Source organism: Benincasa hispida, chromosome 8 (assembly GCF_027475165.1).
Source record: "Benincasa hispida cultivar pf3 chromosome 8, pf3_genome.v1.1, whole genome shotgun sequence".
Classification (NCBI taxonomy): domain Eukaryota; kingdom Viridiplantae; phylum Streptophyta; class Magnoliopsida; order Cucurbitales; family Cucurbitaceae; genus Benincasa; species Benincasa hispida.
In genome coordinates, this window is record NC_143485.1 from 54,414,227 (window position 1) to 54,558,405 (window position 144,179).

At 35.4% G+C, this 144,179-nt stretch overlaps 9 protein-coding genes, 3 long non-coding RNA genes, 1 other non-coding gene and 2 pseudogenes across 25 annotated transcripts; 9 read left to right on the top strand and 6 right to left on the bottom strand.

Annotated features, from left to right (window-relative positions):
• The first annotated feature begins 3,016 nt into the window (after window positions 1-3,016).
• LOC120083024 (RNA pseudouridine synthase 6, chloroplastic-like) lies at window positions 3,017-8,653 on the top strand. Of its 5 annotated transcripts, none has more exons than XM_039038507.2 (10): window positions 3,017-3,385; window positions 5,015-5,143; window positions 5,243-5,497; window positions 5,583-5,664; window positions 5,976-6,091; window positions 6,179-6,233; window positions 6,841-6,952; window positions 7,281-7,450; window positions 7,565-7,899; window positions 8,200-8,653. In XM_039038507.2, exons 1-9 carry the CDS (start codon window positions 3,150-3,152, stop codon window positions 7,847-7,849), a joined length of 1,440 nt encoding a protein of 479 aa, XP_038894435.2. In that variant the 5' UTR covers window positions 3,017-3,149; the 3' UTR covers window positions 7,850-7,899; window positions 8,200-8,653. The 5 variants fall into 5 exon arrangements, with proteins under 5 accessions (XP_038894435.2, XP_038894439.2, XP_090172792.1 ...); XM_039038511.2 differs by having other exon boundaries at window positions 3,037-3,385; window positions 5,254-5,497; XM_090316666.1 differs by having other exon boundaries at window positions 3,048-3,385; window positions 5,275-5,497.
• LOC150034678 (uncharacterized) lies at window positions 8,292-14,886 on the bottom strand (annotated as a pseudogene).
• Window positions 14,887-17,387: 2,501 nt separating this feature from the next.
• LOC120083138 (Pseudouridine synthase family protein) lies at window positions 17,388-22,847 on the top strand. Of its 3 annotated transcripts, none has more exons than XM_039038717.2 (9): window positions 17,388-17,782; window positions 19,258-19,386; window positions 19,493-19,747; window positions 19,841-19,922; window positions 20,260-20,375; window positions 20,494-20,548; window positions 21,151-21,262; window positions 21,535-21,704; window positions 21,837-22,847. In XM_039038717.2, exons 1-9 carry the CDS (start codon window positions 17,547-17,549, stop codon window positions 22,119-22,121), a joined length of 1,440 nt encoding a protein of 479 aa, XP_038894645.2. In that variant the 5' UTR covers window positions 17,388-17,546; the 3' UTR covers window positions 22,122-22,847. The 3 variants fall into 3 exon arrangements, with proteins under 3 accessions (XP_038894645.2, XP_038894648.2, XP_038894647.2); XM_039038720.2 differs by having other exon boundaries at window positions 17,425-17,782; window positions 21,535-21,730; window positions 21,837-21,991; XM_039038719.2 differs by having other exon boundaries at window positions 17,492-17,782; window positions 19,504-19,747.
• On the bottom strand, window positions 22,215-27,294 carry LOC120083137 (beta-glucosidase 47). Of its 5 annotated transcripts, none has more exons than XM_039038715.2 (12): window positions 27,079-27,294; window positions 26,925-26,991; window positions 26,761-26,819; window positions 26,536-26,611; window positions 25,787-25,861; window positions 25,569-25,656; window positions 25,203-25,455; window positions 24,831-24,946; window positions 24,451-24,706; window positions 24,267-24,369; window positions 24,068-24,176; window positions 22,215-23,438 (listed from the first exon to the last, which is right to left on the bottom strand). In XM_039038715.2, exons 1-12 carry the CDS (start codon window positions 27,235-27,237, stop codon window positions 23,435-23,437), a joined length of 1,365 nt encoding a protein of 454 aa, XP_038894643.1. In that variant the 5' UTR covers window positions 27,238-27,294; the 3' UTR covers window positions 22,215-23,434. The 5 variants fall into 5 exon arrangements, with proteins under 5 accessions (XP_038894643.1, XP_038894641.1, XP_090172679.1 ...); XM_039038713.2 differs by having other exon boundaries at window positions 22,215-22,614; window positions 27,079-27,290; XM_090316553.1 differs by having other exon boundaries at window positions 26,967-26,991; window positions 27,079-27,286.
• Window positions 25,195-25,853, top strand: LOC150034679 (uncharacterized). Its single transcript, XR_016531379.1, has 2 exons — window positions 25,195-25,334; window positions 25,429-25,853. It is a non-coding gene; the product is annotated as an uncharacterized LOC150034679 (long non-coding RNA).
• A 14,970-nt stretch (window positions 27,295-42,264) lies between the features above and the next one.
• On the top strand, window positions 42,265-51,464 carry LOC120083128 (phospholipase A I-like protein). 2 transcript variants are annotated; one of them, XM_090316667.1, is made up of 18 exons: window positions 42,265-43,186; window positions 43,463-43,610; window positions 43,762-43,840; window positions 43,974-44,127; window positions 44,229-44,438; window positions 44,541-44,786; window positions 44,871-45,033; window positions 45,151-45,411; window positions 45,495-45,616; window positions 45,994-46,155; window positions 47,367-47,559; window positions 48,036-48,172; window positions 48,239-48,377; window positions 48,560-48,766; window positions 48,864-49,335; window positions 49,427-49,643; window positions 49,753-49,842; window positions 50,689-51,464. In XM_090316667.1, exons 1-18 carry the CDS (start codon window positions 42,644-42,646, stop codon window positions 51,130-51,132), a joined length of 3,987 nt encoding a protein of 1,328 aa, XP_090172793.1. In that variant the 5' UTR covers window positions 42,265-42,643; the 3' UTR covers window positions 51,133-51,464. The 2 variants fall into 2 exon arrangements, with proteins under 2 accessions (XP_090172793.1, XP_090172794.1); XM_090316668.1 differs by having other exon boundaries at window positions 42,358-43,186; window positions 43,963-44,127.
• Window positions 51,465-53,063: 1,599 nt separating this feature from the next.
• LOC150034680 (uncharacterized) lies at window positions 53,064-53,405 on the top strand. The gene has a single exon (XM_090316820.1). It carries the CDS (start codon window positions 53,064-53,066, stop codon window positions 53,403-53,405), a length of 342 nt encoding a protein of 113 aa, XP_090172946.1.
• Window positions 53,406-54,204: 799 nt separating this feature from the next.
• PPR336 (pentatricopeptide repeat 336) lies at window positions 54,205-56,002 on the bottom strand. Its single transcript, XM_039038858.2, has one exon. The coding sequence runs from the start codon at window positions 55,831-55,833 to the stop codon at window positions 54,616-54,618; it is 1,218 nt and encodes a 405-aa protein (XP_038894786.2). The 5' UTR covers window positions 55,834-56,002; the 3' UTR covers window positions 54,205-54,615.
• Window positions 56,003-56,099: 97 nt separating this feature from the next.
• On the bottom strand, window positions 56,100-56,171 carry TRNAW-CCA (transfer RNA tryptophan (anticodon CCA)). Its single transcript has one exon. It is a non-coding gene; the product is annotated as a tRNA-Trp (tRNA).
• A 2,185-nt stretch (window positions 56,172-58,356) lies between these two features.
• On the top strand, window positions 58,357-62,702 carry TOM1 (tobamovirus multiplication 1). The gene is made up of 11 exons (XM_039039222.2): window positions 58,357-58,873; window positions 59,314-59,404; window positions 59,496-59,548; window positions 60,416-60,508; window positions 60,662-60,733; window positions 60,928-61,000; window positions 61,128-61,173; window positions 61,281-61,344; window positions 61,818-61,871; window positions 62,052-62,129; window positions 62,228-62,702. The coding sequence occupies exons 1-11, from the start codon at window positions 58,721-58,723 to the stop codon at window positions 62,318-62,320; spliced, it is 870 nt and encodes a 289-aa protein (XP_038895150.1). The 5' UTR covers window positions 58,357-58,720; the 3' UTR covers window positions 62,321-62,702.
• Window positions 62,703-63,445: 743 nt separating this feature from the next.
• On the top strand, window positions 63,446-66,311 carry LOC150034681 (uncharacterized; annotated as a pseudogene).
• Window positions 66,312-71,904: 5,593 nt separating this feature from the next.
• Window positions 71,905-89,735, top strand: LOC120082467 (binding / calmodulin binding protein). 2 transcript variants are annotated; one of them, XM_039037649.2, is made up of 20 exons: window positions 71,905-72,756; window positions 73,174-73,642; window positions 73,743-73,828; window positions 73,987-74,100; window positions 74,187-74,375; window positions 74,529-74,588; window positions 74,769-74,825; window positions 75,561-75,683; window positions 75,801-75,917; window positions 84,156-84,263; window positions 84,353-84,488; window positions 84,709-84,867; window positions 85,832-86,002; window positions 86,108-86,667; window positions 86,822-86,999; window positions 87,075-87,310; window positions 87,904-88,093; window positions 88,451-88,676; window positions 88,767-88,922; window positions 89,290-89,735. In XM_039037649.2, exons 1-20 carry the CDS (start codon window positions 72,061-72,063, stop codon window positions 89,378-89,380), a joined length of 4,122 nt encoding a protein of 1,373 aa, XP_038893577.1. In that variant the 5' UTR covers window positions 71,905-72,060; the 3' UTR covers window positions 89,381-89,735. The 2 variants fall into 2 exon arrangements, with proteins under 2 accessions (XP_038893577.1, XP_038893578.1); XM_039037650.2 differs by having other exon boundaries at window positions 84,727-84,867.
• A 29,663-nt stretch (window positions 89,736-119,398) lies between these two features.
• On the bottom strand, window positions 119,399-124,481 carry LOC120082787 (uncharacterized). The gene is made up of 4 exons (XR_005483285.2): window positions 124,086-124,481; window positions 119,841-123,749; window positions 119,686-119,750; window positions 119,399-119,594 (listed from the first exon to the last, which is right to left on the bottom strand). It is a non-coding gene; the product is annotated as an uncharacterized LOC120082787 (long non-coding RNA).
• Window positions 124,482-134,663: 10,182 nt separating this feature from the next.
• Window positions 134,664-136,978, top strand: LOC120083267 (uncharacterized). Its single transcript, XR_005483394.2, has 5 exons — window positions 134,664-135,486; window positions 135,577-135,636; window positions 135,706-135,838; window positions 135,924-135,990; window positions 136,811-136,978. It is a non-coding gene; the product is annotated as an uncharacterized LOC120083267 (long non-coding RNA).
• Window positions 136,979-143,076: 6,098 nt separating this feature from the next.
• On the bottom strand, window positions 143,077-144,152 carry LOC120083286 (HSP20-like chaperones superfamily protein). The gene is made up of 2 exons (XM_039038961.2): window positions 143,745-144,152; window positions 143,077-143,648 (listed from the first exon to the last, which is right to left on the bottom strand). Exons 1-2 carry the CDS (start codon window positions 144,046-144,048, stop codon window positions 143,392-143,394), a joined length of 561 nt encoding a protein of 186 aa, XP_038894889.2. The 5' UTR covers window positions 144,049-144,152; the 3' UTR covers window positions 143,077-143,391.
• Between the last annotated feature and the right edge of the window lie 27 nt (window positions 144,153-144,179).

Consider the following 144,179-nt stretch of genomic DNA (forward strand, 5'->3'; position numbering starts at 1 on the left):
TAATTAAAGATTTTAATTAACTATTCAAGTACTATTGAAGCTTCAATCTACAGGTCCATGAGTCCCCTCTGCAACTCAACAGGGACTAAATGAGAATCAATTTTAGATTAATTCGAATTGTTCAAATTAATTATGTGATATAATTAATTCTACTTAATTATATATGATATAATTACTATAATGTATTTGATACATTATTTGAGAGGAAATAAATATTTGAATTTGATTCAAATATTAATTATGGTAGATTCATATAATTAAGTTTAATATAAATTGGGTTTATATTAAATATCATGCATTGTTGAGAGAATGAAAACTATATGTTATATTGTATTTGATACAATATTAAACTATAGGTTATGTGTTATATTAGATATAACATATAGTTTAATATATATTATATGATAAGGTAGTTATCATATATTTATATATTAAATTATTTTAGTTTATTTTGAAAATGGCTTTGGGAGGGAGTTGTAACTCCCTTCCCCCCTATTTCTCTCTATTTTAGTACATGTGTGGAGAGAGTGCAAAATAGACTTGCAAAATTCCAAAAGGAGATTGAAGTTTTTCTCTAGAAAAACAATTTTTCCTCTCAATCACTTCCTCTGTTCCAAAAACCTAAGAGCCCACAACTCCTTGGTGATTCTCATCCCATTAGAGAATACAGGGGGCTCTTTTCGTGGTAGTGACCATTTGGATCAAATTTGTTCGTGATAGATCTGGAGAAAGAAAATATGTGAAGAAGGATTCTTCAACGATAAGTTTTCTCACACGCTAATTCTCTCATTTCCTTTTTGTTTGCATGCAGTAAATTTATGATTATGCATAACATTTATACTCTGTAATTTTAATTTTGTGAACATAAATTTTGGATCGATCTCTACGCTTTCGCTCAAGGACCTTCAGAGGTTCCTTCAACTTTCAGTAGTGAGGATCACCTACTTTCCCTAACTGCTCCAATTGCTTGCATTCTAGCAGTTGATTGAGTTGGTTCTCTAATAATTGCTTCAACATGTCTATAACATCAAAATTAGGAAATGGATAAAACTTTTTCTGTCTTTCTTTAAGATTTGGGTGACACTTCTCGCCCTTATTGTGTTTTCTTTCAAATTTTGTTTGTTTTCCTTTTAGAGGAAATTTTGATTGGAGTTGCATGAATGACCATAAATTCTCTAATGACAATATTTACGATCTTTTCAGTGTTCTTGGTTTCATTCTTGTCCTTTCTCCCTTCAGGGACTAGAAAATCTTTAGTTTTCTTGTTGGTGATGCTAGCTCCATGTCATGTGTGCGCGTATCGCCAACTCCTCAAATGTATGAGGTTTTATCCCTTGTAGGATGTAGAGAGGCTCTCAGTGCATGCCTTGGGTGCACATATCCACCACAGATAATTCAGTGAGTCTATCTTTGCAATCCAAACTTAAAGCTCTCTATTGGTTGATGTAGTCGATGACCGCCTCTTCCTTCTACTGCTTGGTGCTTGTTAGCTCCATCATGCTGACGATGCGCCTAGTTCTATAAAGTAGTTAAGGAACTCTCTTTCCAACTGTTCCCAACTATCAATCACTTCCAACTCTAGATTAGTATACCAATCAAAAGCATTTCCTTTCAAGGTATGGACAAATTTCTTGACTAGCAAGTCTTCTCTAGTCCCTACATTTTCATAAGTTTCACTGAAGTGAGCAATATGTTGTTTGGGATTCCCCTTTCCATCAAACTGCTAGAACTTTGGAGGTTGGTATCCAACTGACATTCTCAGAGTCGATTCTCTTTGTGTACAACTTGGAGTACATAAAAGAAGATTGTGATGATCCTCTATACTTAGCCCTTATGAAGTTTGTGATCATATCCTGCGATTGTTGAACTGACAAAGAGGCGACAAAAGTGGATTGTTGCAGTTGATTTTCCTGCAAGACAAACTTTTCTTTGTCATTGTCTTTGGTAGTTGGAGGTTGACTCATTAGTTGTTTCTCGAGCTTGCATTTGACCTTTTAAAGCAACTATTTCATGATTTGCTCCTTAACAATTTTCATTAGGAGATTTATCTTCCTTTCCATCTCTGCTATGACTGACTCAATCGATATGTCAGTCATCATGACAGACACTACATCTAAGTGCAATTCTTTCTGGATCAGAAGTAGGAGTAGAGCTGTCAAACAAGGGATTTTCTCTAATGATGATCCCACCTTTAGGAAATTCCATCCGCCGTTCCCATACTTTCTCCGTGATGACAGAGCCTTGTTCTTGCTCATGCAGGATTCCTATTGATTGACTATGGGTGCCAGCTCCCATATAGGAGCTGCTTGCAGCAGTTGCCTTAGATGCACTTTTTTTTAATGTCATTTGTTGATTTGGATGACAAGAGACGGATGAGAGGTAGAGATATCCCACCAGACGTGCCAATTTGTTTGCACGAGATTTTAAGAGAAATTATAAGCAAAGAGAAACACCTAGACGAATTAACCAGGAGTAGTTCACTAGGAATCCTAATAGCTGAAGGACGTCAATAGAGGCGACGTCGACTATTGATGGTATGGAGGAAGTCACTGCTACTCACCTACAACGACTTCACAGTAATCAATTGTAATGAAAATATGGTATACAGAGTCGATAACTACATCAGACGACCGAAGGAAATCATTTTGATGGACGACCACGGAAGAAGAAGAAGAAGAATCAGTCAAAGACAAAGAAGTTGATTCAACTGTGAAGTTGTACGATTGGTGAAGTTGAATTGCACACATGTAGAAGAATGGGCTTGGGTATTTTTGAATCGACGTGGGTATTGGGCCGAAATAATCGTCGATTAATGGGTTGGTATTGTTGGTCTGATTCTTTAGTGTGGGTTTGATTCTTCTTCAACGTGGATATTGTTGGTATTTCACCACTAATATGAAAATTTGCTATAAATGGTAAATAGTTTGACCCATTTTTCTATATTTAATCTATTAAAAGAAAAAAAACTCTCCCACTCATATTATTTTTTTTATTTTTTTCTTACGGGAAAATTTCCTCAATTACTCCTCAGCTCACATTACGTTGGCGAAATTGTCCCCCAAAAATTATCCTCTCGGGGCGAGAAGGAAAGCAAGCATCGTTTTGGTCTCACCAGCACCAACTCATCCCGTCTCCCAAGCCTCCCAAGGATGCTAGCTTCCATGAATATCTCTCTGGTGGCCGCCCATGGTTGCCGTGGCCTCTGTACATCACTTACCCTGCTGCGAAAATTGGCGAGAACTCGTGCTAATCTCAGTGCTGCCATTTGCGGCAATTGCTTTGCTGCTCGGCGTTCTTTTAGGTTGAAGAGCAACGCGTTCCCTTGTGAATCCTCAACAGCAGACGTTACCTCTACACAAACTGCAACTAATTCTGCAGAAAATGGGTACTGCTAATTTTTTTTTCATACCTTCTTGTTTACTAGATTGATTGCTAGTTTGAATAGGGATACTGTTGCTTAGTTTTGTTTTAAACGATCGCGTAACAGTTAGCTAAATGATCACTCGGTATTCTCTATAGGATCGCTTAATAATCTCTATCTGATCGTTTAGTAATATCTAAATGCTCGCTTAATATTCTCTAAACGCTTGCTTAGTATTCTTTCAACGATAAGGAAATGAACGAAATGGAGGGAGACTCTATCGTAGTAAAGTATTCGTAGAGACACACGTTCACCAAATGGTTTGAAGACTTTTTAAAAATTGGGGGTAATTTTGAAATTTCGTATGGACAAAAGGTGAGTGGTAGAAAAGTTTTTAGGAAGATGTCATTGGTAGAAAATTTTTTGGGTTTCGAGTCATTTTATGAAATTTTTCTATTTTAATTGTAAAAATGTGAGATTACGAATTATTTACCTATTTAAGTTGTTTGAATATTTCCATGGTTGTGGGAGATTTCATCGTTGGTCATTCCCGCATTTCTACTTTATGTCACTCCTTGGTTTGAATTAGAATCTTGTTTTTCATTGTGTATTGTTTGTCTTATGATAAAAGTTGCAGAATAAAAGCAAAATGGAAGGTTAAGAAAGAAAAGGAAAGAGGAAAAAACACCTATGGCCGATGGCTCAAGGGTCCGTCGGATGGATGACCCAAAGTTGCGGAAGAAAATGATTATTCCTACCTTTTGAATTGGAGGTTTTTTTGACCCTAACGTCACATTGGGAAGGAATTATCAAAATAGAACCTCATGTACATGGATTGGCCTTTGCTGTCTGGACTTCCTCTTTCTCTCGATTTCCTCTCTTTCTTGCACTTTCGAACTCTCACTTTCTCACACTCTTTTGCACTCTTGAACTCTCACAGTCTTGCGTTCTCACACTCTCGCTCTCTCGCTCTCTCGCACTCTCGCTCTCTCAACTTCCTATTTCTTTTGATTTTCTCTCTTTCTTGCTCTTTTGCACTCTCACTCTTCGCTCTTTTGCTATCTCGCTCCATTGCATCTAATGTTCTGGTGGCCAATGACGACACTTCTGCAACGTTCCAATGGTTGGCGACAAATGGAGAATGACCAACACAAATGGAAGAAGGAAAATTGAGAAGAAGAAGAGGAAAAGGAAAAAAGAAAACTAGGGATAGTTTTGTAACTTTGGCTCATGATGATGTAAGGAAGAGGGGAAAATTATTAAGTTTGGAAAAATGGGGCAAAAACCATTTTGGGATCTAAGATGGGGTTTTTTAATCAATTATCTCTTTGAAGAACTATATGCATTATATATGGACTATCAATCATGAGCATTGAACCCATCTTCACCGGTTGGCACTAAAAAACTTGTAGTTGTCGCCAAAACTGGCGTACTTGTTAAGAGCCCCAAACTTCAATTTTGCCTTCTACTGTCAGATAAAGGAAGAAAAAATGGGTTTCCTGGCACCTTTGCTGATTACTCTGTTAGATGCTTAATACACTTGCAATAATCATGATTTGTTATTGGATTTTTTCATCCTCCGAATCCCTGGTATTGATTCCCTTTTTATGATTCCTTTAGAATTTAGCATGCTCAGAGTGAAATTAATTTCAGGTATCCTCAATATCATCGTTTGCTTCCATGTCCCTCATTCAATAGACCACCACGAGTTGAACATCTTGTCGTTTTGGAAAGGGGACCTGTTCTGGAATACATCTCTAAATCATTGGATCTTCCTCCTTTGTGAGTGCTATCTTTTTGGTTGCTCATAATAATTGACTATGCAACATAATCTTAAGTCTAATTTAGATTAAGCAATGAATTTAGTTTCATTGGTTGAAGGTATGTTGCAGATCTCATTCATTTTGGTGCAGTATATTATGCTCTAGTATGCCCACAGCCGCCGCCAACTGCAACCCCCGAGGAATTTAGACTATTCAAAAAATTTACTGAACCATCATTTTTGAAAGGGCGAATATCTATCAAAGGGAAAACTTTGAGAGAAGCTCAGAATACTTTCAGGATAACTCATATTGACGAGTTTGTGGAAGTTGGAATGTACTTGCGTGTTTATGTGCATCCCAAACGCTTTCCAAGGTGAAATAAACTACCTGTTTTTCTTTTCAAAAGCAAAATAATGTTCATAATGAAATGATGCTAGTTGAAATTAACAATCATTCAGGTGCTATGAAATTGATTGGAAATCAAGAATTATCGCTGTGACAGATTCCTATGTGGTTTTGGACAAACCTGCTGGTACATCGGTCTGTGGTTGAACCATTAATCTCTGGCTTGAGGAATTATTTGCATTGCCTTCCATTTGTGGTGACTGTTGGTAGTTGCATTGTTTCTTCCCGTAACATTATGCAAAATTTGATCATGTATGGTGTATGCATTTTGGTGATATGGATAAATTTACAGATGTTACAATAACATGGCACCTCTGAGGCCCTAAGTTAAAAAAACTGATGATGTAAACCATAACACTTGTAGAGAATGACACAATTTATTTGCATCAATACCATCTAGCGGACATTCAATTTTAAGCTGTTAACTATGATCAATATTCTGTCAGGTTGGAGGCACTACTAACAACATCGAAGAGACTTGTGTAACGTTTGCAACTCGTGCTTTAGGATTAACATCTCCCTTGTGGACTACCCATCAGATTGACAACTGCACTGAGGGCTGGTAATGGTGTTTCTTACATATATTCTCATATCTAATATAATGCCTCTCTTCAAAATACTTGTTTCATTCATTTACGCATTTATGCAGCGTCATTTTAGCTAGGACAAAAGAATATTGCTCCATCTTCCATCGTAAAATCAGAGTAAGTTTCATGGTCTTATTTCTTGAGTTTGACCATTGGGGTTGTCACTAAGCAATAGCACTATTCAAAATATTGTAACATTAGTTATCTATTTATTTATTTCTTATTATTATTCTTTTACCATCCTTAAATCTCTGTTTATTCACTCAATTTTCCAGTCTTATCATGTACCTTGAAATTTCAATATGAAGTAGTTAAATATTCCCTCTTAAATCTTCTTCATGCATATAATAGTGGTAAAATATTAAAATGCTTCATTGTTCTCTCTCTTAATATGAAGTCGTATCTCTATGATAAAGAGGTGTATCAATGGAACGAAAGTGAAAACTGGAACGAATGTGGAAACAAGTTTCACAAACATTGCATTTGAGAGTTTGAGACTCTCATTTTTAAGCACTTTGCACCAAGAGGAAGTTAAAATGGATTTATTTAGTGATATATTCATGATAAAGAAGCTGAACAAGCTGCACAAGCTGACAAGTTATTTATTTTTAATGGTCTTGGTAGAGTATCCATTATACATATTTGAAATTTTAATAAAGTTGTTTGTGTTGATGCTCTTTATTTCTTAATTTGATAGTAATGCTTTACAAATTTTTGTTTATAGGAGAAAAAGGTTATGAAGCTTTATCTTGCTCTTGCTGCTGCTCCCATACCAATGGGAATAATAACACACTATATGCGGCCAGTTAATTTGGCTCCTAGACTCGTTTCAGAAGGCAAGTTTCACAATCAAGCATTCCAATAATCATCGGATATTGCTTTGAACTATTTGTTACAATTTTTCATATTGGAGAACATATGTATACTGTTTGATTATTGTTATGCAGCCACAAACTCAAGAACTTAGAAAATCAGTCTTAACTATTCTTCCAGCAAATTAACATGCAAATGGTGGTCCTAATCATTAACATTTCAACTCCCTCCCAACCTGACACCTACGAGGGTGTCAACCTCAACCTTCAACCCTGACCACAAATGTACCCATACTAAGGTGTGATAGGCAGTTTACGTCCTTTGGTCACTTTAAACATCTTCTACTTGCAGATTTTATTGATGGATGGAACTTTTGTCAGCTTGAGGTGTTGGAGTGCAGAGAGGTTTCATGGCCAGATGCTGATATTGAAGCAAAATACTATATTGAAGATTGTGGGTGGCCCTCCAAAAAGAAAGCATTTGAATGTAAAATCAACCTCTTGACTGGTCGGACGCATCAGGTTCTTAGCATAGTCTTTCTGTTTCTGCATTTGTCTTTGTTATTTTGAAACCATCTTCAGAAATTCTTGCATTCATCGTTCTTAAAATAAATACGATATTTTCTGATGATGCAGATTCGAGCACAACTGGCTGATTGTGGAGCACCGTTGGTTGGTGATTCCATCTACATGCCTGCAGCAGTTGCAGAGATGGCTAATCCTGGGTTGAATCCATTTGGAAAATGTAAGAAAGAGTATACAAGCGAAGAAGATAAAGAAACTGCAGTGGCAGAGTGGATTGCTCAGCACGGAAAAGAACCGGCTGTTGCTATTGGACTGCAGGCTTATGAGATTTCATGGGATTCGGGGAAGCACATTTACAATGCTGGGACTCCTTGGTGGAAGCTGGAACAGTTATAGCTCGATATTGACTCCAAGCCATAATTTTGCATTAGCCAACAATCTGCAAGGTTATTTCGACCACCCACACAGAAAATAGTTGAGAAAAATGCCAAGCGTCTGCATGGATTGACTTTCTAAGTACCTAAAACTATTTTTTCCACTTAAAAACACGTTTTAAATATTTAAAAAGTCAATCAAAACACTCCTTAAGTATTTTGTATTGCTCTAAAATCAAGGTTTTTATTTACAAATATATCTTAACCATCTATGACCAGCTTAATATAAAGTTAAGGAATGAAACTAACAGCATTCAATTATCAAATCAGTCGTGTACAGGCAATGACATTAGTAATTCTCATATAATTCAGGGTGCTGCTTACTTGGAACACTTTCCTTGACGCAACTGCAGTGGCATGTGACCCATCAAAGTTTGGAAAATGAAAATTTTGTACTAGGAGGTTCAAAGCTTTGGAGGTATATTCAGAGTCGCATAATCTACAGGGTAAAGCCCAAATCTTTCAGTTTGTATATATATATATTCATTCAGCCATTCAAAGTTATCCAGCAAAGACCAGGCAATGTACCCTCTCACATCTGCACCTTCCCTGAACAAGCACCACATCATATACAATCCGGACAAGCTTCAATTCAATCAAGGCCGCACAAAATGAAACTCCTGTTTTCTGTTGGATCATTGGATGAATATGGTTAAACTCAAACTTTTCAGTCTGTCTGTCTATTGGTATTTTGTGGATGTAATCAAATTTAATGTTATATGTATGGAATTAAACAATATATAGTCTATGAGTGGTGTTCCTCGAAGCATTAGATCTTGGTCCTTTCCCAATCAGAGTGAAATGCAATTTGGTTCTTTTTGGAAGGGCTAAACTAAATCCCTTTCTGTCTATTTTCTTTTTCAATTAGGTGCCAAAGTATGCTTGGTGTCACAATCGCTCTTTCGGAAGTTTCTCTTAGCGATTGTGCGACACTTGTTCCTGCTCACGAACAAGTCAGCCAACTCGAACACGGACTGTCGGTGGCACACCGAGTGCGTTTCGCAACCTCCACCCTCGTTTTAGGGAAAACGGTTTTAGAAAACGGGTTTGGAGAAAAGGTTTTCGTAAGAAGTTTTTGTGAGTGTGAATAAAGAAAGAAAGATTGTAGTAGACCAGAAAGCAATAAGCAACAACAACAACTTTATAGAGTACTACTCCGGGTATGAGGAAGTGATGGTTAGTCTTATCCCCATATAGTGCATTTTGAACAAAAAGCCAACAGGCACCCTTACATATGCAAAAGGGCAAGTGGTCACTTACAATGAAAATGTAAAGAAAGCAAGCTAACTAAGCTAATACAATACAAGATATGAAAGTATGTTAGAAGGGGGTTGGATCGGGCATGCGGCCATGGGCAACAGGCCCTGGACAAGCATGACCGTGACATTGTCCCCCACTTAATTGGTTGACGTCCCCGTCAACTGACCTTGTTCAAAATCTGCGATGGTTGGAGCTGCATTCTTCAAATCTTCGGCCCGCTCCCAATTGACCTCTTCGTCGGGGAGATCTTTCCATTTCACTAAGAACTCTGTCAGTTCTCGTCTGGGTCTTCCAACACGGGGCGTACGTTTATTCAGGATTTATGCAACTTCTTTCTCAGCGGAATTCTTCATCGTGACCGGTGGGCGCCTTAGCATGTTTCGTTGTTCATCCTCGAGATCGGGATGATAGGGCTTCAGGATACTCACATGGATGACAGGATGAATCTTCATCCATGAGGGTAACTGAACCTTATATGAGGTTCTCCCGACCTTCTCAATTACCTCCACTGGACCTTCATATTTCCTTACTAGCTGTTGGTCTTTCTGGCCTCGGAAACGAAACTGTTCCGGTCGTAGCTTGATCAGGACCTTGTCCCCGGCTTGAAACTTGAGGGCCCTCCGCTTCTTATCAGCCCATTTCTTCATCCTTCTTGATGCTCTTTCTAGGTATGCGCGAGCTATCTCAGAGGTTTTGCTCCAGTCTTTAGTGAAGTTATGTGCCTGAGGACTTTTGCCTGCATAAGGGTGGTCCACCAAGTATGGCATGAGTGGCTGTCTACCGCACACCACTTCGAAGGGCGTTTTTCCGGTCGCGAAACTCTGTTGGCTATTGAAGCTGAACTGAGCCACATCTAACAATTGGACCCAGTTCTTCTACCTAGTGTCGTTAAAGTGACGCAGATATTCCTCGAGCATACTATTGAAGCGTTCCGTCTGGCCGTCAGTTTGGGGATGATAGCTAGAGGAGATATTCAGTGTTGACCCCAATATTTTGAACAATTCTGTCCAGAATGTCCCAGTGAATCTTCCGTCCCGATCACTAACAATGCTCGCGGGGACGCCCCATAATTTCACGATGTGTTTGAAGAACAGCTGGGCAGTCTTTACGGCTGTGCACATTTTCGGCGTCGGGATGAAAGTGACATATTTTGAGAACCGATCGATGATAACAAAAATCGATTCGAACTCTCCCACCTTGGGCAAATGGGTGATGAAGTCGAGAGACACGCTCTCCCATGGTCTAGAGGGCACAGGTAGGGGTTCCAGCAGACCCGCTAATTTCGCCCTTTCGACCTTGTCTTGTTGGCAGACAAGGCAAGTCTTGGTAAATTGCATGACATCGTCTCGAAGGCTTGGCCAATAGTAGCCTTGTTTCAGAATAGCATAAGTCCTCTGCCAACCATTATGTCCTGCCCACGGTATGTCGTGACACTCCTTCATCAGCGACCTTCGTAACTCCTTGGATCTAGGGATGTAGAGGCGATTGCCCTTGGTGTATAGTAAATCGTCTTCCACCCAAAACTGGCGTGTCTTCCCCTCTTTGGCCAACTTTATGATGGCCTGCGCCGCTGTGTCGTTTGTCAAGTGAGTTTTGACAGTTTTTCGTACTGTTGCACTCAACGTACTTGCTTGTAGGCGGGCGAACATGCACAGGGCCGCATGTTCGCTCTTTTGGCTAAGAGCATCGGCCACTTGGTTACTTTTCCCCGGTCTATGTTCAAGTTGGAAGTCGAACTCCGCTAGACACTCCTGCCACCGTGCCTATTTCGACGACAACTTCGGTTGGTTGAAGAAGTGGCAGATGGAGTTGTTGTCGGTCCTGACCACGAACTTGGCCCCTAAGAGATACTGTCTCCAAGCCCTCAAGCAGTGAACTACTGCTAACATCTCTTTCTCGGAGGCGGCATACCTCCGTTCGGCATCATTTAGTTTCCTACTCTCATACGCAATGGGGTGTTCGTCTTGGAGGAGGACACCGCCCAACGTGAAGTCAGAAGCATCAGTCTCTACTTCAAATGGTTTGGTCACGTCGGCAATTCCGAGGACCGGCCCTTCAATCATCACTTTCTTCAAGCCCTCAAAGGCGGCTTGACATTCAGGAGTCCAGCTCCATTGGCTATCTTTCTTCAACAGTTCGGTTAATGGCCCTGTTCTTCTCGAGAATCCTTCTACGAACCACCTATAGTAGTTGGCTAGCCCGAGGAAGGATCGTAGTTCGGTCGCGGATGATGGTACCCTCCAGTCTCTGATCGCGGCCACCTTGCCCTCTTCCATACCAATTCGACCACATTCAATCACGTGGCCGAGGAAATTTATGCGCTCTTGGGCAAAGGAGCACTTCTCTTTCTTTACATACAACTGATTTTTCCCCAGCTTTTCGAAGACTAGTTGGAGGTGATGTCGATGGTTCTCTAGCGAGGCACTATAGACCACAATGTCATCGAGATACACTACGACGAATTTGTCGAGGTATTCGTGAAACACTTGGTTCATTAAGGTATAGAAAGTTGCTGGAGCATTGGTGAGGCCAAAGGGCATCATGAGGAATTCGAAGGCTTCATATCTCGTGACACAGGTCGTCTTAGGTTCGTCTCCTTCAGCAATTCGGACTTGATAATATCCCGACCGTAGGTCCAACTTCGAAAAATACTTAGCGCCATGAAGCCGATCAAATAAGTCAGCAATGATAGGAAGGGGATATTTGTTGCGGACTGTGAGCTTGTTCAAGGCCCGATAGTCGATGCATAACCGGAGGCTCCCATCCTTCTTCTTCTGGAACAGTACTGGGGCTCCGTAAGCGGCCTTCGCCGGTCTGATAAATCCTACATCTAACAATTCGTCTAACTTTTTTCGGAGTTTGGCCAATTCTGGCGGGGCCATCCGATATGCATTCTTGGCAGGCGGCTTTGCCCCTGGTAACAACTCAATCTCATGGTCAATCCCCCTTCGTGGGGGTAAGGACTTGGGCAAGCTTGTAGGCATGACATCCCGATACTCTTCCAAGACAAATAGAACGTCTTGGGGGATCTCCTCTTCAGTGGATTCAACTGATTCTATCGGGATGGCCATGAACGTGGGTTCGTCGTGGGCCAGGCCTCTCTTCAATTAGAGGGCTGAGATCATTCTCACCCCATTTTGCTGCTTGATACTAGTTTGAACTACGGTGGGTGTAGATCCGGTAATGACTAGACATTTGGCGAGGGGCATTGGTATGACTTTATGTTCAAGTAGGAACTCCATCCCCAATACCACGTCGAAATCATCCATCTTGACAATCACGAAGTCAACGAGGCCCTTCCAGTCTCCTAACTTCACCGGAGTTCTCTTTGCTATCCCCGTAATCGGCAGGGCTGCAGAATTCACAGCTTTCATCTTCCCTGCATCTCTTTCCCAGGTCAAGTTCAGGCGGCGGGCTTCCGTTTCAGCATGAAGTTATGGGTGGCCCTGGAGACGACCATAGTGTTCTTGGCTGATCTCTGGTTGACCCAAGCATCCACATACATGAGTCCTTTCTCTAGTGGCTCCATCGCCTTTCCCATTTTCTTCTGGAGTGCAGATAAGAATTTCAATGCCCCCATCCTGTGATTCTCAATTTCTGCAGCTGGCTCGATTACCGTCTCCTCCAGTTCAGCCTTGTCTTCGGAGGTAGAGGCTAATGTGTCTTGAAAAGCATTGAACGCGGTTCGATTTGGACATTCGCCCGCCCTGTGTGGCCCTCTACATATGAAACAAGACAGGGGGCGATTGTAATTGTTATGCTGTTGCGGCGGCCCCTGCCAGTTGTTTCCTAATCTCAGTTGGGATGATTTACGGTCCCCCCCTGTGTTCTTGTCTCCTCCCCCAGGTCTGGGAGGACTGGAACGGCTGTTTCTGTTTCCCCCATTTGAGGAAGTTGATTGCTTCCTCACATCTTGCGAGTCAGTGCTAAGGTCGTATAGCTGTTCAGCTGCCGCATAGGCAGAGGGGAGATCTTGTACTCTCTGTTCATATAGTTTTGATTTCGCCCACGGTTTCAGCCCTTCAACAAAGCAAAAGACCTTGTCTTTTTCAAACATATCTCGTATGTCCAACATGAGTCCTGCAAACTGTTTTACGTAGTCCCTGATGTTACCAGTTTGCTTGAGCTCTCGGAGTTTTCGTCGAGCCAAGATCTCGACATTTTCAGGGAAGAACTGCGAGCAAAGTTCTTGTTTCAATCTGTCCCAAGTATCAATAGTGCATCGTCCTTCCTGTATGTCTGTAAATCGTGATCTCCACCACAATTTTGCATCTTCAGCCAAATGCATCGTTGCTAGTGTGACTTTCGACTCTTCAGTCACTGTGTTCGCCGCCTTGAAGTATTGCTCAAGGTCGAAGATAAAATTTTCCAGGGCTTTTGCTTCTCACACCCCACAGAAGGGCTTCGGCTCTGGGATTTTTATTCGGCTTACTGCCATTGCTCCCCCAGATGGGGTTTGGTTCCCTACCGCTCGGATGGTGAGATTCACCCTAGCACTCACATCTGCTATCTCAGCTCTGACGACGTCAAGGGCCGATCGAAAGTCTTTAGACAAATCGGTTACCATCTGAAGTATTACTTTTTGGGAGCCGTCCAGCTCTTCGATGCACTCCTCTATGTGGGCAACAGAGCCCGATGAGCTATCGCCACGTTCAAAGTTACCGGACTGTGCTGTTTTAGTCTCGAGGGTCTCTACCCTCATCATCAATTCTCTGACGGGTAATCTGTCTAGGCGGCCCACTACCGCATCAATTCCATCGGCTTTCTCAGCAACTTCTTGTAGCCGAGTCTCTAGGAAACGAACACTATCCGGGACCTCTCTCAGGTAAAGCATTTGCTCTTCTATCTCTACCAACCTATCCACATGGGACTTGTTTAGGTTTTTCGTCGCCGACATGATCACCGATCTTCTCTCTGTGAGCCGACTTGGCTCTGATACCAACTGTCACAATCGCTCTTTCGGAAGCTTCTCTTAGCGATTGTGCGGCACTTGTTCTTGCTCACGAACAAGTCAGCCAACTTGAATACGGACTGCCAGTGGCACACCGAGTACCTCTGGCAATCTCCACCCCCGTTTTAGGGGAAACGGTTTTAAAAAACGGGTTTAGAGAAAAGGTTTTTGTAAGAAGTTTTTGTGAGTGTGAATAAAGAAAGAAAGATTGTAGTAGACTAGAAAGCAATAAGCAACAACAACAGCTTTATAGAGTACTACTCCGAGTATGAGGAAGTGATGGTTAGTCTTATCCCCATATAGTGCATTCTGAACAAAAAGCCAACAGGCACCCTTACATATGCAAAAGGGCGAGTGGTCACTTACGATGAAAATGTAAAGAAAGCAAGCTAACTAAGCTAATACAATACAATATATGAAAGTATACTAGAAGGGGGTTGGATCGGGCATGCGGCCATGGGCAACAGGCCCTGGACAAGCATGACCATGACACTTGGCTTGTAATAATTGTTAGACGTAGATTAAAATATTGTATGCTCCTTCAAAATCAGTTGATATAAATTTGAAATACTTCTCTCATTCATCCAACAATGAAAAATTTTCAATGACATTGTGTTCGTCTCATCTAATAATTTTCTTTTATGTCCCTTTTCATAATCATAGGTCAAATGACAAAGTTTCTGGATTAATTTAGCCCTCCTTCAAAATTGTTAATTGCCAAAGTGATATCATTCTCTAGAAATTACCCCTACCCCCAATTAATTTTAAAATTTGGGTAGTTATCATAGTTAATGTTGCCCATCAAATTTTGGAAAATGATGAACATTTTTTATTTCATTTAAAAGTATTTTGTCAAGCAGTCATAAAACCAAACAAGCTAGTATTTATTAATTTTGAAAAAAAAATATTCACATTATGTATTTTAAAAAATTAAATCTATTTATTATTATTTCACCCAATCGAATTTAAAGATTTATTTATAAGATGTACACTAATTTTTTTTAAAGTAGAAGAAAATGAAAAATGAGACAATTTTTTTTAGAGATGATTTTTAAAATTTACCATTAAAAAAATTAAAAATATCATTTTGGTCCATTTATTTAAGCTTTCAAATATCTACTTTTAGTCTCTGTACTATACATTACATAAATATATTTTCAATTTATAGTGGAAAGAAGATAATAAAATAATTTTTAAAAAATAAACAATAAAGCATTACGGACTTAATTTAAATTTTTTTTGGAAGTACACGGCTTATTATTATTACTAGTAGTATTAGTGGTGGTGGTAGTAGTAGTAATAATTGATAATATGTGCGTTGTGAGATTAAAATGATATTTTAATAAGAAAAAAAAAATATATCTTTTTGGTTCCTAGGCTTAGGCCTAGTTTCCATTTGGTTCTATGTTTTAAAATGTTACACTTTTAGTTCTTAAGTTTTTATTTTGATTTTAATTTAATCTCTAAGTTTCAATATATTATAATTTTACTCGTAAAGTTTGAGTATTGTTTCAAATTGAACTCTATATTTCAAAATTTACACTTTCAACCTCAACTTTTCACTATATACCTACTTTCAGATTTTACTTTTACTTTTTATTAATTAATTAAAAAGAAGTATAATAATTATAATTAATTATATTTCTATTTTTCATCACTATTAACATTGATTCTAAAATTTCATTTCATAATTATTTTAAATTAATTAATAGACATAAAGACAGAAGCGGGTATTTAATGAAAATCCAAGGTTGAAAGTGTGAATCTTGAAACCAAAAGACCAAATTAAAATAAAATCCAAACCTCATAATTGAAATTGTAACATTTTAAAATTTAAAAACTAAATTAAAATTACATTTAAAATTAAACTAAAAATGTAACATTTTAAAATTAAAAAAAAAAAAAAAAATTAGATACATAAACGTGAAATTTTTGTATAGATGATCCATTCACAAATACTTTTGGGGCCATTTGGATTATGGTTTTCTCAATGCCCATGAATTAAGGATGAATGTGAAGTATATATCTAGGAATACAATTACTGAGAATCAAAGATAACTATGTTTGGTTGTGTAGGAAATGTGTTTGGTGATGCATGGGAATTAGGGGTATTCAAAAAAATCGAAGGCCCGAAAAAACCGAGCAACCCAACCCAACCCAACTGGTTTGGGTTGGTTAAAAAAAAAAGGTTTGGTTTGGGTTTTTTTAAATAAACCTGAATAGGTCGGTTTGGTTCTCAGGTTCGTAGGAAAACCATTCGGTTCGAACCGAACCAGCCTAGAGACTAGACAATCGCTTAACAAGTCCAAACAATCGTTTACAAAATACTACACGATCACTGAGTAACAAAATGTTATACGATCGCCTACCAAATGCTACACGATCACTGAGCTCGGCTAAACGATCGCTTAGCTACACGAACGCTGGGTAACAAAATGTTATACGATCACCTACCCAATGCTATACGATTGCCTACAAAATGCTATACAATCGTCTACCAAATGCTATACGATCGCTGAGCTTGGCTACACGATCGTTGAGTAACAAAATGCTATATGATCGCCTATCCAATGCTATATGATTGTCTACCAAATGCTATACGATTGCCTACCAAATGTTATACGATCGCTTAGCTCTGCTACACAATCGCTGAGTAACTAGGAATTGGGCGGCACTCAAAGCAGATAGATGAGTTTTCACGCCTGGAAGGAAGGAAAATTGTGGTAGGAAGGGGAAGAAGAAATGAAAACCCACACTTCTCAATGGGTATGCAATTCCTTCATTTGTGTAGGGTAAAAGATACCTAGGAATTGTCTTTTCCAAGATAAATAAACAAAGCCCACCAACCAAACATGAGCTTTGTAAGTCTATTCTTATTCCCACCCTCTTTTCCCTCCAACCAAACAGTTCCTTCATGATTAATGATCCAACGTCCACAAACGTATGAAATTTAACTTTCTACTTACATCAAAGCGCACTTTTATTATTAATCTTGTTAAAAGTGACCATGTCTATAGTAGATCTAATATAACTATTTTTATTGTGATCATTTTTTTTTTATCAAAAAATATAACGGTGAGAAAAAAAGGAAATAATACAAAGAAAAATAAAATCGCGAACTATCGGATTAGAGCTACAATAAATAATTGGAATAACAAAAAAAAAAATAATAATAATAATAAAATAAAACCACGTCGTATTAGAGCTACAATAAATAGGTTATAAAATAGACAGCGCACTCTGACCCAAGTAAAATATTAGATTTGTGTGGCGCGGGTTATTAATCACAGGGACACGCGCTCATCGATAGGGAAAAAGGTATACACTCCACAGACGCGATAAAAGATGTATTTTCTCCAAAATTATAATATCATTTGTTACTAAATTTGTGACAAGCCCGAAATTTAGGATAGCTAGCATTATTTTGGTCTCATCAGCCCATCCAAGGATGCTGGCTTCCATGAATATAGCTCTGGTTTCCTCCCATGGTTGCCGTGGCCTCACTACATCACTGTCCCTGCTGCGCACATTGGCAGCAACTCGTGCTAGTCCCAATGCTGCCAGTTGCGGCAATTACTTTGCTCCTCGGCGTTCTTTGAGTTCGAAGAGCAGCGCGTTCCCTCGTGAATCCTCAATAACAGACGTTACAGTCACAAAAACTGCAACTAATTCTGCTGAAAATGGGTACTGTCAGATTTTTTCTTATACCTTCTTGTTTATTAGTTTGATTGCTATTTTGAACTTTGAAATGTTACACTCTTGTTTAGGTGTGCTTTAATTGTATAAATGTGACTTAACGACTTACATGTTTAAATTGTTTGGACGTTTATCTAATGGTTGAGGGAAATTTTCATCGTTGAATTGGGATAGGGTTTTGTTTTTCTTTGCGTATTGCCTGTCTTGTGGTAAAAGTTACAGACAAAAAGCTAAGTGGAAGGTTAAGGAAAAAAAAGGAAGGAGAAAAAAGAAAATCCGTGGCTTATGGCTCGAACTATATGCATTATATTTGGATTGCAGACTTACAAGCACTGAAAATTATTTATGGTCGAAACTGACTGACACGTTAGTAGCTCCAAACTTCAATTTGCCTTCTGCTGTCAGGTAAAGGGGAGAAAAGGGTTTCCTAGAAACATCAAATTATCGACAACTCAAAAGTTTAAGCCGATAGGTTACGATAAATAATTTTCTTTTGTAGTGAAGAAACATTTCATTAAATAAATGAATTAAGGGGAGATCCCACTCCCAAAGCACCTAAAGGTGATTATAGAAGAGATTTTCAATTGGAAACTAAATAAGGATGACTAAAATTCTTAAAAGGCTGCCTAGTTTTGCACCAATATAAAATGGTAGATGGAACAAGTCCATGAAACTATAAAAAATTGAAAAGGAGTCCCTAAAAAAAGTTTATTACGCTCACCCCATAATGTTCAAAAGAAAGCTCGCATGATGGCCAGCCTAACCGTTTTCTTTGTACCATGAAACGGATGCCCCACCAAAAGACATGCAAGGATGTTAAAATGTTATTTGAGTAAGCTAATGACCAACCAAAGCTTCTAAAACAATATGCCAAAATCGAGAAGCAGACAAACAACGCAAAAATAGATGAGTAAGGGACTACATGAAACACCAAGATGGAGAGATGCACATATAGGGCATAAGACATTGAAGACATCAACAGTATTAACAGCATCCAGGCTAAGCTCCCAAAGAGAATTTTGATTTTCTTAGAGTAACTATCCATTCACATGGTAGGTAATTGAGGAGGAAATGACATTACAAATTGAAAAACAAAACCAATCTCTACCTTGATAATATGTTAAATCACCCATCAACCCATAAGCTTAAGTTGATGAGTTAGGGTAAATTTAATTTTTTCAATACTCTAACCCACCTTTGTTGATTACTCTGTTAGATGCTTATTGCCTTTGCAGTAATCATGATATGTTATTGGATTTTTTCATTCTCCCAACACCTGGTATTGAATTCCCTTTTTATGACTATTTTAGGATTAGGATTTAGCATGCTCAGACTGAAATTATTGCCTTTGCAGTAATCATGTTATTAGATTTTTTCATTCTCCCAACACCTGGTATTGAATCCCCTTTTTATGACTATTTTACGATTAGAATTTAGTATGCTCAGACTGAAATTAATTTCAGGTATCCTCAATATCATCGTTTGCTACCATGTCCCTCATTCAATGAACCACCACGAGTTGAACATATGGTTGTTCTGGAAGGGGGACCTGTTATGGAATACATCTGTAAATCATTGGACCTTCCTCCACTGTATGTTCTACTACTATCATTTAGTTGTTCGTAATAATTTATTTTGCAACATAAGGTTAAGTTTAATTTAGATGAAGAAATGAATTAATAGTTTCATTGTTTGAAGGTATGTTGCAGATCTGATTCATTTTGGTGCAGTATATTATGCCCTAGTATGCCCACAGCCTCCACAAACTGCAACCCCTGAGCAAATTAGACTATTCAAAAAATTTACAGAACCATCATTTTTGAAAGGGCGAAGATCTATCAAAGGGAAAACTGTGAGAGAAGCACAGAAGACTTTCCGGATAACTCACATTGATGAGTTTGTAGAAGTTGGAACGTACTTGCGTGTTCACGTGCATCCCAAACGCTTTCCAAGGTGAAATAAACCACCTGTTTCTTTGTTTGTTTTTTTCTTTTTTAAAATTAAATGTTCATAATGGAATGATCGTTAAAATTTACAATCAATCAGGTGTTATGAAATTGATTGGAAATCAAGAATTATCGCTGTGACAGAATCCTATGTGGTTTTGGACAAACCTGCTGGTACATCGGTCTGTGGTTGAACACTTGAACCGTTAATCTCTGGCTTGAGGAATTATTTTCATTACCTTCTACTTGTGGTGATTGTTAGCTATTATGTTCTTTCTTCCTGTAACATTGATCAGGACTGATTTAGGCATTTTGGTGATATGGATATATTTACCGATCTTTCAATAAGATGGCAACTCTGAGGCTCTAAATAATAACATTTAATGATATAGACTAACCCTAATCGAGAATGACACGATTTATTTGCATAATTTTTTTTATAAAACAATTTATTTACATCAATACCATTTAGCCGAACATTCATTTCTTAGCCAGTAAGTAAGACAAATATCCTGTCAGGTTGGAGGCACTACTGACAACATTGAAGAAAGTTGTGCTACCTTTGCAACTCGTGCTTTAGGATTAACATCTCCCTTGTGGACTACCCATCAGATTGACAACTGCACTGAAGGCTGGTAACGATGTTTCTTATATATAATTCTCTGTCTAAATCCTCTATTTGAAATCTTTCTCCAGAAAAACTAAAAATCCTCTTTTCGAAATATTTGTTTTCCTTCATTTACACTTTTGCAGCGTCATTCTCGCAAGGACAAAAGAATATTGCTCCATCTTCCATCGTAAGATCAGAGTAAGTTTCATGGTCTTATTTCTTGAGTTTGACCATTGCGGTTAACTTACTTTACTAACTGGTAAAATCATTCCAAGACAATGCTTAAAAGCGACAACTCATTCCCATATTGTATAACATAAGTTTCATTTTTTTAACCATCTTCAAATCTCTGTTCATTCGCTACTTTTCCTTTCTTTATGTGTGTTATACTTTGGACATGGAGTAGTTAACTATTCCTGCCCAAATCTTCTTCATGCTCACCATACTGGTGAAATATAAAAATGCTCCTATTATTCTCTCTCTAAATATGAAGTCTTATCTCTATGATAAAGATGTTTATCAAGGAAACAAGAATTTAAGCTAGTCATTAAACATTGCATTTGAGATTGTCATTTTTAATCACTTTGAAACAAGCGGAAGTGAAAAATAGAGGGAAAAAATGGATTTTATTTTGCGATAATTCATGATAAACAAGCTGCACAAGCTGACAAGTTATTTTATTTTTAGTGGTGTTGGTAGAATATCCATTATACATATTTGAAATTTACTAGTTAAGTTATTTGTCTTGATGTCTTTCATCTCTTAATTTGATAGTAATGCTTTACAATTCTTCTTAATAGGAGAAAAAGGTTATGAAGCTTTATCTTGCGCTTGCTGCTGCTCCTGTGCCAATGGGAATAATAACACACTACATGCGGCCAATTAATATGGCTCCCAGACTCGTTTCAAAAGGCAAGTCTCCCGATCAAGCATTCACATAATAATAGGATATTGCTTTGAACTATTTGTTGGGGAACATATGCATACATTTTGATTATTATCTTAAATTAGTCTTAGTTTTTCTGCCAACAAATTAATATGCAAATGGTCATCTTGGTCATATTAACATTTTAACTCCCACTCAACCCGGCACCTACGACCTCACCCATGGCCACGAATTTATCCACAAGAAGGTGTGATTGGCAGAAGTCCTTTCGGTCGATTTAAACTTCTTCTGCTTGCAGATTGTATTGATGGATGGAACCTGTGTCAGCTTGAGGTGTTGGAATGTAGAGAGGTTTCATGGCCGGATGCTGATATTGAAGCAAAATACTGTATTGAAGATTGTGGATGGCCCTTGAAAAAGAAAGCATATGAATGTAAAATCAACCTCTTGACTGGTCGGACACATCAGGTTCTTAGCGTAGTCATTCTGTTTTGGTAGTTACCGCTATTATTTCGAAACCATCTTCATAAATTCTTGCCGTCACAGTTGGGACATTGAAAATAGTTCTTAAAATGAATATGCTGTTTCCTGATGATGCAGATTCGAGCACAGCTGGCTGATTGTGGAGCACCATTGGTTGGTGATTCCATGTATATGCCTGCTGCGGTTGCAGAGATGGCTAGTCCTGGGTTGAATCCATTTGGAAAATGTAAGAAAGAGTATATGAGTGAAGAAGATAAAGGAATTGCAGTAGCAGAGTGGATTGCTCTGCACGGAAAAGAACCAGCCGTTGCTATTGGACTGCAGGCTTATGAGATTTCATGGGATTCAGGTAAACATATTTACAATGCTGGGACTCCTTGGTGGAAGCAGGAGCAATTATAGCTCAATATTGAGACCAAACCATCATTTTACATTACCAACATTCCCCGAATCTTTAAGGTTATTTCAACTACCCACCGCACAAACAGAAAAGAGTTGAGAAAGATGCTCTTTAGTTTGTATTGCTCTAAAATCAAGTCTTTGGCTTACAAAGATATCATAACCATATATAACCCAGCTTAGAAAGTTAACAAACGAAACCAACAGCATTCAATTATTAAATCAGTCGTGTACAAGCAATTACATTGCCAATTCTCATTATAGTTCAGGGGCGCTGCTGGCTTAGATCACGTTCCTGGACACAATTGCACTGACGTTGTTACTCATAAAAATTTGGGCAATGAATTTTTTGTACCAAAAGGTTGAAAGCTTTGGGGTTCTCTTCAGAGTGGCATAGTCTACATGATAAAGCCCAAACCTTTCAGTATATCCATTCATCCATTCAAAGTTATCTAGCAAAGACCAGGCAAAGTACCCTCTTACATCTGCTCCTTCCCTGGACAAGCATCACATTATATACAATCAAGAAAAGTTTCAACTCAATCACGGCTGCATAAAGAGAAACTCTTGCTTTCTATTGGACCATTGGATGGATGATATGGTTAAATTCAAACTTTTCATTCTGTACTCCCAATGGATGTAATCTAGTTTGATTTTAAATGCATGAATTCAAAAGTATACAGTCTATGAGTGATGTTCCTTGAAGCATCAGATCTCGTCTTTTCCCAATCATGGAGTGAACTGCTGTAAATTCGGTTTTATGTTTTTTGTTTTAATAATTTTTTTGGGGGCTAAATCCCCTTTTGCATGTCGCTCTTAGAAATTATGGGTCAAAATGACCCTGTTCGTACTAATTTGCCCTCCCTCAAAATGGTTAGTTGCCAAGCGAAATCATTCTCCAGTAAAATTCTTGTATGTTTAGTATATTTGAAAGATTTTGTTTTTGAGCATGGAAGAAAAGATTTGGAACCATCGAAGAAGAATAGAGAAGTTTATGTACAGGTTCCTTAAACGATTTGAGACTAGCTTAAGAGAATCTTAAAAGATCTCTAAAAACTTCCTCAGATCTCAGTTTGAGATGTTCTCGACACCGATTTGTGATTCAATGAACCAAAATTCAGGAGAAAATTTAGGTCTTTTTTAATGAATAAATAGCCTTTCTAAATTTTCATTTAACTATTAGGTTTTCTATTATAGTATGCAATTAAAATGATAGTTATTTATTTGTAATTTTTAAGAATGACTTCCCTTCCCATAGTGATTGATGATGCCACGTTCAGATGGCCACTTTCAGTACAAGGCTGGTAACGCTGGTTTCAACTACAAACATAGAATGAAGATAAGTTTTCTTTTAGAAGGTAATAAGGAAAAAGGTGATGAGGAAGGTCACTGTCAATGGCCCCTCATGCTTTCAGACGCAAATTAGACAGAAAAAATGGAAGAGATGGAATCTATAGACTATATCTAAGTTATGGTGAGAGCTTGGATAAAGAGAAACAAAATGAAAGGATAATGTTGGAATGCCTTGAATTTTTTATTTGACTCTCTGAATGACCAACACGAATGTCTCATTGCCCGATTAGCATGTTGGGGTCTAGGGGTGATGCACCTTGTGGCAGCTCGGGGGTAATGAAACCTAAGTTGTATACGCATTTATGTTATTTATGAGTTTGGCCCTAGGGTTTATAGGCGTGGATATATATAAATTCTCTAATTCTAGAGGGATCTTTGCAATATGTATTATCTAATGTTTCTCTCTGATAATAAACTAATCTCTCACTCTTCCCATTATAGCTAACACACTGTTAATGAATCATGTAAATTTTTATGTCAATATTTACTTTTTATGTTTTCTCGTTTTCTTTATTTTTCGATTTCATAACAGATAATATGGAAGAAACTAAAGAAGTAGATGATTCATGTAGATAGTATTGTAGCACTGCATATACCTCATTGATGTTTCCAAAGCACCAAGGTAACTTCTCATGTAATCTATTCGTCTGGTATCATTGAGTAAATCTTCAGTTTGAGTATTGGGTTTGTTCTTCTGCCCATAACCTTCATGAAAATACAACAGTTCTTCAGGAGGAAATGCCAAAAATGTATCACCAAAGGTTTAAATTTTGTCCTGCCTTCTAATCCGCTTACCATTTTCTGTTACAAATATTGGTATATTATTGTATCTCTCCTTTATGTATGTAACTATCTTGTTCATTCCTTGAGGATTGACATATATCCATGAAATTTCAGTCTACATCAATATGAAAAACAAGTTATTTTGCCTGATATCAAAGCTGCACGTTGGAGAACAGAACTATTCGAAATTACTCACAGGTTCTCCGATTAATGTTTCTTCCTTCACTGGTGTCCAGAAAGCAAAACCTTCTATCTTAGAGGATCCCAATCCTGGTTTACAGGAAGAATAGAGGCAATCTTTTACGTAGAAACTGGTATAGTGATTAATGCCAATAAAATCTGCGCCATTCTTCAATTTCTTTTTATCCTCAGTTGAAAAGTGAGGCAAATCAAGTCCCAGAGTTTCCTCCATCACTGCTGGATAGTTCCCAAATACAATTGGGTCCAGGATCCTGCATTTGAGTTGTAAACACTACAATTTATGGCAATTGAATGATATGACTTTTCTTTTTTACAGGGGCAATGTAGTGATGTTAAATGCGAAGGAATTAATACAACGGAGGCATTGAGGTTTACCAATTCATATAGAAAGAGCGAGCTCTCTCAGTTGCTAATATGTCTTCGAACAAGTCGCTAATAGGCTCATGCCACACAGCATTGATAGATATTCCAATTAGACCTCCTTGTTTAGCCTGCAAACAAGATCATAACAGATTCTCTCCCAAGTTTAAGGGTGTGTTTGGAATACATTTTCAAAGTGTCTAATTTAAAAAATAAGTCATTTTTAAAGAAATTTGAGTATTTGTCAACCACTAATAGTAGTTTTTTTAAGTGTAATTTTTCTTAAATAAGAATGAGTTTTCAAAAAATATATATATTTTTTCAAGTTAATCCAAGTGGGCCCAAAAAGGATAGAGAATATCTTGATAAACTTGATAAACAGCTTACCTGATATTTGGACCTGTAAGTGTTGACAGCAGCGGCATGGGATAGAATGATATTGTGGGCAGCTACAAAGGGTTCTCTCTCTGAGTCTCCGCTGCTGCAATTACCAAATGAGCTTGAGCAACGCGACGGAGGGTAAGTCCCTTTCCTGTAGCCACGAATAACCTGGACATTTGGCTCATTGAAGGTAACCCAGTACTTGACTCGATTTCCAAATGATTTGAAGCAGATATCAGCATAATATCTGAAGTCCTCCCTGAAGATAAGAAAGTGTGAAGTGTTTCTTCAGTATCAGCAGGATTGATGGGGAAAATATGTTAAAAACTTTAGTGGAATTGGGAGATTATTGCTAGTTTATTTGGATCATACTGGACTTGGGGACTCAACCAGGCTCCATATCTGTCTTCAAGTTCCTGAGGGATGTCATAGTGAGCCAATGTTACAAATGGTTCTATCCCTGAAAGCAGAAGACATGGATGTTTAGGGCAAGGACAGAAAAATTGTAAGTGATGATTTTTTTTTTTTTTTTCTGAGAACATGTAAGTGATGATTTTAAGTGTCTATCAACTTGTGAGGACATTAAATACCTCTTTTGAGAAGAGAATCAATGAGCTTGTTGTAATGATCAATCCCAGCCTTGTTCATCTCCCCAAACCTTCCTTCTGTAGGTTCATAATTCCAAAAGATACTAGTGACTATATGCCAGAGTCTATTGCCAAAAGTTTTCAAATGAAAGTTTGTCTTTGAGTACAAAAAATAGTGGGCTCAATGTTTTAAAAGGCCAAAGGTAACTCTGAGGCTTTTCCACTTTAAGAGCTGCACCTCAAAGTGGTATAAGAAGTAAGCTTTAAATTAAAAAGATAAAATAAAATAAAATCTAAATCGGTATAACTAAATGTGGCTAAACATAATATTCACATAAAAGTATAAAAAAAATTCATCCTGTCAATTGTCACTTGAAAAAAAAAAAAAAAAAAATCTATATCGTTGATATTATCATTAATAGGATTTGACTCGTCACCATATAGTTTTATCTTCAAATTGTCACATCTGAAAATTTTCTATTTTGTTCTTTTGCGCTACATGAGGTTGAGTGATTCTAGGTCTTAGTACCTTTTCGTAAAGGCATAAACATCTTATGATTAAATAAAAGTGCAAGTCTGGATGTTAAAAGTTAGGGTCTTATCTTGAAGCCAGTCTAAGGCGTAAGCTTCAATAATTTTTTAAAAATATTGAATAAGGTAGGAGGATTTGGCTCTTTGATCGTAAGGATTTAGAACGAGTATGTGAATTACTATCGAGTTATGCTCATGTTGACTAGAAAATGAAAGCTTACTAGGTAGTATTCTTGCCCATGAGATGGAGAAGCGGTAGCTATTCACACCAATAAAGTCCATAAGATGAACATCCTCCTATTATTTCCTCATTTTCCATAAAAATATCAACCAGAAACTCATTAGCCAAAAGAAGGGAGAAAGATGAGCTATCAAGCTGAAAAGAGCTAAGAAAAATGAAATGAGGCATTTTTAGAAGCTTGAGGATAATGAATTCAAAGACTAACCAGATATCGATTATAATGATCGACAGCAATATCTCCATTTGTTCCATCCTTAATATTGCCTGCAAAAAAAGCTCACACTCACTCACTTTTACTAGGAAGAACAGAAAAGGGTTGAAAAAACAGAGGAAAAAGCATCAGAAATGATGCAATTTGAATAATCTAACCAGGCTTATGAGTAAAAACATCCCAATTGTTAAGACCTTTACCATCACTTAAGAAAGCCCCTTCAAACTGAATGAAGTAAAAGAAGATATTATGTAAGACAAGAAAATATGGGAAGAAAATCAAGAGGAAAAAAAAAAAAAAAAAAAGAGTAACCTGATAGGCAGAAGAAGCAGTTCCAAAAAGGAATTTTTTTGAGAATGATTTTGAATTTGTAAATTCTTCCAATGATACCTGGTTATTAGACCCAAAGAAAGCAGAAACTAATACCAAAAATTGGAGAAAAATTGCAACAAATATCAAAGAAAACTCCATAATTGGAAAACAGAGCTCTAATTGGGCTAATGGAAATTCACTTATTTAAGGTTACCACAGCAGATAATGAGATTAAAGTGTGGGAAAAGGACGTTCTCCTCTTAGGTTTTGACTTTAAAGCCACTTTTTGAATAATTCTCTCTTAAATTCACTTTTAAGAGAATAATCACCCAAAAAATACCCTATTTAATTGGCAAGTTTTGAAGAATATATCAATTTTGAGTTTTAAAAATGTAATTTTTTTAGTTCTCCCATTTTTAAGGGGTAAGTACTTTTCTTAGTTGAATTTTCGAAAATTATCTTTTTAATTACATGAGTGTTTAAAAAGTGTTTTAAGTAGTTTTAATTTTTTAAAAAAATAATTATATGATTTCTAAAATCAGAAAAATATTTTTAAAAAATAATTTTAGAGAGAATATAATTTTTTAAATTTGTTTTTTTTCCTAATTTAAAATATCATATTTTTATTTAAAATAATAATAGAAAATTATATAAGGGATTTTTAAACTTAGATTTTCAAACTAAAAAGGTACATTTTGAGACAAAACACACATATTCTTATAAATTAGGAGACTAGAAAGATATGTTTTAGACAGCTAGAAATTAGATGCACCTATTCTTCAAAATTCGAAGACTAAAAAAAGCATTTTTTTTTTTTAATATCTAAAATCACTTTAAAAGTTTAGTAAATTCATTGGAGGAGTTGGTAATTGGTGTGATCAAGGACGACGTTATGGAAAGTTATTAAAAAAACACATTAAAAATAGAATTTAAGGGTCATTTGATTTGCAGATATCCTAGATTCTCATGGAGGGGACATCTGGATTACTGTGTTTGTTTTGTGGTATTGGGAGATGTCCCGACCTCTGAAGATTCCTGGGTATCCTAGGATGCTCAGATGGAGAGCACCTGGAGAGTTTTGGATGCCCTTCTGAAATTTGGATCTTCCAGATTCCCGAATTGAGGGCATCCCCATTTTACTTGTTTGTACTTCTTTTTATTTTATTATTTATCTATCTATCTATCTATCTATATATATATATATATATATTAATCTTCATTTGTATTATATAATTAAAATAAACACTGCCAACCATGTATATCATATATTTTTAGTTATATCATGATTCTTATTATTTTTTAGCAATATATTCAAATTTAAGTTTCAACTAATATTTATTTTATAAAAAAATCTTAAATTATAATTATTATTTTGTTGAGAAAAACAACATATAAAAATAATATAAATTGTATCAATTTTAAAAGAAATTCAAATTGATAAAAACAAATATGTTGTATAAGTTCAAAGTATATCAAATCAATTATGAAGTAATAAATAATCGTAAGGGCATTATTAGAACTTTATATAAATTTAAGATATTCCCGAGTAGAAATCCTACGAAACAAACACAGTTATCAAAATATTCTCAGATATGTGCAAAAATATTTTTACAAAACAAACACGATAATCTAAAGATGCCGGATATCTATAATTCATAATATATATAATTCCGAACATCTAAGATTTCAATCATCAACATTTTCAAAAAACAAACGATTCCTTCAGAGCATCGTACCCCACTACTCCAAAATGAATTGATGTTAACGAATCATTGTAATCTAGACGAATGAAACTTATTGTAATGGGGAACCAATGGGGTCCCTAAACGTCTTTATCTTACCAAAAAGAAAAATCAAACACTTTGTTTATAATGTGTGAAAAAAAATGAAACATTATAACTATTCGTTAATTTTATAAATAAAATTTCAATCAATTGACTTTTATGTTGGGTTGTTTACGTGTTTTCAAAATTTTAACTAAAATTTTAAAACTATAAAAAGTAGTTTTCAGTTTTTTTTATAAAAATTTTAGTAATAAAAATTATGATTAAAAAACTATGAGAAATCAACCAATTTTCAATATATATAGAATGAGACTTCAATGTTTTCATGGGCTAATTATAATGCCTGATAATCAACTTGATATTTGATTTTAATGTTTATCAGACTCAAATTAGTCAAAAACTAAACAGTGAATTTAATTATTGTAGCAACTTAAGAATATCTATCAATTTCCCCACCTGTTTTGTTAAATATATATATATATATATATATATATATATTATCCATATGTTTTTTAAAATTCTATTTTATAATTAATTATCAATTATTTTTAGACTAAATTCTACTAAATATCCCTAAACTAAAGAAATTTAAAAAATTTAAAAAATATCCATATGGTTAGCCAATCCATATGTTCAGTAGACAAATTTTCTTGGGATTGCACAAATTGGTTTTATCCAGCTTGATTGGCACCTTATTACTGCTCTAGTTGAGCGTTGGAGACCAGAAACCCACACATTTCACCTGTCTTGAGGAATGTACGATCATGCTGCAGGATGTTGCCATACAATTTGGATTACGAGTAGATGGGCAACCATTGACAGGTTCACTACAGTATGATTGGAAGAACGTTTGTGAAGAGCTCTTAGGCGTTCTACCAGAGGATCTGAAGGGATCGAAATTGAGTATCCCTTGGTTGGCATTAGGGGTGTACATAGTCCGAGTTAGGCCGGGTTGGGAGAATTTTGTGGACCAACGGGTTGGCTAAAAATGAACCTTATTAGATCATTTTTGGAGGGTCAACCCAACTCAACCCAACTCAAAATTTTTGAGTTGGGCCGGGTTGGGTCACCGGTTCTGCTACACGATCGCTTACCAATTAGCAAATGTTACACGATCGCCTACCAATGCTATACGATCGTCTACTAAATGCTATACGATCGCTTACCAATTGAAAAATGCTACACGATCGCCTACCAATGCTATACAATTGTCCACTAAATGCTATACGATCGTTTACCAAATGCTATACGATCGCTGAGCTCGGCTACACGATCCCTAAGTAACAAAATACTATACAATCGTCTACCCAATGCTACACGATTACTTACCAAATGCTACACAATCGCTGAGTAATAAAATGTTATACGATCGCCTACCTAATACTATACAATCGTTTAGCAAATGCTATACGATCGCTTACCAAATGCTACACGATCACTTAGCTCTGCTACACGATCACTGAGCTTTGCTACACGATCGTTGAGTAACAAAATGCTATACGATCGCCTATCCAATGCTATACGATCGCCTACCCAATGCTATACGATCGCTTACTAAATGCTACATGTTCGCTTATCAAATGCTACACGATCGTTTACCAAATGCTACACGATCGCTGAGTAACAAAATGTTATACGATCACCTACCCAATGCTATATGATCGCTTACCAAATGCTACACGGTCGCTGAGCTTTGTTACACGCTCGCTTACCAAAGGCGATCTGCCAATCTCACGTCACGGTCTGTCGGTTTTATGTTTTATTTCAATATATCAATATATATATATATAGGGTCAACCCGACCCTGAAATGGGGTAACCCGAGACCCAATCCGAATTTAATATTTTAAAATTTTTTTAACCCAACCCAACCCAATCCTTGCAGTTTGGGTTGGGTAGTCCAGGTTGGTCGGGTTACCAGGTTTTTTGAACACCTCATGTGGGCGTCCCAGTTTCTAGAATTACCTCTCGATGTCGACGATATCAACGTACGTAGGTATGCACGAGCATATATCCTGTAGCTTATTGGAGGATTTTTTTTTGCTGACAAATCAAATACTCTAATGCATCTCATGTTCATCCCACTATTGTTTGATTTCGAGCACACTGGTACGTACTCGTGGGGTGGTGCATGTCTTGCATGGTTGTATAGAGAACTTTGTCGGGCTTTCAATGCATAAGCATTAAATAGCAGGGCCACTGATACTATTACGAGTATGGGCTTATGATCGATTTCTAATTATAGCACCACAAGTCCAGCTACAGGCTCCAAATCATCGTCCACTTAGTGTCAGGTATTATTTCATTTATATATTTATTTCGTTACCATTTTATGTAAGAATATAAAATAATTGTATTTTTTATAATTTTAGATGGAGTGGTGTATTAGCTGCCTCTGAACAGTCAGAAAATATGTTGGTCGTGTACATAAAAATATTTGACATGCTAATGCAAATCAGGTAGCAAATGTATATATAAATGAATATTTAAAACATTTTATATGTATACTTATTTTTTTTTTTTTTTTTGTCGCATTATTTGGACGCCATACACACAATAGATTTGGTTATCCTTACCTGATTATTGTCGTGATGGTGAAGATATATGGTTGACCGTTAGCCCTATGCTTCCATATAGTAGAGTGGCATCATCCAGATTATGTGTTAAGACAGTTCAGTCTGCGACAAATGATACCTTCATTGTCCTATACACTCTCAGCACTACACCAGATCGATTTGAGAGGTAAGCACGAACAAGACTGGCGTCAAATCCATGCGGAATATTTATCCTACTGGCATGATCGTTGTGCACAGGGAGAATTAACAAATGTGGCTATATTAGACGACTACTTTTCCTGGTACAATTTGATCACGAAGCGATTTATCACACCTGACAGCACTTACTATTACTGCATGGTAAGAGATTAAAAATCAGATATTTTCCATATATATGATATGAATATTGTTTAATATTTATTTTTTTTATTGTACAAAATAATTTTATCGGCGATGTTCAACAATATTACTTACCAGAATTGGGTTCAATGTGTCAGTAAACATTGGTCAATGTAAAAGGTATTATTCAACAAACAAGACGACTCAACGTTGTTGATACCGATTGAAGACGTATTCGTCGTAGATAACAGTGACAATAGGGTGAACCTAATTTAGAGGGACACGAAGACAACACCCATGAGGAGTAAGGGCCGGGGGGTCGTTTTTAAATTTCATGTAAACTTTCATTTTCAAATTGTAAATTAAAGAACTAATTGTAAATATTCTTTAATATCATGACATTTTTTTAATATGAGTGCAAGATGTTTTTATTGTAGATTAAATATATAATTAAGTTTAATAATGAAGGAATTTGTGGACCAATTCCTAAAGTTTTAATATTGTTGTATGTCTACAATAAAAAAAAATAGTCAACACACTTTAAAAAAAAAAAAGAAAAAAAAGAAACGCAAATCGTGGACCGGGTCCACGAGTTTGCGTCTGACCGGTCAACCAGTCAGCCAACGTGGTGCTAACTGGATTAAACGTTACTCGTGTATCGGATACACGAGTTTGCCATATGGCAATCGTGTACCTGGTACACGATTTCACTACCCCAATTTTGTCAATAGTTTTCCAAAACACCTATTAGAAAAAGTTTCTCTCCAACCCTATTTTTGTCATTATATTTTAAAAAAACATTATGAGTTCTAACATTGATTTATTATATCAATAAATTAAAAAAATAAATGGGTGGTATTAACTTTTGTGTTTCTATGAGTGATAGTTACATATTCAATTTATTATTGAGCATGTAGTTGATATTAGAGATGTTCACGGGGTAAGGCGCGGCCAAGGATGGCTTCTCACTCCTTGCACCCATCAAATTCCCCATGAGATTCGTGGAGGTTGGGTTTCCTTGTGGAAATTTTTATCCGCTTGATTTTTTTTAGGAAAAAAGTAATTAACATGAATCACTATTATGAAAATTTTTTAATTAAATGATTGACTTTTATATGATTAATTCCACATGAACAATTAGAATTTAAAGAGAAATTACTCAAAATTTTCAAATTGAAGGAAACAATTATCTATCAAATTATTCATATATATAATCAATTTATTAGAATTCATATATATCCTTTTTTTTACACTAGTACAAACATATTCACTATTTTAACCATTAAACAATAAATCTTGAGAGTTAAATATAATATTTATATAATAAAAATAAATAACATAACATTAAATTAGTACATAAATAAATATATATATATATATATATTAAAAAAAGTCTAACCGTGTGAGAACGGGGATGCTTTCTTAAATTTTTCCCGCACTCCCTCTCTCATTCTCATCTAAACGGAGAATCCCCATATCGTTCGGAGCAGATTCTTATGAAAAAAGTGGACATCTCTAATTGATATATCATATCAAATATATTAATAATATTTCCGTATATTTTTATATAACAATTATTATTTACATGTTCTTTTATCATTAAATATATCATTAGTAACCATCAAAAGAATAAAATGTATGTAAGTAACTATTCACGTACATTCCTACCAATATTATACACTTGTGTGCTATTAAGTCTACTACTTATATAAACCCTTAAAAGGGGAAAATAGTATATTGATGACATTAGACTTTCATTTTCAAGTTGTGATTGTCAACGTGCTTATTTTCAATTAATTGCCATTGATATACCACATCAATAAGATTAAAAAGGGTCTGTCAATTATATTTAGCCATTTTTTTAATGGTTGTTTTGCATTCTCATTTGGTCTGCCATTCACATGTTATATCAAAGAGATTAAGAAATAGTAAATCAAAGACAACTTAATATTATTAACAAAACATTTAATAACAAATAGCTAAATTACTCACAATGATATATTACTAATATAATATATTATATGCTATAGATGTGTATCAATGATAGATAGAGGGATTATCAATTATAAACATGAAAATAACCATCATAAGTTAACTCAACTCATGTTGGTGAGTCAAATACCTCTTTATAGTTCAAATCTTTCCTATTGTACTAAAAAATTATTTCATAACTTTTTTCTTTTTCTATTTTCTGTGATCATATTTGTTTTCTCCGGTTTCATTTTCCATGTTTCATACATGATACAAAAAACACAATTAAATTCTCAAGTAGATTTTCTTTTTTTCTTTTTTCTTTTTTCTTTTTTCTTTTTTTCTTTTTTTTAAAAAAGAGTTATCCTACTTTTAATTTTAAATCTTAGCTTGGGGTTTGAAGCTAAGATATGTACGTGAAAATTTATAAATTTGGTTTATAAGATTCAATTTTTAACCCTTAAAAATAAAAATAAAAAACATTTAGGAATAGAAACGAGATAATGCATTTCAAAAAGTTAATATTCAACCATATTATAAAAGTCTCGTCAACCAAACTATGCTAGCGAAACAAAGTAGGAGAATAATTAAAGTAAACAATTATAGTGATTCGATCAAATTTTTTACTCCAATCCATAAATTGCATGACAATGCCTCGAAAAAAAATTATAATATCAAGTAAGTAGAATACTTTTTTTATTCGCATTAAAATATTGTCTTAATAAATAGTAGTAGGATTAAATTGTAAATTTATTCCTTATGATTCTAAGAAAATGAGAATTTAAATTTCAACTAGTCTCAATAGTTTAATAAAACTCTCACCAATAGTATGTAAGAACTATTTATGATAACTTCATAAAAAATTATAGACTATTTATGAGATTTTATCAAAAGTATAGAATTGTTATAAATTGTATATAGATGTCCATAAATTTCATATCTCCAAATATCTTTTTCATATTTATCTTCTCCATATATTTACCTTTTCAATATCTTGTAAACTTTATAAATGGTGGTCATTGGGACCTTTGAGAGACAATTGAATAAAGAATACAATTACTCTCTATTTTCTCTCCCCCTACTTTATTATTATTCTCTTGTTTTATAATGGGTTCATACCACTTTAGAGATTTTGTAGAGATTGGAGTCATCCATTGAAAATTGAAGTTGATTCTTTAGAACATCAAGAATGCTAATGACTCATCAGAATTATGAGGTATTTAGAATCAAAGTTTACAGAAGGTGGGTAGTTTAATTTTGTTAATATATGTTGATGCCAAATTTTAGCCCAGGGAAAACACACATGACCTTTACGTGACATCAATGGTGAATTTTTAATTTAGGGAAGAGAGGACCTGCAAACCAAAGAAAAGGGGCTTCGATGCCTAAATCAGTAAGAGAATTATAGAATAAAGAATAAGTAAGAAGTTCTCAGTTACCTTCATATGGAGCCATAAAGGTATGGGAATGAGATAAAGCTTACCCTTTCCCTCTATGATAAGAATCACATGTGTTATAATATATATTTATATAATTATGTATATTCATTCTCTATTATAATTTTACATTCCTTAGATTAGGGTTTCTGATTTGCCTATATATATATGTATCATTACTCTTATTAAATAATAAAATTATTATCCTCCAAAAGTACAGAGCACATGGTATCAGAACCATCTAGGGCTTAGAATATTCGTTTGACGGTTGCATTAAAGTTTATGCTTCTCACAAAATTAGGGTTTACATTAGGGCTATTGAGTTTGAGTGACCATTTGTCGACACCGCCCAACTCAGATAGAGCACCACCATATTCCATCGTATTTTGTTTTCTCTATCGCTGGAAAACACCACGCGTGAAGTTCAGGAAGGGTTTGTCTTTGTCGCCATATGCTGGTGCGTGGGATCGTGTGAGATGTCAGTTGGGTTCATCTCATATCCCATTTTATGATCCCTCTGTGCCTTTGGTTCCATCGAAATCTACTCGGGTGTGAGGTTTTTGGAAAAACACCCTTTTGTTCTTAGGGTTTTTTATTGTTTTGTTATATTTTGGGGTTGTTTTCCTCTTTGATTCACCTCATTTTCAATTTTGATTTGCTTTCATTCCAATTGTGAGATCTAATGGATGAGATGAAGCATATGGTAGTGTCTAATGTAATTTCCCTAGCATCAAAGATAACAAAACAAAAGTCTAATGGATCCAAGTACTATGATTAACATCGAATGATTCAGTTTTATTTACTTAGTACTGATATAGATGATCATGTGATTGAGGATCCACCAAAAGATGATAAAAAAAAGGGTTGACTTCGCAATGATGCTCGACTTTATCTTCAGATTAAGAATTCTATTGAGAATGAGGTCGTTGGTTTGGTAGATCATAGTAATTCTATGAAGGAACTCTTAGAATTCTTAGAATTCTTAGAATTCTATACTCTGGAAAAGAACACGTCCATCAAATGTTCGAGATTTGTATGCAAAATTTTCAAATCGAATCTATTACAAGCTATTTTATATGACTTAAGAAGATGACTACCGAACTTGCTTTATTATTACCTTTTAACTCAGATGTCAGAGTTCAATAAGTTCAGCGAGAAAAGATGGTTGTTATGATATTTCTTAATGAACTTCTACCTAAACTTGGAATAGCTAAAACATAGATTCTTTCTGATTCTGTAATTCCATCACTAGATAAGGCATTAAATCATGTTCTTCGTATTGAGAGTTTTCAATCTAATTCATCTGTTTCTCAACCTAGCAGTGTTCTTATTGAAGGAACTCTTAAACAAGAGTACCTATGAGAGGAAACAGATCTTTCCGATTTCATTGTGACAGAATTTTCACACACACATTCTAACATACCGATATGTATTGAAAACACTAATTACTGGCATGCTTTAAAAGATATACAAGAGACCGAGAAAATGTACCAGTTGAAGACTTTCTTCAATCGAACTCGGTCCAACGTGAACCAACTTATCTCGTTCCTACTCGTCCAGGAGGCAGCCACCTAGTAGCACCACGGTCCTCTACAAGATCAACAACACACGAACAACAAGCAATTGGGGAAGACACCACCACTCGAAGCCCTCAGTATTCTCGGAGTGAAAATATAAATGGTGGACTTTGATGGAATTGGTATAAAGGAGGAGGAAAAGTGATTGTGTACTACGAATAAGCAAATGGGAGAAAGGAGAAGACTATCATATAGTTGGGTGTGCTTGATCGTTTAGAGTGGGGTACACGATCGTGTAGTAAATACTAAATGATCGTCTATCAAATGGTAAGTAATCGTTTAGATATGCTCGGTGCACTAAGCGATCGCTTAGAGACGCGGGTGTGCGGTCGTTTAGGAAGGCGGGCGTTATCATATAGGCTCTCAACACTAAGCGATCGTCTAGTAATCACACCGTGAGAGAATTTTTGGATCTCTTGCAAAATGAAAACAATTTTCATTTTATTCTTCAGTTACAATAACTGAATCGAACTTCCCACTTTCGCACAAATTCGGAGAAAAACTCGACCAATTATCTCATAACTACTTAATTAATTAAAGAATAAATATAATCATATTATATTCTTAACATATAGTTTGATATCATATATCAACTATAGTATTTTCTCCTTTACTTGATATAAATCACATTTATATACAATTTCCTCCAAAATAATATATCACATACATTTAGTCAATCATATCATAATAATTAACTAGTTCAATTATATCATATATAACCAAACTTTCTCTTGTCAATTTGAACATTTCAAACTGACCCAAAAACTGATTTTCAACTTGTATCCAAGCTACCAAGGGGACCTTATGGACTTATGGCTTGAAGCTCCAATGGTACGTGAATAGCTGACTAAACTCTTTAGCCACGAGATCCACCATCCATTAACTACCAAGTATTTCACTAAAGACCGACAACTGAACTCTTCTTACCACAGATATATTCTGTGTCTATCGGATATAACCAATCATGAGTATGATAACCCTTCACATATGCTCGTAAGTACAGTTGGGCCAATTTACCATTTTGCCCCTATAGTTACATCTCACTCCTTAAATACCACTGATCCCTCTAATGAATAATACAACATAGTCCAACTATGTGTGAACACCTCTCAGGCCATGAAAAGGTGTGTGGTACCACATCGTTCAAGCCATGGAATCAACCTTTAAGGGAGCTATCTATCTACTTACCTCTGCTTCAGGGAAAGAGTGAATTTCATCTTATGAAGCTGAGTTTCCAACTCTTAAATCAGACGAATCCCTAAAGTGGTAGGTTTGAGTCGGAAGCCTGGCCACTCACACCCATGCAAATCAAAGGACCTCCCTCAATGGCAGGAGTTCCCAACTCACTCAGGATCGAGGTCATGTTACCTATGGTCATCCTAGTGAAGTGAAGTCTCTGTCATAAATGGTGTTATATAACAAGAAGTTAACACTTCGTGGTCAGGTCTTATACAAACTCTTTGTATAGGACGCACCCACCCACATGTCCCCTATACGAATGATCAGGATCAGACCATCTGTGACAAGTCACAACATTTGTAACTATTCCACAAAGCGAGCTGGATCACTAGCGTTACCAGGATAAAGTTTCCTTCCTATATCCATATACTATAGACCATTTTGGTTATCACTTAAGACATGATCCACTTGTATGTGACCACATACATGCTTAAGTTACAAAAAGCTAACCAGGGATTTTAGTTTATTAGTTTGTGGTAAAGCAAATAAAAACATTCAGATGAGCAAAATCAAGAAGTGAAGTAAAATATCATATATTATACATCACAAGCATTCATATAAATTGTTTACAAACTACAAGACATGAGACTTTAGGGCATCAATCTCAATACTTATAAGCAAGAATAATAACTCTCGATTTACTCCAGAGATGACCAATAATTATCAAAAGCCTAATTTGTTGGGATGTATGCCCTAAAGCCTCGTAGTTATATGTTATTTCAATCATTGGTTGATTGTTTTATATGCAATAATCCATTAAAGAAAAATCCAAGGTTATTTTATATAACTTAAACATGTATGTGATAGACCATAGGTAGATCATGTTTAAATAAAACCTAAATGGTCTGCAATATATGGATAAGGTTGGATGCCTTATCCTGGTAACAATACTGATATGACCCACTTTTAAATGTTATAATTGTTGTAAAGTATTACAAATGATTTGATCCTAATCATCCATGTAGAAACATGTGAGTAGGGGTATCCTATATAAAGAGTTTGTATAAGACTAGACCACGAAATGTTGAGTCTCTCCTTATAACACCGTTGCTAGAAGTGACTTACATTTCACCATGATGACCATAAGTAACTTAACATTAATCTTGAGTGAGTTGCAAACTCCTGCGTATGAGGGCAGTCCTTTGATCTGCATGGAGTGAGGGTGACTAGATTCGTTGACTTAATATGTCTACTATTTTGGGGATTTATCTGAGTGGTGAACTGGAAAGTCAAATTTACAAGATAAAATTCACTCATTCCCTTTGTTAAGGTAAGTAGATGAATTGCTCAATGGAGTGCTGATTCCAGGTCTTGAAGAATGAGGGCCCTCATCTTCTCACTAATTAGAGAGGGGTCTAGTTATAGTGGGACTATAACTTGTTGTTCATTAGAGGGATCAGTAGTACTTAAGGGGTTAGATGTAATTATATGGGTAAAACGATAACTTTGATCCACGTGTACTTACAAACAATTTGTGAAGGGTCAGCGCATTGTTGATATCTATAGTACTAAGAGTGCAGCTGTCAGTCTTTAGTGGAGTGATCGACAATGAATGAATGTTGATGAATTTTATTAAAGAGTTTTAACCAATTAATCTCGTATCATTAGAGCTTCAATTTATAGGTCCATAAGATCTCTTTGTTAGCTCAATAAGGACTGAAGAGAATCAAATTAATTTTGGTTTAATTAATGCGGTGATCAAATGGGATAGTATGTTGTGCAATCGCCTCCCTTCTCCGACAACTCAACACTACAGTGGAAGAACTATCTCATACTATTTGTGAATGATGCGTATTTTGTTGGTATAATTGTACGGGATTAGAAGGACCAAGCTCCATTACCTAAGAAGTTCAAATTAACATATTTAAAGATCTTCTTTACTATTCTCCAACTTGGATTGAGAGGTGGAATCTCATATTAGGGTGAATTTGGTGAAGGGAGACGAGGGTTTGAGAGAGTTTTCAACAGAATTTCAGAAATTCACCATTAATTCTCTCTTCAATGCTGAAATTCAGCATATTTAAGAGAAATATGCATGCAACTACTACTTGGTAATACGGACACTTCAATTAACACAAAGTTAGTGGGATTGGTGTTGATCTATGGATTAATCCAATAAATGTTAGACTAATCCACTAACCAATTGTTTTCCAATTTCCATTTTCAATTTAACCTAATTTTCACCAAAATTAGTTTAATTCAACTGAATTTTAAATTGAAATTGAAAAATGCTTTATTTATTTAAATAAATAATAATTTAATATCAGATATTAAATTAATCAAACACCTAATTTATACAAGAATCATATTCATGTAAATCAATATTTAAATATTTTAATCTCTCCAATTACGTTTAATTTTGACAAATTTAAACATTTTAATTATATCAAATATAATTAACCAAACCCTAAATTGAATTTGAACACTTCAAATTCAAAACCCCAATTTCGATTTTGAACATTTCAAATCCGCTCAATTCACTAATCAAACCCTAAATTAATATGTCTCTACTATTATGATTTAAATCAATCCAACAAAATCCAACAAGTTAATCAGGTCCATCGACATATTTATTATGATTTTTTCAACGGTTATAGTTGAAAAAAAAATGTTAATATATCAACCCAACAAAATCCAATTTCTAAGTTTAAGATATAAGATCTAAATATTATAAATAATATATCCATGAATCATACATTTAGTTTAGCCAAATGCAAACAAAATAATATATATATATATATATATATATATATATATATATATATATAACCAATCTTCATTTTATAAACATATACATATATTTCTACATTCAACCCAACAAATACATAATCATCCAACTAATTAATCATAAAAAAAATAGCCAAACAAATAAACAAACCTAATCATCCAGAAAATTAGCCCAACAAAATCTAATTTCTAAGTTCATAAACTACATTAGACAAAATCAGCCCAAATAGACAAATATATACATATATTTCTAGATTCAACCTAACAAATAAATCGTGGATCCATAAACTACACATTAAGTTTAGCCAAAATACAAACAAAATGATATATATAGAAATATTATATATTGAAAAACAACTAGAGAAAGAATTTTACTACAAAAGCGTTCAGATGATTTTGGACGGACGGACAAATGGAGGACGATTTCAAACAATTTTGGACGGACGAGCAAATGGAGGCGTTTGAATGCACAAGACAGAAGCAAAATGAGGAAGATTTCAGAATTTTGGACGGAAAAACGCAACAAAAGAAGGCAAAATGGACGGACGGAGAAAGGTTTCAGAATAAGGTAGAAAACTGGATGAGAAAGAAGAAGGGGCGGACGCAACGGATTTAATGGAGAAGAAGTGGGTACACGACTTAAGGTAATTGTGTACCGGGTACACGATTACCCCAGTCAACCTTGCATGACTGCCATGGCAAACTGCGCGTGCCAGATGGACAGGGACTCGTGTACCCGATACACGATTTAGAGCTAATCATGTACTTGGTACACTATTTAAAAACCTATTTTTAGGATTATATATTAAAAAAATTCTAGAACTCATAACAAATGAAAATCAAATAATCATGGATGCATTTCAAATATCACTGATACACTTTCTTTTTAATTCTATTGATATGATGTAATAGTGATAAACTTAAAAACAAATGAGCATGCTAATAATTAAATAAATACAAAGACATAGTTAAATATTAATGATATAATATTGATATTTTGTTGGTAATGTATATCCACAATAAACTTAAAAGAAAAATCGACAATAAATGAGGATACAATAATATAATTCTTATACCATATTTACATTTTTTTTTTGCTATATGATATATCAGTAACAAATACAATGACAAATGTACATGCAAACAGTCAATTATAGACATCCATCAGTGATAGAACTTAACCATTGATAAGTTTATTAACATATACATTTGTTATTGATAGTGACAAACTTTAGTTAGTGATAGATATACTCATAAAAGTTTAAATTATATCATCTTAGTCAATGGTTTTAGATTGTGTTATTTTTTTTATTATTTTATATTGGATTGTTATATATACAAAGATTAATAGTAAAAGAGAAAGAAAAGTACAAATCAAAGCGAGCTTCCTTCAACTGACATATCAATGTGATAGCAATCAAAAGATTTGTGTTCAAATCTCGTATCCCATATTTATTTTGAAAATTGTATAAGGGAAAAGAAAAAAAAAAAGAAGATTAGACATTACCTATACTTTGTGAAACTCATTTTAAAATGTCTATAAGATAGATAATCCGAATGCGAATCAAATAGAGGTGGAAACGACGTCGCATTATTCACCTAAATCGCGTTCTTGCTTGATGAAACGGTAAATGAATATATAATCGGAACTCAGAAGGCTTAAGAAGAAGAAAACGTTTCGTGTCAGCTTCTTCCGGTGTTCTTCTAGTCGAACAATGAACGATAAGCTCCTATGAATGCCCGTCGACTCTCTCTCCGGGGATCAATCACCGTTTTTCCTACTGAGAAATTCCGATTGTACTTGGAAGAAATCGGTGTCTTCTTTCTGGTGTTTAAGAGCAATGGTATTATGCCGTGAACCAGGTGCAATTTGACTTTGGTTCCCCACTGCTCGATTGGATCATCGCAAATTTGTAAATAAATTGTGATTTGGTTGAAATGTCCTGGGGACTGGGATGGAAGCGGCCATCTGAGATTTTTCATTTGAAACTGAATTATGGTTCGGAAGAGGATGCGGAGAATCCTGACCGTGTCTCCTCCTCGTCATCCTGTTCTTCTTCGTCGTCGTCATCGTCGTCGTCGACGACCATTTTGACGCAGGGTCAGGAACTTGAATTTCGGATTGATTTGGATTGGTCGGCTGGGGATGACGAAGATCAGGTGGCTCTCAGGCTTCAGTCTCAGCTCATGGTTGCTTTGCCGGTGCCGCAGGATGCTGTGCAGGTTGAATTGAAGTATAACGAAGAAGCAGATAATGTGGATGTAGATATGGGGGTTTTGAAAAGGAGGGAGCCTCTTAGAGCCGTAACGATGGCGAAGTCAGCGGGATCGGGGCAGCAGAATGATGGGGTTGGCGTTCTGACGCGGTTGTTGAGGTCGAATTTGGCACCGAAGATCCCAGGGGCTGCAGACGGGGTGATTGATTTTGGCGAGCACTGGAAGACCGTTACCGTGCTCAATCTTTGTGGTTGTGGTTTGTTGGTAAGCGTTTGTGGCAATTTATTTTATTAATCAGCTTCCCCTTCTGCAGCATGTTTATTATTATGGCGGGTTTCATCAGCTTTTCCAGTTTGTAAAAACAAGCATTTGTATTTTGAAGCAATGGGATCTTCGGTTTTCTTGCTCCTTCTGATTGATCAATTATGTTTAGATTGCTGCTTCTTGTTATTTTAATGGATGAATCATTTTGATTGCTGGGGTCGGTTAGACATATGATTTGTAGTAGAGTTTATTAATCTTTATTTGTGTTCATTCCAGGCATTGCCTGCAGATTTAACTCGATTGCCACTACTGGAGAAATTGTACCTTGAAAACAATAAACTATCAGTTTTGCCGCCTGAGCTTGGTGGGATCAAAAATTTGAAAGTGCTCCGGGTTGATTTCAACTTTCTGGTTTCCGTACCAGGTAAACATTGTTTTCTAATACTTATGAGGGCACTAGTGCATGGTAGAAACTTGATAAAGTTTTAGACCAAGTAAAAATGAGCCTCTAGTATGAGCTGCTTTGATACATCTCCTACCATATTTATTTGATTTTTGAAAAAAATGTTGAGCAGTAGAGTTGAGGCAATGCGTTGGACTGGTGGAGCTATCATTGGAACACAACAAACTCATTAGGCCTCTTCTCGACTTCAGGTTATTTGTCTTATTTTGGATAATCAGCAATTTTTGCTTTGGGCGTCACACTGTTAATACCTCTTGTTTCAAGAGTATTTGGTGATCCCTAGATTCTTTTTGGGTCTAATGATCTTCTCCAGCTTTCTGACAGGGCTATGGCTGAGTTGCGTGTTCTAAGACTATTTGCTAACCCTCTCGAATTTCTTCCTGAAATCTTGCCATTGCACAATTTACGCCATCTTTCTCTTGCAAATATCAGAGTTGTGGCAGATGAAAACTTGAGATCTGTGGATGTTCAAATAGAGGTAGTATTGAACACAATGATGCAAATATTCAAATAAAGGATTGGATTAACTCATATGACATAACATTTTGTGTTCATTAATTACAACTTTTATGTGTGCAGATGGAAAATAACTCTTATTTTGGTGCATCTAGACATAAGCTTAGTGCCTTCTTCTCCCTTATTTTCCGTTTTTCTTCCTGTCACCACCCTTTGCTAGCATCTGCCCTAGCAAAAATCATGCAAGATGAAGGAAATCGTGCAGTTATTAGTAAAGATGAGAATGCAATTCATCAGCTTATAAGTATGATAAGCAGTGAGAACCGTCATGTGGTGAGACTTGTGTTTCTGAACTTGATTGTTCCTTTTTACTCCTTTGTAATTTTTTGAGATACTGCTGCTAGGTTTATTTTAAACAGTTGTTGCTTCTGGCAGGTCGTACAAGCATGCTTTGCTCTTTCTTCTCTTGCTGCAGATGTTTCCATCGCAATGCAGTTGATGAAAGCAGACATAATGCAACCCATTAAAACTGTCTTAAAATCTGTTTCACAGGATGAAGTAATTTCTGTATTGCACGTTGTGGCTAAGTTGGCTTTCACATCTGATACTGTAGCTCAGAAAATGTTGACTAAGGAGCTTTTGAAATCCCTGAAATTGTTATGTGCCCAAAAAAATCCAGAGGCAAGCCTCAAAATTCTTCAGTTTACCAAAGCTCCCTTGCTTCTCTACTCTTTTGTATGTAATTCTCACAATTTTTTTCTGCAGGTGCAAAGGTCAGCTTTATTGACAGTTGGAAACTTGGCATTTTGCTTAGACAATCGTCGCATTCTAGTTACTTCTGAAAAGTTGCGTGAACTACTCTTACGCTTGACAGTTGCACCTAACCCACGTGTGAATAAAGCTGCAGCTCGTGCTTTAGCAATCCTTGGTTTGTATTTTTTATCTAATGTGATTCGTACATCCGAGATTCACGTTCCCACAGTCCTCAAATTGATTTATTTTTTATTTTTTATTTTTTCTTTCTTTCCCTTTTCTTTTTGGTTAGGGGAGAATGAAAATTTACGACGTGCCATGAAAGGGAGACAAGTAGCAAAGCAAGGACTGCGAATACTCTCAATGGATGGTGGTGGCATGAAAGGTTTGGCAACAGTTCAAATACTTAAAGAAATTGAGAAGGGAACTGGAAGGCGGATACATGAATTGTTTGATCTTATATGTGGCACATCGACTGGAGGCATGCTAGCTGTTGCCCTAGGAATTAAGCAGATGACTTTGGATCAATGTGAAGAAATATATAAAAATCTTGGTAGGTATGCTGTAAGGGTAAGCTGTGGCTAAATTCTGTGCACTTTCATCAATTTGTGGTAAAACTTTTTTTTTGGATTATAGGAAAGCTCGTCTTTGCTGAGCCTACACCAAAGGACAGTGAAGCTGCTTCCTGGAGAGAAAAGCTGGATCAACTTTACAAAAGTTCTTCGCAAAGTTTCAGAGTTGTTGTCCATGGATCTAAAGTACGATTGTTTTCTAAGCTTTTTGCATCACTTTGTCTATATTGCGGTGGTTCCACCCTTATTCATCTTAGTTTATGGGAAGCTCTTATTATATTCTGGACTTTCTGAAAGAAAATTATCGTCGAGTTTGTCAACCCAGCTTTTCTTTGGTTTTCTTGACTCTTTGAAAAGCAAAGCAGAAAGCTTTTTTAATGGTCACTTTTATCTTACTGTTAAAATTGTATTTATAAATGACCGAACATGATAGATACATCATATTCTTTCCAGTTAATTAGGAACCTAGGATCTATGTATAATTATGTAGACTTTTGTTGTTTGCATTTTATTATCACCAACCAGCTGCTGATTGAATATGCTCTTGCAATGATGTCTTGCAGCATAGCGCTGATCAATTTGAGAGGCTATTAAAGGAAATGTGTGCAGATGAGGATGGAGACCTATTAATAGAATCTGCAGTTAAAAACCCCCCAAAAGTATTTGTTGTGTCAACCTTGGTGAGCATGGTACCAGCTCAACCTTTCTTATTCCGCAATTATCAGGTTCGAGATCAAGACTTCTATCTTCTTTTAAGTAAGACTCAGAAGTTGTATATTGAAAGAAAGGATCCACAATATGCATTAGATGATTTTCAGCATGGCGAACCATGAAGAAGCCATGAAACAAACCTTATGCCATGCTGAAAGTTTTTCTTCCACTCTCACTGAATTCTGATTGTCATCTCTTTTCATATGCACAAAAGGATAGTTCAATCACAATCAAAGGGACTTCTTTCTTGTTTTTCTAAATGCAATCCTTTCAGCATTGGCAGCTACAAAAAAGCCACTAAACGGATTTTGTGCTACACTGAAAATTTTATTCTCCACGCACTCCAAAGCCTGATAGACTTTTTATATGTACAACAGGATACTTATAGCAAAATGGGCAATAAATTTTCATCTGTCGTTAGTTGGTCTGTTTCTTTAGCCTGAGGTTTTTATATGCACAACAGGATAGTTATAGCACAATGGGTAATGATTTTTTTCCGTGTTATTGCCCCTCTAAGAACTTTTAGTTGGTTTTTTTTCCTTTGGTGGGTGCTGTTTTGGCCTATTTTATTTTGGAGCAACTGCAAATATAGCAAAATTTAGATCTAATCCTCAGAGATATCTTTAATAAGGATCTATCAACAATAGAATCCATCACCGATAGATTTTGCTATATTTGCAATTCTTTAAAAATGTTGCTATATACTTAATTATTAGCCCTAAAAGTGGTACCCATTACAATTACCCTTTAATTTTTTAACATTTATGCTTTTTTATTCCTTTGGAGGTTGTTTTCCTGAACATCTTGTATCTTTCATCGACATTTCATATTTAGGGGGGGAAAAACGATCAGACTCTTCCGATAACAAACAAATTTGATCAATGCTGCATGGTTTAATCCAAGTTAAGATTTAAGCTAAGCTTAATGGTTTAATCTAAGTTAAGCCAAGCATAATCTAAGAAAGATAAATGTACTCTTAAAAAATAAGAGAGAGAGAATTGAAATGAGACATGAAACAGAAATGGCCGGGACAATCAAGGCTCCTAATTCGGTCCTTGAACAACTCAAGGAAAATCCTCTTTTCAGAAGAAGATTTCAAATAAGACCTTTTAGTTTCTGGTTTTTTTTATTGGAGCTCAACTAAATCAGCTTGTTTTCCTTTGCATTAACTATAATCCTAGATCTGATTGTGGCAGTTGCTGCATTGCATTCTACATTTATGCAGTATCCTGTTGGAACACCAGAGGTACCTCTGGCAATTTCAGACAGTTCAGGAATTACTGTGTTTGGATCACCTTTGGCCAGTGCACAAGATGGCTATAAGCGCAGTGCTTTCATTGGAAGTTGCAAGCACCAAGTATGGAAAGCTATAAGAGCATCGTCTGCTGCTCCTTACTATCTTGATGATTTTTCAGATGGTATTTTTTACTAGTTTTTGAATGAGTAAATATATTATTTGTCCCTTTTATTATTAATTAATACCATACGTTGGGTAATTAAATTTTATTCTAGTCTTTAACAAGGTAGCTTTTAAATGAATTTGAATAAATATAATTAATAAATTACTTAACATGTTTCTTAAATTTGTGAGAATTTGTATCGGTGTTGTGAATTTTAATTGCAATTTTGAAGTGAAATTGAGTTGCTAGCAAATGAAAAACATGCGAGCAGGATGGGCATCATGACTTGAATGAAATACTATAGATCTTTCCATCGATTGTCGTAAGATTGATTGCAATATTCAAATGTAATGACGTGAGTGAAATTTAACGTGTGAGTAAGGTGAACCTAATTGTTAACTAATGATTCTCTCATTCATGCTTATTTATTAAAGATTAAAGATATAGATGCTTCATCTTGATATGTTTATTCATGGTCCTCTGAAATTTTGAAGACGTAAATCGCTGGCAAGATGGAGCCATTGTGGCAAATAATCCTACTATCTTTGCCATAAGAGAAGCACAACTTCTATGGCCTGACACAAGAATTGACTGCTTAGTTTCCATTGGCTGTGGATCTACTCCAATGAAGGTAATTTACTTTTCTTATGAATAGTTTGATTATTTTAATGCTCTATAACTGTCGTGACTGTTTTAGGTGAGGAAAGGTGGATGGCGTTATTTGGACACTGGACAAGTGCTTATTGAGAGTGCATGCTCTGTGGACCGCGTGGAGGAGGCCTTGAGTACGTTGTTACCCATGCTGCCTGAAATACATTACTTCCGGTTTAACCCAGGTATGATATCTTAATGTGCACATGGGTAATTGCTTTAGTATTTGGGTGAAATTTAATTTGTGCAGTTATTTGCCTTCACCAAATTCTGACCCTAAAAGAATTCAGGGTTATCCTACGCTCATTTATTTCGAGAACAGAGATGTGCATAAAATCCTCAGTTTATTTTTCTTTATCCATTGCAGTGGATGAACGATGTGATATGGAACTGGACGAGACTGATCCAGCAGTCTGGATAAAGTTGGAAGCCGCAGTTGAGGAGTATATCCAAAGTAATAATCTGGCCTTTAAGAATGCCTGTGAAAGATTAATCTTGCCTTATCAACATGATGAGAAGTGGTCGGAAAACTTCAATTCACTTCATTTCTCCAGGGTCATGGCATCATCGGCAGGTGTTTGTTTTGTCCTCATAGCATTTTCAACTGCTCAGTAATTCTGTTTGGAGTTTTTGAACTAACCAGTTATTCGACTGATTTCTGGAAATGTTAGATGAGAATAGCCCTTCTTTGGGTTGGAGACGGAACGTACTACTGATTGAAGCTTCCCATAGTCCTGATGCTGGAAAAGTTATGCATCATGCTCGTGAACTTGAAGCATTTTGTTCCAAAAATGGAATTCGAATATCCCTTTTGCAAGGAACATCTGGGGCTTTGAAGACCGTTCCTTCATCAACATTCCCAACACCTTTTACGTCACCCTTGTTTACTGGAAGCTTTCCGTCAAGCCCACTTCTATATAGTCCTGATATTGGACCACAAAGGCTTGGTCGAATTGATATGGTTCCACCTTTAAGCTTAGATGGCCATTTGGGTAAAGGAGCAGCATTCACCCCAGAGTCTCCTTCAGGACCCAGAGAACTCTCCTTACCTGTACGGGCATTGCATGAGAAGTTACAAAACTCACCTCAAGTGGGCATTGTACATTTGGCCCTTCAAAATGACTCATCGGGCTCAATATTAAGGTCAACATATGTGGCAGACTTTTATGATTTATGAATATAGTTGCATCCTTTTCGTTTGGTCCTGACCTGCTCATTCTTTTTATTCTTGTAGTTGGCGAAATGATGTTTTTGTAGTTGCAGAACCTGGAGAACTTGCAGAGAAATTTCTACAAAGTGTTAAGATCAGTTTGTTGTCAGCCATGCGTAGTCATCGTAGAAAGTGTGCATCATTGCTTGCCAATGTCTTGACTGTGTCTGATCTGGTGGCACTCAAACCCCACTTCCAAATTGGAGGCATCGTCCATCGCTATTTAGGACGACAAACCCAAGTATGTTATCTTGACATTTTTCTTTGCTTCCTTGTGATTTCTTGTTATATTCAAAAGTCATAATGCAGAGAATTCCAGTTCTGAATGTCTATTGATGTTTGTGTTGAAGGTTATGGAGGATAACCAAGAAATTGGGGCTTACTTGTTTCGTAGAACAGTTCCTTCCTTGTACTTATCACCTGATGATGTTCGTTGGATGGTACGGTTTCAAATCTTTCTATTATAATCAATCTCTTGCATTTTTTTGTCTTCAAAGTTCTTACCTTTTATGGTAATTGATGCATGTTTAATTAGTTAAAGATGTTATAGAACCTCTTTATTGGGGAGGGTTTCAAGTTCATTTCTAGGAGGATCATTGGAACGGTGAAAGTCCCTTGGATTGTTTGTTTCATATTTTCTCATCAAAAAATCTTTTCTCCAATTGTTTTTGTTTGGTTTTTCTTTTTTTTTCATGTGGTTCTTTTTGTCAGAACTATTTGGTTTGACCCTTTCAGATTAGATTCGATGATTTTGTCCTCCTTGCTTTCTCTTCTAGATGTTTGTTGTTGGCCTTTGTTCGAATCATGGTGCTTGTTTTATATTCGTGTGCTCAGGCATTTTCTCTTGCAACCTATATTCTTGGTGAATAATCATAAATACGTTGGAAAATAGGTCAATGAGACAATTTGTTTTTCCTTCGATAATCTATGCTTGCTGAACCTACAAGTACACAGGCTATATCCTCGAAGGTTTCCAGAATATTATTTCTTCAACGTTTGATTCTCATTATCTTTATTAGTTTGTTACGCCAAGGATAACATAAGTTTTAAATATGGTTTTCTAATGAGTTTCAAGATGATTCTTGAGATTTGATGGATAAAAACTTGTACATTAGATTTGTCAGTCCACTTTACTTGGTTGAGGAAGGGAGAATGAATCAGTAAGTCTCTAAATATATGGTTCTCGTTCTCCTAGTACAGAAAGTAAATGGTTAATCCGCTTGTAGCCATGTCTTTTTCCCCTTAATGTCACTTGTTCATTATTAGTATTTCTCAACTTTCTCTAGGTTGGTGCTTGGAGGGACAGGATCATTTTCTGCACTGGAACTTATGGACCGACCCCAGCTTTAATTAGAGCCTTCTTGGATTCTGGGGCTAAAGCTGTAATATGTTCTTCAAACGAACCCCCCGAAACACAATCGGCAACATTCCAGGCAGGGGACTATGATACTATGGAAAATGGGAAGTTCGAGATTGGCGAGGAGGAGGGAGAAGATGATGGTGCGGAGCTTTCTAGTCCTGTAAGTGACTGGGAAGACAGTGAGGCAGAGAAAATTGGAAATTATTCTTTGGATGCCTGGGATGATGATGAGGGGGAACTTTCACAGTTTGTTTGCCACTTATACGACTCGTTATTCCGAGAGCGTGCTAGTGTAAATGCTGCTTTACTCCACGCTCTTGCTTCGCATCGGAAGTTGAGGTATACATGTCATCTCCCTGGTGTCCAATAGTATTTTCATCAACCTCATTCATACTAAAATGAATGAAAGAGAATTATAATATAGACGATAGTCGGCAAGTAGATGGTTTTTACTGGAGCATAGAGAATATTTAATACAATAAGAGGGAAGATCCAATTTTTTAGGCTTTCTTTGTGTTCATTATAACTAATAACTATTTTTTGAATGCCATAGATATAAGGCACTCAAAAGGTTCTCTGATTGTTCTTATTTGTTCAATTATAACTTTGTTTAGGCAAATTTACATGTAAATGGACAAAAATCCTCTTCTTATTACTTCCAAAAAGTTATATAGGTGAAAGCATCCACCATATGTTTGTTAAGATAGCACGTTCGAATGTGAAAGTAGTGCCAATAGTTACAAGGAAATAAAATGTCATTTTATGTTATATGTGTACCATCATAATTTTGAAGCATTATTCATTCAGGTAAAAGGTTTACTATTGCATTGTACGAGGTCAGTAAGCATTCCTGAACTTACATAGTCTCTCAACATAAAAGTTTGACGTCTAAATTTTTCACCTATGTTGAACTAAACATTGCCCAACTTACATTTGGATACAACACTACTCGACAATCATTCTACTGCTGGTCTCCTCTATATTAACATTTTGACGACTGATTATCTAGTAAGCGAAAAGAAAAAATAAAATCCAAGTGGAAAAAATCAATATTCCTTACCTTGGAAGCAGGCAAGATGGGAAAGATAATCACCTCTTTTAATTTTGGAAAAAATATGATCAAATCAAAACTATGGATACCTAACAATGCCAAGCAAAGCAATCAATTGGATGAGTTTGGGTTCCTGTAGGGTGCAGAAGAAATCTTCACAACTCAATTGCACTGTATCCTATTGAGTAGATCAACATGCCACTTTTATTCTAAAGCATTGATCTTAATTTTCTATTTTGAAAATGTGACTCTGTTCTAAAAAAATGAAACATAGAAGACAACCAACAAATCATGATATATTTTCTATCATTACTGTACTTTTTTATATATATAATAGATTTTTAAAAGCATTGACAACAATAGAGTATTTTATTAAAAACTAAATCATTTCTGCCCGAAATAATTTGAGCTACATTTACCTTCAGTCCAAAGGTAATAAATCAATGATAATTTGAAAAGTGAACCCCATTTGATTATCTTTAATATTGTTTACTTACGTTCTACATCTAACGGTGTTAGCATGCTCAATCCAATTACATCGTATCATTACCATTATCGTTACGATTACCATTATTGTTATTGTTCCAGAGAAAAAAATTATAAATTTTGATACATTTATCGTTACGATTTGACCCTTGGAGATAAAGGTGACATAAATGTAACAAAATTCATAATTTTAAATAAATGTTATCAAAAGCAATCAAATTATATTTGTGATTCATACTTATTACAATTGATCCATCAATGAAATTCTATTATGATTACAATAATTTTCATTACGATTTGATAAACGTGACCTTAGAGTAAATTCTCTCTAAAAAAACACACTTTCAGAGAAATCGTTTTACAAAACAATAATTTCTAACTACATTTTTAATAAAATAGTTTATCCCATTTTTTTTTTAAATGTGGGCAACCAAACTAGTAGAAAAGGTATCATAATATCGCCAGGGACAGGGAACACTACGATGCTTCTTCGCAGCATTCACATTCAGAATGAATATTATATCAAAATCTCAGGCCGATGCTGCTCTCTCTTGTAAAGCACTTTACTTCAATAGATGGCTTTATAAAAAGATCAAAAAAGGGAGATGGCTTAGACTCAAAGCAAACAATCCCACCCCTTCAGGAAAAGGACCCTACGACATCACATCCTTCATCCCAAAAGCCTCTTTACATTTCTTTAATTTTACATCAGAAGGATGCAACATAATAAACCCAGCACCACATTCTGCAAATCCCATTACAGAATGGCTGCAACTGCAACTGCTCCTGTTGCCATAGGAACTCGAGGAACCATTGGTTCACTCGTCAAGAAGGAAATCGATTATTTTGCCAAGATTGAGCTTGAATGCTGCAGCAGCTCACAGAGGTCTCAAGGACCTGGCATGGCTTCTTCTGGTCGCAGCAGTTCACCATCCACCTTCTGGCACTCCATAATGTCATGGCGAAGGAAGAAGAAGCAAACCAGCAATCGCTTTGTCCCAAAAATGTGCTCGACTTTCGATGTTTCGAAAAGCAATCGCCTGAATAAGATTTCTGGGTTAAGTTATACGATCCTTCAGAATGATTTCCACAGCTTGCACATGTAGATGATGTTTCATAATGCTCAGAATATGTATCATGAGCTTAGGGATCTACAAGAGAAGCTACCAAGCAGCTTCCTAAATACGAGTTGTTCGATGTTGCTGATGCTTTTTATGGTTTGTGTTTCCAAATGCTATTAAGGAAACCTCCTAGGATTCCATTCAGATGATGAGCCACAGAAAAGGGGAACCAATTAGCTGTTTAACCATCAAGGTGTAATCCAGTCTTGGGAGAAAATATTCAATTTTTCTCTGGTACTTTGTTTCTGCAATTGTATGGAGGGATTGTGGCTCTTCAAAAGTTTCCCTTTGCAGGTCCATGAGAGAGAGATGGGAGAGGGAAAGAATAAGTGCAGAAAGGTTATGTGATGAGAAGAATTATTGGAGATTCTGGAATGTTCTTCAATATTATGGTCTTCATTACACTTTCCTGCTACCCCAAATCCACCTCAGATTCAAGAGTTCTCGACTTTATTTGAGTTACTGTGCCTTTTCCCTCTGATTGTACAACAGAATTCCAGTTGCAATTTATTTGGTTTAGGCTGGTGGTGCCGGTAGTAGAAAGCACCAGCATCACCTGTATTTCACTTGAAATGCATTGTCAAAATGTACAAAAGAATGAGCAAATACAATTGTAACTCACTCCAGGAAAGACAATAGCATAAATCCAAAATCACTGTGAAGACATGCAGAACAAACATAAGCATTTTAGCTGGCAACTACTTCCTATCCAAATTCACGATGGCAGAGAGGGAGAGTTGAATTATAACAAGAAAGATATGACGAAATCTGAACACTCCTCGAATAAAACCAATGTCAAGTTTCTATCTTTATTGACATACAAAATTGCTTAAAACAATCTAGCTTCCATCAATACAGCAATTACTAACCTAACAGGAAGATCCACGACCACATTTCAAGCACATTATCACCTTTGTTTAAGGGGGTCGAAGCCTACAAATTTCAACCAGCGGCAAAGCTAGAACATAAAAGATTGACATTAGAATTTCAGCATAGCCTCTCAGAAGTGGGCTTGACTGCATAGCCAAGGTCATAAAAAGTGTTTTTCGATAACAGCTTCCTGACAAAACAATTAACTGCACCAATGTAAAACATATGCAGAGGTGATCTGCTCAAGCCAAGGAAAAATGCCGCATTCTCTAGTTTTTCCTTAACAATCGCTTGGCATTGATGGTTGCAGTGTCCCAGAATTTCCTCACTGAGGCAATCCAGATTCAATTTCATTCCAGTGTTCAACATTCCTCGAGAACCTCTCCTTGATTTGCCCAATAAGTTGCTTTGCCTCTTCGACCTTCGAAATGCTAACTAGCCCATCAACAAGAGACTTCATTGTAGAGATATTTGGAACCCACCCCTTCTCCATGCTTTCCACGCAGATCTTGAAAGCTGTCTCATAATCTCCTCCTCGACAAAGGAAGTAAGCCATAGTGAAATAGCAACCACTGTCCAGTGGGCAACCGCTGTTGATCATTCTCTTAAAAAGGCTCTTAGCTTCATCTAGATTTCCTTCCTTACAGAATCCATGAATCAATTCACTGTAAGTAACAGAGTTTGGTTTCATACCTCTCGATAACATCCCATCAAATAAAGCCTTCGCTTCCGATGATTTCTTCAATTTACACAGACTCCGTATTCTTGCATTATATGTACTAACTCCACGCCGCACGCCATATTTCTCCATTAATTTTATGACTTTCTCAACATCCTCATACTTCTCTTCCATGTAGCACCCAGCAAGCCAATTCGCAAAAGTAGTTGCATTTGGTTTGACATCCTTCCTGTCCATCTCCGCCACAATCGAATACACTGCACTCGATGAACCCGACTCTGAAAACGCCATAATCACTCTGTTATAAGAATCGATATCTGGTTCGATTCCATAAATCTTAGGGAACTCCATAAAAACCCGCTTCAGTTCCTTGTAATCCTTAGCTACATTACAAGCAAAAAGTAATGCATTCAGCGATTTAACCGAGTGACGCACACCGAGTTCATCAATTTGCTTGAAAGTGCGAATAGCATGATCAAGCATATTAGCCTGGCCATATAGAACAATCGCGTGGCAAGCGAAACGCTCGTTCTTCAAGTCGGGACGAGATTTCAATTCCTCAAGGAACTGGCGAATCCCATCGAAGTGATTGGACTTTGAAAGCTTGGAAATAGCAATAGAGAAAACGATGCGATCTAGATGTAATTCTGGAGTGAGACTAGCGGCTCGGCAAATATCAATTATACGCTCAGGATTGTCCTCCGCTTTCAGTAGGGACAGTGCGGCTCTCGATTTTTGTTTTGCTGACAAAGGATTAGAGGAATCAGGAGAAAGGATTGTCGAGAGAGAACGGTAGTGAAGACGATAGTTGATGTAAGTCGAGTTTGAAGAGAGAGCATAGCGGAGGCGATAGAGAAGCGCCATAGCTCGAGAGTGATTAGCAGAGAGAGAGAGAAATGAAGGTCTAGGGTTTTGTCCAAGAGCTTGGTGATGAAGACAGGGCTGTCCGATCTGGTGCAGGTGTGAAACACGGATGATTGGTGAGCCCTTTAATCATTGCCGTCGTTAGTATTTGAGAATTCAAAAGTATAACAAATGAACGGTAGAGATCGAGAGCATTGAAAGTTATTTTATTGAAAAATAAATAAGAAAAGAAATTTGTGAGTTGAAAAAAGTGATCCATAAAAGAGTGAACCCGACGTGAATCGAACACGCAACCTTCTGATCTGGAGTCAGACGCGCTACCATTGCGCCACGGATCCTATGTTGATATATTTAAGACAAATTATTATATACTATAATATTTTTAGGGATGCAGCCCTTTGTCTAACAGATTACGGAAATAAACTGAACTTCAACAAATTTATAGAAAGAGAGAAAGTATGTTTGTGCAAGATGTTAAAATATAATTTGAAGAAGATTTATGATTATTGATTAATTTGTGATCGTTCAAACCATCATGTCTCTTCTTTAAGTTAATTAATTGTGAAAGATATATTCATTCATAGAATAATACGATATAAGAAATTGAAAGAATGGGATGGTAATTGAACAGTCACATACCATTTATTTCAACAAATACAATTTTTAAAAACAAAAAAAGGACAAAGAAAAATCATTAATTAAGGTTTTAATAAACTCACAATTCAATTATATACATCGAGATTTCCATTAATTGCAAAAATCATAAATTAAGGCATTTACGTCACTTTTGATTTTAACGATTTAGTCCATAAACTTTCAAATTTGTAACAACCTAGTCGCTATCATGAAAATTTTGTCACTTAATTGTCAATTTTGATTATGTAACAACCAAATTTCATAGTATTTTTCACAATAAGATTATATTATTACATATTGTAAAGTATATTGACTAAGCCTATCATTTAGTTTTTGTTTTTAGTTTTTGAAAATTAAGTTTCATCATGTTTCTTACAATGATTTACACTTTCTTAAGTATAATGGTAAAATTCTTAACCAAATTAAAAAACAAAACAAAACAGAACAAAAACAAAAACAAAAGTAAGCTTTTAAAAGCTACAACAACCAAATGGTTATCAGGGCCTAAATTGATGGTTAAATCAAGTCGAAGTAGGAAGACAAACTCTACAAACTAAAGTTCAATTGAATATATTTGGGAATCGGGAGTTCTTTTGAAATGATTAAAATCATTTTTTTTTTCATTTTCAAAATCACTATAAAATATACTTTCCAGTCATTCAAAAAATCAAAATTTGATGATATAAAAAATTACATTTATGTAAAATGATCATAGAAACTCGAGAGTCGATGTTGATATAGGGGTCTCCTATTAGGGCAGGTTTTCAAGGCGGTACACAAAAAAAGGGCTAATCAAAGCTCTTAAAGTTTGACAATGTTAGAAGACCTAAGGAATATCAAATACATTTTCTTTAGTGTGTTTAATCCAGTCGAATAGGATGTGTTGGATTAGAAATTGTTTGAATTTATGTGAGACATTGAATGTTGGTGAGGAAATTTTTTTCTTACCTCTCGAGATGAAGTTCTAAGATTTTATTTTTATACCATGGCTTGCCATAGAGTTGTTCATGCCTTAGAACAGTGGAGACTTGGATTCCTATTGTGTAGTTTTTCTTTTCTTGGTGAAAGGTCAAAAGAGTTTTGTATGGGATGGATGACTCATTTCAAATAAAGTGTCCCCCTTTTTAATAAAGGGAACAAATAGGTAGGAGCCATCATTTAGGATTTTATATGTTTCTAGTTTGTTTACGGCTTCATAAATCTGTTATTATTATTTTTTAAAAAGAAAGAAGAAGAAAAAAAATGAACCGTCCAAGTCCAGATCTCCATTCGATTTTAAACAATCCGAAAATCACTTAATTTATGTTAATTCGCAGATTTTTATGATTAGGATTTATTTTGCTATAATTTCAGAAGTGTCAAGTTTGATATATACAATTTATCCTCACCAAAGATCTCTTCTTTATTATTATAATATGGACAATTTATTTCCACTTAGCAACTTTGTATTTGGGTAACAAATTTGTCGCACTTAAAAAAATGTTGCCTATTTTATAATTCATAAATATTTTTTTTTTTTTTTTTTAAAAAAACAATGTGGTTTTCAAAAAGGTAAAATATATAAAAAGCTAATTTCTTTAAAGCGTGGTGATTAGTTGTGATTAATGCAACGGTAGATATTGAATTTTGCAATTTGTCCTTTTCTTATTATTGTTATTATTATAATAAAACAATCATTCAAACAATTAAAAAGGTTTTATGGCTAGAAGAAAAGGAAAATCACGCAAAATGGCTCAACCATAAATGTTGCATTAAAAATAAAAACTTAGGCCAAAGAAAAAAGAATCAAAACATTCAAAAAGGATAAAATGGAAGTTTAGGCTTATCAAAATGATGTCACCAAATTAGAATTTAATATGCATATGAAAAAGAGGAAGATTCCAGCTCGGCACAAGAAATACCAAAAAATTAACAATAAATAAAAGTAGGCATTTTATAAATTATGTGGAGGGAAGCATTACTAGACTTGTTCTTTTCCACAGCCTTCGTGAATTTATGAATTGATTACTTTGGGAAGAGCGACCAAAATAAATAAATAAAGAGCCGAAAAACCCAAAGGCCGAAAACAAAGAAAGGAAAATAAAATCCCTCTTCTCCTTTGCCCTCTCTCCTCGCCGGCGTTGTATTGGGTGGCTATCTCGCCGGCGTTCGCTTGGTCGTGTCAAAATTCATCAGATTCTTGGTTCTCTGACTCTACGGCGGAGAGGGAGGGCAATAGTGAGAGAGTTTCTTTACTATATTTGGGGGAATAATGGCGAGATTGCAGCTGAACTTGATGACGGCCATGGAGATGGGAGTTACGGCAACCAGCTGGTGGAATGACATCAACGAATCTACTTTTTGGCAGGATCGGATTTTCTACTCTCTCTGTGCTGTATATGCGCTAGTCTCCGCTGTTGCTTTGGTCTCTCTCTTTTGCTTCCGTACCTCTCGTCTATCTGAAACTATCTGCTATGCTGTTTTCGAGAGCTCGTTATCGCTATTTTTTTTAATTGGTGTATTTTTCTTCGTAGTTGATTGCTAATTGGTTGGTTTGAGTGCGTTTCCGTATCCTAGAATTGCTCCTTTTTGTCTACCGATTGGAGCCGATGATTATGCTTTACTGAATGGAACTCTAGGAAAATGAAATTTTCATATTCTGCAAGCATAATTTGTGATTCCATTATTTAGTTCATATATTTTCCGGGCTTTGAATGCTTTTCTCCAAGTTAGCAGGAAGCTTTCAATGTCAAAATTTTGTGTTCGCTTTACTTTAGCAAGAATGGGGAGAAAAGTAGGGCTGTAGAATAGAGATTTTGGTTAGATTTTGGAAATCCGGAACTTAGTTTGTGTACGTGCGTGCAGATTCAATTGATAAGGATCGAATTGAGAGTTCCGGAATATGGATGGACAACACAGAAGGTTTTCCATCTCATGAACTTCATTGTCAATGGAGGTAATAACATAAGAATATTGTTCGACTTTATTCTCAATGGAGGCATTTGAAGGTTTTGATTGATAGTTTCATTTCTTCCTCCGTGATTCAGTACGTGCAATTGTGTTTGGGCTCCACAAGCAAGTATTTCTTTTGCAACCCAAGGTAAGTTTACACGAGCAGTATCTGAACCTTTGATATCATTTATGCTAATTTTCCTGAGCAATATCTGAATATTTAATACTATTTGGGACTTGCCAATTGAGACTCTAGAGATTTGGAGAATGAATAATCTTTATTTCACTGAATTATGATGATGAAGTAAAGTAGCCCATTTATAGGGTATCCAGTACTCTAGATTGACTAGAGATTTGCAATTAGAAAATCTCTGATTGTTATAACAAACTTTTAGTTATAACAGAAATATATTTAGAATGTAAATGGACTAAATCCTAACTTTGCCCTAGCTCAAATTTTCAGTTCTTTTTTTTATTTTTTATTTTTTCACAGCAGGGAAAAAGACATTTACCTTTGTTATTTTATCTACTTGTTGTCGCCAAGCTGTTTAACGAGATAAAAAATTGCACATTAGCTCTCTGGAAATATTGAAGATGATGATAACCTATATAAGAGATTACACGTCGTATTGGTGTCTTTTGTGGAAGATTTTTTTTACAAATGTTCTACACAATTTTGGAACTCTGCAATATGTATAGGTCAATTTGAACTTTTCCCTATTGTTTATGGCCTGTGCCTTCGGTTGTTCTCGAGACCCTCAGAGACAGGGAGTTATTCTCAAGTTAACAGCTATTTACTAAACAACGTAACAGAACACAACTTTTAAAATGAACAGTTTTCTTAACAACATTTCCAAATGGCATCATAGTTTTCTCTTTTGTTTTGTTTTTTTTTTAATAGAATTTTCATAATATTTTAAAGTTTTCCATAGTCTTATGTCCTCTGAAAGTCCTAAAAAGGTGTGATGAAAACTATACCTTGTATACTGAGGCATGTCAACTAATTCTGATTCAGGTTCTGCTATTGTTATTATTGGAACTTCCTGGTCTTCTTTTTTTCTCAACGTACACACTCCTGGTCCTCTTCTGGGCAGAGATATACCACCAGGCAAGTTTTGTGTATTGTTTTGCTGGTTTGAAAATTTTCTTTCTTGCAATCAAGTGGTTGTCTTCCCTTTTAGTGCCTGAGCTGTCAGTGATATTCGCATCAGTTTGGGCACAATGAGGATTTTTGATCTTTCCTCGATTGTTTTGTGCACAGGCAAGAAGTCTGCCAACAGATAAACTAAGAACAGTTTACATTTCAATCAACTGTGTGATATATCTCATACAGGTATTTTTAGTACCATTACTCTTAGCACCCTTGTTTGAAATCAATAAGTAGCCAACTCATACTTTAAAATCCGTGCTGAATATCAAATATTATTTTGGAAGGATGAGGGAATTCCTCGTATTGAAATTCCTGGGGGATTTTGCTGAATCAAGTTATGTGTTGAACTCAACTCAGAGTTGGTATTCTATGGACAGGTTTGCATTTGGATATACATCGGGGTGAATGACAACAGTGTGGTGGAATTTGTTGGAAAAATTTTCATTGCAGGTTAGTCTTTGTATCCAGTGAATCATTTCCTGTGTACAAGAGGTCAAGTTTTGTAGTTTGGATCTAGAAGATAATCTTATCATTTTTTTTCCTTTTCTAACCACCGCTTCTGTTTTTCTTTTCTCAGTGGTGTCGTTCATAGCTGCAGTAGGCTTTTTGATATATGGTGGAAGGTGAGTATATACTTCATGTTTGTTGGATTTCTTATTCAATGCATCTAGATTTTGTATCATCTTTGATTACCTCTTTTTGACTACTTCTCTTGTATGAAAATCTTTAGATTATTTTTCATGCTTAGACGTTTTCCAATTGAATCTAAAGGGAGAAGGAAGAAACTTCATGAGGTATGGGTCCATTGTTTATTAGTCCTCTATCATGATGTAACCACAAATGCCCTTTTCTTCCTATTGTTTGTAGAAAGTTGAGTTATTTGTGAAGAGATCTTAATATTCTGGCACAGACAAATTATGTGGCCAAACTCCATTTACTTTTCTGTGAAAATTGTCACCTGAGATACCATAATTAAATTTAAGCTGATAATTTGGAAAATGTGATATTATTAAGCTTCAGAAATATCATATGATCTCCACATCCGAACCTGTACCCCAGGCTGTGGGATTTGTAACTAAATTAAAATTTGACCTAAATGAAGATAATAGAAAAAGATTGATAAGGTAAGCTCCATCACTCGTTTGAAGTAGGATCAATCTTGTTGTTTGTAGGTTTGTTAGCCGTTACTTATGGGTTTTCATGTATATTATGGATCCGCCTAATCATGCTTACGTGCTTTTTTATACTTTTTGAAAAATGATTGCAGGTTGGGTCCGTAACTGCCATATGCTTTACCTGCTTCCTCATTCGATGCTTTGTGGTATAGTTCAAGCTCCTCCTTTTGCTAGTAATGAGAAAAACCGTCTTCTCTAGGGAATGCTAATTTTAAGCATATGATGTCCAACTTTATAAATGGATTGAATTCTTTGGTTTAAGAAACAAAAATTTCTGGCATTGCATGAGATCCTCAACATATATCTTTTTCAACTGTTGAGTGCAGGTTTCTTTATCCGCTTTTGACGCAGATGCATCACTTGATGTTTTAGATCACCCCCTTCTGAATTTCATCTACTACTTGGTACTATGCTTTACTTAGCTTGTTCATGTTTCGTATTTCTGATTTCGATTTACTCCTTATACTCTGGACTGATGTTAACCATTTTGTTGAACTTACAGTTGGTTGAAATTCTGCCGTCAGCATTAGTTCTTTACATATTACGCAAATTGCCTCCTAAGAGAATATCAGCTCAATACCACCCCATTCGCTAGTTAATGTTCATGTTACACTCTGAACACTTCTTCACCTCCTTGGGGTTGGTTTTTTTAATATCTGGGAGTTGTGGATTCTTACATAACTGGAAGAAAACGAGTATGAAAGTGTTGGTCTGATGTGGCATTCTTCTGTGGCATGTGATGCGAAAAGAAAGTCCCAGCTGTTTGCTGCTGGCTGAGAGCAATTATGAAACTCTTCCCCTGGTGTTGTCTGATTTGAACAACTCATTCAATTTGGCCTAATTGTGTAAAGATAGATGTATGCAAGATGACGTATTGTGTGTTTTGATCGGTGTTGAAGTGTTGAGGACTCAAATTGCTTGTTTGTGATTTTGTTTAGTATTTGTATACAAGCGATGAGGTAGATTGATTTGCGTTTCTTCTGAATTTCAACTTGAGCATGGTTGACAATGTCGGAGAATTCCTGATTAACAAAGGTATATATAAAAACAGGAGGCTGTGGCCAAATAATTTGGCTTGAGAGTGATTTTGAAATTGTAAAGCATTTTTACTCTAATGACAGGTTTTGAAACATTTATGGAAGAACGAGGGTATGATTATTTGAAAGAAAATATGGGTAATTTTGAAAAAAAAAAAACAGAGTTTAGGTTTTATTTACTTTTTTTTATTATTATTATTTTTAATTTAGCCATCCATTTTCTATGTTTGGACCATAATCCCACGTAGTTTGTAGTTTTTTTCTTTTTCTTTTTCTTTTTCTTTCTTTCTTTTTCGTTTTCTTTTTCTTTCTTTTAATTTGAGGAAAATAAGTGTAATAAATTTAGGGTCATAAACTTGAAACAAAGTTTAAAGGCTAAAAATGTGATTGCTGTTTTAGAAAATTTAGAAATTTTAAAGTTTTATTTGCAAAAAAGTTCTAAAATTATAAAAATAGCAAAATGAATTTATATAATAAAAAATATTAATTAGTAAATGACAAAATTATCCTAAAACAATAAAATTAAGTACAAATGAAAATGTAGAGATACATTGCTTCAAAATCTACTGTAATACCTCAAATATACTTTACCTAAATATTTTAGAATCACAAATACATCGTGCAAAATTAAAAATCACTCAATATAGTCAAGTCATTATGCAAAGGAAGATGACGCGTCGTCGATGGAGGTAGGTGAGGGGTAGGTCAGAAAGAGCAAAGTTGATTTTACAATTACAACTTCATGATGATGTGTCCATTGTAGGGAGTCATCATCTTCAAAAACACATGTGTAAAGTTGTTGAACCATAGAAGAAAATAAAACTTTGGGGGCAGCTAAGTGAAAAAGATGAGATTTAGGGTTTTTTGTTATCTTCTTTTAATAAATAATAATAATAATGATAATAAGAATAAGAATACTAATAATAATAATATTAATATTAATAATAAACTAAAAAATTTCAAACATTTAAAATTTAATTCTCATTTATATGTTTCTTTCTTCAACAAGCCGTTTTTACACGTCTGTAAATGAAAAATTGAAAACATTGAAAATATAAAGAAAAAAAAAATATTTAGATATAATTGAATTTGTGACAAACATATAAACAAATCAAAAGTTAGTTGGATAAAATCAAATTTAATAATAAAAAATAAATTCAAATATAAATTGGAGAGAAAAAAATCGATAAGTAGTTAGATAAAATCTAATTTGATAATAAAATATAAATTCAAATATAATTCGGAAAAAAAAATCTACAGACATAGCAAAAACAACAAGATTGCAAAAGTAAATACATACTTATTTGTTTGACAAAAAGACAAATTAATGATATAATAAGACAATAAGATAATAATGAATAAAAGGTAATTAAAAAGATAAAAAATGATCAAATTTAAATGAAATATACAGTTTATTAGATGATAATATGTATAAAATATTCCGTAAAATCCTAATTAAAATAAAAAAAAACTAATTCGAATTTAGAATGATAAAAAATGAATAAAATAATATAAAATCTAAAGGTGTATTATAAATTAAAATCCAAATGGTTATAAACAAATTAAATATTGATTAATTAATCAATTAAGGGAGAAAAATGAGAAAGATATTAATTTATTTTAAATCAATTCGTGAAGTAATTATCAAAATCTATTTTTTATATTAAAAATAAATTTCAATTTCAAAAAAGGAAAAATGAGGAATAGATGGGTTTATTTTAAATCAAATCCTAATTGTAAAGTTATAGCAAAAATAGTAGTTTGTTAAAGAAACCACAAGAAACCCTAAGTGGATGAAACATTTGTGTAAGTAACAAAAGTTATGGCAATCCAATTTGATTATTGTGCAATCAACGCATGACCATTTTTTAGGAAATGATATTTCTTTTCCCAAAATGTTAAAATAATATAAAAAATAGCATTGAGAAATATACAACTAATTAAAAAAATATATGTATACAATTATGAAAAATAATATAGAGATTTGAGTAAAATATATGGATAAAAGAAGTTTTAATACTATATGAATATTTTATAAAAAAATCTGGATATTTTATTAAGATGAGATAAATTCGAAAAGTGGTTAGATAAAATATCAAATAATAATAAAATATAGAGATTATGTTAACTACATGAGTAAAATTAGGTGGGCATTGTCCTTGACAAATATCAACAATTACCTTATATATATATCTCGACTTTGTTTTCTATTTTGGAATTACCTGGTGTTTCATCAACAACAATATATACGAACAAGGCAAGAGCAAATTAGGGATACAAGACAAGGATAAATTAGGGATTTTGAAATTTGTGGCCATGTGCATGTCACATGAGTTGCCATAATTCTTATTCAGCGGTTTTGCCATTTTTCAAAATGAAACCTCAAATTCCGCTATACATTCCAATTCTCTTTTATTTATTTATTATATGCACTAAATAACTATCTATAATTCATAATTGGAAATCAAAATTTACTATATTCACAGTATAATTCATTCATATTATGATGGTAATAATTTAACACCATTTTGTTTTAACTTTATTAGATATAAAACTAATTAGTTAGATATTAGTTATATCATTTTGTAATTGAAGTTTCTGTTGTGCTATTTACAATTTCTGCTATGATCGAGTATGAACGAGTATGATGGAGTATGATTGAATAATTCTTTCTCCAAGATTTCATCTTCTACAATTCCTAATATGGTATCAAAAATTTTTTAAAATCCCACTTCTTCGTCGTATTCCCCCGTGCGCCAAAATAATGAATCTCAATCCTATATTCAACTACCTCCTTTGCCACCACCATCATTGACTGATATAGCGCAAAGTTTCCTCCCGTAATATGAGCCTAATATTCCAACCTCTTCTACTCAATCAACTGATTCTCCAAACTCTCACCAAGACCCATATACAACTTCTCACAACAATTCGTATATTCTTCATCACAGTGACATTTCAAAACTCATTCTTGTAACTGAACCTCTCACAGACTTGGAGTAGCTCGATGATTCTTGCACTATCAATTTGCAACAAACTAGGATTCATTAACAGATCAATTTCTCAACCAACAGGTGATTTACTTCCTCTCTGAATTCGAAACAACAATGTTGTAATCTCGTGGATTTTAAATTCTATATCAAAAGGAATCTCATCAAGTATTCTCTTCACCAACTCTGAGAAATATGGTTTGACCTTCAAGATCGGTTTCAGAAAAGAAATGGACCCCGCATTTTTCAATTGAAACATAGATTGTCTACCCTGAAACAAAAACAATAATCAGTCACAATGTATTTTTCCAATATTAAAAGTCTATGGGATGAATACATATCATATCGTCCGGGATGCACATATGGAAAATGTACCTGTGGTGGTGTTAGATCAATTGAAGAATTCATTCAGTTTGAATACCTTTTGTGTTTTCTGATGGGGTTAAATAATGATTACAGTCATGCTCGATCTTAGATCCTTCTCATGGATCCTCCTCCAACAATCAATAAAGCATTTTCATTTGTTCAACAAGAACAACACCTTTCGACCTCTAACTGAATCTTCTACTCTCACACTAGCTGTTCAAAAGCCTGATAACAATTCATAGTCACATCCAAATCACACTACAAATTCCTAATCTAAACAGAACAAGAACAAGCCCGTGTGCACCTATTGCCATATCTCAAGACACACAATTGATAAATGTTATAAACTATATGGTTATCCCCTTTGTTATAAACAAAGAAGCAGAACAAACAATCAAGTTCACAAAGTTCCTAATACCATCCCATCTGCTACTGAAACCATTCCAGCATCATCTGGATCTAACACTAGCCTCAATAATGAAATACTTACTCAATGTCGCAACATGCTTACAATGCTTCAGTCGAAATTAGCTGCTGTTAAGGTTGACAATGATGGTATTACTCATGTAGTAGGTACATGTTCTTCCCATATATTTTTTGGTGAATTGATTGTTGACCCAGGTGCATCCACACACATATGTTTTCAAAAACATATATTTGTTGAATTGAAGCCATTTTCTAGTTATGTTCTTTTACCTAACAATAAACAAATCCTGGTTCATCATGTTGGTTCAGTTGTCCTCTTTGGATCAATTACTCTCCATCATATGCTATTTTTACAATTTACTATCTATTGATGCTCTTATGTCTGATAATACCCCATCTATACAATTCTCAAATGAATGTTGTGATATTCAGGCAAGATCCACTTTGAGGACGATTAGCAGTGGTAGATTACGTGATGGATTGTACCTCCTAGAAAAGCCATATGAAGTTGTTGATCCCGTGCAGACATCTTCTATTATCAATGTTGTCTCACATACTTCACCAGAAATATGGTATTCCAAACTTGGACATCTCTCTATCTCTCGTTTATCAGTTTTAAAGAACATACTATCATTTGATTCTTCTTCGTTGCATAAGTCACATCCATGTGAAATATGTCCTTTAGCCAAACAAAAGAGATTATCATTTGAATCTCATAATCATAAAGCATCTACTATTTTTAATACTATACATGCTGATATTTGGGACCCTGTTGCCACACATTCATATTTAGGTTATAAATACTTTCTTACTTTGGTTGATGACCATAGTAGATATACTTGGGTGTTTTTGATGAAGAATAAATCTGTTGTAATTCATATCATTCCACAATTCTTTGCCTATATAGAAACTCAATATAACAAGAAAATTAAAGTTTTTCGTTCTGATAATGTTCCAGAATTGTCTTTTACTGAATTTTTTATTCAAAAAGGTGTTATACACCAATTTTCCTGTGTGGGAAGGCCAGAACAAAACTATGTTGTTGAAAGAAAACACCAACATATTATGAATGTTGCCAGACCTTTATTTTTCCAGTCTCGAGTCCCTATGAAATTTTGGAGTGAATGGATTTTAACGTATGTATTTCTCATCAATCGAATACCTTCACCTCTACTAAACTGGAAAACTCCATATGAGATCTTATATGGGAAAGTAGTAGACTATTCTCTTCTCAAAACATTTGGATGTTTATGTTTTGCATCCACCTTACAAAATGGCAGAACCAAGTTTGATCATCGAGCTATACCTGCTGTTTTTATTGGATATCCATCTGGTATGAAGGCTTACAAATTGTTTGATATTGAAAACAATAAATTTTTTATATCCCGAGATGTAGTCTTCCATGCTATGAAGCACAGATACGGATACAGATACGAGATGGGGATACGATAGGATATGACGATACGCCAATTTCTAAAAAACTAGGATACTAATATGTTGAAAATATGTTTTTTTCTTAAGAAAAGTTCAGGATATAGATAACTTTAGCATACAAGTTAATGACTGTAATACAAAATACAATACAAATACTGAAAAACAATACAAAAAACAACATATAAGATGTTGAAGTGAAATAGTCGATAAAATGCAATAAAAAAGTGACTCGTATTGATCAGAAAAGAAGAAGAAGATTAGAGAGAGAAGTATGAAGATAAACGAGAAACTTCTTCATTGAATTGTTGAAGATATTCAAGTGGGTTATATTTTAGTAGACTTTGTAGGGACTTAAATGTGAAGATGAAGATTAGATAATTCTAGGGTTAGGTTTTTTTTCCCTCATTTTAGTTTTCGACTCGAGTAGTGAGCTTTTTAAATAGGTTACCTAGTTTTAAATTAGAGAAATTATATGATTTGCTTATCTTTTTTTCTTTAGAAAAAGTAAGCGTAAAAATAGATACGTCAAATCGTGTGTCAGATAAGTATCTGAGAAGTATATGAAAGTATCGCTATCTGATACGTGTTTGATACGGATCCTTTGTCTCACATGAAGTATCTGTGCTTCATAGCTTCCATGAGTCAGTTTTTCCTTTTCATAAAGTCATTCCTATAGATGAACAACCCTTTTTTCTTTAGAGTATTGTACTTCCCAAGTCAGTTGACATCGACATCTCAACCCAACCTATACATCATCTACCACTCAATAACCAAACCTATCCTTTATCCAGCATACCTAGTGATTTATCTTCACACAATATCAGTCCAATAAATCAACCTACTGATAATCCTCTACCCTCACCATTTTCACCTAATTCTGAAGCCTATTCTCCTACAAAAGACACATCAACAACATCTCTACCAAACACACAGATCGATATTTCTCGACCCATTCCATCTATTATCACACTTAAACCAAAAAAATCAAACTGAATATCAAAACCTCCTTCACATCTTCAAGATAGCCATTGTAGCCTTGCTCAATCACAACTTTTACCTTCATCTTCTTCTCGCTGTCTCATATCCCCTTCATTATCATATGAAAAACTTTCCCCAAAATTTCGAGCTTCTCTCTAGCTATTTTCTCTCACTATGAACCTCAATTCTATCACCAGGCCATCCCTTTTGAACACTTGGGATGTTATACCTGTGCCTCCAACCAAACACACAATTGGCTGCAAATGGATCTATAAGATCAAACATAAAGCTGATGGAACAAGCGAGAGATACAAGGCAAGACTTGTTGCAAAGAGATACACTTAGCAGAAGGATTGGACTTCATTGGAACTTTTTCGCCCGTTGCAAAGTTAGTCACTATTCGAGTGCTATTCATACTGGCTGTCTCACACAATTGGAATCTTATCCAATTAGATGTCAATAATACATTCCTCCACGGAGATCTATTTGAAGAAGTTTACATGGATCTACCTCTTGCTTACAAACGTTAGGGGTATTCTTCCCAAAATGGGAAACTTGTATGCAAACTAAAGAAGTTGATCTATGGGTTGAAACAAGCCTTTGGTTGAACTAGGCTTCACTCAGTCAAAGGCAGGTTATTCTCTGTCTGTTCGTGGAAAAGGTGGAACCTTCATTGCTCTTCTTGTCTATGTTGATGATATAATCATCACAGGAGCAAATATACAACAAATCACTCAACTCAAGACCATGCTACATGATCATTTCAAACTAAAAGATCTTGGATCTCTCAAATATTTTTTAGGTCTTGAACTTGTACGATCACATAAAGGCATATCCATATCCCAGAGACATTATATACTTCAAATATTAGAAGAAGTTGGTCTTTTGAGGGCCAAATTAGTATATGCTCCTACGGATCCCAATATTAAGTTAAGAAATCCAGATGTTGATTTGTTGAAAGACCCATATCCTTATAGAAGATTAATTGGCAAGCTACTTTACTTAACCATCACACCAGATATAGTATTTGCTGTCAGCAAGTTTAGCCAATTTGTTGCTCACCCGTGCAAATCACATCTTGCAGCAAACCATCATTTGTTGAGATACTTGAAATCTTCACCAGGTTAGAGCATTACCATATTACCAACAAAGACTTTTCAATTGAAAGCCTTTTCAGATTCTGACTGGGCATCTTGTGTTGATACCAGAAAATCCACATCTGATTTCTGCATATTTTTAGGGGACATCCCTATATCATGGAAATCTAAAAAGAAAAGTGTTATTTCTCGTTCCTCAGCTGAAGCAGAATACAAAGCTCTTGCTTCAATAGCTTGTGAACTCATCTGGTTGACATCTCTACTTAAAGACTTATGTGTTTCTGTTATTCAATCTTCCATTATTTTTTGTGACAATCAAGCAGCTGTCTATCTTGCTATTAATCCGGTTTTCCATGAGAGAACCGAACATATAGAACTTGATTGTCATTTTGTTAAAGACAAAGTTGCTGATGGATCTCTCAAGCTTATACCTATCAGATCCAAAAGTCAGTTAGCCGATGTTTTTACAAAAGCACTACCTGCTCCAGCTTATTTCTCCATTCTATCCAAGTTGGGCATCATCAATTTGTACTGTCTAACTTGAGGGGGGATATTAGATATAAAACTAATTAGTTAGATATTAGTTATATCATTATGTTATTGAAATTTCTATTATGTTCTTTATGGTCTTTTTACAATATTATCTGATGTATGAATATATCTTCATCGAGGAATAAAATGCATCGAGTACAATTCTGCTATGATCGAGTATGAATGAGTATGATTGAGTATGATGGAATATGATCGAGTAATTCGTTCTCCAAGATTTCATCTTCTACAATTCTAATAAACTTGTTATGCCAAAAGTTTGAATTTACACTAACCCAAAACCAAAATATATGTAGTTTGCAAATTAATGTTGAGTTGTCATATCGACTTAACGATCTCATTACAACAACGTTGTAAGTTTAGAGAGATGGTCCATAAAAAAATGTAAAAAAAAATAAAAAAAAAATTGACATTTAAAAAAAAAGTTAAAAAACAGAAAAATAAAAATAAAAACAATAAAACGTTGGTACGTAGTCTTTGCTCCCGGCATTCCTGTCCAGATCTACAGCTTGCACCCCACAAGCCGCTGCCTTCAAAGGTATAAAATTTGTCATGCAAAATATATATACGGTTCAAATACCATTCCAGCTTGTATTTTCATTTTCTAAAAAAATTTAATTTATGTACTTTTTTTTTTTTTAAATAACTATGAAACTCAGTCTCTATTTATTAGTTTAGGGCTAACTTCTTCTAAAGACGAAAATTGATGTTTATTAGTCTCATCTCTGTTAAATTTGAAGATATATTCACATATGTCCTTTTTTCAATAAGAAAAAATGTTGCTTTTATTTTGATACTTTTATTTTATCAAATTCAATAAAAGTTGAACCATTTTAAGATCCATAAAGTTTATGAACTAAACTTTGATATAGACCAAATTTGAATGAGTCATAAAGTAGAAAGATTAAAGTAGTATTTTTAACAATTTCTTGTTCTTATCCCTAAATTTTAAGATTCATGTCTATTTAATTTTTAAATTTTTTAATAAATTTATAAACTGTAATATTGTAGTATAATTGTTTTAAATGATAAATGACTAAAAAATATTTTTAAATATAACAAAATTTCATAGATATTGATGGTTGTCTATAACTTTCACTAATAAATGGTAAGATTTTATTATATTTGAAAATAAGTTGATTTTTTTTTTTTTTCAGAACAGCCGAATTTTATATCTGGTAAGTTATTCATAAATTCGAAATTGATTTTTTTTAAAAAAAGATTCAATTTAAAGTATAGGGCAAAATTGTAATTTAAACGAAAATTATGTTGTCTTATTTACTAGCTCTGTCTCTCCCTCGCATTTTGAATTCAAACACAAACACTCGGGAGAGAAGAGGCTTCAACTTCGTCTTCAAGACTTCAACTGCGTTCTCTTTCTCAGGAAACTCCTCTCTGAAAGACCAATAACCCTTCGAATTCGAATCGAAGTTACAAAGAATCAAGTTTAAAACAGCCATGGAAGGAGAAGAGCTACCTTGTCCCTCTCCTTCACCTTTTAAACCTCCTCCTTCTTCCATTTTCAAAGACATTTCAAACTTCAAAACCCCCAAACGCCAATCCCGCATTTCCAGTCTGCAATCTCCATGCCACCAGTTCTTTACTGCTTCCAAGAGAACTCCTCTCGTTTCTTCGACACTTCGCCGTCAGCGGCCTTCTCTGGCTCCTTCCTCTTCCGCTGCTCGGTCCAAGGCCTCCCGCAAACTCAAGGCGTTTGAGGTCGAGCAATCTCAGTCCTCTCGCAAGGTTCAGGTGAAGAAGGAACAATCTCTGAAATCTTTAGCTAATTCTCTCACGGTTTGGCTTAATTTCTTGTTTGAGAACCCGAGATCTTGCGGATGTGATTGGCCTGTGGGCGACGATGGATGCAGCACTGGATCGCGGAGGAAGGGAAAGAGAGATTTTAATCGTCGTCCTGCAGTGGGAATTGATATGGCGTGGCGATGTCCGAAGAGGCAAAAAGATTTGTCGTGTGGATCTCCTAGTGGCGATGTCGCTGAAAACGAAGTTCAGTTTTCGAATTCGAGGTATGTGAAGTTGAGGGAGTCGTTGAAGGATGTGTGTAGTTTCGATGATTTGACGCAACGAATGCGGGTTTACTTGAGCTCGAATAATTGCAAGGATACTCTGGACATCATGACTCAAGTGGCTAAGGTTAGGTTTCAATTGCATCACTTCCCATTATATTTCTCCCTTTCTTTTGCTTGGCCGCTACAAATAGCGATTAGAGGAACGTTCTCACTTTTTTAGCTCGATTAATTTCAATCCCAATTTATAAGTATACTCGTACCGTGTTATGTTGAGTAAATGGAGACTCCACCATAGTTTTGGAAAGCGAATCGTGCTTAGTTCAACCTTCAGTTGTAATAGTACTAATTTTTGCCACAAATGCGGCGATATTGCAATCACAATCGAGATGTGGTTTTTACTGTTAATAGACTTGAACCTTATGTTGAATTTTAATGCTTGACCAAGATTATTAGATTATGACTCTTCTAAGCTATCAATAAAACATGGGTTCTTCAAAATTCTTTGGAATTTCCAATATATTTTATCTGTTCTATTTCTCAGAATATTGATGACGGAAGGTTAAAAATGAAGACCCATTGTCCCATCGTAACTGATGTTAGACTGAAGGAGAGTGCCACGAGGATCCTTATGGCTTACAATCCCATTTGGCTTCACATTGGATTATACATCATATTTGGTGGTGATTCTTTGCTGTCCACTGACGAAGTGAACTCTGAACAAGATAATGCATTTCTGAAAATGGTCTTGGGGAAGCAGTTTTTTTCTCATTCTGGTCTGGCGAAGGCATATTCTTATAACCGGATGGTTGAGGGTTTATATAGACCGGGATATTATGAAGCCTTGGGTAATATTATTCTGAAAAGGTTTCTATTGCTAGTTCTTATTCTTGATAAAGCTAAGTGCCAGAGCAGTCTTCCTCTTGATTATGGTATCGATGGCGTGGATGGGGGTTCTCCTTTGCTGTTCGTTGTGCAATCTGTCATCAAATCAAGTCGTCAAATGATTAATGGTAATTACGCCGCCCCCCCCCCCCCCCCCCCCCCCCCCCCCCGATGGTTCTGTAAGTTTGAAAGTGCATTATAACTTTTGTTTTCTCTTGGTGCAATTAGATTTCCTATCGTCAGATATAATGCATGGAGAAGGTAATCTGCTAACACATTTGGTGCTCATGGGGTATAAAGTATCTTACACTCAGGTAGTTGTTCTATATAACATGACTTGATGACCATCTTAACCTGAATATTTATCCCTCTGACCAAAAAAACATCAATAGTTTTTGTAGTTGACTATAACTAATTTAATAATGCTTACCCTTATTGGGTGACTTGGTGTAAATTGTTTATGGCCCTGCAGTGTCCCATTTCTGAATACGACTTCAAAATTACCGATTTATTCGTAGACATCCAAGACGGAGTCCGACTGTGCAGAGCCATTCAACTTTTGCTTAATGACTATTCCATTCTGACGGTAGTGTCATTTTTCATTCATAAAAATACAGCTTTTAATAACTCTCTATTTCCCCCCTTTTAATTTTGTTCTAATTCTGCTGTCAGAAAATTGTAGTTCCATCAGATACTCATAAGAAGAACTTGGCAAACTGTGACAAGGTTGTACAGTATCTTAAGCAGGCTGGTGTAGCATTATGCGATGAGGATGGAATGATAATTGTAGAAGATGATATTGCTAACGGAGATAAAGAAATGATCCTTTCTTTGCTCTCTAACATGTTTGTTCATCTTCAGGTATCCGAAAGTTCTTTTCTCTTTCTTGCTTTTCCATGATAATCACTCAACTTGTTTGTGTAATGTGTAATTGGATTATCAATGAGTTGATCGTTCTTAGCTCCAAAGTCTGAAAATCATATAGCTTACTTTTTTTCCGCATAAAAAATGCAGTTACCTCTTATAGTCAACAAAAACCTTCTAGTTGAAGAAGTCTGCAAGATTCGTGGGGTGGTCAGTATTATACTTCTTCTTTGTTAAGACTTTTAAAGGTGTCTTCAGTCTCAATAGAATCGTTGGTTCATTATTTTGTTACTATTTGACGTCCAATTCTATTCTTTTTTCTTTATTAGATTCTTTTTTCAGAAAAAAATGAATTTGATTCACATCTTCTCATTCTTTTCCATCCATCAGGAAAAATCTGAAATTGTCAATTCCACACCCTTGGAAGTTATTTTGAATTGGATCCAGGTATTGCTTTCAGTCCCATCCTCTTTTGGCTTTCAATAAATTAGAACTACAAGAAGGACCATCATGGTGCATGTATTCCCCTTAATGCAAACGGAAGCCATGTTCCACCGTTTTGCGGGGAAGCATGTAATGATTTTCCGCATTTACCCAGATCAACTGTAGGAATCTATAAGCATTTTCTCCTACCGTTGTCACATTGAGTTTCATAATGTTATTATACTATTCATTTCAATGTTCAAGATAATTTTCATGTGAAAGGTATTTAGCAATTAGTAAAGTTGTCAAAGAACATATATGGCGTATTTTACCAATATGAGAATAATTTCACTGCTATAAATAATTTCAATTCTGTAGATTAGGGTCATGAAGATCTAGTATAAGGGAAAGCTACGAACTGATCCGCCAAAACCTAGTATGGGGGAAAGCTATTTGCACATATCCTTTTTTAATTCATTGCTGACTTATTCAAACTTCAAATATATGAATTTATGAAGAGTTTCTATTTAAAAGGTTGTTATTGAGTTGAGGAAGCCTTCTCCTCTATGGTGAGTTTTCAACCTGTTTCAATTTCATAAAGATTTAGTGAATGGGAAAGCATCGTCTCTTTCTCATTGCAAGGAATTGATGGAACTAGTTCTTATCTTTGACTGCTCTATCAACTATTTCAAATTGTTAAGATATCGCAATCCAGAAACCCATACCTTTTGATTAAACCTGGAAAGTCTATCACTTCAGGTGGTCTGCGAGAACTATGATATAAAGATTAGCAACTTTTCTTCTTTGGTCGATGGAAAAGCAATATGGTGCCTACTTGATTACTACTTCCGTAAAGATCTTCACTGTTCTAGCTCTACAAAGGTTGTGCCATTCATCTAGTTACAACATTCTACTTGAGTTCTACTTGATAGGTGCTGAACTCATTCCATTATTTTATGGATTGCCTTGTTTTGCCTTAATTTATCCATCTCGATACAGGATCCTCAGAAAACGAATGGTGAGGAATCGATCATGTCTGTCACTCGTTGTTCAGATGCAGCACACAATTTCATATTATTGCAAAAATTGACATCACTGTTGGGAGATTTTCCTGAGGTTAGTGTTTTGACAAATGCCTTCAATTTTTTTAAAGGTGAGTCTCAGTAAGGTACAATATACTTCTAGGACTTAAGCTCAAGGCGCACAGTCCCTTTTTTGGCAAGACGTTATAAACAAATTAAAGATTGTATATATTAAAAAGTATTTTGAGGCATGAGATAATGGAAAACTAAATAGAAAAGGCTTTTTTAAGAGATTATTTAAAGATATAGGCATCTAAGCAACATCCTATTAGATGTTTTTATATTTGTGATGGATAAAATGATGCTGGGAATGAACAATCTTCTTGTGATTCTGATACAAGTGACCCTCATGTGTGCGCGCATTTGTTAATTAAAAGTTGAGATAAAATTCCGTGCATACTTGTTTTGATATAGTTGAAACAATTAGTTGTTACGTCTTGAGAATTATTTGTTAAAAGATAGAAAATAGAGAACACTAGGTTTATGTGGAAAACCCTAGAACAAGGAGAAAAAACCACGATTGAGAGTTTCTTTTTATTATTTTTAACACCCAATGAAAGTTACAATAGAAGTCATATTTATAGGCTCTAGCAAGCCCTAAAATAAAAAAGGAAATAAACCTAGGTAAAGTAAAAAACTAAAATACCCTTGGGGCTATAAACTATTAACAAAGCCCTTTATTTCCAGTACTCCCCCTCAAGTTGGGGCGTAGATATCAATCAGACCCAACTTGCTAACACATGAGTCAAAACTTTGCCTAAGTAACCCTTTGGTGAGAACATCAGCAACTTGTTGACTAGATAGAATATATGGAATACAGATACTGCCATTGTCCAGTTTCTCTTTTATAAAGTGTCTGTCAATCTCCACATGTTTCGTTCTATCATGTTGTACAGGATTATTGGCTATGTTTATAGCCACCTTATTATCACAATAGAGCTTTATAGGTAGAATATTGTCTTGGTGTAGATCAAACATAACTTTCTTCAACCAGATTTCTTCACAGATTCCCAAACTCATAGCTTTATATTCAGCTTCAACACTGCTTCTAGCAACAACATTTTGCTTCTTACTTCTCCAAGTAACTAGGTTACCCCACACAAAAGTACAGTATCCAGAGGTAGATTTTCTGTCAATTACTGATCTTGCCCAATTAGAATCGGTATAAGCCTCAATGCATTTCCTGTCAATTTTTCTGAACATTAGACCTTTACCTGGTGAGCTTTTCAAATATCTCAGAATCCGATTCACAACTTCCATATGTTCTTCATAGGGTGCCTGCATAAACTGACTAACAACACTGACAACATAGAAAATATTTGGTTTAATGTTGAGATAAGTAAATCAACTTTCCTACTAGACACTGATATCTCTCTTTATTAACAAGAACTTTGTCAACAGAATCTCCCAATTTCGCATTGAATTCAATAGGAATGTCAACAGGTCTACATCCAGTCATACCTGTTTCTTTTAACAGGTCAAGAGTGTATTTCCATTGTGAGACATAGATCCCTTCCTTTGATCTTCCCACCTCCATTCCAAGGAAATACTTTAGATTCCCTAAATCTTTGATCTCAAATTCATCAGCCATTTTCTTTTTCAACCTGGTGATCTTAGCAGCATCATTTCCTGACAGGAAAATATCATCAACATATACAATTAGAACAACAATTTACCCAGATACTGACATTTTTGTAAATAACGTGTGATCAAAGTGTCATCGAGTGAAACCTTGGGACTTAACAAAGGTAGTAAACCTGTCGAACTATGCTCTCGACGACCATTTCAAACCATACAAAGTTCTTGAGTTTATAAACCTGATGATCAAACTGAGCTTCAAAACCTAGGGGGCTCATATACATCTCTTCCTCTAATTCACCATTCAGAAATGCATTTTTCACATCAAGTTGATGGAGAGGCAATTCTTTATTAACTGCAACAGAAAGAAGGACCTAGACTGTGTTTAACTTCGTTACAGGGGAGAAATTCTCAAAATAATCTATCTTATAAGTTTGAGTAAACTCTTTTGTCACAAGTCTGACCTTGTATCGGTCTAGAGTTCCATTTGATTTATATTTTAGAGTGAACACCCACTTGCACCCAATTGTTTTATGCCCTTTAGGAAGAGCAACAAAGTCTCACGTATTATTCTTTTCGAGAGCTCTCATTTCTTCTATGATCGCAGTCTTCCACTCAGGAATTTCCATAGCCATATGTATGTTTTTCGATATTGTTACCGTATCAAGGCTGGCAGTGAACGCCCTGAACTCAGAAGATAGATTACTGTAAGACATACAAATATACATGAAGTACTTGGTGCAAGATCTGGTGTCCTTTCTCAATGCAATGAGCATGTCAAGAGAGGTATCATAATCCTTTGGTCTGTCTGATTCCTCGTCTGTAATGAGATTTTGATTACATTTTCCGGCCTGATGAAGAATCTCACCCTCCTGTGTTTTTATCGAAGTTTCATCTCTGCTTGCAACCCTATTATTCTTTGGAACTTACATATCATTCCTATCATTCTCAGCCAAATCAACAATATCATCCTCAACACACAAGTTAGTATTATCAGGGCCAGTAGTACCTTGTGCTTTTGTTGGTTCAGATTCATGGATCGAAGCCGACGGAGCAGTAGGGGACACCATTTCCTTTATGAGATTCTTCCTGTAGTAGGTTATCCAGGGACTTGTTTAGTGGGTAGAACGGTGTCATGGGCACTCGGGATGGGTTCAGGAAGGAGTTGAAGAAGGTCAGTAGGGACTGAAGATGTGGACCAGTTAGTCTCTTCATTAGTACTCTCCCCCTGAAGATGAAAAACGGGAAAGAAAGGTTTATCCTCAAGGAACGTTACATCCATGGAGATGAAGTATTTTCGGAAAGAAGGGTGGAAACATTTATAACTTCGCTGGTGAAGGGGATACCCAACGAAGACACATTTCTGAGCACGAGGGGTAAACTTAGTTTGGTTAGGGCCATGACTATGGACAAAGGTAGTGCACCCAAAAACTCGAAGAGGAACATCAGAAATAAGCTGCGTGGTAGGGTATGACTCCTTGAGGCATTCAAGAGGGGTTTGGAGTTAGAGGATACCGGAAGGCATTTGATTAATAAGATGAGTTGCAGTTAGAACTGGGTCCCCCCATAAGTAAGATGGAAGTGAAGTAGACAGCATGAGAGACCGTACAACCTCAAGAAAGCGACGATTTTTCCTTTCAACCACCCCATTCTGTTGAGGTGTATAGGCACACGAGCTTCGGTGGATAATGTCTTTAGAAGACAGAAAATCACGAAGAGTATTATTAAGGAACTCATGACCATTATCACTACGAAGAGTAGCAATTTTGGTGTTGAATTGAGTCTCAACAGTAGTGTAAAATTATTGAAATACCAATGAAACCTCAGATTTATCAGCGAGGAGAAAAACCCATGTAAGATGGGTATGATCATCAATAAAGGTCAAAAACTACCATTCCCCCCGAAGAGGTGGTAATACTCGATGGACTCCAAACATCACTATGAATAAGGGTGAAGGGTCGAGAAGGTTTGTAAGGTTGAGACGGAAAGGTGATCTTATGCTGTTTTGCACGAATGCACACATCACAAGGTAGAGAAGAGACATCAACTTTATTGAACAAATGAGGGAATAAATATTTCATATATTTGAAATTTGGATGGCAAAGACGAAAATGCCACAACATATAATCTTTTTCTAAAGTTGAAAAATAAGAAGACAACAAACTAGTCCTATAATAATTCATTGAGGAAGCATCATCATCAAGGAAATAGAGTCCCGTATTGTGTCGGGTAGTGCCAATCGTCTTCCTTGAGCTCGAGTCCTGAAAGAATACATTGTCTGGTGAGTAGGCAACTTGACAATTCAGATCTCTAGTTATCTTACTAATAGATAGTAAATTGTAAGATATTTTGGGTACATGCAACACATTCTGTAAAGTTAAACTATTAAAAGGAGAAATATGACCCTTGCCCACAATAGGAGCAAATGACCCATCTGCAATCCGAATCTTTTCGTTACCAACACTCAAAAGATATGATAGAAAATTATCAGAAGATCCAGTCAAATTATCTGTAGCCCCCTAAATAAAATATCCATGGTTTCTTACCATTTATGCTGAGGAGACTTAAGGACTGAGAGGTACCTGATTGAGCAACAACCCAAAAGGAAGAGACACCAGGGTCACTTTGGCAATTCACCTGAGGTTATGACTGGGGGCACTCGCAGATTTATTCATAAGAGCCCAACCAGGATTGGGCCTGTCATTTGGAGGACGTCTTCTACCATTCAGTGGTCTACCATGTAACTTCCAGCACTAATCTTTCGTATGTCGGGTTTCTTGCAATGTTCACACACCGGGGTCTGTTTACCATTTTGCTTGTTGCTATTAGAACCAGATAATTTCGCACTGAAAGCAATAAAATCAGTAGCAGATGCAGTCGTGATGTTCATAGCACTGGCTCTGTCTTCCTTTAGATGAACCTTAGAACACACTTCCATAAGAGAAGGTATAGGCCTCTGTCCCAGTATACGGCCTTGCACTGCATCGAACTTGGAGTTCAAACCAACTAGGAAATCATAGACACGATCGACTTCCTCAATCTTGGAATACTAAATACCTCCACAAGGGCAATCCCAGATAATTTCACGATACAGGTCCATCTCTTGCCAGATTAAGGATGATCTGTTAAAGTATGAAGTGACATCCATCATCCCCTGTTTGCACTCTTTATGCATGTTGAAAAATAGAATATTTGCCCTAGGGGCATTTTTGTCTTTTCATGTGTACCATAAGGTTTCATCTTTTTCTATTTAAACTATAGCCTCTGGGCATTACTTTGTATCACGTTATTATAATAAAAGTTCTCTACATCGTGGTTTTTTCTCCCTGTACTAGGGTTTTCCACGTAACAAGTGTGTGCCATTTTCTCTTCTCTTTACTTTTCATCATGGTATTAGAGCAAGATGAAACCCTGGCCACCATTGAGGAAAACTCAACAGGAGAATCGCAAGGGCCATCTGGCACTACGAACATAGAAATGGAAGTTGTCGTTAAAACAGCCATGGAACGGTATTTTCAGATGATGATGCCCCGATTTCAGGAGATGATTGGATCAGCCATTGATAAGCCGCACGGATCAAGCTTCGGATCACACGGGTCTGCTGATTCCGGCCCCAGTTAGCTGCATGAACAGGTCGGATCGCATGAATCAGCTGCCTATGGAGACAATCGAAAAACCCAGTAGATCTCGGTCGAGTCCGAGCCACACGCGACGATCCTAGCTGTCGGTGTTGAAGCCAAGAAGATCTTGATTGAGTCCGAGCTGCACGCGTCGATCCTAGCCGCCGGTGTTGAAGCCCAGTTGTCCGGTGTTACCTGTGAAGTCCCAGTCGCACGCGATGTTCTAGCCCTCGATGTTCGATGTCCAGCCGCCCGCGAAGTCCCAGCCGAACATGATGTTCTAGCCCTCGATGTTCCAGCCGTCGGATGACACCCAGCTGCACGCGATAAACGGAGTTAGACAGCAGGCGTTGATGTCCAGATGTGATACCTAGTTGCATGAGCCAGTGTCGATCCGAGCCACGAGCTTCGATCTCTCAAGCCATGTTCTCAAGTCGTCGTCACATATGGCTGTCGGAATCGCTCGCAATTCCTTTCAATTGAGTGGTTCTAATCCTTTCCAGTCAAGCGGATCTGACTTCGTTGAAGAACAGTTGGCCAGTTGCAGCTTCAGATTAGACAACAGAATGAGTCAATACAACAACAGATGGCCAGTCTTGGAGAGGCTCTTGGAACTACGTCAAATGGCCGGGGAGAAATCTCTAATTGCCCAGCTTATTCAGAAAGCTCGGTAACGTCTTTCCCTACTTTATCTACAACTCAGTTATTTTCTGGGAATCCTGCTATCTGTATTGTAGGAGAGAAATTAAATGGCCATAATTATTTTTCGTGATCCCAATCTATGAGAATGACTCTCGAGGGTCATCATAAGTTCGGGTATTTGACTGGCGAAATACCAAAACCTAGACAAGGCGACCGTCAGGAACGCGTATGGAGAGGAGAGGACTCTCTTCTCCGATCTATGTTAATAGGGAGTATGGAACCCCAAATTGGAACGCCCCTGCTATATGTTGCTACTACAAGGGATATTTGGGAGGCTGTGAAAAAGTTGTACTCCTCACGAAAAAATGGAGTTCGTCTGTATACACTCCGTAAACAAGTCCATGAATGTAAACAGGGGACCATGGACGTCACAGCTTACTTCAATAAGCTGTCTGTGATTTGGCAAGAGATGGATTTATGTCGAGAATTGAATTGGAGCTGTCCGTGTGAAGGAGTTCTGTACTATCAGTCCAAAGAGATAGACCGGGTCTATGATTTTTTGGCAAGACTTAACCCAAAATTTGATGTTGTGCGAAGTCGAATTTTGGAAACTCGCCCAGTTCCCTCCTTGATGGAAGTATGTTATGAAATCCATCTTGAGGAAGACAGGTTTAATGCCATGAATAACCCAATAATTAAATCAACCGATTCCGCTGTGTTTAAAGTGTCAGGAACTGACAAACAAAATGGAAAAGTACCTCCAGTCTGTGAACACTGTAAGAAGCCCTAACACACTAAGGAGCAATGCTGGAAGTTACATGGTCATCCTCCAAATGGTAAAAGACGACAATCAAGACTTGGACGTGCATTAGCAAGTGAATCTACAGTTGGTCATCAAACACAGAATCAGGAGACGATTGGGCAGGATCTAAAGAAGACAGAAGATCAACCTCAGGGTATTGTATTTTTTGTTAGGTGGTAATTTGATTTCTTGGAAGAGTAAGAAGTAAATTGTGGTGTCACGTTCAAGTGCAGAATTAGAATATAGAGCAATGACACAATCTGTGTGTGAATTGACTTGGATATATGAACTTCTTGGGATTTGAAATCACCATATCGACAAAGTTGTGGTGTGATAATCAAGCAGCAATTCATATTGCTTCTAGTCCAGTTTTTCATGAAAAGACTAAACATATTGAAGTTGATTGCCATTTTGTACGTGAGAAAATTTAACAAGGGTTGGTATCTACAGGATATGTGAAGACTGGAAAATAATTAGGAGATATCTTCATGAAAGCATTGGATGGAAGATGTATAGATTATCTATGTAACAAGTTAGGCATGATTAACATATATGCTCCAACTTGAGGGGGAGTGTTATAATTCTATAGTTAGGGTTTTCCATTCTTGTAAATATTTTGTGATATTTTCCTTTTCTATGCTTTGTACTCTTATATATATTCATATCTTTGGTGAATAAATTAAGTATTCTGATTCTTTCTCAAACCTAAGAGTTTTACAGTTTGCAGTAGTTAAAGCAGGGAAATAGGTTACTGGATTCTCTGGATACATCGGTAGACTGGAATTTAAGTTAAACCTAAGAATTCACTGTACTAGAATTTAAGTTTGTGGAAGCACCTAGGGCTGCCCCAAGAGCAACGATTTGTTGCTAAAAACTTGCCTGGAGATTAGCCAACTGTTGTTGAACCATTACCGGAGATAAACCAATCAAACCTTAATGTTCATAACTAGGTGGCTCATGATGAGGAAGGTCCAGCGGCTGCTGATTGGTTGCTTACGGCTGAAAGGGAAAGGAGTCGGAGATTCCCGCACTGCCACAACAGGGGATTTACCTTTGTGGTAGGCGGATGACTCACCAATCTCAGCTTCAAGGTGTAGGTTTCGGCTACTGGTAGTGAATTTGAAGGGATAGGCAATGACAACTCCCAGTAACAAGGGAGGAACGCCGGTGGCAATGTGAAAAAGGTGGCGACGCTAGGGTTTCCATCAAAAGGTTGTGGCGGCGCTAGAGTTGGACGGATATGCAAGGACTGAAGGTACTGATTAACTGCAGCTTAGACGGAAGTAACAGCGACGGTATTGGCAGCGGTTGAATCGGCGGTGGTGGAGGGAGAAAAACCACAATAGAGAGTCTCTTTTTATTATTTTTAACACCCAATGAAAGTTACAATAGAAGTCATATTTATAGACTCTAGCAAGCCCTAAAATAAAAAAGGAAATAAACCTAGGGTAAAGTAAAATACTAAAATACCCTTGGGGTTATAAACTATCAACAAAGTCCCTTATTTCCAACATTATTACATCGTTGAATTTGAAAAATTAGCAGTTTTCTCGTATTATTTAAATTTGTGTCTATCTGTCATACAATTATCTCAAGGGACAGGTATTTATTACTATATTTCTTATAACAGATTCTGCAAATCAGTGATATACTTGAGTATGGTGGTGCATGTAGTGACCGCAGTGTAATAATTTTGTTGACTTTCCTTGCATCAGAATTGATAGTGAAGAAAAGCGTGGTAATCTTTCACATGCTCACGTTGTACTTGGATTCATTCTTGTTCATACTATGTTTCATATCTTGATACACATTGATTCTATTTTCTAGGATCAACTGAATTTCCATAAATTGTTGGACTGCGATTGTCAAAGCCCAAATAAAATACATTTCTGTTCCAGGCAGTATGTTTTGAATTCAGTGGCTGCGCCAAATATTGAAGGATTTGATGTTCAGAATACTGAAGGTTGCTTTTTTCACTCTGATTTTATGTTCACGAAGGGAGTGCCTTCAGTGAACATTTTGCTTCTTTTTGTATGTATAAGGACATGGACACACATGTACTTGACTTGGTACTTGCTGCATATTACATATACATGTTTTTCAATTTTATCCACTCTCTCTTTAAGAAAGGATAACATTGGCATGAAATCAGTGCTTTTAAGCAGTCTTCTTTTGCCTTAAAGTTCTGGCGTTCCCTTCAGAAACAGATGGTGCCAAAAAGTTCAAGACCATTCGGGCATGGTGGCAGGATATGGTTGAACAAAACAAGAGATCCTTTTCAAACCCAGACGCCTCTTCATTATTCCTTCCATCAGGAAAACAGAGGAACAAGAAGCAAAGAGGTAATTGGGTGTCAACTATTGATCAATATATGTTACTTGATTGTAATTCAGTTAATGTATACTTTTTGTTGGTCCATCCATTGTCTTCTTTGTTGACTGATGGATTCTTAATCTTTAAATGTTCATAGATTCCAAAAAATTGGACTCGGTTTGATATAATTAGATTTTTTTCTTTTCTTTAACTCTTTCATTTCAGGGTGTTTTTGGGGCAAAGATTATTCTAAGACTATAATAACCACCTCTTGCTATAGGAAATACTATTTTGTATTCCTCAATTAGCTACAGTCAACACTGTTTCAAAACTCTCATTTGCTATAGTATTTGTTATCTACTATAGTTTTTACTATTACATTCATCATTTTTTTATTCACTGCTACAATGTTTACTATTTCCTTCCCAAACTAAAATAGTTTACACCTCAAACACATACTAGTATAACCCAAACTAAAATAATCTAGACCCCAAACACACATTATTATAACCCAACTATAATAACCTAAGACTATAATAACCAACTCCTTACTCTAAACGTTCCCTCAGTAATGAGTGATGTTTATGCTTTTATTGGAACTAGGACCATGCGTGACTGTTTTAATCATTTCTCTGGGCATAGGATGCTAATTATCGTTTTTCCTCATTATTTATTTATTTATTACGAGGTTTAATATTATTTCTTCATTGAAATTCAACATTTCTTTTATTTGGTTCTTATATTTCAACTTCTACACTTCAAACACTAATTGTGGTCCTAACTATAAAATACATGCTAGATACACATTACTAAAAACACAAATGAATATGATGCGACACAATTGTGTAGTTAATTATTAGAAGCCTGAGTGTAAAAGAGAACCTCTTGAAAGTTTTAGAACGAAAATGAAACAAGAAAGTAGTGATTGACATAAGACTTGAACTTCTATTTTTGTTTTTGTGGTCACTGGAATTCTTCTGTAAAATTTTGCAGAAGATGCTGCTAGAACAATTCAATCATATTACAGGAGGTTGGCTGAACGTCGCAAGTTTATCAATTTGATGGATGAAATTTCCTTCTTACAGAGATTTATCAAAGCATGGTTAATTAGGACGCGGAAATTGTCTTGTACAGAACCAGATGCTCCTCGCGCACTTTCGTGGGGTATGGCGTCTCATATTTAGTTAGTTTGTTTCTGAATATGTAGTTAAGATGGTCCAATAATAAAAACTCCCCATCACCAAAGCTGCTGTTGTATTGATGATACAGAAAGACCAAAACAGCTTGAAATTGTTGGGAGATGTAGCACACTTACAGTGGACAGACGTGGCCTCTTGACTTTACAAAGGTCGGCAATATGTATTCAACGAGCAACAAGGAATTGGATGATTAGAAAAAACCAAATTAGCAGAGACGTAGCATCTTTAGACAGACATAACCGAGCTGTAACTCATCTAAATATAGCATCAATCCCAGATGGAAAAATAGGCATTAGTGATCAAATAAAAGAAGCATCTGGATTTCAAATAGTTGCTGAGTGTCCTATATTGAACAAGGATGTAGTGGTAAGCGAAGCGTCCTGCAACAAACACCTTGCTGCCATTCAAATCCAAAGTTATTTTCGTGGCGGGTTGTTGAGAAGGCAGTTTCTGAGTCTAAGGATGGCAACAATAGTAATTCAGAAAAATATTCGTATGTTAAGAGTTTGGAAAGAATATAGACATTACAAGAATGTTGTGACATCTGCCATTGTAATCCAATCTTCAGTTCGTGGATGGATTGCCAGGAGAGAAGGTCATAGGCAGAGGCGTCTCATTGTTCTAGTTCAAGTAATTTTTATCGCGTCTGATATGACTATCTTGACATGATATACTTGATCCATCTATTTCATTTCTTGAAAGTTCTATTAATGTTTTAAAACATGTTTGTTTCCTATGAAATATTTAATATATATAAATGATGTGCATTGTTTGATTAATGTAGAGTTTCTGGCGTCGCTGGCTGGCACGGAAAAATCTTTTGCTGCAGAGAGAATCCGTCATAAAGATCCAGAATGCTACGCGATGCATGATTGCTCGTATAGCATTTCATAGGCAGAGATATGCTGCTATAGAAATTCAACGACTCTTAAGGGGACAAATTTCTCGAATGAAGCTCTTAGGTATAGTGTCTACACGTTCAATATACCCTTGTGTCGTTCTTTTAATTCCATTTCTCACACCACTTTATTGTTTAGGTGCGGCTTCTGAACTTCGTTCAGGGTTTAGCAGTGGTTATTTCTCCAGAGGTAGCTGCAAGATATTTGAGTTGAAGCTAGTTTTAAATTCAATTCTTAAACTGCAACGATGGTGGAAGGGAGTTTTATTGCTTAGATTAAGATCGAGGTCCACAATCGTCATCCAGTCTCATATCAGAGGGTGGATATCTAGACGACGGGCTGCTACAGAGAGACACCAGATTATTTTGATCCAAGTAAGTGTTTTAATTCTGTATTGTTTAACGTTATATCAGTTACATTTTACATGCAGTCAAAAGAATTCACACATGACAGTGGAGAAGTCGTAGAGGTTGCTAGGTCTGTCTTCACTCCTGGCATTGTGACGCCTTGTCTATTTAATCCATCGGAGTAGATATTGTAGTCTATGGCCCTTCAAAGAACCATATGCTACGAGCTTCAAATTTCATTCACACGGTCTTCTACTCAATGAGCTGAAGAGATGTAGGATTTGGAATGTGAACTGTGAAAAATAAGAGTCGGTAAACCAATGGAGAGAATGAGGGGGGTTAGTTGCAGAAATAGGCTGCCGCATTGACAAAGTGCTGAATCAATGATATTAATATAAAAAACACACACACACACGCACACTAGGGCATCATATCGTTTCTAACTGTCATATTACTCACTCAATAACGTCATTAACAAAATTGTGATTGGATTGGAATAGCTATTTACCGGCAAAAATGTCAAAACTCTGAAACCCAAAATCTACACAATAGATAACTCACTCCAGTTTTAAAATGAAAGTGTACCTTTTTCTAAATTTTATATTTCCTGTATTTGATAGTCACACTGGAAAGGTTACCTAGCGAGGAAAAGATCAAGAGGGCAGTTACGAGACCTGCGCTTAAGAGTGCAAAACTCTGCTGCAAATGTGGATGATGGCAAGCGTATTATAAACAGATTAGTTGTAGCACTTTCAGAATTGCTTAGCATGAGAAGTGTTAGAGGCATTCTTCACACCTGTGCAACTTTAGGTATGTAATACGTCGATGATAACTTGTATCCCATAAGCATGTTGTGCTGTCCTTGCTTATATGGAATACCGTAAATATAGTTTTTATTTCTGCTACGATTTACATGGACCATGAACTACATAATTTATGTTCAAGGAGTTAAAAGCATGGACTACAAAATTTATGTTCCTGGAGTTAAATTTGGCAGTTCGTGGATGAAGTATGGGGTTCTACAGTGAGCATGCTATTTAACTAAAACAATTGCACCACACTAGGATGTCCTAGTAATTTACACTAATTCACTTTTTCCTGAATATGCCTTATCATTTATCATTTGACTGAAAATAAGCATTTGGTGTACAAATATGCTTTTTGTAGATATGGCGACAGGACATTCTCAAAAATGCTGCGAAACCCTTGTTGGTGCGGGAGCTATTAGCACTTTGCTGAAGCTCATTCGGTCAGTCAGCCGAAGCATACCTGATCAGGAAGTCCTGAAGCACGCACTCTCTACTTTAAGAAATTTATCACGCTATCCCCATCTTATTGAAGTGCTAATTGACACCCATGGATCCGTAGAAATTCTTCTTTGGGAGCTGCTAAGGTTTGTCAAGATAATTTAGAACATCATGATAAGCCTAATTTAGTTCTTCTCATTATAACTAAGTGCTATCTGTCAATAACTTGTATTCAGGAATAAGGAGGATGGCTTCTTCATCGCCTCGGAAGTTCTGAAGAAGATATGCAGATATGAAAAAGGCATTGAAGCAGTGCGCAAGTCAAGTGCCCTTTTAAAGAGACTGAATAATCTTGCGGAGGAACTTACACGAAAGGCATGCAACGAAAAGAGGTAAGACTCTAACTCAAGGAGTTTTACTTAGACGCGTATATGTATATGAGTGGTATTAGGGTGTTAGAGGGATATTAAGGGTATATGAGTAAGTAGTTAGGGGACTTGCTTATGGAATTTGGTTATAAATAGAGAGATGGAGAATTGAGAAGATGGGCAATATTTTGATGAGTGAATTAGGACTTGAGAATAATCTTGAGATTGAGAGGATTCAAGTACTTTAAAAATTTCAAAAATATGGTTTATCTTGTAATTTCGTTATCGTTTACTTTTTAATATTTGGGTTCTATCACACTGCTATTCCTTTCCACATTTATTTTTTTTTATACGTGTGCCGAATATTTCAATCACACTGTTTTTAATGCAGGATTGCTCGGGGTCTTGATGGGAGGGAGAACATAGAGAGACGATTGAAAGAAGCTGTTGAACTTCTAAAGTTGATAACAAATGGGAAATGAGTTTGTGAGCTAAGCCTAACTACTAATATTCGTTTGTCTGTTGTGTATGAAATGAGTATTGAGTTTTGAACCTTGCCATGGAGAGAAACTTCTAGGACTTGAACCATGTGATAGAACTAAGAGATGTATATTTAAAGCATAGTGTACAGATTACCACGGCTAACAAGATTAGTTTCTTGGCATTTGTCTTTTGAAATCTGGGCCTGTGGGTGGGAAATCTGTATTTGGTGTGCTTAGTTTATGCACAATCCACATCCCTAGACAGCGTTGTTGTGTAGCCCTGTTACTGATTTGTTTGTCTTTGAGATATTTAGCAGTGATATTCGTAGTGATGATGTGATTGGTTGCATGTCTAGCCACAACTTTGAGAAGCCACATGTTTTAGCTTTTTTGTTTGGACCGCAAATTTTGATTGAATGGTCGATTGGCTTTTGGGACTTCAAAATATCAGACTTTGATTTTGATGCTGCAGCGGTTGGTGCACTCTGATCTGATTTCTGAAGTCCAAAAGGTCATTGATTCTGTTAAAGTCATCAGTTTCAATAAAATAGAGGCAAGTTGTTAAAAAAGAGGCAAGCTGTGGCTTTATAGATCTTTTAGAAAAAATATTGTTCTGTTGTAAAAAAAAATGTTCTGTTGTAAATAAATAGATAGATAGATAGAGAGAGAGAGAGAGGAAAAAGGGCGGGGAAAAAATGGAAAAATTATTATAATTTTTTTTTCCTGAAAAAGTAGTGCAATTTACCGATATATTTAAATATGGGTTAAATTACAAGGTTAGGTTTCTTTTTCCTCACTCCCTTTTTCTTCAGTTAGATGGACTTTTATCTTTAATTATATCTAGTAGGTATCTAAATTTTAAACTCGGTTTAAAAAATAAAATAAATTAATTAAGAAAAAAAACTTTTAATGATATGTCCTATAGGTCACTAAAATTCTGAAACTAATAAGTTCAAAACATTTATTATTAGGTCTAATAGATTTTACTTTTAAAGAACAATTTCATAGATTTAGAAATTTGTTAGACAATTTATTAGACAACAAACTTAAGAGTTTCAACCTAAAAGGTTCAATAATTTGCTAGGTGTATATTGATAGTTCATAGACATGATAGAACTAACAAATTCAAAGGTAAGGAACCAAACTTGTCATATAGTTTAACATAATAATCATATATGTTACTATTGTTGAAATAGTAAGATATCGGTAAAGAAACCACTATCATTGTCTATTAGTAATAGACCATGATAATACTGTTGGGATTTGTGATTTCCTTTAAGTATTATGTTCGCCTCATGATTTGTATCTATAAGTATTTATGAATGAGACTAGATGAATGGCAAATTGCTTTTATATGTGAGAAAAGTAGGCGATGCATCGAAGTGGATGTGACACACTTGTATAGTGCGTACAAGCATTCCTAAATCAGATCCAAGTATAAATCTGACTTAAGCTTCTTGGTAAGGCTAGGGTCTAACACAAGGATTTTAAGATAGCCTAATGCAGTCTTTGCGTTGCCTCAATTGTAGATGATTCTCAGATTAATGAGAGTGAAGATTATTTACACTAATCTTGATGCATGCCTACAAGAAAACATAGGAGTTCAAGGGAAAAAGGGAAATTTATGGGTGAATGGTGCTAAGTGTTTGGAGGTATGTGTTGATTCCAAACAAGATGAACAAGTGTGTGTGAAGGTGTAATAGTGGAATGAAGATGATATGGATGCTTGTTTACAAACCAAGTATATGTGTATGCATTAAGTCTCTGTTCCTTAGATCGTGTTCAACATTTCCCAATGCGAATGCTACATGTATTCCTATCTTTAGGGTGCATGCGTCGGTGATAGAGAATGGTAAAAACACAAGTATTTTTCTCTAAACCTACTATGCGTTCTTTAGTTAACTTACTCTCTCGAACAGTTTAACTACGTAATAACTTCAATCAAGTGATCAAGATGATTAGAGCATGGAATTCAAGTATGCAACAAGTCAAAAAAAATGGTAGCCACATACAAATTTGAATGTAAACAGAGTAACAAGAGTGGATTGATCAAATTTAAGATTGAATTTAAAGATAGTAAATATGTTTATAGCAATCTCTAGGGGTAGAAACGATTCGATTTGGTTCGGTTTGGTGGTCATACCAAATTGAACCGAATTTTCTAATATGTGAAACCGAATCAAACCGATTTATTGGTTCAAATTGAACCGAACCGAATCGCACATATGCGATTCAGTTTGGTTTTAAATTTGGTTTTGATATTTTTAAAAAATCTTTATATTTTTTTTTAATTAAGAAACAGTTTGACTCGGTTCGGTTTTAAATTCGATTTTACTCTTGCTTTAAAGATATAGATATAAATATAAATATAAATATAAATAAATATATATATATATATATATATATATATATATATATATATATATATATATAAGTTAAAAACGGTTCGGTTCGGTTTCAAATTTGGTTTTCGAAATTGAAATCGAACCTAATCGAGTTAATTCGGTTTTAAAATTTCTTCAAACTGGACCAAACCGCATTTTCTTATTTCTCTGAGTTTTCGGTTCGATTCGGTTCGATTTTTAGAAACGATTCTGTTGGGCTAATCACTCTTCACAAGGCCAAATACCCAAGATCAACGTTGGAAAGATGAAGAAAAGGTTAAAAAATATTCTGCCAAATCCTCGATACTCGACACTTGATGCTCGACGTCTTCCTACTCGATCCTCGATGAGAATTCCCTTCTTCATCTGACGAGTCTCTGTTAAATCCTCGATGGAACTCGATGACAACTGAATTAATAGTTGATCGTCTCGACGGTGAAAATGATGAACTCGAAGCTACTCGATAGCGAAGAATGATGCACGATTGACTCAATATTAAGATGACTCGATGCAATTTGAATGATGATTGAATGATGCATGATTTGTAATAAAGAAAACACTCGGATGAACAAGAAAGATAAGGCAAGAAGATGAAGACACGGTGTTCATGTGATTCGACAAAATTGCCTACGTGCACGGGAAGATCTGAATTCTTTTCCTGATAAAGATTGCGTAAAATTTATGTTATTTACAGAAAACTAAGGAAAATGATGATAACTCTCTACGTTGAATTTAAAATTAGTAGTATTTATAGAGTATACGAGCTGACCTTTTACAAAGTTAGTTATAAACAAACAAAAAACTGAGGTATTTAAGTCAAAGCTTATTCAAATTCTCCACCTTATCTCTAATGCCTTGCAATCTTTTGATCTTCCTGATTCTGACCGATCTGTCTATACCCTGTGTCTGAAAACTCAAAGCCAACCTGTTCTGAACATTTAAATAATTTAAGCTTTGAAACAGGTCTTGTTAACATGTCAGTTGTATTGTCTGAAGTATGAACCTTTAAAATTTCTATCTCCCCTGTCTCAATTTTATCTCTAATGAAATGATACTTGATATTAATGTGCTTAGTTCTAGTGTGGAATTGTGGATTTCGGGACAAATGGATAGCACTTTGGTGTCACAATAGAGTTTTACGACTATTGGATCTATTCCAAAGTCTTTTCAGCAATCCCTTGAGCCATAATGCATCTTAGATTGCTTCTGTTAAAGCCATATATTCAGCTTCTGTTGTAGATAAGGCTACTATAGGCTATAGTGATGCTTTCTAGTTGATTAGATTAGGACCATAAAGGAAAAGGTAACCTGTTAAGGACCTCATTTTGTCCAAATCACCAGCATAGTCAGCAACCACACATCTATAAAGCTCTAAGTTTGGTTCAATTGACCTTTCATAGACTAATCTTGACTTTTTAGACCAAACCAAGTACTTTAGGATCCATTTAGTAGCCTCCCAGTGTCTCTTATCAGGATTAGACATATATTTACTAACTAAGCTAGTTGATATGAGAGATTAGGTCTGGTAGAAATCATTAAATACATTAGGCTTCCGACTACTTGACTATCGGGTATTATAACCATCTGTTTTTTATGGTCTTGGTCAGAATCTTTAGGAGAGTTAACTGAGGAAAGCTTAAAGTGTTGATCAATAGGTAAGCTCACAGGTTTAGTATCATTCTTGTTGAACCTTTTAAGGATCTTCTCACAGTAATTGGATTGATTGATGCTTAGAATAGACTCCTCTTTGTTCCTTTGGATCTCTATTCCTAGGACCTTGCTTGCTTCTCCTAAGTCCTTCATATCAAACTCTCTTTTTAAGAGGTTTTGAACATGGGTTAGATCTCCTTTGGACCTATATGCTAGTAACATGTCATCTACATATATGAGCAGGTAAACCTTGTCCTTATAAGAACCTGTATTTACATAAGCACATATGTCAAATGAACTTCTTTTGAACTCAATGCTAGAAATATAGTCATTGAATCTCTTATACCAACACCTAGGTGATGGTTTTAACCCATATATAGACTTGTTGAGTAAGCAAAAGAGATTTTCTTTTCTTTTAACTTCAAATCCTTTAGGTTGTGTCATATAGATTGTCTTCTCTAGATGTCCATGAAGAAAAGCAGTTTTGACATCTAGTTAATACGATTCTCGATTATTTTGAGCAACTAAGGATAGAAGAAGTCTTATGGAACTGTTGGACAATAAGAGAGAAAATCTCAAAAGAGTTTATTCCTTCCCTTTGAGTGAACCCCTTTGCAACCAATCTAGCTTTATACCTAGGCTTCTGATCACAAGATACGTCTTCTTTAAATTTGAAAATCCATTTAGAGGCAACAGGTTTGTAACCCATTGGTAGAGGAACTAAAGACCAAGTGTCATTCACTTTCAGTGAATGCATTTCCTCATTCATCGCTTCAATCCAATTCCTTGCATTAGCACAACTTATTGATTCCTCAACTTGGTTCTTGGTTAGTAGGAGCTACAACAACATTTAAAACCAGTTTCATATAGTTCATTTCAGTATATCTAGCTGGAGGTGTGACAGTTCTCTTTTGTTTGTCCCTAGCTGAGACATACTGGCTTAAATCAGGTTGCTCACATGTTGTCTTCTCATGTACCCCTACATCTTCCTTAGTTTCTCCTGTGTCACTAGGTTGGCTAGACTCTATTGGTTGCTCAATTGGTAAATTCACCTCAATTCCTGTGTTGGATGACTCTCCTTCATCCTCAATCTTTTTCCCTTTTTTTTTTTTACATAAACATCTCATCTTCCCTAAAGGTGATGTCTTTTCTCACTATGAACTTCCTCTCAATCAGATGCCACATTTTAAATCCCTTGACACCCTCTGTAAAGCCTACAAACATGCACTTGACTGCTATGGCCTTTAACTTTCCCTTATTTTGGTGTACAAACCCTACACATCCAAAGACCTTGAGGTTATCTAGGTTAGGAGAATGATTAGTCTACTTTTTCTCATGGGTAAGAAACTCTAAAGATATGTGAGAGCACCTATTCAAGGTATACATTGTATAGGCTGCAACTTCTATCCAATAATTTTTCCCTAAGATAGCATCAAAGAGCAATCACCTAACCCTTTCCATTATGGTTCTATTTAACCTTTCGACAACCCCATTTTGTTGAGGTGTATACCTCACTATTATATGTCTAGTTATACTATTCTCACTATAAAATTAAAGTGTTCATTGTAAAACTCAAGCCTATTATCGGTTCTAAAGTATTTTAATCTTTTAGATGTTTGATTTTCTATCATGGCTTTCCATTCCTTAAACTTCTCAAAAACTTGGTCCTTAGTTTCAAGAAAGTATATCCAGCTCTTCCTAGAAAAGTCATCTATAAAGATTAGAAAATATCTTGAGTCACTAAGGCTTGGTGTAGGAGATGGTCCCTGTAGGTCAGAATGGACATAATCCAATATTCCTTTGGTGGTGTGCTGAGATTTTGTGAAACTTTATCTGGTTGCTTTACCTAGAATGCAGTGTTCACAAAAGAAAAAGTGCTCACTGATACCTTTGGGCAGAATTCCTTGCTTGGACAGTGCTTGCATCCCTTTTTCACTAATATGGGATAGTCTTTTGTGCCACAAGTCAGCCTCTGTTAAGCTTGCTGTTGAAACCGTATAGGCACTTGTCATCGTCTTTACTCCTCTCACAATATAAAGGTCATTGACCTTCTCACCAGCCAACATAACCTTAAATCCTTGATCACCTCAAGAACTCTACCTTTTCCTCTGAGTTCGCACCCAATGAAGTCCAACATGCCTAGAGATATCAAGTTTCTCTTGAGCAAAGGTATATGTCTCACATTTCTTAGAAGCTTGATTGATCCATCTTTTAGCTTCAAGGATACTGAACTAACCCCTTTGATCTTGCGGCTTCATTGTTTCCCATGTACACAGATTTTTCATCTACATCCTTGTAAGTATTAAACCAAGGTCTAAGGTGTCATATGATAGAACAACCGAAGTCAAGTACCCAGTCATGCTTCCCAAGAGGACTGATTTGGTTGGTTTGGTTTCTAGTGGAGGTTAAGGCATCAGAATAAAAGTAGGAACCTTCAACCACTGAAGCTTCTAGTTGTTTTCCCTTCTGATCCTTCTCTTTTTCTTGGTTTTTCCTTTTCAAGTTGTAGTAATCTCTCATCAAGTGTCCTTTCTTCTTGCAGTAGTTGCATTTCAGCTTGGTCTTAAGTTTATGTTTTTCACCTGACTGGTTTTTATTCCCCTTAGACCGATTATACTTGTTCTTCCCTTTGGAAAACAACCCCTCTACACTAGGTTGCTCCTACTTGATTGACTGAAGCTCTAACTCTCTAGTTCTTAATGCTGAAATGATGGCATCAGTTGTAGCCGATTCTCTGCCATATTTCAAGCCATTCTTCACCTCCTTATAGGCTTCGGGTAGAGAGTTTAATAACACAAAATCCTAATTCTCGTCGCCAATTTTCTCGCCAAGGCTCTTGAACTCTGAGACTATCCTCTTGAACTCACTACAAGAATTTTGGGCTTTAATGTCGGTTGAAAAAAGTGAAATCGGATGTATAATGTCAGTTTTGGTATTTTTTAAAAAGTGGATCTTTAATGTCGGTTTTAAACCGACATTGTAGGGGTACCTTTAATGTCGGTTTTAAACTGACATTAAAGACCCGCTTAATTTTTCCTTCTTCACTCTCCCCCTATTTTCTATTTCCCCCAATTTTTTTCATTTTTCCCTCTTCCTCTCCCCCTATTTTCTTTTTCCTCTCATTCTCACACTTCCCTCTTCAGACCCTCGTCGTTCTCACTTCTCTCTTCCAAACCCTTGCCAATGGTAGCGTAACCCGCACCGCCGTGCAACCCATGCAGGTCTGTCTTGGTGTAGATCTGGCTTACGTGCAGGCCTGTTCATTGTGCAACCCGCGCTGCCATACCTAGTCGCCTGGATCTGAAATTCAGATCTGAAATTGCCCGGATCTGTGTGCCACCGTTCGTCATTCTTCGTTTGTCCAGATCAATATGCTTTTCTTCTCTTTCCTCTCTTAAACTCATAGCAATTTTTGTTCTTATGTTACGCCTCTTAACTATTTGTGTGAATGTTTCAATGTTATGCCTCTCAACTTTCCTCTCAGCACTAGACGATCGTGTAGATATGCGCAGGCGCTGGACGATCGTATAACAGATGCGCAGACACTGGACGATCGTGTAGGCAGGCGCTAAGCGATACACTACACGATGGCGCTACGTAATGGGCATGAGTGCTAGACGATAGCCGTGCTGCGCTAGATGATGAGCAGACGCGCTAATCCGTGTGTCGTCGTTCGTCGTTCGAACTAAAGTCCAGATATGAAGATCTGAAGTTCGCCGTTCGTTGTTTATCCAAATCAGTATGGTCTTTTTCTCTTTCCTCTCTTAAACTCACAAAAATTTTTGTTCTTATGTTACGCCTCTCAACTATTTGTGTAAATGTTTCAATGAAAGCCAACTGCAGTTTCACTTCAATATGTCTCTCTGCTCTTAGATTTGGGCTTACTTTTTATGTGTCTATGGCCTTTGAAATCCGATTTGATTAATGGTTTTGTTGTATATGATACATTTGTTGAAGTATTGGCAAGAGACGTTGCCAAGAGTTGCTCCTGCATTGGGTATGCTGAGCAAGAGTAGTGAAAGCGAAATGTTGAGCGTAAGGCACTGGGTAGACGATTGTGTAGCAAATGGGTAGCGCTACACAATGAGGTAGGCGATCGTATAGGTGGGCGCTGGACGATTGTGTAGCAATGTAGGGAGCTAAACGATGAGATAGATGATTGTATAGCAGATGCGCGGAGCTAAGCGATGCGCTAGACGATCGTGTAGACGGGCGCTGAATGATTGTTGATCGTGTAGGCGTGCGCTGGACGATCGTATAGCAGATGCACAGGCGTTGGACGATCGTATAGCAGATGCGCAGGCGTTGGACGATCGTGTAGACGGGCGTTGGATGATTGTATAGCAGATGTGCGGGCGCTAAGCGATGGACTACACGATGGGCATGAGCGCTAGACAATAACCATACTGCGCTAAACGATGAGTAGACGCGCTACACGATAGGCGGAATGCTAAGCGATAGGCGGTGATGTTAAGCGATAGGCGAATGCGTTAGACGATAAGGCGTTAGTGCTAAATGATGGAGGTAAACGGTGGGCATGGTAGATAAATGGTAGCCTATGCGCGAGATCGTTTACTAAACGATTGAGTTACATGATGGGCCATTGGAGCTAAGCGATAGATGCAAGAACTAAACGATTGATTGGCTTGAAAACATGTGCATTATGCTAATTAAACACACTAAAAGAATGTTTGACTCACAGTTTTAAAAAGAAGATTCTCTCATTTATTCAACTATTGAGTTTTCTTGTTTTGTAGGTACAATAAATGAGTAAAGATTTGGTATCGCAACCTCTTTATGCTTTTTCTTGGGGAACTGTAGTAAAGAATTCTGTCTTGAATGTACCACATTTTCACATTTTCACTTTCAATCCTTTGTCTTAAACCTTTTTTGTTTGTGATCCTTTGAACAACAGTGGTCAGACAAAGATGCCTATAACCAGACAATGCTGAAGCTGAGGGGTTCTATTCAAGAAGAGTTATGAAAGGATCCATACTTACCAAGTGAAGAGGGACATTAAACTCATAATGTTTGTAAAATCATAATGTTTGTATTACTTGTAATTTGTGTTTTCAAGGATTGAATTATTGTACGACCTTTTAAATTATAATTTTATAGCAGAATTTGTGGATTAAATGTAATAAATTTGTAATTCATACATAAATAATTTGTCATAGCCACAACATTCGATGATGATGTGTCATGTTATACTTTTTGACCAAAAAAATAGATTCGACAATGAAATTTTAAAAAATGGACAATAATTGATAAAACAGACAGATTCTGGGCTTTAATGTCGGTCAATCGACATTAAAGGGCTTTAATGTCGGTGGCAAATTTCATTAAAGAGCTTTAATGTCGGTTTAAAACTGACATTAAAGCCTGAAATTATTCTAGTGACTCATCCAAATTATATGAAAGAGGATTGACAGAATCCATCTTAAATATGAAGAACTTCTCCCATAGATATATCTTGTTGAGGAGATCCTTGGTTGCAAAAAGACCTTCCAGCTTGATCCACATCTTATAGGTCGTGTCTTGATCAATTACTTGTCTCAAGATACTGCCACTGAGATTCAGAACCAGAGTCCTATATGCTGTAAGCTCCATGTCTTCTATTTCTTGTGCTGATATAGTGGGTAATAGAGTTGATGGGTCCAAAAGGGCCTTGTGTGCTCTCTGTTGTCCAAGAATGACTTTGATTTTGGCCTTCCATAGGCCAAAATCGCCCTTCCCATCAAACTTCTCAATTTCGTACCTTGCAACATCCATTTATGATTTGATCGAGTATCAAGTCTTGATTTCTTGAGTATTTTGATGCTCCAAGAATGTTGACCTTGATGATTTTTAAAAGCTCTGATACCACAAATTGTTGGGCAAACCACTCTTCGCAAGGCCCAAATACCCAAGATCAATGCTGAAAAGATGAAGAAAAGGCTAAAAAATATTCTGTCAAATCCTCGATACTCGTCACTCGATGCTCGGCGTCTTCCTACTCGATCCTCAATGAGAATTCTCTTCTTTGTTTGAGGAGTCTCTATTAAATCCTCGATGGAACTCAATGACAACTGAACTAATACTCGATCGTACTCGACGGTGAAGACGATGAACTCGAAGCTACTCTATAGCAAGAACGATGCACGATTGACTCAATATTAAGATTACTCGATGTGAGTTGAATGATGATCAAATGGCGCACGATTTGTAGTATAGAAAACACTGGTATGAACAAGAAAGATAAGGCAAGAAGATGAAGACATAGTGTTTACATGGTTCGACAACATTGCTTACGTCCATGAAAAGATTTGAATTCTTTTTCTAATGGAGATTGCGTACAGTTTATGTTGCTTACAGAAAACTAAGGAAAATGATGACAACTCTCTATGTTGAATTTAAAATCAGTGGTATTTATAGAGTATACAAGCTGATCGTTTACAAAGTTAGTTATAAACAAACAAAAACTGAGGTATTTGAGTCAAAGCTTCTTCAAGTTCGATTTTTGCGGCTTGAATGGCCACCCTTAGCAATCTAACTTAATCGAATGGGATGGTAAATGAAAGTGAGAAGTAAAAGAAGAGAAAGAAGTCAAGTCGCAGAGTTCCATCTCTTATTCTCTTTGACTTGATTTAAATGCTTGTTGCAACCAACTTGGTGAAGAGGTGATAAAGAATTCTCGCTCGAGCTTAGTCTCCAACAACTCTTTTTTATCAACGATGGAATGGATGTTTTCCTCCTATCTTCTTCTTGCAATGATAGAGCTTTTAGCTACCTAAATTTTCTAAGTCTTCTAATGTGCCTAATTGTTTCTCTTGGCAGTAGGCTTCCCTAGTTGTAGGCATTTCCTTCAGCAACTTATGGCAAGACTCACATTAAATTCCATGCCCTGGTTAGTCACCTGCCATTTCAGAGCTTTTCAGACGCTACTAGTCAGATGCCCATACCTGGAAGTGGTGATTTGATAGAAAAAGCGCGAGCAATATATTTCCTTTGCGTCGGACATATTTGGACGCATGCCCTTGCATTAGCTTGGTCTGCAACACTTGGTGAAATTTCTTGAATTCCTGCAATTAGATGCATTAGTGAAGCAGATATAACAAGAAAGTACTTTTTTATATGTTAGTGACATATTAAGGAATTTCATGCGTTTTTTCGTACGATGAATGTGTCTTTATCACTACAATCCTAATTGTTCCAACCTTTAAGAGACAATAACTTGTATTTTTACAAGTTATCACACCCCCAAATTTGAATAATACTCGTCCTCGAGCATTCCTAAAATAATTCCTTATCATACTTCCATCATCTTGACACACTAGCTCTACCTCTCATCATGTCAACTTATAAGTGCTTTAAGGTCGGTGTCTGAAAAATGCAGGTTTTTTCCTTCTCTTAAAGAAATATATATCTCATCTCTTGTGTGGCAAGCCCTTATGTCAACAATTCTTTGTTTTCTAAAACATTTTCATCTTTCTAAACCAACAATGCGTTAGAACTATTCTTGTAAAAAAAAAACTTTCAGAATGCAAGTTGTTGTTCCTTTAGGACTACCCATGCGTTGATTCAGATGACATACCTTCGTTTTGGCTTACCCCCATGGGTGTCATGCCAACATCCAACTACGAGCAAGTGTCTTTCACAACTAAACTCATATCTAAGTATTTATGCATTTACAATGATCAGATTTTCTTGGGCTTAGATAGTGGAGTGGGATGCGTTGGTCTGGTTACTTAACTTCATTTTGGCTTGCCCTCATGGGTATCATGTGAGCATCCAACTATGGCTAAGTGTCATTACCAAATTTCTCTTATAACCTAGAGTTCTTCCCCTTTTGCGTTGACAGTTGAGTTTGCTTATTACGTCTAAAATTGTTATATATATATGTGTATATGTATATATATATTTTTTTCTTTTTTTCCCCTTTTTTTCATATACAAGAGGACACATTAACTCGGACCTCCCCTATCACCAAATTTTGGAGATTCTCAAGATCCTCATTACTGAAAGAGAATTATGAAAATTTCTTAAAATTTTGAAAAGAAAGTTTGAGTTGAGGCTTGCACGCGTTGGAAATGAAACATATGTTTTACTTTTAGAGAAGTTCTGAACTTGAGATTTCTAACACCTAACTTAAACTTGTTGGTTTTAACATTAGCAATATCATCGAGGTATCAATGCAAGACACAAGACATGAGTAATTTAAGAAATCAAGAAATGAATCCAGAAAGATAGACACAAGGATTAAAATTGATAAATTCTCATTCATTAATGCAAGGAAGAATACATTGTAGTTCATCATTAATCATAACACATACAAAAGATAGAAATTTAATCGACAAAATATAAAATTTAAGCTAACACCCCCAAAAAATTTTACAGTGTTAGTGCTGTTGGGGTTACTACCCTAAATCTCGTAGGCTTCTATAGTTTGTAAACCTTGTACGAACAAACTTGTAAGTGATTAATAATATTTGATATTTTATTCACTTTGTCTATGAAATATGTGATATTTTAGTTGCATTAACCACAAACCAATAAACTAACATCAAAGGTTATCGTTGTAACTTAAACATATCTGTGGAGACATACAAGTGGATCATGTTTAAGTGATAACCTAAATGGCCTATAGTATATGGATAAGGCTGGGTACCTTATCCTTGTGACACTATGAGTATGGTCCGCTTTGTAGATGTTACAAATGTTGTAAAGTACTACAAATGATCTGATTCTGATCATTAATGTATTAGACATGTGAGCGGGGATATTCTATACAAAGGAGTTTGTATAAGACCGGACCACGAAATGTTTAGTCTCATTATATAACACCATTTATAATAGAGACTTTCATTTCACTAGGTTAACCATAGGTAAATGACCTTAATCCTGAGTGAGTTGTGAACTCCTGCCTATGAGGGTGGTTCTTTTATTTGTATGGGTGAGAGTGGTCAGATCGCCGACTCAACATGCCTACCATTTTGGAGATTCATCTAACTGAGGTTTAGTCATAGTAGAACTATGGTCTATTGTTCATTAGAAGGATCAGTGATACTTAAGAAGTTAGATGTAACAACAGGGGAAAAACGGTAATTTGGCCCAACTGTACTTACGAGTAATTTGTGAAGGGTCATTGTATTGTTGATTGGTTATATCTAATGAACACAGAAATATATCTGTAATGCGAAGAGTGCAGCTGTCGGTCTTTAGTGGAGTGTTTGACAGTTAATGGATGGTCGAAAATGTAATTAAAGAGTTTAATTAATTATCCACGTACCGTTGGAGCTTCAAGTTACAGGCCCATAAGTCCCCTTAGTATCTGAAAAGGATTTAGTTGAGAATCAGTTTTTGGGTTAATTTGAATTGTTCAAATTAATAAGAGGGAATTTATTTATACATGATATAATTAAATTGATTCAATTATATATGATATAATTGACATAATGTATTTGGTACATTATAGTTTAATTTGAGGAATAAATTTTTTAATGTGATTCAAATATATTTTCTATCAATGAGTTTCATAGTTGTTAATTTTAAGATAAATATGATTTATAAATGCCATAAAATAGAGAAAAATAACTATAGTTTATATTGTATATGATGCAATATTAAAACTATAGGTTATAAATATAATATGATAAGTTGGTTATCATATTTATTATTTTGGATAATTAATCCCTTTTTCTCTCTAACTACCTTAGTGGGTTGTTAAGTGGTTTTTGTGGCAAATGGGATAAATAAAATATGATTTCATTTTTCCATAACTTAATCTACACGAAAATCAGAGAGACTATATGATTGAGGCTTCAATGTTATACGATAGAGAGCTTCCTCAATCGTCTTCCTCCTCCAAACTCTCAAACTCCCTCCTAACCAAAATAGTCAGAGCCCGCCACTCTTGAGTTCTCATCTTAAGAATACTGAGGATTCTAAGTGGTAGTGTCTTCAACCTTTTGGTTCGTGATTTTTTTTAAGAAGGTCTTCAAGTCCTTGTTGCTGTTTGAAGAGTTTGTGACTGTTCGAGGGTTGTACGAGAAGAAGTGTTCTTCAAAGGTATAATCACTTGAGCCCTTTTTGTTGTTTAAAATTGCGTGCTGTAACTTTTACTCAGAATGCATAATCTGTTTGTTTAATGTAAATTTGTGTTTTTCAATCAAAATGGGATTTGGATTATCTGCTTCCGCTTATAGATCTCTTGTAAACGAGTTCCTTCAAGTGCATCGCCCCTGCGTTCAGGTGCAAGGTCTTCATCCATGAATTGTAAGGGCCTGACCTATTGGGGTTGATGCATTAAATCTCGTAAGATTCTATAGTTTGTAATTGTAATGTACAAACATCTTATTTAATAAAATATATGATGTTTTATTTCAATTTTTAGTTGTATTAACCACAAACCAATAAACTAACATCCAAGGTTATCTTGTAGTTTAAATATGTATGTAGAGACATACGGGTGGATCATGTTTAAGTGATAACCTAAATGGTCTATAGTAGATAGATAAGGCTGGATACCTTATCCTACCCGCTTTGTAGATGTTACAATTTTTGTAAAGTGCTACAAATGATCCGATCCTGATCATTCATGTGAGCGTGGATATTCTATACAAAGGACTTTGTATAAGACCGGACCACAAAATTTTAGTCTCATTATATAACGTCATTCATAATAGAGACTTGCATTTCACCAGGATGACCATAGGTAATATAACCTGAATCCTGAGTGAGTTGTGAACTCCTGCCTAAGAAGGTGGTCCTTTGATTTGCTATGTGAGGGTAGCCAGATCGCCGACTCAATATTCCTACCATTTTGGGGATTTGTTTGATTGAGGAGTTGGGAAAACAACTACACAAGAATGAATTCACTCCTTCCCCAACGTCAAGGTAAGAAGATAAATTGTTCCCTTAAGGGCTGATTCCGGGGCTCGAACAATATGGTGCCTCACCCTCTCCTGGTCTGAGAGGGGTTTAATCATAGTTGGACTATGATTTATTGTTCATTAGAGGGATTAGTGGTACTTAAGAAATTAGATGTAACTATAGGGACAAAACGGTAATTTTGGCCCAGCTGTACTTACGAGCAATTTGTGAAGGGTCATCGTACTATTGATTGGTTATATCCAATGGACATAGAAATATATCTATAGTGCGAAAAGTGCAGTTGACGTTCTTTATTGGAGTGCCCATCAGTTAACGGATGGTGAATATTTTAATTAAAAGAATTCAATTAATTATTCACGTACTGTTGGAGCTTTAAGTTACAAGTTCATGAGGTCCCCTCGGTAGCTCAACGAGAATTAATGAGAATAAGTTTATGAATTAATTTGAATTGTTCAAATTAGTTGAGGGAATTATTTATATGTGATATAATTTAGTTAATATAATTATATGTGATATAATTACTATAATGTATTGATACATTATAATATTAAGTATTTATGAGAGGAAATAAATATTTAAATATGATTTAAATATTGATTATATAAATTGAATTCATATAGTTAAATTTAATATAAATGTGATTTATATTAAAAGTCATTAGAGAGAGAAAGGAAACTATAGGTTATATTGTATATGATACAATATTAAAACTATAGGTTATATGTTATATTTGATATAACATATAGTTTAATATATATTATATGATAAGGTAGTTATCATATGAATATATATTAAATTATTTATTAAGTAAATAAATAAATTTTTTTTATTTTATTTATTTATTTTTGAAAATTATTTTTTGGGAGGGAGTCCCTCCCCTTTCTTTCTCTCCATCACGTTAGTGAGGCTGTAGTTGAGAGTTGATCTTTTTCCTTCATCATCCAGAGAAAAATAGAAGGGTTCTGTGTGTGTTGTCGTTTCTCCTGTTCTCTCAAATTTTCTACATTCACTCAACAAAATTGCCAGAGCCCACAAACTCTTGGGTTCTCATCCCAGAGAATACCATGGTAGCCATTGTTGTGGTGCCCAATTGGAGTTCGAGGGAATTAATTGAAGAACCAGTCTTCATAGGTAAGGGTTTAGAACCCAATTTTCTTTTTCTATATTTCATTTTCAAGCATGTTGCAATTTCTAAATCAAATGCATAATTTTTCCTATTCTTTTATGTAAATTTTGAGTTCTGTGAATTTGGAAAATTGGGACGTTCCGCACTTTCGCTTCAGGACCTTTCATAGGGCTTCTTCATGACCAAGTGTGTTGGCAGAGGGGGCAATGCGAACATTCCCATCAGAACCTGGTTGATATACTGAGTTGTGAAGTTAAATTGATTCTAGCTTCTCTGCATTTGTTGGCGCATGTAGTCACTTAATGCCACGTTCTGGCATTGTAGTGTTCCCAGCTGAAGGTGAAGTGCCTCGATGGATATGGCCAATGGTCTTATTTAGGCTTGGATGAATTCTTTAAGTTCATCCATATTGGCTTGAATTATTGGAGGGGTGGTTTCGTTGGTGGGAAATTGTTCGTTTTCTTGTATTTCCCCAACTGGGTCTTCTGTGTGCTGGACGTTGCTTGTACCCAACCCAGTTGGTACATAAACGGTAGTATGAGGGATAAAGGAAGGAAATATTGGTGAACTTGGAGGGGAAAAGCAACGACTATGAGTCTCACCAATTTGATCCTCATATGTTTCATCTTGAGGCGTTGGATTATTTGGATCATCGACTGGTGAGGGAAAGGCTAAGGCAGGAAGAGGGAGGTTCAGGTCTAAGTGGGTCTCTTCATGCTCCAACACCGACTCTGCTTCTGATTCTTGCTTATTTATTGAAGCATCATTGCTGTGTTCATTGTCAGACTCTTTGACGTGTCTCCTTTTTATCGCGCGTTTGGAGGATTGAGGTCTAGTTGCCTTGGTCTTGAGAGGTAGGGCAGGTTGGTTGGACAAGCCACGGAGTAGAAGCTTAATTAGTTTGATATCCATGAGACCTTCAACTTCCTCGAAATCATCCCTCAGAGGGATGCCCGCGCGTTCACATAACGCATAGATGAGCCCCGAAAAGTACAGTTGGCCGCATGGCTTCCCTTTGATAGCCTAGATCTGTTCTATTATTAATTTGCGAATGTCAAGGGGGATGCACTGCATGATGCAGTCAATGGCCAAGATGCATTCCCTTGAAACCGTCTCATCATGCGTTTTAGGCATGATATGATTTTTGATCAAGTATAACCAAAGGTTGGCGTCAGATAGTAAGTTCTTAGAAGCCATCATCATAACACCCGTTCTTGAGATTTGCCATGTACTTCTAGGCTTGGCCACAATTCATAACACATCCTTCAATTGATCTAGAGTTGGTTTTTTCGAGGATGCAATTTTCCTCTTCATCTGGATTGTTGACTATGTTGAACACTTCATTGATTATGTTGGAAGAAAAGCGCACTAAGGTGTATTCTACCAGTGCCGCATCTTTGTTTTCATCGAATTGACTTCCGTAGAAGGCGCAGACAAGGCGAGGGTAAATCCTTATAGGGCCTACACAGAGCTGATGCCAACCCATTGCATCTACTATGTCCGTGATGTACTCAGGCAATGGGTTGCACTCGGGGAAGAACCCTTTCTCAGTAAGAATATCACTGAATTTCCACTTCCTTCCTTTGACTTGTCTTGGTGATGCAGTTGTCACCTTCTCTCCTTTTTCTACCTCACATCTTCTTGCCTCACGGGCTAATGCCCTGGCTTCTTCCTTCAAATCTCTTTGAAGGGTTGTTTTCCTTTGCCATTGATGCGCATGCCTATACTTTTTGAGTCTACGTTCCAATTCACTTTAGTCGGAGCTACTTTCTTGTATTACAACCATAGGACCAGCTGTAACTTCATTATCATTTTCTTCATCTTCATCTTCCTCCACAATAAATCTCTTCTTTCTCCTTGTTAAAGGAAATCACAAACACAGATCTCCATGAGCAGCGGAAGTGGATCGTTCAAAATTCCATTCGAATGAACACAAACAATTATGATCTTAAACGAAAACTAACAGATTATGCATCAACAGAAACTACAACATGCTACAAGGGATTCAAGAGATAGAGTATGCGTACCTTTGAATAACCATTCTTCAAGAATCCCTCGATCAATCTCCAATGTGTCAAACAACAACACTTGAACGCAACAAACAGACCACCAACAGCGTGAACAACTTGATGCTCCCCGAACCCAATCGAATCCAACTTGATTCACGAATAGAGTAAGGACACCACCATAAGTGTTACCTTGGTATTCTCGATGTGAGAATCCAGAAGTTGTGGGCTCTGTATGATCTTGGATTGAGGAAGACAGAAGGTATGCGATCGAGTAGATGATCGAGTAAGTGGGAGATATGAACACTGTCTATCGCATAGACGATGTATTCGATCGTTTAGTAAATGAAGCCTATCACATAGACTTTGCTACTCGACCGTGTAGCAACGACCAAAAGAGTAACTATCGTATAGTCAACTCTTAAACGATCTTTTAGACTTTCAACAGCTATCGTTTAGTAAAAATAATTTTTATTTGATAGCCCTTTTCCGTGAGAATTTTCCGAATGGATTCAACTCCTAATTTTGGAAAACAATTTTTCTTTTATCTCACGGTTACCATAAAACTTCCAATAACCTCTCACTCAAACGGTTATTAGAGAAAAGAATTAATGATCATATAATCAATATATTATAAATAAATATGATAACCAACTTATCATATTATATTTATAACCTATAGTTTTAATATTCATCATATGAAACATAGAAACCATAGTTCTTTTTCTATTTTATGATATGTAATATAAATCATATTTATATTAATTCCTCCAATTAATGTATCTCATACATCACACCAATTATATCACATATAATTGAATTTCCTCTTGTTAATTTGAGCACTTCAAACTAACTCAAAATCTGATTCTCAACTTGAACCCATTGAGCTATCAAGGGGACCTTATAGACCTGTAGCTTGAAGCTGTTGGATCGATATGGCAACCCTAGAGGGGTGAATAGGGTTTAATTAAACTTTTTTTTTCTAAATTAACAAACTAATCAATACACTTTTTATAAATAATAAGAAAAAAATTCAATTTATGCAACAAATAAGATGACAAAAATGTGATAATTTAATTCTATCAAATTTTAGCAAATAAATAAGAACAAACTAAAATATATAATAAATTGCTTAAATTAATTGCAAAAATAAAAAGGAAAGAGTTAGAGAAGAAGACACTGTAATTTTTATAGTGGTTCGGTCAAACTCGATCTACTCCACTCCTCAAACGCCTCTTGGAAATTTGAATAAAATCTTTCTGACTCTTTCCATGGATTAGAGCCCAACCGTTACACCACCGCTCCTTTTACCAATTCAAGAGCAAACCCGATCCTTTCCACGGTTTAGGATCAAACCGTTATAAATGTTGGAATTTTTGAAGAACACAATACAACTCTCACTAGAGTGGATTTACAAGTTTAAGCACTCAACAAGTTTATCCTCACAATACAATAACACTCTCTCAAGAATAAGATGAAAAGAAAATGATTGGGAACTTAGAGAGAGCAACAATGGAACTTTTGAGTTTTGGAAGATTATGAAATGTAAAATTTGTTAGTTTAAAATTTGGAGAGGAAGATGGTTTATATAGAGATTGAAATTTTTTTAGAAACCATAATTAATTTAGACCATTGGATTTTGGAAAAGATAAATCAATGGTGGAGATTTTAAACTAAACTAGTCGTTAGATACAAACAAAATATAATATTAAATTCCTTTTCTTTTGAAATTTCTTTTCTTTTTAAAATTAATCCAAAAAATAAAAAATATACCATGTGTAAAAAACTTGCCGTTAGACACAAACATAAAATAATATTAAATTCATTTTCCTTTTAATTCATTTTCTTTTTAAATTCATTATTTTTAAAATCAATCCAAACATAAAAAAACATACCATGTGTAAAAAACTAGCCGTTAGACACAAACATAAAATAATATTAAATTTATTTTCTTTTTAAATTTTTTAATTTCAATTTTTTTTTTTTATTTTAAATCAATCCAAAAATCAAAAGTCCATCGTATGTTAATCTCTTAATGATCCACCATTCAACCAATATGCTTCCACATGTCTACATGCAAATGGTCTAGTTATGCCACGTCATCCACCACGATATTTTCTCTATAGACTTGTTTCGGTCATATCGTCTTCGTTTTAGCTTCGATTTGAGTGATTCAAGAGGTGATGGAATCGTTGTTCTGAGCTCTGCGCTATGGATATATTAAAATACTAAGATTTTCAGTAATTAAAAATTGAGTTTGTTATCATCAAAACATTGATTAATTAATTAATTAAAATTAATTAATTTGAGATTAAGGGCCAAAAAGCCAACAGAAGCTCCAATGGCATGTGAATAATTGATTAAACTCTTTAGTCACAAGATCCACTATCCGTTAACTGTTAGGCACTCCACTAAAGATCGACAGTTGCACTCTTCTCACTACAGATATATTTCTATGCCCATATAACCAATCAACAATGTGATAACCCTTCACAAATCGCTCGTAAGTACAACTGGGCCATAGTATCATTTTGCCCCTATAGTTACATCTAACTCCTTAAGTACCATTGATTTCTCTAATGAATAATAAGTCATAGTCCTATATGACTGAGTCTTCTCTTCCAAAGAGAGGGTGTGGCCACTATGTTCAAGACCTGGAATCAGCCCTTAAGGGAGCAATTTATCTACTTACCCCTGATTTGGGGAAAGAGTGGATTCCGTCTTGTGTAACTGAGTTCTCAACTCCCCAATCAGATGAAAAAGGTAGGCTTGTTGAGTTGACAATCTAGCCACTCTCACTCATACTAATCAAAGGACCGCCCTTATAGACAAGAGTTCCCAAAACACTTAGGATTAAGGTCATGTCACCTATAGTCATTTTAGTGAATGTAAGTCTCAATTATCAATGACGTTATATAAAGAGACTAATCATCTCATGGTCCGGTCTTATACAAACTCTTTGTATAAGACACCCTCGCTCGCATGTCTTCACATGAATGGTCAGGATCAGACCATTTTAGCACTTTACAACACTTATAAATAGCGACAAAGCGGGCCGTATTCGTAGTGTCACTAGGATAAGGTATCCGTTCTTTATCCCTATACTACGGACCATTTAGGTTATACTTAAGGCATGATCCACTTGTATTTCTCACATACATGCTTAAATTACATGAAATAACCACGGATCATAGTTTATTGGATATGAGTAAATGCAAATAAAATAACATTTATTTGATTAATAATAATGTGTGTACAAAATGTTTACAAACTGCGAGACCACCGAGAGAATTAGGACACCAATCCTAAAAATGGCGTTACATAAAGAGACTAATCATCTCGTGGTTTGGTATTATACAAACTCTTTGTATAGGACAACTCCACTCGCATGTCTTCACATGAATGGTCAGGATCAGACCATTTGTAGTATTTTACAACACTTGTTAATATCTACAAAGTGAGCCGTATCCATAATGTCACCAAGATAAGGTATCCCTCATTTATCCTTATACTATAGACCATTTAGGTTATTACTTAAGACATGATCCACTTGTATGTCTCACATACATGCTTAAGTTACATGAAATAACCACGGATCTTAGTTTATTAGATATGAGTAAATGAAAATAAAATAACATATATTTTATTAATAACAATGTGTGTACAAAAAGTTTACAAACTACGAGACCACAGGAGAATTAGGACCCAATCCCAACAATCTCCCACTTGTCCTAATGCCTCGGGAGACTAATGTACAATACATAAAACAACACAATATATGATAAACTAGGGCATACTCTATACCCCAGTATCACTTGTAATGTTCTCTAATGGCCCATCATTCTCATCAAATTGGCATTGATGGGATGTATCAGGGTCGAATCCTTCTGTCCTTGCTTCCATCTCTTCCTCTAGCATTATCGTGTAGCAATCTACCTCATCCATTATTCTCTCTACCAGACTTGAGGTGCTAGTCTTGCTTTGATGTCCAATCTCTTCTTCTATTGATGCGTTAGTATGGACTGGACACATCATCTGATATATCTCTTCCATTTGCCTTCGGTCTAAGCTAGCTAAGATTGGTCTGAAGACCTTTTTCTCATCTCTGTGAGCCAGCTCTTGAGGGTCATTTGGGTGTGCAGTTTGTTCCAAAGCAGAGCTGTCAGAACTTGGTGGATCGCTAGCAGGTGCAAGTGGTGTAATGTGTGGGGTGGAGGTAGGTGTATGCGGTGATCCTAAAGAAACAGGAATAGGCGAGGAGAACTGAGTAGTTTAGATGGTTTGGGCCACTTCACTGGGAGAAATTGTGGCTAAGGGTTCAATGATGAGGGCGCTACTGGACACACAACAGGCGAAAGAGACAGTCGGAGGTGCTTCGAAATTTGGTATGCATTGGGATGATGGGAGTGATGGCTGGGATAGTTGGTGAAGGAACAGGCTTTTTGTAAGGTCGTGCGGTACCTGATTTGGTAGAGCATTTAGATGCAGGTTGTTGCGTTGGTTTTACTAACGTCGAGGACTCAAGACTGGTAGATGACATAGACGCCTGGGGTTTTCGTAGGGTTTTGGCAGAGGTGGAGGACTGTTTGATGGTTTTGCTGGAGTTCGTGCTGTGGTGGGTTTAGGTTGGGGCAGCTTTCGAGAAGTGAAAGATGAACCACCATGTTGTTTGGATAAGGCAAAGGGTTTCGAGATAGGAGGAGGAGATGACTCAGGCGATAGAGAAACGGAAAAAGAGAAAGAGCTTACCGGCGAGTCTTTGGCGAAGCTCATGGAAAGGTTTTGGCTATCCGAGGTGTCTGACATTATGATTTGCAATGAAAGAGCTTGAACGAATGGCGAATAGGTGAACTTGAACGGCTGGAAAATTGAGGGCTCGGGGAAGAAGAAGAGAAAAGAGGAAGAGGGGCTCAGTTGTCTTTTTATAACACATAATAGAAGAGAGAGAAAAAGGGACAAAGTTGACAGATGCAACTGAGGGTGACATTCGGGCTACTCATTTAATGCAAATGAGAAGAGTAACTTCTCGGGCCACCCAAACACTTGATTGGTTCTTTCCCCATAGAGCGTCCTTTCATATTCCAACTCATCAGCATGCGTTGTAGTTCTAACGTCACTACTTAAGTACCCTTTCCTAAATTTTGAACTATTACAAAGTTTGTTTTCTAACAAGCATTAAAAATTATGCAAGATAAATAATCAATTGCATGAAAAAATACAAACAAGAATCAAAGAAAAGATCAAAGCAAACGCATGATATAAAAGAAAAACAAAACAGTAAAGCAGTAGAGAAAAGACATCCCTTGAGTGTATGTCTAATTCAAATGCAGGGACATTTAAATGTGAGCCTTAGATAGCTTCATGTAGCTCGATGGATTATTTCTGGCATTCCAAGTTTCCTTCAAAGTAGGGCTTTACTCGCCGCCCATTTACTTTGAATGCGTTTGTACCATTCTTTCATATGCGTTCCATGACCCTATGAGGAAAGATTGTCTTAATGACGAATGGTCTTGACCATCTGAATTTTAGCTTGCCTGGAAATAGTTGCAAACACGAGTTAAACAATAGTACCTTATGACCAATACAAAATTCTTTCTTATTGACGAATGGTCCTGACCAAAATTTGTTCTTCTCTTTATAAATTTTTGTGTTTTCATAGATGTCGTGCCCATTCATTAATTTCGTTAAGTTGCAACTTATGGTTTTCTCCCGCGACTTCCAAGTTTAGGTTCAGCTTCTTTACTGTCTAGAATGCCCTGTGCTCATACTCCAAAGGTAAATGACAAAGTTTTCTAAATACGAACGAGTAAGGAGACATACCTCTAGGTGTCTTGTAGGCAATCATGTACGCCTAAGAGCTTCATCAAGCTTTTGTGCCCAATCTTTCCTAGATGTGGTGACAACCTTTTCCAGTATCGACTTGATTTCTCTGTTGGATATTTTAGCTTGCCCATTCGTTTGTGGATGGTATGTGGTAGCTATCTTGTGCCAGACATTATATTTGGCAAGTAACTTAGAAATGATACGGTTAAGAAAATACATACCTTCATCACTTATCAGTGCCCTTGCCGTCCCAAAGCACATGAAAATGTTTGTGGTCAGAAATTTTGAAACAGTCACCAAGATTGTTTTAACCCAATTGGATACATAATCCACCGCTACTAAGATGTATTGTTGTCCACAAGAATGAGGGAGAAGCCTCATAAAATCAATGCCCCAAACATCAAATAGCTCAACTTCTAGTATGTTCTGCGACATTGCGTCCCTTGAAGAGATATTACCCGTGCGTAGGCATGGGTTGCACTTTAGTACATATTCCCTTGCGTCTTTGAAAAGAGTGGGCCAAAAATACCCACACTAAAGGACTTTAGTAGCAATACTTTGTCCTCCGAAGTGACCCCCATAAGGAAAGTCATGGCATTCAACTAGGATGTGTTTGCATCTCAACTTTGAGAATGCATCAATGCATGATGGAATCTGGGCCTTGTTTGTATAGAAATAGTTCGTCCCAAAAATAGAATTTGCTGTCATGAACAAGTCGTTTCTTTTGCTAGCCATTAAAGTCTTCAGGGAACTGTTTGTGGTTAAGTAATTGACTATGCCTACGTACCATGGTTTCTTGTCCTTAACTCTAAGTAGGCGTTCATCAGAGAACACATCTTAAATCTCATCTTGTCCCAGTTGTATCTCTTTGTATCTCTTAATTTCCACATCAAACTCTTGTAGTAGCAACACCCAATTAACGCATACCTCAAAGTCTTGATTGCGTTGTGAAAGTCTTCATTGGATATGTAGGGTCTGTTTAACTCTAATAATGCACTCAGTGGTCATGCAATCTGGGAAATTCCTCTCACAAACCTTCGATAAAAGCCTGCGTGGTCTAAGAAACTCCTCAAAACTTGAACATAGGCAGACAGGGGCAATTTGGCTATAACATCAATTTTTGCTTCATCCACTTCTAATCCAGCTTTGGACACCTTGTTTTTAGAACAATGTCTTCAATCACCATAAAGTGACATTTTTTCCAATTGAGTACCATGTTTGTTTCCTCTTATCGAGCAAGGACAACCTCTAAGTTGTCTAAGCAGGATTGATAGAAGTCCTTAAAAACTAAGAAATCGTCCATAAATATTTCAAAAGATTGCTCAAGAAAGTTAGAGAAAATTGCCACCATGCATCTTTGGAAAGTTTCCGATGTGTTGCATAGCCCAAAGGGCATGCATCAGAATGCAAATGTCCCAATGGGGCATGCGAAAGTTGTTTTCTCTTGATCTTCTAGAGCGATAAGGATCTGGTTGTATCTAGAGTATCCATTTAAGAAACAATAAAATTCTTTACCAGCCAATCGATCGAGCATTTGATCAATAAAAGGAAGGGAAAGGTGCTCTTTCTTGGTCGCCACATTGAGTTTTCTATAGTCCATGTGCCATCCTATGACAGTTATGGATGGGATGAGTTTGTTGTTGCTATTGACTATTACAGTAGTGCCTCCTTTCTTGGGGATGCTTTGTATTGGGCTTACCCAGCTACTGTAAAAAATGGGATAGGTCACCCCTGCGTTGAGCAACTTTATAGTTTCTTTCTTTACCACTTCTTTCTTTACCATGCATTGAATAAGATTTAGCTTGCATTGAGGCTTGATTGTTCCAATTTTCCCTTCTTCCAATCGAATCTTGTGCATATAATATGAATGGTTGATTCCTCGAATGTCAGCCATCGTCTAGCTAATTGTACGCATATGCTTCTTTAATATCTGCAAAAGAGAGAGCTCGTTAGGCTGAGAAAGATTAGCTGAAATAATAACAGACAAAGTATTATCAAGTCCAAGAAAAGCATATTTTAAATGGTCAATGAGAGTTTCTAAATCGAGCGTTGGTAGCTCTTTCAGGGAAGGACTCGCCGGTTTCGTCTACCGCTCATTTAGACTTAGCGGCGCAAATCTTCTCATAGTTTCACCCAAGATATGGACCTCACAAACTTGGTCCATTTCCTCTTCTTCAAACAGTTCAATTGAGTCGATAAATTGACATTGCTTTGCATCATCTAGAAATCTTAATACATTCAACACATCAAATTTATCTTCTTGGTTGTCCACACGCATGGTCAATTCCCCTTTGTACACGTCTATCAAAACTTTTCCAATAGCAATGAATGTGCGTCCGAGGATGATTGGAACATCCCGATCAGCCTCACAGTCTAAGATGATGAAGTCCGTCAGAAATATAAATTTGTCAACCTTTAGCAAGACATCTTCAACCTTTCCTTCATGATACATGATAGACCTGTCAGCAAGTTGAAGCATTACAGAAGTAGGTTGAGCTTCACCAATTCCAAGTTTCTTAAAGATTGAAAGGGGCATCAGGTTAATACTTGCTCCAAGATCAAACAATGCATACCCTACATTTATTCCTCCAATTGAATAATGAATGGTAAAATTGTCAAGATCCTTTTCCTTTTCAGCAATGCTGCTATTGTTCAACGCATTATACTCCTACGTTAGTGCTACTGCTTCCAACTCACTGATCTTTCTTTTCTTCGTTAAGACATCCTTCAAGAATTTTACGTAGTTTGACATCTATTCTAAGGCTTCTATGAGGGGAATGTTGATGTGCAATTGCTTAAGGATTTCAAGGAAGTGCTTGAACTGTTTCTCGTCATTCTTTTTTTATAAGCATTGGGAGAATGGTGCACTCAGTTGTACTACGTTGCCCCCGTGTTAGACGTGCTAGGTTATGAATGGCTGACAGAGCCAGGTGATTTTTCTTCTTGTTCTCTTTCAAATGCCATTGTTTACATTGTGTTCTTAGCTGCTGAAGGATGACTGCCATTTCTTGGGTTTATATTCTTCTCCACTAAAGGTCTAAAACTCTTTAATGTTGCCGCATGACATTTCTCCTTTTCATTGTTACTTCCCGGGCCCTCAGTGTTGCTAGGCAATACTCCGTGTAGCCGATTCTTCTACTCACTTGCAATGTTCCCTACTTGCATCTCTAAGTTCTGGATTGATGACACTTGACCCTTCAATAATGCATAATTCTGGGTTATGTATTCCTTCAATAGATTCTCAAGCAGAGACATTGAATTTGATGCCGACCCCCTCCCTTAAAGGTCTAATGCTGAGGTTGTTGCTATTGCTAAAATTCAAGTGATGACCTTTGCCTAAGTTGCTGATGTGTCCCAGGATGCGATTGCTCTTGTTGGTGACCTTCCTAAGAAAAATTTGGATGATTTCTCCATCCAGGATTATATTTCTTTCAGAATGGGTTATTTTTTTTTATAAAACATACCAATTATGGTTTTTATAGGCAGTCATTATAAGAGTGTGGTTCTCTACAGCCCACACAACTAGACATGTCTACGGGGCAGGGCGGGAATAGGGAAGGCATCCCCGTCCCCGTCCCTGCCCCCTATACCATTCCCCGCTAATACCCTAACCCTAATTTTGAGGGTATGAGGAAATAGGATATAAAAACAAGAAATATAATGAAATTATGAGGAATTTAGACGCAGGAAAACCAAGATAAATGAATCAAGTATGGAATAACGCAAAGGTTTAAGTATTGTCTACATGTTGCGAGGGGCATGCGGTGATGGAAGATTGGACCAAACAGTTGTCTTATGCGTGATGCCAAACGAGAGTGAAGAGAAAATGGGAGAAGGCGACACCAGCGAGATTGGAGGGAGCAGTTGAGCAAGAAAATGGGAGAGAGTGAGATCGGAGAGAGCGAGTATTTTGAATGAGAAAGTGGGCGAGAGCGATATTAGTGAGAGCACTGAGAGCGAGAGCGTGGAGGGTGAATTCAGCGAGATCGACTGAGAGCGAGAGCGGGATCAGCAAGACCACTATGAACGAGAGTGAGATGATAGAGTTGTGTGATGCGTTGGAGGTTACATTCATTAGCAAAAGCCACGAGAGCAAAACCGTCGAGAAAGTTGGAGAGAGCGAGAGCCACGAGAGCGAAACCAGCGAGATTGGGATAGATGGACGCATTTGAGGAGAATTGGATGCGTTCATTAGTAATTTGGATAAATAAATCAGAAATTAAGCAGATGAAGTGGCAAAAGAAGATTACATGCGGGAAGATTTTTATCAACTTAAGTAGGTGGTGTACGATTAAGATTACATGCAAATTAGATAATTTTGGTTGGCAAACCCAGAATTAGACAACTCAAAGCTCGGTTAGCCAGAGTAAGCATGGGTAGCATAAGGAAGAGCCATTTGTATGGTGAGTTGTCGTGAGGAAAGAGGTTGGGAATGGCTATAAATAGGAGGTCTCGACATGAAGGTTAAACTCATTCCAAACAATTTCAGTAGTAAAAATCCTAAGTAGATAGTGAGCATTTAATGGGAAAGCTGCCGTTGGTCTGGAAGGAAGGAAATTCGAAGGAGGTGCTGCTTAAATTCCAATTTGGTCTGAGTATGGGAACAAAATACGAAAGGGAAGACTGGCAAAACTGTGAGTTATAGCTTTATAGTTTCGATATATCGTGAGTGTTACAGCTTTAAAGTATCATGATTGTTATTACAGTTTTGGCATACTATGAATGTTTATATATATAAATGCATGATAGGAACGTTATTATGGCTTTGACATACTATGAGGTCTTAGTAATTGAATGCATATTAGGGTGTTACTATGACTTTACTACGTGTTGTGAAGTTTAATTAAAGACATGCATATTAGGTACTGCCTATGTGATATAGTTTTAATATTTATAACTTTGGTAGGTGTGAAGCATATTGTGAACACTATACTATATAGCCTTGATATAAAAAAAAGATTTTGAGTATATATACAGTGTGGCATATTATGAATATTTATTGTGGCATATTATGAATATTTATTTAACTCTATACATTGATATAGAGATATAGGCATAAGTAAATGCAAAATATATGCTTTTGGTGATATGATGATTGTCATGATATTGTTTGTGTAATAACTATGGAAACTGGATTATGCCCAGGATGTGGTTAGCATGCTTAACAAAAGGTGGTTGGCGGGAAAAATTGGTCGGCTTCGGTCAGCGGGAAATAATGGTCGGCTTTGGTCGGCGAGAAATAATAGTCGGTGAAGACCGACGGAAAATATGGTCATGTACCTAAGCATGACTAGCGGGATAAATAAAATGGTTGATGTGCACATTGGTGGAAAGTGGGGTCATAGGAAGGTTTCCATAGATGATTGTATTGATTAATAATATGATATGCATGCTACATGTAGCTTTTGGGATAAAGATTACTGGTTGCATGATTATATCTTTGATTGTGCATGAGTTATAATGCGAGTGTTGGCATGTAAATGATTTCCCAAAAATGATGATTTTCAAAGTGAATTTCATCTTAAAAGAACCACCCACTGGGCTTAGTAGCTTACACTCTTCAAAATGTTTTCTTAACCTTCCCTCCCCCTTCCCCCCTCCGGTAGCAAAGCGGAGTGTTCAAGGAAGAGTCCATTACCCACCACCACCAGCTAAGAATTTGGTAAACTCTTGGGGCACGGCTCAGACCATGAATAGAAAGAAAATTTAATTATATGTATAGATAGATAGGGAGAATGTTGTAAACCTATTAAAAATTTATAGAGACATGGGGGACATATTGAGCATAGGTATTGTCTTAAAAGGTTATATAGTCATTCTCACGCTCCCTTCCCAGTCTTGGGGTTTAATACTTGGGAGGGGGTATGACACCCCGTCCCCCGCAAATTTCCCCACGGGGATCGGGTTCCCTGTAGGGAAAAATTCCCCGCTTTTCATTTTTTTTCAATTTTTTAAATTTTAATAGAATATATTTTTTCAATGGAATTTTAATTAAAACATTTCCAATGCAATTTTATTTCAATGAAATATTATCAAATTTTCTACTAAAAATAATACATAGACAATTTGAAAATATGTATTTAAAATGATAAATTCTCATTATTTATAAAATTAAATCTCAATTATTAGAACATCCGCCTATAATTATCCATAATTCTTATTAAAATTCAACTTAAACTTAAGTAATTAAAACATTCATCCATAATCATCGTAACAAAGTTAATAGAGTTTTCAATTACATAAAAAGGTTCACAAATCAGAAGTCAAGACACAACATATATTTTAAAGAAAAGCTACAAAATAGCCAAATCAAGTCATTAGAAAATTTCATCCAACTTTGTCAAAGATGATTCCTGAAAAAAAAAAAAAACAAATATTGTACAAATTAATATAATCAATATTAAAATAATAATAGTAATAATAATACACAAACTTATAACTTACATCATTTGGATCTTAATCCTCAAAAACATTTTCCAAAACTTTAGCATCTATAAGAGTATGCTTATCTATTTAAGACATAGACAAAAGAAATTAGATCTTAAATTGTAAATAATACAAATTTATTAAATAAATTAAACAATAATATTAACTCATACCTTCAACCATAGCCAATCTTGAGTATACATCAAAGCTTCTAATAAGTTTTCATGAATTTGGGAACGGTCACTACTTCCATCTCGCTTGGAAATCGAAGAAGTACTAATTGTAGATGTAGGACGTTGAGGTTCTTCTAATGTACTTGAATTCGAATTATAAAACTTCATCAAATCACAACACATATCTCTAACATGTTTAATTTCAACAGTATGATGAGATCCATAGATTTTAGGAAAATAAAACTGGATCAATCTCATCTTAAACCTAGGATCTAATACTGTAGCTATTGCCAATACACCATGAATCACACTCCAATATTTTTCAAACTTAGCAATCATTCTTGATGCCATTTCTTGTATCTCCTCAACATCAAAACTAAGCCACTTAGAAAGTTCCAACCTAATTTCACAAACTTCTTCAAAAAAAGACATCGAAGGTTGGATAACTTGACCTAGAAAATAACTCAGTCATCAAGTAAAAGGATTCTAATCTATCATACATTTCTTTTGCAAAATTCCAATCAGTCTCTGAGGAAGACAAATGTATAGTGGTTCACGTTATTTTAGATGAGGAAAAACATTCTTGTATTCCAAAGCATTTTTGAGCATCACGAATGTTGAATTCCATCTTGTTACACAATCAAGACAGTTTTTTAGTGCATGAAATTTGTAATTGACAAACTCCTTCTTCAAAATTTTCCTTCCTTTTTGGAGAAAGAGTCCAAAAATGAGCAGTACCTCTAATCTTTTTTATACCATCAGAAATTATAGCCAGATTGTTGGGATTGGTATCCTAATTCTTCCAAAGTCTCGTTGTTTGTAATACACACATTGTTTTATGAATAAACTAATTGTTATTTCATTCTTGCATTTATTCATATCCAATAAACAAAGCTCCATGGTTATCTCATATAAACTTAAGCATGTATATGTGATATACAAGTGTATCATGCCTTAAGTGATAATCTAAATAGGTCTGTAGTATATGGATTAAGGTGAGATACCTGATCTTTGTGACATTACGGATACGACCCGTTTTGTAGAGGTTTGCAAATGTTGTAAACTACTACAGATGGTAGATCCTGACCATTCATGTGGAGACATGCGAGCGGGGGTGTCCTACACAAAGAGTTTGTATAAGACCGGACCACAAGATGACTAGACTCTGTATATAACGTCGTCAATGCTAGAGACTTACATCTCACCTAAATGACCATAGGTGACATGACCTCAATCCTGAGTGTTTGGGAACTCCTGCCTTTGAGGGCGATCCTTTGATTAGTATGGGTGAGAATGGCCATATTGCCAACTCAACATTCCTACCTTTTTGGGAACTTGTCTGATTTGGGAGTTGGAAACTCAATACACAAGATGGAATTCACTCCTTCCCCGAAGTAGGGGTAAGTAGATAGATTGCTCCCTTAAGGGTTAATTCTGGGGCTTGAACATAGTGGTCATAGCTTCTCTTTGGAAGAGAGGACTCAGTCATAGTAGGACTATGACTTATGTTCATTAGAGAATTCAGTGGTACTTAAGAAATTAGATGTAACTACAGGGGAATAATAGTTATTGGTCGAGTTGTACTTACGAGCGATCTGTGAAGGGTTGTCGCACTGTTGATTGGTTAAGATGGACACATAATATATCTGTGATAAGGAAAGTTCAGCTGCCGGTCTTTAATGGAGTGCCTGACAGTTAACGAATGGTGGATCCCGTGACTAAAGAGTTCAGTTAGTTATTCACGTACCGTTGGAGCTTCGAGCTACAAGTTCATAAGATCCCCTTGGTAGCTCAATGGATTTAAGTTGAGGGTCAGTTCTTGGTGTTGATTTGAAATGTTCAAATCGACAAAAGGTAATTCGATTATATATGATATGATCAGTATGGTGTATGAGATACATCAAGTGGAGGATTAATGTAAATGAGATTTACATTAATTGCCATAGAATAGAAAAAGAGCTATGGTTTATATGTTTCATGAGATGAAATATTAAAACTATAGGTTATAAATATATTATGGTAAGTTATTTATCATTTATATTTATAATAATATTAATTATTGGATAATTATCTCTTTTTCTCTAGTAATCAATTGAGTGGGAGGTTATTGATGGTTTCATGTTAACGTGAGATAAAAGGAAAATGTTTTCCTAATTTTAGTTAGAAAAGGATTTGCAAAATGTTGTTTTGAGATTTCCATTCTCGGAAAATTCTCACGGAGAAGTTGTCAAGTAAATCAAATTTACTAAGCGACAGCTTGGAGTTAGCTAAACAATCATGGAGTGTTAGTACATGATAGACACTCAGTTAGACGATGAGCTAAACGATCGCATAGCTTTTCCTAAACGATTGGGCATCGACCTATATGATAGGTTGTTCCATCTCCCACTTGCTCAATCGTTTACACGATTGTGGTTTCTCTGGTTTTTTACCTCTAACCAAGTCCACATAGAGCCCACCCTCTGGATTCTCACACCGAGAATACCAAGCTAACCTTCTTGGTGGTGTCATACTCAACTCAATACTGTCGAGGTTCTGTGGAGGCTATTCTCGGTGTTCATGACCCTGGTGATTGCTTTGTTCGAGTGCGCGGTGATCGTGCAGTGTAGCGGTCGTGTTGGATAAACGTTCGTGTGTTTTTGTGATCGAGCGTTCGTGATCAAGGAACTAGAAGATGAGTTTGAAAAGGTTTATTATTTCTTGTCCTTGATCTATTGTAAAGCATGCTGTAATTTCTGTATTTCACATAACTGTATGTTTCCATTATGTTATTGTAAATGTAATGTTCATATACGATTGAAATTTAGAAAGATCATTCTGCTGCTTATGGAAATCCTCGTGTCCAATTTCTTTCAATCCATATTTCACTATCAAATTCAGAATATTTGCACAACAACGAATGTGGAACAAACTTCCATTCAACCATAATGTCCTTAAATCTAACTTCCTTAATAAAATGTCAACCATTGCATCATTTGTTGAACAATTATCTACTATTAAAGTGAATAGTTTACGATCTATATTCCAATCGAATATACACTCCATTAATGCTTCAGAAAGTAACTGTCCAGTATGTGGATGTGACACATGTACAAACCTAGTATTATGTAATAATGTGTTAAAATGTAAACTACATGTGAAACCAAATAAAAAATAAATAATAATATAAAAGATCTAAAATACGTCAAAATTCTGCTTTGTAGGATCTAAGAATCATCAATAAAATGAGCAGTGATTGCCATGTATCCCTTCGTCTGGCTAGTTGCAGTCCACGTCTCTAGTAAGGGCAACCATGCTTCTATTGTTTTTCATAAACTTCATTGTTTTAATTCTCTCTTCTTCATAAATTTTTATTATATCTCTCCTTATCGTGGTTCTTGAAATCATCTTAAACATCGGTTGAACACCACTCAAAAACTTTCTAAATCCTTTGTGTTCAACCATGTTTATAGGATATTCATGTGAAATTATAGCACAAGAAAGGTCTCTTTGAGAAGCTTCGTAATAAAAAAGAGTTGGGCTTAGCACTATTTTCCCCTCATTGATTTTAGTGGGTCTCAAACATGATTGCCTAATATCTCTTTGTCTTCGTAAGGGACAAATTTTGAAATGATCATGGAAATGTTTTGTCCCATTTTTAGATTCTCCTCCCAACTTTTTTCCACAATAATTGCATATTGCTTTCATGGTATCATTTATTTTTTGTCTTTTATAATGGTTTCATACTACCGATGTCAACCTATTACGTTTTGGAAAATCCTCATTATCATCACTATCGAATGCTATAAGTGCATATTGATTATTATCACTTGAAACACTATTCATTGGGGTTGATTCACTCATGTTCATAGATATTGGAGTTGAACCGCCTTGTTCTAACTCATTATTATTCGATAAAGTCATTTTCACCTACAAATAGTCAAATAATAACAATTACATATCATTGTAATTATGAAAAAAAATTAATCAACGTAATTATCACTCTTATTATAAGAAATTATTCAAATGGGATGAAGTTTCTCAAGCTAATTCTTCTGCAAAATATCACAAATTCTTCCTCAAAAGCTGATTCTGTCAAATTCTTGCAATCTTTTCGTGTTTTTACTACTGTTTTAAGCTATTTTCTACTACTTAGTTACTAACAATCATTTCCTACAAAACCAAAGACGATTAAAAAAACATGACAGCAACTCCCAAAATAAATTCATCATGAGAGATCAAATAGTTAGTGGAATTTGGACATACCTTAGATAGAAGAAGACGATGACAACTGGGCTTGAAGTGAAGGAATTGAGAACTAATAGATTTGAGGGTGTGAGTGAGCGAAATCACCAAAATTGTGAATAGATCTGACAATCAAATAGATCAGACGGCGGTTGGAACTGAAAGTGAACGAAATTGGGAACCAAAGATTCCGGCTGGAGGGAGAGGTGCTGGTGGCAGACGGTGGCAGACGACGCTGGTGGAGTGGTGGCGAGGAGAATCCTGACGTACGTGATTTGGGTTTCTGTCGTGCATGATTGGAGTGGCGACGAGGAGTCCAGTGAGGGTAAATCGTGACTCCGTGAGGCTGAGGGAGATGGAGGTGCTAAGAGTCAAAGTAAGGGACTTAGCTTAGGGTTTTTGCTTTCATTTCAATAAGAAAAAGTTATATATATATATATATATATATATATATATATTAACATAATAATAATTAAAATTAATACATTAATAATAATATAATTATATAATATTAATACTCGGGGCGGATTCCCCGTTGCCAGCCCCGAAAGGTGAATGGGGAAAAAAGTTCCCCACTCCCTCCATGGGTTGCACGAATGCATCCACCTGGACCTTTTAAGTTTATGCTGCGTTTCCCATTGATAAATGTTGCAACAAGTTTATCATCCTAGCCACCTGTGCAGAGAGGGTGGTTGTTACATTAGAGTCAATCACATTCACATTCTGAGAACGCCTTCTACCATATATTATAGAATCATAAGTATCATCAACCCACTCCATATTGTGCTTGGCGTTGCAGTCTAAAATTTTCTTAACTTTATTATACGATTTGTCCATTATGCCACCAACTGCAGCTACGTCTGCTGTCATCTGGGAAGGTCTGTTCAACCCTCCATAAAAAATTTCCTTCTAAACAGTCAAGGGTTGTCCGTGGTTGGGAAAATTCTTGACCAATCCCTTGAATCTTTCCCATGCCGCAAGGTCTCAAACTCCTTGTTCAAAGTTCATAATCTCCCTACACCTTCTTGTGTTGAGGGTGGGAGGAAAATAATTTTGCATGAACTTTGCACCAACTTTTCTACGTTGTTATCTCACCAGGTTCTGAAGAACTCGCCCACTGCTTGGCATCATCACGGAGAGAGTAGGGGAATAAGAATAGTCTGATAGTTTCCGATGTGATTCTAAGAATCACAAATGAGTTACAAGTTTCCATGAAGCATTTATATGGGTATGTGGATCTTCCCCACGGGGCCTCCAAATTTTCCTGCTACTTGAAGCATATTGGATTTTATATCCTAAAACTCGTAGTTTGTAAATTAATAAACATATTCTGTTTTGTTTTTCAATAAAGTTGTTATTGAAATTGTAATCTTGAATCCAATAAACTAAGGTCCTGAGGCTATTTAATGTAGTTTGAACTTTATGTAGTGACATAAATGTGGATCAAGTTCAAATATATAGCCAAAATGTTATATAGTATATGAATAAGATTGGGCGCCTTATTCTGGAGACACTATGGATGCAGTCCACTTTGTAGGTAGTACAAACGATGTGATCTTGAATCGTTCATATAGAGATATATGAGTGTGGGCATCCTATGTAAAGAGTTTACATAAGACTAAACCATGAAATAGTCACTTTTTACGTTCTAAATGTCGTTTTATGTATAAAACTGACTATTTTGTTAATTGATGACCTAGGTAACTTAATCTTAATTCTGAGCTAACTATGAACTCCTGTTCACTTGAAATTATCCTTAGATCTGCATAGGTGAGGGTAGCTCAATATCGCTGGCCCAATAAGCCTCCCATTTCAGGGGTAAGATTGGGTAGATAGCTGAGAACATAAGGTGCAAGACGAAATTCACTCCTACCCGTTATAGGGATAGTAGATAGGTTGTTCCCTTTAGTACTGAATCCAAGTCTTGAACAAGGGGCCCCACCCTCTCCTTGGCCCGAGGGGGATTTGGTTTATAGGTTGGATCTTAAACCAATTATTCATTAGAGGATCAGTGGAACTTAAGGAACAAGATGTAGTCTTGGGAGTTAAACGATTTTTATGACCCAGCCGAGATTACGAACAACCTGTGAAGGATTATCTTACTAATCATGGTTATATCAAATGGACACAAATATATCTATAGTGAGGGGAGTGCAACTACGGGACTCTAGTTGAATGATCCGTTAGTTAACGAATGTTGATTAGCTCCGTCTAAAGAGTTTAGCCAGCTAATCTCGGATCGTTGGAGCCCATGATCTATAGGTCCATCAAGTTCCCCTACTAGCTCATATGGAATAAACTTAGAACAATATGATAGAATAATTCGAATTGTTCGAATTAGGTGAAGAGAGAGAAACCGACAAGTATATGTGATATAATGGTCGAGTTTTCAGTTTAGAGATACAGCTTTAATATTTAAATGTGATTTAAATATCAAGAATTTGAATACGTTCATATTCGGAAGCTCGGAAATAATGGAAATGGTCAAAGATGTAAAAAGTCAAAGAGTTGACTTTTTTACATTAAAAAGTCAAACTTTGACTGACCTTATATTCAAATGTGATTTGAATTTCGAGAAAATGAATGCGGATTCATGCTCGGGAGGTCAAAATTAGTCAACACGGAAAAAATCATAAAAAGTCAAAATGTTGACTTTTTGGTCAAAGTTTGACTTTGACCAAATGACTATTTTGCCCTTTGACACAGTTAGTGGGAAAATCTAAACTTTTATTGGATAATTCCACTAACAAAATAGTGGGCTAGGTGTTGGCTTATAGTGGAGACATTAAGCCCACTAAGATAGTGAATTATAGGTGTTGGGTTTTTATAGATTTGGTTCATGCAATTGTTGCATGGTTTTTTTCTATAAATTGGGCTTTTCAATTTAGTTAAAAACTTTTGCCATTTTGCCAAAAGAGTTTTCTAAATTTGGGCTGGAAAATTCTCTTTTCTTTGAGTGAAATAAAAACTCAAACCTAAATTCATTCTTATTTTCCATCTCTTTTCTCTCTCATAACTTGGATTTCAATTCTTCCATGTTTCCGCAGTAGTTTACCCAAGGAATGGACGAGCTCCAAGGAGGGAGGCCTTCTTTTAGGAAAGGGATAGTAGACATCTGCTTAGACAGGGATTTCTCTCCAGTGTCTGCTAAGATGCTCCGGGGACTTGTCTTGTACTCCATTAGGCAAGAAGTGTTGTAAGATCACTGAAGGAAGGGTTGGTCATAAATTTGGAGACCCTATCATCAACCAATAGGCCAGGAGCGGAAACGCTTTCATCCACCGGGTCCCACAACCCGGTTTTGAGTCCAGAGGATAGTAGGTCAACTCTAGTGGTGGTTCAGAAGAGTTCGGATCGAGATTCAGCAAGGAAAAGCGGTATTCGGAAGCTACAAAGGTTGTTTGCTATCCACTTTTATTTACTGTTTTTTTCCTCCATTTGCATGCTTATTTGCTTTAAATTAGAAGCAATTAGAGTGTAATTAGATCCTAATTCCGCTGTATATGTCTCATGTTCCATCAAAGCATCTGGAGCATGACAGACTTCATCCCAAATCTTGTCCTATCAGGCATTGGATATATGATCCTTAGCAAAAAGTCATACAATATCGGTAACAAATACTGTCGCATTGGACGCATGCTATTATTTGCCATCAGGATCGAGTTCATGGCAGCATTGGCTAATTGTTGAGCTAAGTTTTGGTTCCTCTGATCGTCCACCATCTGTTGTTGTTATTGTTGTCTTTGTTGCCTTAATCTTTGACAATAATTAGATCGATTCCTTCGTCTAAAGGTCCTTTCAACCCTGGGGTCATATACGAATTTAAAAGTATTCTCCATTCTCATAAAATGTTTACAAGCTTGGGCTTGACTTATAATACTTCTTTAGCTGAAAGTTTTCTACAAAAGAAACAAGCAAAATTCTGGTTCGTTATGCTGCTAAAATCCCTGATAATGGCATCTAAAACTTGTTTGCCTCGTGATTTGTATCAAAAAGTGCTTATGAATAAGGGTGAAAGATGATAACTAGATGAATGGAGATGAATGACGAATTTCTTCTCTATATGAGAAGAGTAGGCGATGCGTCAAAGTGGATGTGGCACACTTGTGTAATGCATACAAGCTTTCCTAAATTAGACCTAAGTATAAATCTGACTCAGGTTTCCTAGTAAGTCTAAGGTCAAACATAGGGATTTTAAGATAACCTAACGCAGTCCTTGCATTGCTTCAATTGTAGATGGTTCCCAAATTAATGAGAGTGAAGATTATTTACACTATCTCGATGCACGCCTACAAGAAAACATAGGAGTTCAAGGTCAAAAGAGGAATTTATGGGTGAATGGTGTTAAGTGCTTAGGGGTATGCGTTGATTCCAAGCAAGATGAACAAGTGTGTGTGAAGGTGTGAGAGTGGAATGAAGATGATATGAATGCTTGTTTATAAACCAAGTGTATGTGTATGCATTAGGTATCCATTCCTTAGATCGTGTTATTCAACATTTCTCAATGCGAATGCCACATGTATTCCTATCTTTAGGGTGCATGGCATTGGTGACAAAGAATGGTAAAAACGCAAGTATTTTTCTCCAAAATTTCTATGCGTTATGACTCAATGTGTTCTTTAATTAACCTACTCTCTCAAATAGTTTAACTATGTAATAATTTCAATCAAGTGATCAAGATGATTAAAGCATGGAATCCAAATATGCAACAAGTCAGAAAAATGGTAGCCACACACGAATTTGAATGTAAACAGAGTATTTTTCTCCAAATATATTTACAACAATCTCAACTTAATTGAATGGGATGGTAAATGAAAGTAATAAGTAAAATAAAATAAAGAAGTCAAGCCGCAGAGTTCAATCTCTTGTCCTATTTGGCTTGGTTTAAATGCTTGTTGCAACCAACTTGGTGAAGAGGTGATAAAGAATTCTCTTTCAAGCTTAGTCTCCAACAACTTTTCTTGATCAATGATGGCAATGGATCTTTTCCTTCTATCTTCTTCTTGTAATGGTAGAGCTTCTGGCTATCTGAATCCTCTAAGTTTTCTAATGTGTATAACTGTTTCTCTTGGCAGCAAGCTTCCCTATTTTTAGGTGTTTCCTTCAACAACTTGTGACAAGACTCATATTAAATTCCAGCTGCCTTTCATTTTAGAGCTTTTCAGATGCCGTCAGTCAGATGCACATACCTGGAAGTGGTGATTTGACAAAAAAAAGCGTGAGTCAGTGTATCTCTTCTGCCTCGAACATATTTGGATGCATGTCCTTGCGTTAGCTCGGTCTGCAACTTTTGTATGCGTTAGTGATGTGTTAAGGAATTTCATCCGTTTTTCCTTACGATGAATGTGTCTTTATCACTACAAATCCTAATTGTTCCAACCTTTAAGAGATACATATTCTATCACTCTCTATCATTTATAGAATTAAACTTTTAGTTTCTTTTTCTTCTGACAAATAAGTTTTCCATTTAGGTTTAAGAGTATGTTGATAAAGAGTAATATTGTTAACTATGCTAAGAAACTGTTTAATTTAGCATGTTTTGTTGCTGATAGAACTATAAGGAACTAAACTTCTAGTTTTGTATTTGCTTCTAAAATATTACTCTCTTTGTGTTGTTGCTAGATGTGTTTATAAATTTGTTAGTGATAACTAATTATCATTGTTGGTAGATAATGTTATCTTGTTGATATATAGTTATTTATAAAAGGTTGAATGAGTGATAAAAAAAAAACCATAATAGTAGGTTGAAAAAGAGTGTTAGTGTTCTATCGTTGTCTTTCATTTGAGTGATAGACACTGATAGACTACTATTATTGTTTATCTGATAGTAGTCTTAATAGCACCAAAAATATGTTATCTAGCTTTTCTTAATTCGAGATTTATTCTAGGATTTTATGTGTTTATTATGCTATTTTGTAGGCATTGAACACTCAAGAGGTAGAATCGAGCATTTAGGTCATTCAAGGTCAATTTGAAGCAATTTGGAGTTAATTTGAGCATTCGGGTTTCAAAGAAGGAAAATTACCAAAAATGCCCATGAGCCAGCGTAACTACCCTTTACACAGCGTAGCGTTATGCTGTTACAAGGCAATGACACTAATCCACACAGCGTGACTACTCTTGCTTTACACTCCAACATTACGCTTCAAGGCAGGATGTAAAGAAACAAGGTAGCGTAATTACGCTACCCACAACATAGTAGCTTGACAAAAATTTAAGAAACGTGCACATGACTACCCAAATGTACTAGAGTCAGTAGGCTAGTCTTACGCCTGAGACTTACGCTCTAATTGGAGTGTAATTACGCTCCTACTAGCATCGCTACGCTGCGACCTTAGTATAAATTAAGTTCTTGCCAAATTGGGTCATAATTCTTCCATCCAACCGACTTCCATACGGTTCCTCTCATCTTTTCTTCTCTTTTTGGTCAACGGGATGTAATTCTTTGGCGGTTGTTATGAATATTATCGGCTAAGATATTCATTTCTAGCTTGGATTTTGGATTTTTCTACTGATTGATGTATTTGTGGGTTTTCAGACTAGTTGTTTGTAATTACCAGATTCGATTTTTTTTTTTTAATGTTTATGATTATATTAATAGATGATTGGAAATTTTATAATTATCGCTTTTTATTGACATTTGATATGTGACACTTAATCTTGTGTTAATCAACTAGAAGCAATAAGTTAGATTAGCTTGCAAGTCATGTAGATTAGTATTGTTCTAACCAACCTAGAATCGAATCAACCGAATATTTAATTAAGGTTGTTCCTGTTATATATTCAATCTAAATTTTTCCTAGATTTTAATGCAATTAGGCCAACTTGAATTTGCATGTTGTTCATCGATTTAAATTAGGCTAATTAGTTAATTAGGTCGAATTAACTGGTTGTTTCAATTAATTTGGTTAGGTATAAATAATTGCTTGAATCTAGTAATAAGAATTCTATGATAAAATGCATTGAATATGCATTGAATAGGAGAACTTTGTAACAACCCAAACTAGGCCTTTTTTCGATCAACTACTCTATGTTTATTTTATGCATTTAAATTTCTTTGCTACAAAAAAATTTTCAAAACCCCCTTTCGATTACACTCGGACTGAAAACGCTTTAATTAAGAAATTTTAGAGCTCCTTGTGTTCGACCTGGTTTTGCCACTAAGACTAGCAGTTTGTTGTGATGGATACATTTAAATTATCCCCGAAATCCACTTCGACTAACTTTATCAGTGTATATCAGTGATAGACATTGATAAACTACTATCATTGTTTATTTTCTCATTGCTCGTAGATATGTTTAGTTACCATATATACCTATCATTGATCAAATGGTAATAGTGATAGAGAGTGATAGTGGTCTGTCACTAGCTATCACTGATACACTGTGATAAATCGGTACCATTTATACACCATTTATAGTTTTGTTGCTTTTATAGATTAATTTTGCTAGTTCCAAAATCTTACTCAAATAGAATTTTTTTTATATCAAACCACTAAAGACAATGATAGACAATGGAAAGTCATGTGGTGTTAAAGGCTTTATACCATTGTCTATCAAACCACTAAAGACAATGATAATGATAACTGTTTACTCTGTTTTTGTTTATAGTTTTGTTGCATAATGTTACACTTATAGATAGTTCTTGATATATAGTTATCTATCATTGATAGATGATGATAGTGTTAGACAGCCTACCGTTTATACTCTATTTATAGTTTTGTTGTTCTGATAGACTACTATCATTGTCTATCACTAATAGACAATAATACAATAGTATCACTATGTCTATCCTATCAATTTTTTCACTGATAATTTAAATGTGTTTATGTGGAGTTTTCCATTGTTCAACTTGTTCCTACAAAAGATGAAGCTGAATCAACAACCTTCAAATATTTTATGGATTTGGAGGAAAAGGAAGGGGAACAAAAAGAAAAGGAATAAAGACAAAGGAAAGAAAGAAATATATCAATGGAGAAAGAAAAAAGAAAAGAGATAGCGAAAACCAACCAAAAAGGCATTAGATAATAAAAATAAGGAGAAAGTCTCTTCAAAGAAGAAACTGAGAAGAAGCAGATCTCCCATAGAAGAAGACAACAATGGAGAAATTGATGATAGGCAATGCTCCAATGTTTCACTTGAAGATTTATCAACAGCGATCTAAATCTGAATTTGAATTTGAATATGAATCTCAATCATGATTGTAGAATTGTGTTTTGTAAATTGTAGAACTTTTGCTTTGTAAAGTTTCTTTGTACTTGTTGAAAATAAACTACTTTAGAGATTTATAAAATTAATATGTTTTTGTTGATAGTTTTTGTTGATAACGTTTGTACTTGTTGATTTGATCATTATTTCTCTGTACTTATTGTTTTGCTGATTTGATTATGTTCTATCATTATCTATCATTGATAGATAGTGATGGACAACTGTCACTATCTATCAGTGATAGACATAGACAGTTATAGTATTCTATCATTGTCTATCATCATAGATTGTGATAGTAACTTCTTGCTTTTATGTGATTTGTATCTTCATTTGTTGCATTGCATTAGAATATCCGCTGCATTATAATCCTTTGAAAACTTTAGCATCAATGGAACGGTCGTGTGGTGTATATCATTGTCTATATACACAATGATAGACATTGATAGTTGTCTATCACTGATATATAATGATAGAAGTTTTGACAATCATACTATTATAGCCATCTACTGATAGATAACTATAGCAACTATCGTTGTTTATCAGTGGATATCAATATTTGGTTTTTTTTTTTCATTTAGAAGATAGAATGATAAGAAAAAATGAGGATGAGGAGAATTTTATCATTAATAGATGACTATCAATGTATATCAATAATAGACAATGTCAAACATCTATCATTTTCTATCAATGATAGATGTCTATCATAAAAGAGAGAAGAAGAAAAAGAAGAGATGATGAAAAGAAGGAGAATGAGAGGAAGAAGAGAGGGAGAAGAAGGAGAATAAGAATAATAAGGTGAATAATATTCCTGTTATTATGTTTAAAAAGTTATTCCAAAGTAACTGAAAAAGTAATCGTGAAGAACATTCCTTACAAAGATTGAAGAAAGGAAAAAAAAAATAAGTTGTTCAAATGATAGAATGGTAGACCACTACTGTTATCAGTGATAGAAAATAATAGACTACTGATATACAATGATAGTGTTCTATCATTGATAGACAAAGATAGATTTTCATAGATTTTCATTACTGTCTTTCAGTTATAGACAGTGAAAGACTTCTATCCTATTTATAAGTGATAGAATTTTTGCTGTTCAACTTATTGAATTCCATCAATTTGATTTTAATAGATTATTCTAGAGTAATTGAAAAGTGATTAAACATAGATTGAAGAAGGAAAATGTTCATGATTGATCAAACTAGTTAATAAACTAGTTAAAACTTTTTCCTAATGTGAGTCCAATTAAACAAATTAACAAACTTTTTTCTAACAAGTAATTTAAACAATAAATTCATGCAAATAAATTTAATTCAAAATAGCCAAGTAAATAAAATTAGCATTTTTAAGCACCCAATTTGATTTTAATAAAAAGATTGGTATGAAATATGTAAAGATCAATTCAACTAACTTAAATAAACATTAAACAATTAATTTAAGGAACAAATATTGTAATTAATTTCATGCAATAAAATATAACAACAAATTAATTGTAAAATTAAAGTAGAAAAGGGATAGAGAAATTAACACCGAAAATTTTATAGTGGTTTGGCACAACCGACCTACGTTCACTTTTTAACGTTCACTTTTTAAGCTCCTCTTGGGTACTTCACTAGAAGTCTTTTAACTCTTCCCACGGCTTAGAACCGAACCGCTACAACATTTTTTATGAGCCCAAGAACAAACTCGATTCTTTCCACTGTTGAGGATCAAACCGTTACGACAACTCATTTTTCGGGATCAAGAGCAACCCTCAGAAAATGTTTGTAAAAATAAAGAGCATACTTGACAAACTCTCTACAAGAATGGATTTATAAATTTTAGCTCATAACAAATTAATCCTCATAATACATAAAATATCTCTCTAAAAAATTAGATGAAAGGAAAAAAATTGAATCTTAGAGAGAGAACAACAATGGTGGCTTTGAGTTATGGAAGAAGTGTAAAATTGTTGTTATGATTTGGAGAAAAAGATGCTTAAATAGAGAGAAAAAATTGTTTAAAACCACATTTAATTTGGATCATTGGATCTTGAAAAAGAAAAAACAATGGTGAAAATTTAAACTAAATTAGTCGTTTGACATAAACAAAATATAATATTAAATTATTTTTTTTAATTCATTTTCTTTTTTAAAAACCCATTATGTATTCAAAACTAGTTAGACACAAACATAAAATAATATTAAATTTATTTTTCTTTTAAAACTAATTTAAAGTATAAGTGCGAGGATTTAAGTGTTGGCATGGAAATTATTCAAATTTTTTTCAATTGTCAAACTCAATTTGAAAATTTATGGCAAGAAATTATTTTTCTTGGAAAAGGAAAGAAATTTAAATGGTATAAAGTGGAATAAGGAAAGGATTTAATTATAATTATACTATTTTCCTTTTATTATTATTATTATTATTTTAAAAAAATAAAAAGAATAACCCTCCCCCTCACGCTCCTGCCAACCACCCCCCCCCCCCCCTCATTTTTCTTCTTCCTTTAGTCGCCGCCGTTCGTGTGTTTCGGCTAGCCAGATCCCGCCGGTCAGACACGCCGCTAGTCGCCCAGCTCTCCAGACTACCGCCGCTCGAGCCCAAGCTGGTCTCCACACCGCTCGCTGTGTAAGCTTCTGCCTAGCCGACTCCTTCGCCGCACGTCCGTCACTCTCAGCCCGACCAGATTCAAGCCGTCGACGTCCTCCTCCGCCCAATCATCTGATCCGTGTGACCCACCGTCGAATCCAATTGACCGCCTCCCTCGCGCCGTGCGACGCCGCTCACCGTTCGTAGGGTGCAGTCGCGCCACCGTGAGTCACCTAGCCTCGTCAGCTGCCAAATCTAAGTCGAAGCTCCCCCAGGCACACTACCCAGCCTTCAATCGCCGCCCAGATCGGAAGTCGGATGTTTACTGCGCGTCGCGCTTCTGCATAAACCCAGTTGCTCACGTCCGTTCCATTTTCGTCCGATTCTCCTCAGCCGCGTCTCCGACTGTCGAACCCCAATGGTACCGCTCGCCAACCCGCGCTGGTCTCCGTGGGTTGTAGGTCGTCGCCCAAAGTCTCAAGTTCCACTGTCATTCATGCCCAGATCCAAAGACCCACACCTAGATGGCCACCACTATGCCTCACATTTGGGTCGCTCGTCGTCAATCACGTAAGGGTGCTTCGGATTCGTCGTTTCTCATCATTTTTGCTGCACAGTAAGGGTCGTCGGCACTTGTGGATTTGGGGTAAGTTTGCCCTATTTTAATTGGATTTATTGACTAATGGTGTTCTGCTTCAATCTATTGACACATATTTGTTTGGGCTTTAAAATCAAGGCTTTGAAGTTAAAAGTGTGCTGTCAAGAGGATTTGGATGTGGTTTTAACAAGCTTTTGGGTAAGTTTTGGGGTCTTTGTTGATCATTTTTTTTATTCCCACTAAGTAATGGCTTATTTATTGATTCAGTTGTCATATAAAAGATTGGAATTGAAGGTTCAAAGCGGCTGTCCATCGAGAGTAAAGGTTGGATTTGTGACCAGAGTTGTTGGGTTGTTTTTATTTTGTAGCATGGGGTGATGTTCAAAACAACACACTTTGGGTAAGATTATTGGGAAATTATTTGGTTAATTTGGTTATTGGAACTAAGTTTTTTTTTATTAATTGTAAATTTGGATTATGTTTAGGCCTGATTCAAGATTCATCTAAGCTAGAAGGAAGATTATTTTGCTTGTCGCTTAAACATAATTTTGAGTAAGTAATCTTACTACTGGAACTACCCACGGGCCAGGCTTTAGTTGTATGCTAGCATGATAAGCGTACATTATGGTAAATGTTAGCATATTGATTGGCCATATGACCTGAATCAAAGTATGTTCTGGTACGAATTCTGATTTGTTTACATACACACCTAAGTACTTGATCGTTAGTATGTGATAGTATGTGTTTTCATATGTCGATGTCTAATCTGCTGGTGTTGAGGCATACTTGCATGTTGTGGATTTATGATGTAAGTTATACATGGATGATGTATAATATGTTATTAAGAAATATGTGTATGTGATGAAGCCATGATATCAAGAATTTTTATGTATGTTTTAGAACCGTACAATGTTGAATCTTAGCACGTTAAGACTGTGTGAATATCCTCATTGATTAGTTAGATGCTCACCAATTTGTGTTTCCTTCAGGATTCATCAGTTTGTGTTTTCTTTAGGATTCATCAGTTTGTGTTTCCTTCGTGATTCACCAGTTTTGTGTTTCCTTCGGGATTCACCAGTTTTGTGTTTTCTTTGGGATTCACCAGTTTGTGTTTCCTTGGGGATTCACCAGTTTGTGTTTCCTTCGGGATTCACCAGTTTTGTGTTCCCTTTGGAATTCACTAGTTTTGTGTTTCCTTCGGGATTAATCAGTTTTGTGGGCATACTTTACTACAATAGGATAGGACTCAGTCTCTTGGTTGTTCCATATGTTTATGTGCCATATGTGGGTATCTAGAGGACATAGATGTCTAGCCTGACTCCAGTACTTACTGAGTATTTCATACTCATTCTTTCTTATGTTGATGTTTCAGGTAGAGATGCACCGGCGATGGCGTAGCGGAATTCATGATCGAGCCACTGTGACTAGTTTTTACGCTTCTACATCATGAGATTTAGAGTTCTTTTCATGTTTCCCTTAATGTTTGAACTTCTCTTGTTTTAATTAGCATTTATTTCAAATAACTTAGCGTCGTTTTAAATTCTTTGCATGCATTTATTTTAGTAACGGTCTTACCTAGGTCCTAGGGGGTCAGGTCGATACAGTTGTCGTTAGACTTCAATAGAACTCTATCAATCTACCAATGATAGAGTTGAATTTCGACTTAAATTCCGATCAGTCAAATTTCGATTGAGTTGAGTTTCGATGAGTTGAATTTGAGCTAAAATAGTTGGATTCCAATCAACGGAAGAAGAAGATTGATTGAAGAATAAAAAGAAGATACTGAAGAAAAAATTAGAAGAGGCGTTCACTAATTAAACTTCGATCAAATGAAGAAGAAAAATTGAATAAAAGAAGCTAAAAGCATTTAGAACATTCTTAAAAAAATAGAAGGAGAAGGAGCGACAGAAGAAGAAGAGGAAAAAGAAAAGGAGAACCAAGTTGTCGACAATAATGAACCCTCGTGAAGAAGAAATCGCCACGTGAAAATTCAAATAAAAAGGGTAGTTTGGGAATTTTTTAAAACTAGAAACATTTTCATCGTAAATAGTTTCAGTTTTTTTTTTAATTTATGACAATTTCCCACTACGTTTTTTAATTTTAAAAAATTGACTTATCTTCTAAACTATCGGTAGAAAATGAATAACGGAACAAAAAAAACTTATAAGTATAGATATTATTATAAATTTTATTTTAAAAAATCAAATGGTCATCAAATCGAGCCTAAGATACACGATAAAATTTAAATTTCTATCTTGAGATTTTTTAACATTACAATTTTATAGGGAAACAAATTATATTACAATATGATGTATCTTAAATTACAAATTTAACCTCTAACCTACAAAAATAGTAGAGTTTTGAACTATTTGTGTTAGGGCTTTGAATTTTAAAAAATATCAAGTATGTCACATTTATGTCTAATAGATCCATCCCAAGTATATTCAACCATTTTAAAAATTAACTAATCTTTTAGATACAAAATTGACTTGTGTGAATAAGAATTTTTTTGAGAGTATCAAATAAGCAATGAAATTTCAATTTCGTATCTTAAATCAATGATCAATCTAATACAAAATTTAAGGTTTCGTTTAGTAACTATTTCATTTTTTTGTTTTTAGTTTTTCAAAACTAAGCCTATTTCTTCTATATTTCTTACTATAATTTACCTATTTCTTAATTACAATGGTTGAATTATTAACTAAATTTTTTTTTTTAAAAGTTACATTTTAATTTTCAAATTTTGATTTGGTTTTTCAGACAACTGGTAAAAAATAGATAACAAAGAGAAAAATTTGGAGGTGGAAGTAGTGTTTATAATCTTAAATTTAAAAAAAAAACAAAAAATGAAATGGATAGAAATGAGCCCTAAATTATCGGTAGATTTATTAAAATCTTTCTAAAATTTGAAGAATGTGTTAGAGACAGGTAGATTTGAAATTATATTATAATTTTTAAAATATTTGTGAAAATGTGGTACTTTTGAAAATATTTAGGAAAATGTCGTAATTTTGTAATAATCGCATCTCTTCTCTCCCAATTTCCAATAAATTTCACTTATGACTCACATTTTCTATCTTTCTTCTTTTCCTTTCTCTTTCTATCCTCTCTCAATCTTTCTTCTTCTTTATTTCATAACTTCTCTTCTTCTTCTCTCCTTCATTTTTCATTAAATCATTTTAATTAACTATGAAACCCAAATATTATTGGTCAATCAACTCTAGATTTATTTTATTAACTTCTGTTTTTTTTTTTTTTTTGAAATTCTAATTTCAGTTTGATTTTATGATAGAGAATGATAGTCCATTTTAAATTTCATTCATTTTGTGAAAAAAATGAGAGAGAAAAGATTTTGGTGTCAAAATTTAAATGTTCTTAAATCAATATGTTAATTTAGAAAATTAAAATTAACCATTTCATTTATATAGCTCTTTTGAGAAAGAATACTTATATACCTGTAAACACAATTAAAAATTGTGACAAAATCTAAAATTAATCAAATACTGTAAATAAAACAAACTCTGTGGTACAATTAGAAATAAATGCTAATATACAATTCAACAACTACTAATTACTAAATTAAATTAATACCTATAAACATAAAAGTTTAAATTAGTAATATTACAAATTTACACTTTAGATTTGAGTTTTGTTTCAATTTGGTCTCTAGACTAAACGATTTACATTTTTAACTATAATTAATCTAAAATAACTATGAAGTAAAATTTTAAATTCAATTTTAAAAGTGATGAAAAATAGTGAAACTTGATTAATTATGGTTTGTTTAATTAATATAAATTTATTAACATACATTAACACTAAAGACGAAAAATAAGTATTTAATAGAAAATCAATGTTAAAAATATACATTTCGAAATATAGGAATCAAATTGAAAGAAAACTATAATATCAGAGTAAAATTGTAACATTTTGAAACCTATGAACTTATTTATTTATATTGATTTCAATGATTTAATTTATTAATTTGGTTAGTTTCAAACTTTAATTTTAACCAAAATATCATTATTTACTTTTTTTTTTTTTTTAATTTCATGATAATCATCCCTACAAATTAAAAAAACACAATTAATTTCACGATAGACACTTGAATCTTATTAGATACAATTATAAAATTTTAGAGATTAAACTTGTAATTTAATATTTATATATTAAATACATCGATATAACACCTAAATCAAGTAAATATTGAATTAAGGTCTAAATCTTGATATTCCGTGGGTGCTTAAATCCTCTACTTTTTTCCTCTAAATAAATCTATCTCTTGGATTGATGTGAATTAAATTTGAAAATGGATAAATTTTGATTTTTTTTTATTTTTTATTTTTAGATTATATGGTGTTTTATATTAATAACCCATATATCCGTTGATACAAAACTTGGTCAAATTTCATGAAAAGTGATGTTTATCGAAATTTGATAGAGTTTTGATATTAAAAAAAGAAATCAAAGAAAAATCTAATTTGAAATCAAATCCACGTGAATAATAATGTAAAATATTTAATGTGATGTTTTTTTAAAATTTTATTTAATATGAGTTTCTCTATCGTGCACCATCGAAACTGGATCTATAATACAACTTGTAATTCTTATTATCTTCAAACCATTGTCTTGATCAACGCCAATACTCCTCTTAAACTCGTGGAAATAACAAAATGTTGGAAATCTTAATAACCCCGATCAACATATTTTCATAACTTGAGATCAAATTTGACAAAATAAAGTGGGGATGCAAGCCAAAACTAGAACAGTCCAATGCTCATATGAGCTTCCTTCCATGAAAGACAAGGAAGAAGACATAAATATCATCTAGAAATTTGGTATTCGAAGACAATGATTTAAAGAAAGCCACTTACTTGGATCTTCGTTAATCATCCAGTAGAGAGTTAAAAGAAGACTGCCCTAACTCATCCACAAGAGAGCCTATTCATTTCAATGGCTTTGTGTTCTCTCGAGTGGATTTGTGCTCCACCAAATGTCGTCTAACCCCGCATCGTAGAACGGTGTAAGTCGTCGAACTCTATGCCGCTGAGTTCTATAAGTCGTCAAACCTTGCGTCGTCAGTCGTCGTCGATTGAAAGGAAGAAATCGTCAGTCATCGTGCACTGAGATTAACAAGTGAGAGAGAAGATATTGAACAACGTCGTTTTGTTGGTTAGATGGCATTTGGAGATTTTAAAAATGCATATTTTTATGTTAAAAAATACGAATAAATAATAATAAACTGCCATTATAACCATTGTTTGAATGGTGGTTTTGACCTGACTTCTTATATGTTTTAATTTTCGAGCGATTTGAAAATTTATTTCCTATCGTTTTATGTCATAGATGGTGGTTTACCATTGACATTCTAACTATCATTGAGATGACGATTTACAACGGACGTTTTATATAAATTTTATGTTAATCCACAAAAAAAAAATCGTAAAATGAGACTTTTTTTTTTTTTTTCCGGAACTAACATCATGTATTCAATCTATCATCGTTCATAAAATACCAACTGACATCTAAAGTCAATATTATTGTAGTGATAGTTATAATTATTACTTGCTAATTAGAAAATAAGTACAATGTTAATCAAAATGTCAATATCAATACAATAACTTAACGTTTTTCATTCATTTATTTTTTTTAAAAAAAAAACACTTAATGTATCCAACTAAAGGGATTTAATTCCAATAGAAGTGTGTGATTACTTTTTTTGATTTTGTGATAGGTTCCTATGGTTCAACCTCATATCCAATAGATCTCTTACATATATATTCACAAATGTTAAAAATTAATTATTCTTTCATATGTAAATTTAACTTTGTGTCTAATAGGTCATATTACACATTTTTTTCTTCTTTTTTTAAAAAGTCAATATACTATCTATTACTTACTAGATCGATATCATAAGGTTCACTTAGATACAAAATTAATTTGTTTGTTCAATAAAATAATTAATTTTAAACATTTTGATATGTCTAAAACCTATTGTATATAAAATTGTGGATATGTTAGACATTTACAACATATTAGGAAAAAAAATTAAAATTTTAGAAATTTATTAAACACAATTTTTGAAATTTTAGAGGTTAAACTAGTAATTTAACCTTTATAAAAAATTAAAGTTGAACCAACATCTAAATTAAGCAATATTAATTTAAAATTATAAAAGTTTCCAATATATAAGTAAATAATGAAATTTGAAATACCTATTAAAGTTTTTTAAAATAAAAGTAAAGTTAAAACACCATAATGAACATAGTTCAATTGGTATACAAATGTAAGGATGTATATGGATTGAATTGGGTTGAGGGTGTTTTTAGGACCAACCCGAAAATTCGGATTGGTTGGGCCCAAATAACCCAAATAAATTCTCCAACCCAACTCTTAGAATTTAGATTGGTTTGGGTTGTCAAATTTTAATTTTTTTTTCTTTTTAATTAAAAATATATAAATTTATATACAACACATAACTAATAACTAAAATCTCATAAAATTCAGATACTAAATACCAGATGTCTATATTATTTATTACAAATTTTAAACAAAAACAAATATCATAACAATTTTAAAAAAATATATTAAAAATTCACAAATTAATGAATACAAAGTAACCAAACTTTAAATAAATAGAAATATATGTTATTAATATATATAAAATTCGGGTTGAGTTAAACAACTCAAATTTTTTTTAGCTAACCCACAACCCAACCCAACAAAAATATAAAAAGTTTAACTCAACTCAATCCAAGAATAAAACTAATCCATCCAACCCAACACTTATATTTTGGGTTGGATAGTCTGAGTACCCTTATATTAATGTACTAGTAACCACATGGTCTAATAGTTTAAATTCTCTTACGTCATATCATACTAAAAAAACTAATAGTAAAACAAATAATTTTCTTTAAATAATTTATTAATGATTAAAAATTACATATATATATTTATGTGGGAAAAAATAAAAATAGAATTAATAACAATAATAATAAAATAATAAAAAAATAAAAACAATACTTATACGTATGAAATAAAACAACATTGATTATATAATAAAGGGATTAGGGATGCCATTCCCCATCTCATTCCCTCCCCGTAAAATTTCCCATAAGATAGATTCTTCGGAGAATTTTTCCTTTTTTTTTTTTTTTTTTTTTTTTTTTGTAAAAAGCCAATATGAACAAATTGTAATCAAATAATTAATTTTATCTAGTTTTAACTGACTATTTGAATTTAAAGATAAATTCTTCAAATTTTGACCTAAAAAAACTAATTAAATTTTTTTATTAGAAAGAAATAAATATAAATCAAATTATTCACATATATAATCTAAATTTAAATATATCTATTATTTTTTTAATAAATAATCAAATTTGAAATTTAAATATAATATTTATATAATAATAATAATGACAACATAACATTAGGTAAAAATAAATATGTATGAAGTTAATCGAAGTGGGGACGGAGAATGGGACGGGGTAGGAGCGGGCTGTCCCCGTCCCCGTTTAGCTCAAGAAGAATTTTTTTCCCACTCTCCATCTAATCGAAAAATCGAAGAATCCCCATCTGGGTTGGTCGCATGGACCCACGCCACCACATGTATCCGTGACAGTAGAGGTGCAAAAGTGCTTGCCGGTTCAACCTGTGAGCTACTTTTTATTATTTTTAAAATTTGTGTTGCTGCCTTCTATGAGACTATTTAATTTTTTTCCGTTTGAAACTACAATATTAATCTAAATATTTTGTAAACAACATAACAATTTGTTGATTACTGATACATAAATTCTTCACATTCACGACAAACTAATTATACAGAGATTGAAATTTCGCCATTTGCAGCAACATTCCAATTCAAATTTCCAACAAACGGAAAAGAGAAGGCAGAAGCAGCAAACTCGAATCCGAAATGATAAATCGGCTGTTAAGTTTCGAATCCCAATTAAATCAAGCAGCCCTAGCAAGAAGTTGAAGTTGATCAGGAGAATGAATAACAGAGCTTCTCCTGAAAGACCTAGGTACCGTAATCTCCAAAACTCCGTTCTCAAATCCAGCCGAAATCCCATCTACATCAATCAAAACCGGAAGGCGAAACTTCCTGGAGAAGCTCTTCGCCGGAACCGTAACTCCATCCACGGCCTCCGTTCGAATAATCAGGTACCGCGAATCTTCAACTTCCACTTTTATTTCCTCCTTACGAACACCTACACATCAAATTAGCCAGCCAGAAAAAAAGGTTAAGAAATTAAGTGAGTACGAGAAACCTAACGGAAGAAAGGAATCGGAATAATTGAGCGTACCAGGGAGATCGGCGGAGAAAAGATGAGAATCGGAGGTTTGAACCCAGTGAACGTAATTGTGAGGAATGGTGTAATGGAAGTAAGGAAAGAGGAGACGAGGAGGAAATGAGTTGTGGAGGGAAGAAGGATTAGAAGTTGAAATCTCCATTGTTGACCGGTTCCGGCGAGGAAGATTTTTGTTCGGCGGTTTTCTTTTTTTGGCGGGGCCGGTGAGACTCAGAGTGGATAGGGTTTTTAAGATGCTCTTCCAACCTTTAAATAGAACATTGGATCTTTTTGCAAGTTGCAGCAGCCTTGAGGGCATTTTCGGTAAAGTGACAAGAAGTTGGTTTTTTTTATTAATTAAAAGAAAAAAAAAAGTGACAACAAGTTGTTGCTTTTTGGTTTGAGTCCTGATTAAAATATTGAAATTTCAATGTATGGGTATCGATAGAT

Coding starts and splice junctions, on each gene's coding strand:
- LOC120083024 (XM_039038507.2), top strand. CDS start 3,150: ATGCTAGCTTCCATGAATATCTCTCTGGTGGCCGCCCATGGTTGCCGT. Junction 6,234..6,840: donor TCTTCCATCGTAAAATCAGA/GTAAGTTTCATG, acceptor TTTTGTTTATAG/GAGAAAAAGGTTATGAAGCT. Junction 6,953..7,280: donor TCCTAGACTCGTTTCAGAAG/GCAAGTTTCACA, acceptor TTCTACTTGCAG/ATTTTATTGATGGATGGAAC.
- LOC120083138 (XM_039038717.2), top strand. CDS start 17,547: ATGCTGGCTTCCATGAATATAGCTCTGGTTTCCTCCCATGGTTGCCGT. Junction 19,748..19,840: donor CATCCCAAACGCTTTCCAAG/GTGAAATAAACC, acceptor ACAATCAATCAG/GTGTTATGAAATTGATTGGA. Junction 21,263..21,534: donor TCCCAGACTCGTTTCAAAAG/GCAAGTCTCCCG, acceptor TTCTGCTTGCAG/ATTGTATTGATGGATGGAAC.
- LOC120083137 (XM_039038713.2), bottom strand. CDS start 27,237: ATGGAGTTTTCTTTGATATTTGTTGCAATTTTTCTCCAATTTTTGGTA. Junction 24,707..24,830: donor CGCTCTTTCTATATGAATTG/GTAAACCTCAAT, acceptor ACTCAAATGCAG/GATCCTGGACCCAATTGTAT. Junction 24,370..24,450: donor AAACATTAATCGGAGAACCT/GTGAGTAATTTC, acceptor ATATTGATGTAG/ACTGAAATTTCATGGATATA.
- LOC120083128 (XM_090316667.1), top strand. CDS start 42,644: ATGTCCTGGGGACTGGGATGGAAGCGGCCATCTGAGATTTTTCATTTG. Junction 47,560..48,035: donor TCTTGATGATTTTTCAGATG/GTATTTTTTACT, acceptor GAAATTTTGAAG/ACGTAAATCGCTGGCAAGAT. Junction 48,378..48,559: donor TTACTTCCGGTTTAACCCAG/GTATGATATCTT, acceptor TATCCATTGCAG/TGGATGAACGATGTGATATG.
- LOC150034680 (XM_090316820.1), top strand. CDS start 53,064: ATGGCTGCAACTGCAACTGCTCCTGTTGCCATAGGAACTCGAGGAACC.
- PPR336 (XM_039038858.2), bottom strand. CDS start 55,833: ATGGCGCTTCTCTATCGCCTCCGCTATGCTCTCTCTTCAAACTCGACT.
- TOM1 (XM_039039222.2), top strand. CDS start 58,721: ATGGCGAGATTGCAGCTGAACTTGATGACGGCCATGGAGATGGGAGTT. Junction 59,405..59,495: donor GAACTTCATTGTCAATGGAG/GTAATAACATAA, acceptor TCCGTGATTCAG/TACGTGCAATTGTGTTTGGG. Junction 61,872..62,051: donor TCCTCATTCGATGCTTTGTG/GTATAGTTCAAG, acceptor TGTTGAGTGCAG/GTTTCTTTATCCGCTTTTGA.
- LOC120082467 (XM_039037649.2), top strand. CDS start 72,061: ATGGAAGGAGAAGAGCTACCTTGTCCCTCTCCTTCACCTTTTAAACCT. Junction 73,829..73,986: donor ATAAAGTATCTTACACTCAG/GTAGTTGTTCTA, acceptor ATGGCCCTGCAG/TGTCCCATTTCTGAATACGA. Junction 84,264..84,352: donor TGATAGTGAAGAAAAGCGTG/GTAATCTTTCAC, acceptor TCTATTTTCTAG/GATCAACTGAATTTCCATAA.
- LOC120083286 (XM_039038961.2), bottom strand. CDS start 144,048: ATGCCCTCAAGGCTGCTGCAACTTGCAAAAAGATCCAATGTTCTATTT. Junction 143,649..143,744: donor TTTCTCCGCCGATCTCCCTG/GTACGCTCAATT, acceptor TTTGATGTGTAG/GTGTTCGTAAGGAGGAAATA.